Source organism: Schistocerca piceifrons, chromosome 2, assembly GCF_021461385.2.
Source record: "Schistocerca piceifrons isolate TAMUIC-IGC-003096 chromosome 2, iqSchPice1.1, whole genome shotgun sequence".
NCBI classification, from domain to species: domain Eukaryota; kingdom Metazoa; phylum Arthropoda; class Insecta; order Orthoptera; family Acrididae; genus Schistocerca; species Schistocerca piceifrons.
The window spans coordinates 609,135,288-609,272,893 of record NC_060139.1 but is presented as its reverse complement, the minus strand read 5'-3'; the positions used below and the strand labels follow the sequence as shown (position 1 = coordinate 609,272,893).

At 39.3% G+C, this 137,606-nt stretch overlaps 1 protein-coding gene across 1 annotated transcript; it reads right to left on the bottom strand.

Moving 5' to 3' along the window:
* Window positions 1-34,951: 34,951 nt before the first annotated feature.
* LOC124776481 (homogentisate 1,2-dioxygenase) lies at window positions 34,952-132,208 on the bottom strand. The gene is made up of 10 exons (XM_047251495.1): window positions 132,091-132,208; window positions 93,654-93,789; window positions 91,774-91,904; window positions 91,498-91,681; window positions 79,814-79,893; window positions 79,630-79,729; window positions 68,960-69,192; window positions 58,966-59,092; window positions 41,864-42,045; window positions 34,952-35,439 (listed from the first exon to the last, which is right to left on the bottom strand). The coding sequence occupies exons 1-10, from the start codon at window positions 132,109-132,111 to the stop codon at window positions 35,299-35,301; spliced, it is 1,335 nt and encodes a 444-aa protein (XP_047107451.1). The 5' UTR covers window positions 132,112-132,208; the 3' UTR covers window positions 34,952-35,298.
* Between the last annotated feature and the right edge of the window lie 5,398 nt (window positions 132,209-137,606).

The following is a 137,606-nucleotide window of genomic DNA, read 5'->3' as shown; positions in this document are numbered from 1 at the left end:
CTGACAGAAGATGGAGAAGAGGAAGACCCAGGAAAAGGTGGCTGGGCGATATGGAAGAAGATCTAGAGACGGTGGGAATAAGAAATTGGAGAAGGAAGGCAATGGACAGAGAAGAATGGAGGCAGGTGACACAGGAGGCCAAGGTTCTTCAAGGATTGTGGAGCCAACCAAGAAGAAGAAGAAGAAAAACTAGAAGCTGATGGTTTAGATGTGCGGAAATGTCATAGACAATCTTACAATAACGAATCTAATATGGTGGATATATATAAAGGAGTCTAACCCAGAATTATGGAAATGAACGAGCTAGCAGAGTTTGTACTGTGTCTAGCACATTCCCTACATCTTGTTGGCATGCATTCTGCGTCATCAAGCCCAGAAGCAGTTAGTCTATTTGGAGTTGTACAGAAACTTTGTTGCTTTTTTGTTGGATCCACCATGCAGTGGAAAATAATGCAACTCAAAAGCAAGCAGTCAAACAAGATGGTCGGCTAAACATCAAGCTGTTACAACTCAACTAAATAACATATTACTTTATTATTATTACTATATATTACTATATCTTTGTCGTTTACCAGCCATGGCTGGACAGACTGCGTCACAAATACAATGTTTGTCAACTAACATTTATACAACACCATATACAAAATTTATATTACAAATAAAAGAAAATATTTATGCAGTGCACAAAAACACATAGAACACAGAGAAAATGAAATATAACTAAACAGGAAAGTAGAATTTCAGAGCAGCAAATGAAAATACCATAAAGCAAAATGTTTACAAAACCATGTAGATCACACACATAAAGTTTCGTTTTGGCAAAATATGTACAGGGCTATTACAAATGATTGAAGCGATTTCATAAATTCACTGTAGCTCCATTCATTGACATATGGTCACGACATACTACAGATACGTATAAAAACTCATAAAGTTTTGTTCGGCTGAAGCCGCACTTCAGGTTTCTGCCGCCAGAGCGCTCGAGAGCGCAGTGAGACAAAATGGCGACAGGAGCCGAGAAAGCGTATGTCGTGCTTGAAATGCACTCACATCAGTCAGTCATAACAGTGCAACGACACTTCAGGACGAAGTTTAACAAAGATCCACCAACTGCTAACTCCATTCGGCGATGGTATGCGCAGTTTAAAGCTTCTGGATGCGGGCAATGGGTCGGCCTGCAGTGAGCGAAGAAACGGTTGAACATGTGTGGGCAAGTTTCACGCGTAGCCCACGGAAGTCAACGAATAAAGCAAGCAGGGAGCTAAACGTACCACAGCCGACGGTTTGGAAAATCTTACGGAAAAGGCTAAAGCAGAAGCCTTACCGTTTACAATTGCTACAAGCCCTGACACCCGATGACAAAGTCAAACGCTTCGAATTTTCGGCGCGGTTGCAACAGCTCATGGAAGAGGATGCATTCAGTGCGAAACTTGTCTTCAGTGATAAAGCAACATTTTTTTCTTAATGGTGAAGTGAACAGACACAATGTGCGAATCTGGGCGGTAGAGAATCCTCACGGATTCGTGCAGCAAATTCGCAATTCACCAAAAGTTAACGTGTTTTGTGAAATCTCACAGTTTAAAGTTTACGGCCCCTTTTTCTTCTGCGAAAAAAACGTTACAGGACACGTGTATCTGGACATGCTGGAAAATTGGCTCATGCCACAACTGGAGACCGACAGCGCCGACTTCATCTTTCAACAGAATGGTGCTCCACCGCATTTCCATCATGATGTTCGGCGTTTCTTAAATAGGAGATTGGAAAACCGATGGATCAGTCGTGGTGGAGATCATGATCAGCAATTCATGTCATGGCCTCCACGTTCTCCCGACTTAACCCCATGCGATTTATTTCTGCGGGGTTATGTGAAAGATTCAGTGTTTAAACCTCCTCTACCAAGAAACGTGCCAGAACTGTGAGCTCGCATCAACGATGCTTTCGAACTCATTGATGGGGACATGCTGCGCCGAGTGTGGGAGGAACTTGATTTGCCAGAACTGTGAGCTCGCATCAACGATGCTTTCGAACTCATTGATGGGGACATGCTGCGCCGAGTGTGGGAGGAACTTGATTATTGGCTTGATGTCTGCCGAATTACTAAAGGGGTACATATCGAACATTTGTGAATGCCTAAAAAAAACTTTTTGAGTTTTTGTATGTGTGTGCAAAGCATTGTGAAAATATCTCAAATAATAAAGTTATTGTAAAGCTGTAAAATCGCTTCAATCATTTGTAATAACCCTGTACTTTAAGTAAAACACAAAATTAAATGTGCAGTTAACTGAGAACATAAAAAGAATATTAAATTTAGGCAAAATTATATATAAAACATAGCAATATTTATTATTTTGCCCATTCACTAGAATCACTGTTGAAAAACTCTTCCAAGGAATATAGTGGATGTTGTTTCAAGTCCTGAGCAATTTTTTTCCGAAATAATTCAGGTGGCAGGGATTTCACTTCTGGAGGCAGTTGATTGTACATTTTTAGGGCGACTGTTGGAAAGCTGTCTTGTGTGCTTGATAGGCAACACCTTGGCACTTCAATGTTCCTCTTACAGCGAGTGTCATGCTTATGTAGTTCTTGTCTAATGCTAAAATCCCTTTGATTTTCTGCTATGTAAATGAGGCAGAAAAACACATACTGGCTAAAAACAGTCATTATGCCTAGCCTGGTGATAATAGGCTTACAGTGGTCCAGTCTTTTGCGAGAGGATATGATCCTGATGGCTTTTTTTTTGTAATAGGAACACATCTTTGCAGCCTGAGGAGTGTCCCCACAACAACAGTCCATAGCTAATGTGGCTGTGGAAGAGTGCATGGTAGACTATTGTGAGAAACTGGCCAGTTATTACCCTCTTCAGCTTCCTCAGGAGGTATATCACAGGAGAAAGTTTGGTGCATACATATGCAGTGTGATCATTCATGGAGAGTTTGCTGTCAATCTTGAAACCCAGTAGTCTGACAGCCTCCATGTTTTCTTGCTCTTCAATGTTGGTTAGATTGTATATCAGATGTTGGGTTTTTTCTTCATTGATCTTCATTTTATTTATGATGAACCATTATTTTATTTCTTCAGACATCAAATTTGATGCACCAAGAGCTTCTGCGGCTGTATGTCATTTGGCAATAAGGGTAGTGTCATCTGCAGACTGCAACATTTGTCTATTACAGCTCGTATCATTGACATGTATGAGGAATAAGAGATGTCCTAAGACTGATCCTTGGGGCACTCCATGTTCCAGTTTTTGTTCAAGAGAAGTTGCTCCGTGCACTGATACTACCTACTTTCGGTTTTCCAAATAAGATTGGAGTGTTGATAGAACAACACCTCCAACACCATAGCATCTTAACTTGGCTATTAGTGTTGTGAGTGAGATGCAGTCAAAATCTCTCTCTCTTCAAAACTCTGTCAAATCGTTTTGAATAAGTCCAGTGTGGCTGCCACTGTTGGTCTCACTTTGCGGAATCCGTGCTGTGTTTTGGAATAAGTTGTTTTCCTCAAAGTAATTCAGTACCTGGCAGTGCATCGCAGACTCAGTAACTTTGGCTAGTACTGGTGTCGGAAGTTGTCAAAGCTCAACTTAACATTTTGGGCTGGTATTCTTCGAGAGATCAATAGAGAGAACGTCGAAATACAGAAGGAAGACCCCATTTCGCGCTCTGTGGTGCTAACGCAAGGCCTTGTTAATATCTTGCAAGAAATGAGAGAGAAACCAATAGAACAGTGGATTGAAGTCGCTAGATCTGCTTCAGTGGCCTTCCTCACTGGCCTGGAATTTTTAAATATGTCGACTGAGGCTCTACAGAAAAATGGTGCCACTCTAGCACTAAAATATTCGAAAGACTTGAATGCAGATGATTTTTGCAAGGAACTCGCCATATTCAACAAGTTAGTAACCAAAATTAATGAAAAATCAAATGCGTTCGCCCTCCTACAACATCCGTGCAATCATGAACTGCAAGAAGCTTTCCTATTATTAGTACAACTTCAAGGATGTACTGCACATTACTGATGACATCTGCAAGCTATGAGCGAAGTTTCAGCAAACTGAAAATAATAAAAGTTATCTGCATTCAACAATGAGTCAGGAATCTCTTCCCTCTTTGGGTCTGGGGATTAGAATAGGCCCGAGGTATTCCTGCCTGTTGTAAGAGGCGACGAAATGGAGTATCATGTGTTTCGGCCTTTATGTGATGGTCCCCTGTAGGGTTTGTCCGTCAGTTTTCAAAATTTTCCCGAAGAGCAAGCCAACTCGGGAGGGGCGCCTTACATGGTGCATTGTGTCCATCAAATGCTGAGATCTATCGCATCCTGTGCTGACATGGATCTACACTCCTGCTCATTCTCCAACTGTCGGGTGAGCTCACCCTCCTGACTGCGTATTTTTCCACCAACTATGCTTTATCGTTTTCTACACTGACAATGATAATGGATTTCTTCGCTTGGTTGTGCCTGATATCCAGCATGGTAGCCAGTCCATTGTGGTGGGACTGCCATGTACCGTGTTGGTTGTAGCCCCCAGACCACACAGGGATTGCTCTGCTGATGCCTGCGCCATTAACTCCACACGTATCTCGAGGAGTAGATGCTCGTCACCCTGGGGCATCGGGACTCCCGGCAATGGCCATCCTCCAAGGTGGCCTTTGCTGCGGCTGGGTGGCGCCCATGGGGAGGACCCCTGGTCGGAGTGGGTGGCACCATGCCGGATGAAATGCGATGAGGCGTTGTACATCATTTCTTGCTGGTGGTCAAGCAACAGCAGTCTCTAAGCATTCACAGGCTCAATTCAATGTGCAGAAGTACGACCCCACATCATTCCCCTCCCTGGCTACACCATGGGAGGAACTTCAGGCCAAGGATGGCAGTAGCTCTTATTCACTCCAGTACCTTGTATGTTCGAGAGCTGATGGGGAATCTTTCCAGATGATGAAGCCTCAGTTTTTTGTTGGGCATTTAGAGGACATGTTTGAGGAGGTGGAGGGATTGTCCAAAATGATATCTGGGTCAGTCTTGATCAAAAAAGCACCCTCTGCCCAGTCACGGGAATTACTCACTTGTGACAAGCTGGGGGATGTTTCTGTAACCATTATGCCCCATGGTCCAGGGTATCATATTTCACATGGACCTTCTTTTGCAGTCTGACAATGAGCTGCGAGCCAATTTAGAGCAGCGATGTGTGCATTTCGTTTGGTGTGTCCACTCGAGTCCGAGGGATAATCAGGTTGCCACCAGTGCTTCCATCTTGGCCTTCGAAGGTGATACATTACCCAAGAAGGTCAAGGTGATGGTCTACCACTGTGATGTAAAGCCCTATATCCCTCCCCCAATGCGGTGCTTTAATTGCTGCAAGTTCAGCATGAGTCTTCCCGCTGTACTTCCAGTGTCACCTGTCGAGATTGTGGATGCCCATTACATCCCAGTACTCCATGTGCCCCGCCTCACATCTGTGTCAACTGTGGAGATCACCGTTCCCCTTGCTTACCAGACTGCAGGATTCTCCAGAAGGAACGGAAAATCGTGGAATACAAGACCCTGGACCTACTGACCTACACTGAGGCCAAGAGGAAATCTGATCGCCTACATCCTGTACCTCTGACATCTTACGCCACTGCTATAAGAACAGTTCTAGCCCCATCTGTTCCGTCAATTCTAGTCGGCTCTCAGAGCCGTAAAACTACACCTGCCCCATCGATAGTGGGGGGGGGGGGGGGGGCGGTGCTTCTCTCCCTGTTTCTCCTGCACCACCCACCTTGAAAGCACTGGCCCCCAACCATCCGGGACATCAGTCCCTACTTCTCAGCTGGAGAAGCATAAGTCTTCTTCGGCTCCTCTCGCTAGGATAGGGTCTCTTGGGTCCCTCCCTTCCCAGGTTTCTACTAGTGGGTAAGATAACACCCACCAGTGGCTGAAGTGTCCAAAAGCAGCTGGTTGTAGGGCTTCACGATATTCCTCAGTCCCGGAGACCAAATCAAAGAAGCCCTCCCAGCCAGAGAATCCTAAGAGCAGCGAGAGAAATTAAAAAATAAGACCCCCAAGAACAAGGAAATTGCGATGGCAGCCACACGACTGCTACCTACAAGCTCTGCGTCTGAGGATGGGGTGGAGATTCCGGCATCCACTGAGGACTTAGATCTTGCCAGACCCTCAGACATAATGTATATAGACTCTCAGGAACTAAGTCAGTGGCAGTAGGTGACCCTGAGGTAAACTGCCTCATTGAATGTTCCATGCCTTCACAGTCTTACCATGACATCATTCTCCTGTGAAATTGCGGTGGTTTTTTCCACCGCCTGGCTGAACTACGGTAACTGTTAAGCTTTACACCTGCTTTCTGCATTGCCCTCCAGGTAACCTGATTCCCGGCAATGCGGACCCCTGCCCTCTGTGGCTATAAGTGATACTACAGAAATTGTAGTGCCTATAATCGAGTGTCAGGTGGAGTTTGCGTTTATGTTCTAACTTCATTCTGTAGTGAAACTGTGTCCCTTCAAAACCCTCTTGTAAATGTGGCTGTAAGATTAAGCACAATGCAGGAAATAACTGTCTGGAATGTATATCTTCCTCCAGATGGTGCAGTATACCTTAATGTATTAGTTGCACTTATTGATCAACTCCCTAAGCCTTTCCTACTTTTGGGAGATTTTGACACCCATAACCACTTGTGGGGTGGCACCATGCTTACTGGCCGAGGCAGAGATGTCAAAATTTTAACGTCTTAGTTTGACCTCTGCCTCTTAAATACTGGGGCTGCCACACATTTCAGTGTGGCTCATGGTAGTTACATGGCCATTGATTAGTCATTTTGCAGCCCAGGACTTCTCCCATCCATCCACTGGAGAGCACATGATGACCTGTGTGGTAGTGACCTCTTTCCCATCTTCCTGTCAGTGCCCCAGCGTCAGATCCACGGACGCCTGCCCAGATGGCAAGTGGACTGGAAAACTTTCACCTCTGCTGTCATCATTGAATCTCCCCCACATGGTAACATCGATGTGATAGTTGAGCAGTTGACGACAACAATCGTTTCTGCGGCAGAAAACACGATCCCTCGCTCTTTAGGGTACCCCCGGCGAAAGGCAGTCCCTTTGTGATCACCGGGAGTCGCTGAAGCAATTAAGGAGCATCGCCAAGCTCTACAGCGGCATAAGTGGCACCCTTCCCTGGAGCACCCCATAGCCTTTAAACGGCTCCATGCCCTCGTTCGCAAATTTATCAAACGACGGAAGCAGGAGCGTTGGCAGAGATATGTCTCGAACATTGAGTGCCATACATCACCTTCCAAAGTCTGGGCAGGGATCAAACATGTTTTCGGGTACCAGACCCCAACAAATGATCCTGGTGTTAATATAAATGGCGTGTTATCTACCAATGCAAACGCAATTGCTTTGCTGAGCACTATGCTCGAGGCTCTGTGTCGGAGAATTACCTTCCAGCATTCTCAAACAGCGGCTGGAAGGGAAAGTACTTTCATTCACTACACGGCACAGTAAATCGTATAATGCTCCATCTACAGAGTGGGAGCTCCTCAGTGCCCTTGCACATTGCCCCAACACTGCTCCTGGGCCAGATTGGATCCACAGTCAGATGATTAAACATCTCTCATCTGACTACAAGTGACACCTCCTCGTCATCTTCAACAGGATATGGTGCGATGGTGTCTTTCCATTGCAATGGCGGGAGAGCCCTATCATTCCAGTGTGCAAACCCAGTAAAATCCAGCTTAATGTGAATAGCTATCAGTCCATTAGCCTCACCAACGTTCTTTGTAAGCTCCTGGAAGGTATGGTGTGTCAGTGGTTGGGTTGGGTCCTGGAGTCACGTTGCCTACTGGCTACATGTCAGGGCGGCTTCCGCCAAAGTCGCTCTACCACTGATAATCTTGTGTCCCTCCAGTCTGCCATTCGAACAGCCTTTTCCAGACGCCAACGCGTGATTGCCGTCTTTTTTATTTTACGAATAGCGTATAACACGACCTGGCGACATCATATCCTTGCCACATTATATGAGTGGGGCCTCCAAGCAAGGCCCACTCCCCCATTTTTATCCAAAATTTCCTGTCACTTAGTACTTTCCGTGTCCAAGTCGGTGTGTTCCATAGTTCTCCCCATATCCAGGAGAACGGGGTCCCACAGGGCTCTGTATTGAGTGTATCTCTATTTTTAGTGGCCATTAATAGTCTAGCAGCAGCTGTAGGGCCACCTGTCTCACCTTCTCTGTATGCAGACGACTTCTGCATTTCGCACTGCTCTGCCAGTACTGGTGTTGCTGAGCAGCGCCTACAGGGAGCCATCCACAAGGCTCTATCCCACAGTTTCCAGTTTTCGGCCGCAAAGTCGTGTGTTATGCACTTCTGTCAGCATCGTACCATTCATCCGGAACCAGAACTCTATCTTAATGACGATCCACTCATGAAAATGGAGACATATCGATTCTTAGGACTGGTTTTTGATGTCCGATTGACGTGGCTTTCTCACCTTTTTCAGCTTAAGCGGAAGTGCTGGCAGCATCTCAATGCCCTCCGCTGCCTGAGCAACACCAACTGGGGTGCAAATCGCTCTACGCTGCTGCAGCTCTACAGAGCACTTGTTCAATCCTGCCTTGACTATGATAGTCTGGTTTATGGTCCAGCAGCGCCTTAGGTGTTGCGTTTATTCGACCCAGTACACCACTGTGGCATTCACCTAGCAACGGGAGCTTTTAGGACGAGTACAGTGACCAGCGTCCTGGTGGAGGTTGGAGTCCTTCCATTGGAGGTTAGGTATGCACAAATGCTGGCCAGTTACATTTTACACGTCCTGTGCATCCGAATTACCATCTCCTTTTCCCACCCATAGCGGTTCATCTCCTGCATCAGCAGCCCAGGTCAGGGCTTCCACTTGCAGTGTCTGATCCCTTCTCCCCGAACTGGAGTCCTTGCCTTTACCACCTATACTTGAGGTCCATTCACATACACCTCCAGGGTCATAGTGTACACCTAGGCCATGGCTTCGCCTGGACCTTTCAAATGGCCCTAAGGACTCAGTTAACCCTGCGGCTCTCCGCTGCCACTTCCTCTTGATTCTTGACATGTACTGAGGCCATGAAATGATTTACAGCAATGACTCGATGGCTGATGATGACTTCGGCTTCATGTATCTCCATGGATGACATAGTGAACAGCATTCTTTGCCCGATGGCTGCAGTGTTTTCACTGCAGAGCTGGTGGCTATATCTCATGCTCTTGAGCACATCCATTCATGCCCTGGGGAATCGTTTCTTCTGTGTACTGACTCCTTGAGCAGCCTATATGCTATTGAGCAATGCTATCCTTGTCATCCTTCGGTAGCAACCATCCAGGAGTCCACCTATGCCCTGGAAGGGTCTAGTCGTTCAGTGGTGTTTGCCTGGACCACAGGCAATGAACTTGCCGACAGGCTGGCCAAACAGGCTATGCAGAAACCTCTTATGGAGATAGACTTCTCTGCAACTAACCTGTGTTCAGTACCAAGCCACAACGTTTTGCAGCTTTGGGAGACGGAATGACATAGCCACAGTATGCACAACAAACTGCGTGCCACTAAGGAGGCTGAATGTGTGGAAGACCTCCACGCGATCCTCTCGCAGGGACTCTGTGGTTCTCTGTCAGCTCCGCATTGACCATGCTTGGGTGACACACAGCTATCTCCTGTGCCCTGATGACCCACCTCAATGTCGATGTGGTACCCAGCTGACAGTGGCCCATATCTTGGTGAGCTGTCCTTCTTTGCCTGTGATGGACTCTTCAGTTATCGGACTTGTTGCCATTAATTTTAGCTGACAACGCCTTATTGGCTAATTTAGTTTTATGTTTTCTACGTGTTGATGGGTTTTATCATTCCATATAAGTTTTAGCGCATGTCCTTTGTCCCTTTGTGTTCTCCACTCTAATGCTTGTAGGCTGGATGTTTTAATGTGTCACAGAGTGGCTGGCTTTTCCTATTTATTCTTGTGGTCAACCAGCCATGGTCATCTGCTCTCTTGTTTTTATCCCTTCTACCTGTTTCTTGCTTCTCTCTGAGGTTTTCTTTTCCTGTTTTATCCATAGCAGTGTTAGTTGTCCTGTTGTTCTGGTTCTTCCTTTCTCCTGTTATTGTGCTGTACATCTCCTTTCTTCTTTCCTTTGTGTAATTATTTTACCAGGTACAAGGGACCGATGACCTCGCAGTTTGGTCCCTTTTCCCCTTCTTTTAAACCAACCAACCAATCTCAGGGACATCTAATTATCTGGCTCCGCAATCCTAGCCACTGAAAATAAAATTGCCTATGAGACAAACTTCTTTCGCAGAAAAGAAAGCATGCTGTGTAAGGCTGTAGTAAGATTAGAGAGAAAACAATGCTGGAACCTAAGGATTGAAGAAATATGTATGGCTTGCTTGTCTCTTGTCTTTGATGGTTTTATGTTTCCTATATTTAATATTATGTCATGCAGAAGAGAAAGTTATCAGGTAACAGGCAATAAAGAACACAAATTTTCTGAAAGAGTTCTCATCCTCCAGGTCACAAATAATCCCACCCAGTGTTAATTTGTTTTTTTTTTTTTAGAGGTGGGTAGGATATCAAACTGGCTGACTGGGAGCAGGATAGGCACCTCAGGACATTTTTATTTCCACTGTTCTGAATATAGGTTTGGTGGCTTCTGTTACAAAATATACATGTTTGGATTCCACAGAGCGGAATACAGTTATGTGCGATAGAAGAATGCTGTGTAAAGAAGCGTGACACTGCATTTCAGCACACTTAAGACCAAATAATATATCTTACAGTTCCTGGAACATATTATATGTTTTATGTATCAAACTCTTCAAAAAGACGTACGCTACAGAATGAACATATTTTATAAAAATAGATTTTTGTAAAAAAAGTTTGACAACCTGTCTCAAATGCTCGAGGGGAGGGGGGGGGGGGGGTGGCGCCACTATCAAGTTTTTCCCTGGTTCAGCAATATCGTAGATCCAGGACTGGGATATACAAAATTTCATGTCATGATTGCAGGCTCTCTTACATTGCCAAGTGTGATGTAGAATATATATATATATATATATGGGAAAATGAGATATTTTTAATGACAAATGGTACAAGGAATGATGATGAAAAAATTTTTTATTGACAATCAGTAATTAACATCACATGAAAATTTACAGGGAAGTAAAGATGTAATATTGCTGAAGAGGTCAAGGGAACTGTAATGAAAATGAAGTTTCGATCTTCATTTATCTTCTGATAACAAAAGATGTTTACACGTGAAATACCATCACAAACACCAAGAAACGCTACTTCATCACAGCCAAACAACATGAATGAGATGATACAACTTTTTAATATTTACAAATATGTCGAATGTTTTGATCAGAAACTTGATCAAAAAGTTACAAATGTGTTGAACTATTTAAATCAGAAATTTTCCCAGTTACTCGAAGAACAAAAGCAAACTATGAGTAGGTTAGATGAGCTGACCGAAAAGCAAACCAATTTGCAAACTGCACATGAGAAGTTAGCTAAGATGGTACAATGATCACACTTTTTCAGAACTATATGCAATGTTTAGTGAACTCCCTGTCGAGGTGAAAAAACAGTCAGAAGAGATTGGGTTTTTGAAACTGGAACAAAACCATGATGAAACTGACTTAAGAAAGCTGAACAACCGCACAGAGGTGGGGCACTCAACAGTGAGGCCACTCTCGTGAAAAAAAAAAATGTGTTGCAGCACCTAACTTCTGTAGCCGAAGTAGAAAAATTGGAGTCCGAAAAGAAAAACAAAATTGTTACTTAAGTGGATGCGGATGTAAAAACTGCTTTACGAAGAATTCTTTCTGAACTGGTGACTGGCAGAGTTAATTCAAGCTAAATACAACTGTTAACACAGGAAACTAGCCAGAGAACTTAGCAAAAAAAAAGAGAAACTACCTTTTCTCCTCCACAGAGTTCCAATGCCACTGAAAGAGATTTCTTCATGTATAATCAACTGCCAAAGGCAATAACGAATCAAATGAGTTACCCCCACCAATTGCCCTACATGTCAATACCAGAATCATTGGGAACAGGACACTTTATTTCATCAATATTGGTAGATCGCCTGTTTCAGGTGTTTTCTACAAAGTCAAAAAAGGTTCTCCCAGTAATTTTTATAAGAGATTTCTGTAACATAAAGGTGCAGTTTACAAAAAATAACCTATGTATAAGATTCACCCAAGGAGATACATTGCGCCGGACAGCTGATGTGGTAGAACATCGTCAAACATATGATTAGTTCAAACAATCCTTTCTAGATACATTTTGGTCTACTGGTGTTCAGAAAAAATTACATTGAGAAATGTTTGACCTGCAACGGTAAATAAGGGGGCTTTGCGAAGATATTTTAAGCAATATATAAATAAAATGAGATACTGCAGCAAATCTCTGTCTCATATAGATGTGTTCAAAATTTTGAAAGATAGGTTGCCGCTGAACATTGGTGAAAAATTAGTAACAGTAACAGAAACAGATTGTGAATATTTCTTCTCTGTTGGACTCCATAGACCTAATTTATGAAGAAGGACAAGATCAAGAAGGCAACATGGACCACACAATCAGATTTCCAGGGCAATGGGACCATGCAAGCCAGTAATGTCAACAACAACATCCATGGTTGGCACCCTTACACACCACCACAAGGCAATCTAGTAAATTACTATTATCAAAAGAAAAGAGATCTTAGGTACAAACTCAGATACCAGAACCCACCAAATTATGGCAACAGGATAGTTACAACAACTGGGTAGGTGCTCTGTACAATAGGCAAGTAAACGAAGAGACATGTAATGGTTGTAGGACAATGAATGCTGGTCAAATTCAAAACAGAGGTGTCAGAAAAGGGGATCAAGATTTCCACAGTAATCAGGATACTAATTGGTGCAGTAGACAACATGTGGTGCACATAGTTGAAGGGGGGGACAGTAGTGGTGCTACTTTGCCACTGACGGGAAACACTGATGTTCACGCTAAACCTTCCGACAACAACAGATGGGAATAGTGAGGGCAAACAAAGTGAACATGTAGACAATGATAAAACTGTAAAAATGTAAATATTAATTTAAGTTTAGATTTAAGAAAATGAATTGAGAAGAGAAATGCGAACTATTAGGTACAAAAATCTGAACTGCACTATACTGTGAACTAATTAAACCCATACTATTTACAAATATGTATCCTTGTATCTATACAGAGTAATTCCAATAACTCAAAACACTATAGCTAAATGCAAAGATTGATGTGGGGTGGAATCAGTAACAATTTTGAGATATAACTGCACATGTCCTATTATGAAGTACTTACAGTATAATTCAGTGAGCAAAATTCTCGATAGGCAAGTTTTACTGGTGACAAATGCAATGAGTTGTGTAAGCTATCTTAACAACATGAGAGCTAATACTCAGTAGTATGATCTTCATCAGGGTAAGTTTAATTTTAGTACTTGTGATAATTTAAGTACTTGTGGACTGTGTAAGACAGAAGAATAACATTTCACCCAAGTGGGAAATAATGCATTCTAAACTACTCTACAAATATCATGCTTAGGCATGAATGGTACGCTGGCTAACATACAGGTAGTCAAACATTTAATTATTCTGTCTGGTGCTAAATTGCACACTCCAATTAGTAGAGGAGTATATGTATAAAGGGTTGTTGGGTTGTATTTTGGGGGAGGAGACCAGACAGCAAGGTCATTAGTCTCATTGGATTAGGGAAGAACGGGAAAGGAAGTCGGCCATGCCCTTTCAAAGGAACCATCCCGGCATTTGCCTGGAGCGATTTAGGGAAATCACGGAAAACCTAAATCAGGATGGCCGAACGCGGGATTGAACCGTCGTTCTCCTGAATGCTGTATGTATAAAGGTACGTTCAAAGACAGTGTTGGGAACTGTAAGGATCCCTCCAATATGAGGTGTAATTATGTTTGAGTGTGTGTGAAGATGAACATTATGTGGAATAGCAAGGCACGTATCAATACTCATTAATGTAAATGTAAATGTAAAAGCAACTATAATTGTAACATATGAGCTGAAAATGTATGCTGTGTGTTCTGATATGTACCATGTTTCACGACAAAAGAATGTCTGAAGAATCAAGCCTAACAGCCCCTCTCCCCCCACCCCGCCCTCCTCTTGGGTGTAACGGTTTTCATTTTACATGAATTTAATACAGAACCAGCAATAGATGGTAAAATAGTCATATAAAATAATTTTTTTTTGACTATTCATAACACCTATACAAAGTAGAATATTCCATGTTGTCTGTCCATAAAGACAATACATTAATTTCTATATACAAATGTGAAAGACATATAGGTTACTATGACTTGCCACACAGGAGAACCAGATTAATTATGTAAATCTACATGAAGTTTCATATCAGTGCACTCACTGCAGCAGAGTGAAAATCTCATTCTATAAGTTGATCGTTACAAATGTGATTTTACCTTTTTCGTAGTGATTCATGTATGTATCTACCTTTGATCATTTTTCATGAGTAATTTGTATAACCTTCACAGGAGAGCTTCTGTGAGGTTTGAAAGATAGGAGACAAGGTACTGGCAGAATTAAAGCTGTGAGGGCAGGGTAAGAGTCATGCTTGATCTCAGACGGTAATGCGCTTGCCTGCAAAAGGCAAAGGTCTCGTGTTCGAGTCTCAGTCCGGCACACAGTTTTAATCTGCCAGGAAGTTTCAGATCAACTTATATTTGCAGATATATAAAAGGTATTGAATATGGAGAGGTACAAACAGAACCACCAATGTGAGTTTAAAATAATGTTTTGACACAATATAGTTTGGTTACAGTGCCACCTTAAGTCATGTATATGAACATGTACATATTACACGTAGTGAGGAAGTAAATATTAGGTTACACTACACTTCCCATTTCAGTGTCTTTCAATGACACATTTCAATTGTATTTGTGGAATATACATATTATTTTGAGTCTTTTGATTTCTGCAACTGATTGACCACTTCTATGTGATTACAGTAGTAAACTTTTCCTTAGATGCTGTTGCATCTAGTTACGGGTCTGTGAAATATAGATTTTTTGTTAAGATTTTCCAATAGCCGATGTGGAGTTGATAACACACGCTGTATTCTTTTGTCTATAAAATGAGAAACCATGAATTAGCCTACTGTTCTTTGAGAAAATTACTTCATATGAGACACTATGATTTAACAGGTCACATAGAAAGCCCCAAAACACGTCTGTTCAAAAAATTCCAGAACTTTGTCCACAAAATTTTTCTACACTTATCTTTTACTTATTGTGCATGGGCTCCTTTAAAATACTCTCCTACAGATACACTGCTCCCAACACAGTTTCCACTCCCAGAAGCAGTCTTGGTACACCTCTTCCTGGATTGTGCGAAGTGCTGTCTGCGAATTTTCCTTTATCTCCGAATTTTACTTTATCTCACTTGTCGTTGCAAATATTCATCCTTTCAATGGTGTTCCCAACTTTGATAATAAGAAAAAAAGTATGCGGGGGCCAGGTCTGGAGAGTACGGAGGATGAAGCAGGACACTGATTTCATTTTTTGTGCAATACCCACACACCGCCGTGTGGAATGGCCACGTGGGTAGAGCTGCCATGTCATGGATTGTGCGTCCACTCATCCCAGAGGTTCGAATCCTCACTCGGGCATTGGTGTGTGTTTTGTTCTTAGCATAAGTTAGTTTAAGTAGTGTGTAAGTCTCAGGACCGATGACTTCAGCAGTTTGGTCCCTTAGGAATTCACACACATTTGAACATTTTTACTCAAACACCAACAAGGATGAACATGCAGGTGTGTTATTGTACCTCATGAGCCATGAAGTGTCTCACCACATTTTAGGTCATTTAGTTCCCACATTTTCTTGTGGGAGTTGCAACACATCCGTGTAGTACCACAAATGAACAATTTGTCCCTGTGCCATGAATTCATGTGGAACCAATCCTTCAAAGTCAAAGAAAACCATCAGCATGGCTTTCACATTTGACCTGGCCTGACAAGCTGTTTTTGGTCTGGGAGAACCTTTCCCAACCAATTGTAAAGATTGAACCTTGGTCTCAGCATCATAACCGTAGACCCACATCTCATCACCAGTTATGATTCTCTTAAGGAACATTTAATTCCCATTTGCACAAACCAGAGCTCTTCACAAATTGTGAGGCGAAAGTCTTTCTGGTCTTGTCTTATGAGCCGTGAGAAGAACTTGGCAGCAACACAATCCATTCAAACATGCTGCATCAGGATTTCATGAAATGATCCAACTGAAATGTTACATTCTTCTGACTGTCCAGGAGGACAGTCAGTCTTTGATTGGCATGCGCAACTTTGTTGATGTTCCTGACATAAGCATCATTGGTAGAGCCTGAAGGGCATCCTGAATTGGGTCATCTTTAACTTCCATCTGGCCATTTTTAAACCATGTGAACCATTCATAACCATGAGTATGGCTTAGGCACTCATCACCATGGACTTCCTGCATCATTTGGTCTGTCTCTGTAAAGGTTTTCTTTAGTTTCATGTAAAATTTAACGCAGACATGTTGCTGCTCTAACTCTGCCCTCTCAAAATTCTCAAACTGTGTGACACAATATTCTACTCAATACAGCACTGAACAATAACTAACAGACTTACAACAATGAAACTTCTGGCAATGACACAGTTGTGTGCAGGGATGTCAGCTGCATTTCGCTCCAACACACCATTGGTGTGAAATTACGAATGTTCCAGAATTTTTTAAACTGACCTCATAAAAAACAAAAGAGAACTATATGATGTAATTTCTATACAGCAAAATCTTCATTGTAACTCAAATGTAAGAAACTGAACTCTAATGTACCATAATATGTAAAGAGCAGTGTAGAAGTATATATGGGAGGCAAACTTAATGATGACCATTATCACAGTATTTAAGGAGAGAGATAAATGAGACTTACATAAAGTGAAGACTGTAAAAAGGAAAAAGTGGTATAATTATGAATATCTGTAAATTAATTTCAATTAAGGCAATACAGTGATTTGTGCAGTGAAATGCAGGCTTTGAAGCAGAATTTCAAATATGAGTGAAGCTAAGTGTGTGCCGTGCACTGATGGAGCAGCAACTGGCACCAAAAGATGGACTATACCAAAGTAAATTACATTTACATGGCAAACTTACCAGACTGATGCCCTGGCTGTATATACCACATCTTCACACCATCTTTGGTTTCCACCAAGCTACACAAACTGAAGTACTGAGAACACTATGCGTTCTAATGATCAGTCCAAAAGAATGCAACTTGTAGGAGAATGGTATTAGAGACAGTACAGCTGCAGTGCTGAATGTACAATGTTGATTGACATGAATTAATGAAAATTTATGAAGTCGCTCCTTAAGAAATACCAAAAGAGATTTTTAAATAGGAAATTCTCTCCTATGAAGTGTAAAGAAAAAAACATATTAGGATTTTTAACTTCCTATTAGCTAAGGAAAATTGGGACAGTGTTTACATGCAAACAACTGTTGATAATATGTTCTTAAGCTTCCATAACACCTTCCTTTATTACTTTAATACAGCATTTCCTTTTGAAACAAAAACTTCAAGCAATCAAAATAGAAAGTCGTGGGTAACAAAAGGAATCAAAATTTCTAGTGAGAGAAACAGATTTCTCCAATATTGCTCCAAAAAATACATAGTCACTGAAGAATTTTCTGACTATTGTAAAGCCTACAAAAAAACTTATCTTAGAGTGATTAGGCAGGCAAAACTTTTATGGAATGACAATTTCATAAGAAACTCTTCAAACAAAATGAAAGCTATGTGGAAAGTTATTAAAAAAGAAACTTGTAGTTCAACACCTAAAAAGGAAAACATTTCTCTAACACTTAATGACTCTAAGGTCACAGATCCATACACAGTTGTAAACAAGTTCAATGAATATTTCACCTCACTAGCAGAAGATCTCATTCAGGCAAACTGCAAGGTACCGTTCTTCAATTCCACCAATACGTCAAACAGCACTAATGCTACAATGTTTGTTTATGAAACAAACCCTGATGAAATTATGAACATAATAAAATTGTTACACAATAAAATCTCTAGTGGCTATGATGAAGTACCTGACCTCATATTAAAGGTGTGTGCTCCCCATATAGTAAAGCCATTATCAACCATCTACAACCAATCATTAAAAACTGGCATTTTTCCAGATGCTCTCAAAATAGCTAAAGTCTCACCATTACCAAAGAAAGGTTCCCCTGATTTAGTATCCAATTATAGACCATTATCCATATTAAGCATCTTTTCAAAAATCCTGGAAAAACTTTTTTATGACAGGCTTATAAATTTCATAAAAAACCACGCACCAATCAGCATTCAACAACATGGTTTTAGTAAATCTTTATCCACCCAGACAGCAATTTTTGAACTGTTGGACTACATACTGAAATCAATTGACCAACATAATATAGCTGCAGGTATCTTCTTAGATCTCTCTAAAGCCTTTGACGTACTAGATCATAAAATACTGCTTGCTAAATTGGAAAGAAGAGGAGTAAGAGGTGTGGCTCACAATTGGCTATGGTCTTACCTACAAAACCGCAGACAGAAGGTATCACTTCAATACGATATTAATGTACAGAATAAAATAAATAACACAGTTTTGCTCTCGGAGGAAAGAACAATAAGATATGGTGTTCCCCAGGGTTCTGTTCTAGGGCCATTACTTTTCCTCATTTACATAGATGATCTTGTTGAACGTATGAGCCCACAAAAAACTATCCTGTTTGCTGATGATACAAGCATAGTGTTGACTGGATCTAGCCCTGAATCCCTTCAGACAATATCTGATAACTCTATGGAAAAACTTTCTAAGTGGTTTAACAAAAATGCCCTAATTGTTAATAGTGGGAAAACTCTATGTATCAACTTCCATCTAATCCCCACATCCAGTCAAAAAACTATCCAAGTAAAGTTAAATAACGATGAAATTGAAAATGTAAATGCAACAAAATTTTTGGGTCTATGGGTCCAACAAAATTTAAAATGGGACACACATATAAACAACTTATCAAAGAAACTCTCATCATTGTGCTATGGACTAAGAATACTAAAATCTACTACAAGTAAATCCACACTAATTCAAGCATACCATGCGCAGTTCCACTCATTGCTCCGCTATGGAATCATCTTTTGGGGAAATTCAACTCACAGCACAAATATATTTAAACTACAAACAAGAGCACTGAGGATAATCTGTGGCCTCAAAAAGCTGGAATCCTGTAAATGTCAATTTATAAAACTTAATGTTCTAAGCATCCCATCCCTATTCATTCAAGAGACAATTCTATTCACCAGGGAATACCTCTCAAGAACAGACAAATTAATCCGAAACAATGATATACACGCTCATTATACCAGAGGGCAATCTAATATCCATCAAATTTTTTCAAGGACATCATCACACCAAAAATATATAACTCATCTGGGTGTCGTATTACACAATAAAATTCCAGAACAAATAAAAACTGCTCCAGATCCAATATTTAAAAATAAACTAAAGGCATTTCTGACAAAGCACTGTTTCTATTCAGTACAAGAATTCCTGGAAATGAAAAATTATAAAGTTCCTTTGTAAAATACTGTGATTAGAGTAAAACATTCTGTAGGCAAAATAATAACCTAATTTCTACTATACACAACTATGTTTCAGTTTCACTTCCCAAAATTTTTCAACTCGCTTTTGAATGTACAAGTACACATTCTATTAGTATTAAAACTTAATTGTCTGTGAAATCTCAATGTTAATTTCATGTTTAATGTAGTTTTTAAATGACATTGTCCTTCTGTTGTGTCTCCAGTTGACATTTTCACTATTCTGTAATCTCAGTGATTATTTGTGTAAATTTAAAGTAGCACCACATTGCCTACATGTTTCTTAGTTCCCCATGTAAATTGTTTGTATTCTCTGCATGTGAAGTTACTATATTCATCAATGAACAATTTTCTGTACATTTTTTTAAATGGCAGTCCATTGCCTATTTTTTTTCTCCAAACTACATATTTGTTAAGAAAAATGACTTGTCCTATATCATGTGTACTTTGTACAATATGTGATCCACAGGATAAATAAATAAATAAACAATAATCTTTGTGTAGTCTCAAGTATTTGATAACTGTTGTTTGTAAATTTCATGTTTCTGTACAATTTGAGTTTCAGACAAGTGACAATAATAAAGAAAAGGTATGAAGCATTTCCTTTCACCCCCATACCTATCTTTGGTCCAGTAATAAAGCAGTTATATCCCCAGATCATGATCATGATACAGTGGTATTCAAGGACAAAAGAAGGTCAGAATTGTACCTTACAAATGTAAAAACTTAGCTTGAAACCTCTGTCAATGTTTCATGGCTTTGTGATTGTACATGCAAATATTTATAATTTCATGTATTCAATGAGATATTTAACTGCTGTCAGCTGCCGTCAACAAGAACTGAGGTTTTTGCTTCCAGCAGAGAGTGGGAGCATATTCGATGTAACATATGTAGGACTACAGGAAAATTAGATGATAATTTTTAATGACAAATGCATATCTGCTGAATCTCTTGATTGAGGTGGGAGACTCCTGATTTTCCACTCCTTCTCCTGCTTCCTGATTTTTCCATTATGTCTCCTAATTTTTACTAATTATCATGTAACCTAAGATTTTGTTTGAAAATTGACCATTTTAGTCTTTTTTGCCAACCATCGCAATTTGTTTGTTCAATACACAATTTTAATCAATATACATTTCGAAGGTTATAGAAACCAGAAAGTCCCACATGACCTGTATGTCGATAAGTATTTGTTCTCTTTCAGTGTTTCCATTTGTGTTTTTATAGCCATTACATAGCTTTGTAACATCTAAGGGAAAGACTCAAATCAATTGTCTTAGGTTTACACAAAAGTGAGCCACAGATTTTTGATCATTCATATCTCCTGATTTTTAAAACTGAGTCTCTTGAGTTTTGGTTTTTTGAAGGTTGGCAGATATGCAGATGGTACAAACTGATGAAAACAAATTTTCATTCACACTCTGTAATTACACCACATAAAAGCGTGCAGGAAAGTTAAGATATAATATTGCTGAAGAGGTCAAGGGAATCTTAATTAAAATGAACATTTTCGATCATTTATTTTGTTATATCTGATTTATGTTCTCACATAAACTGCATGTTAAGTAGTGTTTGTCTGAATAATTCATGACAAAACTGGTAAATTTTATTGAAATATACATCAAGAAAGTTTTGAAATATTGTATCTCTGAGTTATTTAAAAACCACTATGCAAATATTAATCAGTGATGGAAGAGAAGAAAGCACATATAAAAAGTCTGATTGCCTTCAATTAGAGTTGCACAGTGCAGAAAATTAGAAGAATAACAAAATCTGTTACCCTCAGGAAAAGGAAAAACTTGAAAAAGGTAATCTTTATTGGATGCTAGTTACAATTCCAGCTGCACAATGGGACAAAATACAGAAAGGAGTGTCAAATCTAACTTAAAAGACCATTTTAAAAATAGTTTATTTTATTTTTATATAATATTAATCTTCTCTGTGAGGAAAGCCATTTCTTTCTCTCTGCACATAACAGTATAAATATTTCAACAGACTGGATGAGAGTGGAGGGCCACTTTGGTGAGCATGTGGCCATTGACATGATATGATCCACCTTTGTCGCTCATCTCACTGAGAGTGGACTTCATGTGCCAACCACTGATTCGCACATGAAGTTGCTGCACCATGCTCAGAAGGACAGGGTCTTACTCCTTCTTGAGGAATGAAGATTTTTCTGACGTTCTAAAGAGTCCGGCATTCACCTGCTGAATGAGCACATGTCGGACAGTCATACCCATTTTTGGGAGTTGTTTGAAGTGGATTGTTTGAGGATGGGGATGTGTGTGGCAGTCCATAAGATGTAGATTCTGAATATCATATCCTGTTATTAATGTAATGTAACTGAATAGATAAAAAAAAAAATCTATTCACAAAGTGGTGGCAGGAGAATGCACGTATAAAGATATTGAAATCTACGAGCTTTTGGAGCTAGTGGCTCCTTCTTCTGGCAAAAAGGTTGAATGGGAAGAGAGACGGATAAAGGAGAATAACTGGTGAGGTGTAGGAAAAGTTGCCCAGAACTGCGGATCAGGGGAGACTTAGTGAACAGAATGAGAAGGGAAAACTACTTGTTGGGAATTGCACCAGGTGAGGTAGAGTATTGCATGTGGTATAGGTGGAGGGGGGGGGGGGTAGACATATCAGAAAATGAAAGATATAGAAAAATAAAGGGAGTGAAGAAAGGAATAGTTACTGAGAAATATGGTGAGACCAAAGGAAATAACATAAATTAAGACTAGGCAAGTGGCAAGAACCAAGGACATGTTATAACACCAGTTCCCATCTGCAGAGTCCTGAGAAACTGATGTTTTGAGGAAGAATACAGATGGCATCTCAGAAATCCGCAGGTGGAAACTGCCGTTACAACATGTCCTTGGTTCTCACCTCCCACCTGGCCGTAATTTATGTTAATTTCTTCAGTGTCAGTGTTTCTTCTCAGTAACTACTCCATTCTTCATTCCCTTTTAGTTTTCTATGTCTTTTATTTTCTGACCTGTCTGTTTTTGTCTGCTCACCATGTACCACATACAATGTACTTGACTTACTACTCTTATTACCTTGTGCAAAATGTTTGGACAGTAATCTCTGTCTTGCGCATTATCGTATCCTCCACCTATAAGCTCTCAGATCTTCAAATCATGTCTGGTGCAGTTCCCAATGATCAGTCTTTCCTTCTCATTCCACTTGATAAGTTTCTCCTGACCTAACATTTTGGGCGACTTTTCTGAACTCTTCTGTCTTCAAGCCTCAGTTCTGTCAACCCCCATTCTCCTGAACAGGATGTGACTCTGATGCAGTGACCTATCTTCAGACTTGTCATTTATTTCTATTTCATTTCATTGATGGCTTCACTGAAGCAAGTTTCTGGACTGAGACTATGATACATTCCTTTGGGACTCTGATATAGGCACACAGGGTGCAGGACTTAGTGGTGAACTCTCTGATTTATTGTGACTTTGTCAGCCTTCTGCCACAGTAACTGTACAGTGTTTAGTTTCATGAAGATTTAGTTTGGTTAAGGCCTGGTTACAAACCAACTATCAGAGAATAATGTGTTACGGTAACTTTGAACCAATAAACTGTGCATTCATTGTGTACCTCGGCCTTATTCTTTTGGGTGGCTTTGGCAGTCTCATTAATTGGTGACAAGGTGCCCTCCCTCCTCCCTCCCCACCCCATTCTATGCTGATGGATATTAAGAGGCAGAATCCTTACTGGACATCATGTGCTTGCAAACAGTGCTTTCCCCTCTGCATGGGGTTCGCTGACTGTAATGGTGAACATCAACAATGTCCCCATAAAGTTGCAATTTGGTGTGGGACTTCTATGACCATCATTGATTGGAACTCATACCACTAGATGGGCTGCCCTCCTCTTGAATCTTTTGACACCTAGTTATCCAGCTACAACAATGACATTAAGATTTCTGAGTATTTTTTGGCCCAGGTTCAACATCACTCAACTGCCTTGATGGCCAAGGTCTTGCTTGTAGATGCTCCAGGTGTTATCAACCTCTTATGTATGGACCTCTTCCAGGTACTGGGCCTTGCTGTCCATGAGTCCACCCACACAGTCAACTCATTGGGTGTTAATGCCCACCTGAAATCTCTTTGTTCCAAATTTACTTCTGTCTTCTCCCACCCCACCTCAGGGGTCAACGATTTCATGGCACATGTGGCTCTGATGCCATTCACAATGCTAAAATTCCATAAGGCCTGGAATGTTACTTTTACACTACAAAACAAGCTTCAAATGGAGCTCCAGCTGCTCCAGGATGAGGATGTCCTCTCCCTCACATCCAATAGCTAATGGGTCTCCCCCAGTCATCATTGAGAAACCTGATAGGAAGCTGTGCATTTATGGTGATTTCAAGTCCAGTGTCCAGTCAGTCAGAGATGCCTACACCATTCCCTGGGCAGCAGAAATCCTTGCTACCTCTTTTGTGGCAGGTTGTTTGCTAAGACTCATCTTTGGGATGCTCACCTCCAGCTTCCGGTCAATGAGGAATTGCACTATTGTTTGGTGATGAACACCCCTTTTCATCTTTCTCAATACAACAGGCTATGCTTTGGCATTGCCATTGCTCCGGCAATTCTCCAATGATACCTGGAGCACCTCATCCACCAGGTCCCAGGCATGGATAATTATTTAGATGACATTCTTGTTGCCAGCAAAGGTGCTCAGGACTTGACCAACAATTTACTTAAGCTCTTCATGGCCCTACAACAGTAAAACCTCAAGCATAATAAAATTAAAAGCTGTTTATCGATTTCCAGGTTGAATACTTGGTTTATGTTTTTTGTACTTCTGGCATTATGGGGTCAGTGTAGTTATTTCCCATGTCATTGATGGGACTGAGTGTCTTGTTGCCTTTGTGTCCAAGACCTTGTTGGCAGATTTACACATTTATAGTCAAATTGAAAAGAGGCTCTTACCATCATCTTTGGTACAAAAAAATTCCATGGTTATATCTATGGTCGCCATTTCGCTCTCTTTACTGGTTACAAGCCTTTGCTATCTCTTTTTAAGGAGTTGGCAAACAATCTGACTAGGTGCACAATGTGCAGCAGTGGCCCTCTTTTTGCTTGGCAGTTATGAAATCTATTTGTGTTCTACCTCTCATCAAGTGAATGCAGACCTTCTTTCATGTCTATTCCTCTGAGACAGATCCTGATGTCTTCTTTCTCCTGGACAACACTGCTGAAAAAGCAGTGACCAACCTGCTGCTGAATGACAGATTTGTCACATGACATACTGCTGAAGATCCAGTGCTCAGCAACATTCTCTATCTGGTGCAGTATGGGTTGCTGCATGACCATTGGCATTTACGACACTCATAGGTCCAATTGTACTGGCATTGATGCCATGATCTCCTCCACATTTAATAGGGTATTCTTGATTCAGGGGGAAGACAACTGCACCAGCGTCATCACTCAGCTGATGTACAGCAGCATACCTCATCTGTAGTGCACACTGGACACTGGGTTGTGCGACACACCATACACCTGGGGTGCCTGCATGTATCTTGGAGGGGTGTGGACATAGCAATCACCTGCATGATCAAGGCCTGCTGTAACTGGCAGGGCAAGCAGTTTTTTCCCATGTCTGGATGCTTTGGCCCCTTGGTCTTATCTCTATGTGCACATTCCAGGACCTTTCCTGGGGCACTCGTGGCTCATCCCCATTGGAATTTTTGCCATTGAGGGGCTCCCTGAAACTATTATTACTGGCAATGGCTCCCAATTTTCTTTGGTAGAATTTACCACCTGCTGTGAAACCAGTGGCATCACACCTTGCCTCCAGTGGCTTAGCAGACCATTTTGTTCATATGTTTGAAGCACAGCTCTGCATACTCCACTGGCATTAGCACTTAGACAAAGCTCTTACCCTCTCCCACTATCATAGAGAGTCATCTGTGGTCAAGTCTGGCAGAGAAACTCCATGGCTAACAGCTCTCTATTCTTCACCCTAACAGGGCCCCTGTCCTATGGCCAGTTTGGTCTCTTGTTTCCAAAAAAGGCCAGCAACATTGGCTCCCAGCAGTCATTTCCCAACTTCTGGGGTGAGCCATGGGTGAGGTGAAGCTTTCTGATGGCATACCCTGCTGTAAACACATTAACCAAATGCAGCCTCACTGTGGTCCTCATTCAAAACCATAAATTTACCTCCCTCTTTTGTTTCAGAGGTGGAGGTTGTCAACTCACTCCCTGTCTTGGATGCCACTGGTACTGACTAGTCCCAACTGGCAATAATTTATGCAAAGGGGTCTGCCAAGGAACCACCAGCTCTAACACTGTTGGAGGTGGGCTTCACCTGCCTGGCTGCCCCTGCAGCCAATGAGCACCTGACAGCACCAGAGGGGGTGTCAAGCAAGACCACCATATGTTCTTCCAGGTAGGGGTGGGCAGAGGGGGGAATTTGGTATGCTGTTACGTGGGCCTGCACCTACTCTGCCAACACACATTACAGCCAGGCAACACAGGTGGCTATCTTCCTTACAAGTCACACATATATCACCCACGTCCCTTGTGACCACCAGATAGCAACCCAAGTGCTGTCAAATGTCATTGCCTTCACGGTCCCTTCCCATATGTGAGCCACATGACCGCAAATAGAACCAACTGTATACTAGCACCTGGGTTGTATTTAGGCCAGCACGTGGGCCTTGGAAAGCCAGTTCACTTCAAGTGGGCTCCTGGACCAGGTACAGAACGCATTTGTATTTCACCAATCTCGAGCCCACTGGGGAAACATCATCATGGACATACTTTGAAGAAGATGTAGTTCTGGTGTGGTGACCAATCTTCAGACTTGTAACTCCCTTCTATTTCATTTTGTTGACAGGTTCATTGAACATAGCTTAGAGACCGAGACAGTGATATGCCCCTTCAGGACTCTGATACTGGCACAATGGGTGCCAAGACTCTTAGTAGTGAACTCTTCAGTTTATTGTGACTTTATTTACCTTCTGCCACAACTGTACAGTGTTCATTCTCGATAAGATTTGTTTTGGTTACTGACTGGTCACAAACTGCCCTCAACAGCTCAGTATTTGTTTGCTGGATATGGGTTTGGTGGCCCTGGAGTTTCTGAGCTGAGGACGGGTAAGTACCACCAGTCCTCTGTCGCTGTAAGCTCTGGGCATACTTCAGTGACCACCAAGCGGTGCAGCAGGGGAACATAGTGTGTCACAGGGACCAGGGATCTTAGCTTAACTTCTTGGATCACAAGGATGGTAAAAACCTCTATAAAAAGCCCTCAATCTTAAGGTGTGCTGTTGAGATGCATGGCTGTTGAAGAGGAATGGTCACTAGTGGGCAGCCTGCTGCATCCATGCAACCAGGGCTCTGTCTGGGTGGACTTCCTTCCCTAACTGCATGGGAATTCCATGATGCCTAGATCTAATGTTTCTACTCCAGTGCTTTAGGTGGTTCATTGGGCAGTATTAACACCTAAACTCCTAAGAGACCTCATGTGGCTACTCTACCTGGGTCATCACTGAATATCAGGGACAGCATCAACAGTAACAGACCTCATCCTTTTGTAGATAATGTCTTTGTTGTGATGAAATTTGTAAATGGTTCTTTTGAACAGTTGTTGCCCTTCTATATCCATAAGGCTCTGGAGGGACTTGCAGAGCAATTCAATCCTATCAAGAGGCTGCAAAAAGCTACTCTCCTGCTCGACATCATGAAGGCTCGCAAGTAAACAAGCTGTTGAATGCCAAGCTATCTGGAGAATATCCTGTCAACTGTGAGCAACACACCTGGTTAAATGGTCTTAAAGGAGTGGTAACATGCTGGAAAATTATGGATAAGGCTACAACTGAACTGCAACAGGGATGGGAAAGTGCATAGGCGACTTAAGTCCAGAATGTTGTGAAAGGGGTTGGTGGTCAGCTTCAGAAGTTAGTATCCTTTATTCTGACATCCAGTCTGCCAAAATTGCCTGAGTATATTGCAGCAAGCTTTCTCTGCCTTAGGGTTAGACCTTTTGTCCAAAATCCAGTATGCTGCTTGTCAACATTTTGGTCACACCACTATGGGTTGTAACAGTCAAGATGCATGTGAAGGATGTGGTGCTGCAGCCCACAAATTGGATTTTCAATGTGCTGCCCTACCCATGTGTGTTAACTGTTCCCAGGCTCATCCACTTCGGTGCTGGAACTGTCCTGTCTTCACTGAACAAAAGAAGATTCAGGACATAAAAGTCATCCAACATGTCTCATACTCCGATTCAAAGAAGGAATTTAAGTAGAGCCATTCAGCCACCAGAGTTTTGTGAAGTGTTGGCATTGAAGCATCCCATCCAGGAGATCAGTGTTAGCACTCAGGCTATGATGGTTGGGCAGGAGACATCTACCTGCACCTGTAAATCCAGCTGACTGCCTGCACTGGTCCCGCAGCTCAGCCTTCCTGTCACTGAAACATTAATAGTGTGTGAACATAATGTCAGCCAATATAGCAAACCCTCACAGCAGACATTGGAAGAGATCCAGCAGAATATTTCTATTACATTGACCTTTCCACAGCACCCAAAACCCAAGCTGTGGATGAAGACCTACAAGCCACAGTGATCCACTATGAAGCTACCGGACCATGTGACCCTGGTCCTGTCCAATGGATCTGACAGTGGCCATACCATTGTTGGTATAAACATTGACATTTGCTTGATGGAATCCATGAGCCCTCAAGTGAACCTGCACCCTACCCCTCAGCTGCAGACTCCCCACCATTGTGGAATGGCAGGGGAAAACCTCACCATTTAGGTGGCTTCCATACTTCAGTGGAGATTGCAGGGTTTAGGGTGCATGTGGAGTATGTACATCTGCTGACTCAAGCTCAATCACTATGTAGATGTCTTTAGGGGACTCATTCTGACACCTCTTTGCCATGTGGCTATGTTCTCCACAAAAAGGAAACCTTGGTAGAGAAAGAGTTAAAGAAGGAGTGACTATCTTTGTCAACACCACCTACCACTACTTGCCTCTCTCCCTCACAACCAGTCTACAAGCAGTTGCAGTGTCTGTGCATGTGCTCTACCCGCCTCCACATGATGTTCACAATGACATGGCTCTCCTTGACCTTTACACTTGGTTCCCCCACCCCTTCATCCACTGTGGTGATTTTAATGTTTAAAATATGCTTTGGGGCTGTGCAGCTACCTGCCCCAGAGTAGAGCAGCTGAGAGGATTCTCTTGTCTTCATGTGGATAGCTGCTAAATATGGGGCTGGGCATGCTCTTCCGCATTGCAACAAGGTCATTCTGTGCTATCAATCTTTTGCTCTGCTCTGCAGCCCTTGCCCACACTGCTTGCTGAGAAAAGGTCAATGACTTGGACAGCAGTGATGGCTTCCTGATCTGGATTCACCTACCAGATGAAGTGGTGACCAACAGACAACCATTGGGATGGATACTCAATCAAGCATAGTGGACACTTTACAGCCACCTTGCAGAATTTGAACACCATGACAGCATCCAGGAATGGATGGATCATACTACATAAATGAAACACCTTGATGCTGAAGCATTCATTCTGCAGTTTTCAGGACAACTAAAAAAGCCGCCTGCCCCTTGGTGGAGGTAGGACTATTGTTCTGCAATCAGGAGCAAGTGGGCAGCTCTGCATAGGTTCAAGTGCTGGCCATCTGCTGAGAACCTTGATGCCTTTTAGGTGGCAAGAGCTAAAAGTCACCAGATTATTCAAGAGAGCCAGAAAAAATTGTGTCAACAGTTTCCAAACACAGTTAACCATTCCATGAAGTGTGCCATTGTATGGATTTCTGGGAGAGGGAGGTGTCAAGTGGCTGATGTAAAGGGAATGGCCCCCTCCAAGCCAGCCCTCTAGACATTGCTCACACTACAGTGGCATATTTTTCCACTATTACTGCCACCGCCAGTTAGGCTCCAGCTTTCCAGCATGACAAAATGGCTGCTGAGAGAGGCAGTTGAGATTTCCAGTCCACCACTGATGAAAAGTACAACTGTCCATTTTTGATGTGGAAGCTGGATTCTGTGTTGTCTGTGGCTTGTGTGTGACATGTCCCCTGGTTACAGTATGTTACAGCACATCACAGGGAAAAACAAATAAATGCTCCTCATCCTTTTTAATGTTGTTTGGATGTCAAATCAATTTCCTAACATGTGGCGAGAGGCAATTTTAATTCATATTTTAAAAGCCAGGAAAGATCACACATGCCTGAGTAGTTATCATAGTGTTGCCCTTACAGCTGTGTGGGGAAGACCTTACAGTGGGGAAGACCTTGAAGTGGATGGTCAACTGCTGCCTTGTCTGGACCTTAGAATCTAGACAGCTCCTTAGTTGCTTTCAGTGTGGGTTCAGGAGATATCATTCTGCCTTTGATAGCCTGGCCTTTCTGGAGATGGCTATACAACAAGCTTTACTGCAACAGCATCACCTTCTGACTGTATTTTTTTACACTGAGAAGACCCCCAATACTATCTGAAGGCATCTTGTTCTCGGGCGGCTCCAAGAATGGGGATTTTGTGGATGTCTTCCCATTTCTATTCAGCTCTTCCTCTTGCCACACTATTTTCAGTACTGAATCAGTGATGCTCTCTCTGACTGCTTTGAGCAGGAGAACGATGTTCCTCAGGTAATGTTTTAACCCTTTGTTGCCTGACGGTACTTAAAAGTACCAGTAAGTTTTGACTCTCATTATTTTCTCATGGTGCAGTTTTGTGATCTGAGAGCCTGTCGGTACATAACAGTAACTCTGCTCTACTGTTTCATAGATGTTATTGTGCAATACATAAACCTCTCTGGTGGTCAGAGCTTGAAATTGTTTTTCGCGCGCTGCTGTGAAAACAGAAGATTGTATGTGCTTGTATCCACGGTGTTGCCTGAATTTGTGTGCAGTTTATTGAAACTTCCGTTGAGTTTTCCATTGTACATACCTTCCTTCTTTGTTTTTTTATAATGGTTTGAAGCATTACGTTACAACTGAATGAGATAAAGTGGAAAATATAAGGCGGACTTATTAGTACCGTCAGGTTGTGCGAACACTTTATTGTAGCAACAATGCGTTACCTCTCACTAGTTGTTCTGTCCACTTTTTCTCACACAGAAATCCATAAATACATTTGCCTGTGGAACAACTAGAACAAACAGGAAAGGTTTGTCAGGGAATTTACCTAAAGAAAAATGTCTAAACCGTGGGGAATCAAATCACAGAGAGTCATCTTAAGACCTAACAGTATTTCAGTGGAGGGAAAATAAAGTAGTGTATTTTGTTTCAAACTTCCATGGCACTGAACAGAGCATAGTGACAAGAAAACAGGAAGATGGAACTAGTATGACTATACCATGACCAGTTATTGTATGTGATTACAATAAACACATGGGTAGTGTGGATCATGCAGTCAGATTACATTCAACTTATGGTCTTGACAGGCAATCAAAGAAATGGTGGAACCGTCTCTTCTGGGGAGCAATAGAAATTGCTTTTGTCAATGCTCACATCATTTTCAGTGATCTACATGGGGCACTGCCACTGCTGGAATTCAGGAGTGCTGTGGCACTAGGGCTAATGAATGAACAGCAAGTGCCAAATCTCAAAAAGAGAAACTCTGGTAAAGATGAAATATCTCCCCCAAAGAGAAGGAAGGATAACTTTTCTGTTCCAAAGAATGTACGTCTTGGCAACCGAGAAAACCATTTTGTAGTGTTCAGTTGTAAAAGAGGACGATGCGAAATGTGGGCGAAAAATAAAATTCAGTCGAGACCACATTCACAATGTAGTACATGTAAAGTGTATTTGTGCTACAATGAGAGAAAGAACTGTTTCCTACAATTTCATGAGGTATCACTAACACTAAATATGTGATCTCTATATACTGTCAAAAATGTATAGCTAAGTTACTATGTATTGTGAAGTTTCTCTAGAATAAATGTATGCGAACTTTGAAAGAAAATTCAGAAATATCATATTTCTGTTAATTAATTTTCTGATGTAAAAATATTTAATATTTATATGGAATAAAGTACAAGTTATAAAAATTGGCGCATTTTCCTGTGCATATTGTGATTCTGTCCATGGAGTCTGACAGTACTTCTGAGTACAAGGAAAGAAAAAAGTTGTGAAAAATAAAATAAAATTTTACAAAAAAATCCTACTGTCATTTGAGGCCACAATAGCATAAATTCAGCAAAGAAAATGATAAAAAGTAAATTTTTTCTTATGTCAGGAAACAAAGGGTTTGTGTGACTGTCTTTACCATAGCTATTAATAGTATTATGTCAGTAGTTAAATGTTCTGTCCATGGTTCCTTGTTTGTAGATGACTTCTTTATCTTTTTTTTCTCTTCAGACCTCGCAACAACAACAACAACAAGTCAGGTGCAACAAACTCTTCTGTGTTTGGATGACTGAGTGGAGAAGAGGAAGGGGTTTCAAGTTTTCAACTGATAAGTCTGTGTGCATTATTTTTGACCATTCCCATACTATTTTAAACTTTCCTGAGTTGAGGGTGAGGGACACTGTTCTTAATTTTAAAAAGATAGTAAGGTTTCTAGGTATCTCATTTGACTCCAAACTTACATGGTTGCACACCTTAAGGACCTGAAAAGATGGTTCCTCAAAGCACTGAGTATTTGAAAATGTCTTAGCCACAATCCATGATTCATGGAGAGGGGAGGGGGGGGGGGGGGGGAGACAGACAGGACTTGCTGCTCCACTTTTACACAGCCTTCATGCAATTTCATCTTGATTATGGGTGCACAGTGTATGAGTCTCCAAGATGCTCCCTCTGATTTAAAGATGTTGGTTATGGTGCACCACGAAGGGATTTGTTGGCCACTGAGGCATTCCAAACAAGCAACATACCACACCTCTGTGCTGAGGCACCTGAGCCATCGCTTCGCATCAGATGACTGCTGTTCATGGTGCACCAAGTGAATAAACTGCAACCCATGCCCTACATGCCTGCATACCGTATCATTGCTTGGTCTCCAATGGAAAGGCTTTTTTGTAATTAGCAACTAGTGATAAGGCCTTATGAGATTCGCATGAAGGATTGCCTTTTAGAGATGGATGTAGCTGGTTTTAACGTTTTACGTTGGGGATGGAGCAGATTTCCACCTTGGCTCCTCCAGAGGATGAGACTTCTTTTAGACTTGAGGAATTTTAAGAAAGATTGCACCCCATATCTTACATTTCCGTCTATGTTTTTTTTTACCATTTTTTTACAGTTTTATTGTGGTGTCCACTGATGGCTCCAGACAAGTGGACTTTCTTGGCTGTTCCATGGTGTTCCTCAACCATGTCTTCCCCGTGGCTATACCATTATTTTAGCAGAGCTCCATTGATCTGAAAGGCCTGGAGCAGATGTGGTGTGTTCAGAGCATACAGGTACAGTGTCTCATCTGCTCCAATTCCCTTACTGCACTACAGTTGCTGCAGAGCTTGTACCCAGCTGAGAAGTTAGTGCAGCTGATATATGACCAACTGTACTTCCTCCAACGTTGGGGGAAGCAGGTATCACTCTGCTGGGTGCCAGGGCATGTGGGGATCCAGGAAAATGAACAAGCCAATTGGGCTGCTAAGGAGGCTTTCAGTGGCCATGATGTGACACTTTGCACTATCCCCCTGCAGGCTGTCATTTCTGTGTTACATCAGAGGTCCACACAGTTGTGGAAGGAATGGTTAGCAGTGATGAACAATAAGCTGCAGTTGGTGAAGTCAAGTAGTCACCTGTAGTGTGTCTCCTGCCAGTCACTCTCACTGTGTTGTTTTAACTCCTTTTATCACTCTCTCCTGTTTTAGGCTAAGATTTAATCTTGACATGAGACCTTCTTTTTGTGCTTCAATGTGGGTGTGCATAAGGTTTATTGGAATTTTGTTACTTTTCATTTCCTTTGCAGTTTAGTGTATTTTGCTGCCACTCATCTCTTACTGTTTCTGTCTGGGTGCTCAAGACTTGTTATTATGTGCCCAAAACACCTTATCCATCCATCCATCATCAATTCAAACTAACTACCTAGACTATTGTGTTATTTTGAATCAATAAACTTTAAATTCATTGTGTACCTGGGCCTTATTCTTTTGGCTGCCTTCAGCAGACACATTAAAGACATTCAGAGGACTTAAAAGAAGAAAGTTGGGGGAGGGGGAACTGAAGTTCTGTGTCCATCTGGATGTCAGTTTCCTAAGACACAATTCTCAAAAAAAACTTCATAAAGCAGATTTAAAGATTGGAGCATTTCCAAGCTCTGTAAGTACTAAACAGTTCAACTGGTTAACATAATTGGCAGTAATTGAGTGTGTAGTGTGGAACTTTTGTAACCATAACGTTGCTGGTTGGAATCTCACAAGTAGTCTTACTTTTAATAAAATTCCATTTATATTAATAAATGCAAATGTTAATTAACATATATTGAATTAAAGTTTTTCTTAAAAATACTTCTATTTATTTTTCATTTATTGTTGTATGAAAAAAATTCAAATTCGAGGCAGGCATAAGTATATATAACAAGGAACTGTAAACGAGAAAAAATAAACAGGTCCTTAGAAGAACTGGTCACCAGTAGACTAGTTCCCAAAGATGAACAAGTTTGCCCACCTCTAATGACCATGAACCAACTGTCAACCCAATTGAATGGAGACAACCAAACTGTGGCCAAAAGCAACCTAGTAGTGGAATACACTGCTAGGCTTGATTTAAATGGTTGCTTCAAAACACACACACCATCTGGATCCTTCTCTCCATCACCAGCTTTTCTGAATTATATAGATGAGGATTCTCCTTGCAACACATCCTTAGACCCCACAATCCCTGTGGCCTCAATCTCCGCTAATACCTGCTAAATATCCACCTCTCCCTCTGCCTGCCCCATGACCTTACGTGCACCCCCCCCCCCCCCCCCCCCCCGCCCCCCCAGCACTCTCAGCTTCCTCTCTGCAGTATCTTCTCTTGCTCTGTTCTATCCCTCCCCCCTTCCAATCTGTTTCTTATCATTGCGTGCTGCCTATAAGTGGGGGTAGAATGAGCTTACCACCACCCCATTCCTATAGTGTGTGCCTGGCACCTCTCCCTCTCAGTTGTCAGCAATCTCCCCAACCACTCCCCACTCCTTTTTCCCGTCATTCATGCCCCCTTTCTCCTTCCCTTCTCTCTCTCTCTCTCTCTCTCTCTCTCTGTGTGTGTGTGTGTGTGTGTGTGTGTGTGTGTGTGTGTGTGTGTGTGTGGAAGGGGAAAGGGGGGGGGGGGGGGGTTGACATGCCTGTGCATGCACAGGCGTACACTAAATGTATGGTACAATAAATCTGTAATTTTTATTTACAAACAATAAAATTTATTTTTATTTTTTACTTTGCATATTTCAGAGCTACTTTCTGATACATATAGAATGAAATATGGTGTCAAATTCCATAAGAAATATTAATTCATCATTTGCAGTACATTGGTGCTGTGTGCAGCTGCATTCATGAGTTATGGCAAGCAGATCAATTACACCATAGGTAAGTATATTGTTTGAGTGATTAGTACAATATATTTCATAGTGTAGGTAGAGGCCAGCACCAACAATGAAGGTGACATAATTATAGAAACACAATTTTACAGAAACATTGGTTTACAGCTTCTGCTTATGAATGAATTACCACAGCTGTAAAAACATCTACTGTGGTTCTTTTTCTTTTGGATTAAAGTGTTTTTTAAGTGTCTGCCAGCACTTATAATATGAAGCATCTAATTTTTGACATGTCTCTTCTCCCCATTTTGTTACTGCCAGACTAAGTGAGCTCTCAAACATGAAGGCCTGCAAAAGATTTGAAGAAATATTTATTAATAAGCATAAATGAAAGTTTTGCATGAAAGGACACATAAAACAGGAACAATCCTGGATGAACAAGGCAGTGCTCATTCATTAAAGATAATGTATGATTTCATTCATTTCATTTGTGCACTTTTAAAAATGTTAAGTTATATTAGGACTGACTGCTATAGAAACAGTGGAAGAATCAAATGCAACTGATAGACAAAATATAAAAAATCCAAACAAGCACTTCTTACTGATTATGTGTGGGTTTTAAGTATGTTGTGGAACTGGGAACAGCATAGTGAATTCACCAAATTGTAGCAAACTGTATCAATTAAGGGAATGAAAAGGTTGTATTGTATACTTGAAGATATTGGTCTGTCTTATTTTTGCCACAGATATGATGAAAATGTACACATTTAAATCCTCTGTGTCATTGGTTACCATTACATAAGCCAAGATCTTCATGTAATACACAAGGAAGAGTCAAGTGATAAGAGGTACACCAGTCTTACATGTTGCGATGGTGGTCTGCATCTCATAACAAAATTTGCAACATTTTCTTGACAAACATCATGCACATCAAGCTCCAGATTATTTGGCTTAATGTGGGTCTGATATTGTATGAACAACCAAAAAATATGGATAATCCAATATATGTATGTTTTTACCAGAAACTGCCATTTACAAAACAGGTTACTTGTCAAATTTGAAAGCCCAGTTCCTTATGATTTACTCATTGGAAATAATGGGTTGGAAATAATCAGCCTTTAGCATCTAGGGAGAGGGCTAAACAAACATAAAAACAGGAAATTGGTTGCAGACATATTGCAAGAGTAGAGTCTTTGCATTTACTTGATGAAATGGGTAAAATGAAGAAGTAAAGTCTGTGTATAATCTGAAGCAGTACCATACATCATCAGCTTAATTCTATTCATTCAGCACTGTCTCATGATAGCAGACACTGCAGTCACTGAAGATGAAAACAGCAAAGACTTTATCATGTAACACATGCTGCACTTTTACCAAATGTTTCAGTGGCTGTACAATTGTTTATTATTCTCACCTATCACATGACTATTATAATGAAGGTATTTGTTTTTGCTGAATGCTGTGGATCATATGTGATGATCTGGGTTGATTATAGTTTTTTTGTCTGCATTCTTGTACCATCAGGTGAGCCCCACCCAAAGTGTCCATTCCACGGTTTTGATCATGCCTTACAGATGAGACTTTATTGTCAAGCATAGCAAACTTAAACTGTCTGCATTACATTCTGCTAATGTCTCTTGACTACACTTTGCAAATCTATCATTGGAGGTCACATTCAACTTAATTGGTTAATCATTAAAATTGCTTATTTTACTATGCTTTAATACTATTTCCACTTGGGATATTCTTTGTCTTGTGTAATCAGTCTCTGAGTTAACTGTCTGAGCAAATATTTATCTGAGTAAATTTTGAAAGTCTAGACTTAAAACTTTGATCACTGTTCTAAGAACTTATTCTATTTTAATTTGATGTGAATTATGTTTGCACACTCTCTTCTCAAATAAAGGCACTTTGATTCAGACTATTTTAAAAATCTACTGGATGTACCAAAGAGGTACATTACAAATTGTTTCAGTCAGTGGGTGAGTACCATTTGAGCATATTTTTCTAATAAATGTGTGTTCAAAAATGCTTTGTTTGTGTGCTGGTATCTCCACTTTAATTCACTTACAGGAGATGCTCAAATGACCATCACCATCTCTGGTACTTTTGTGTACTGGCTGGTGAGGTCTTGCTTAATCCTGGAAAAGATTCCCATCATATCACAGATGACCCCAGCTGCTCCCTGTATTTATGCCTCAAGATCTCGTGATGACTCCATGGGTGTCTTGTACACCATGGTTTTCATGTGGCTCCAGAAATGAAAATCCAATGGTTTCAGGTCCAATGAGCAAGGGGCCAAGTATTCAGTACGACATCATAAAGTGAGACACAAAAATGTATCAAAATTAGTGGTGGTCATGTTGAGCACCCTCTGTAAGTGAATTAAACTGGTATTAATTGACAGTAATATACAATTTATCTTTTACTCCTTGCCCAGCTTGTGTGGTCCATACTGCCTACATCCTCCTCCACATTTCAGAGATGCTAGCACACAAACAAAGTATTTTCAAACATCAGTTTACTAGCACAACATGCTCGCATGGTACCTGTCTACCAACAACTGTGTCTTGTAACATAGGGTTTGATCCATCCTGTATAAGTTGTCATTGTGATTGTGTAGATTCACTTTCTCAATAAACAGATTATTTATGTTTTATTTGGACTTAGTCTTTGCATTAACAAAACAATTCTATTTTAAAGCAAGATAATTAATGCACATAAATTTCCCAAAGAAAATTTACAATTTAAGATGTGTTAAAATACATTAAAACATTTTGGAATACTGGAATAGGACATACATAGTATTCAGGAAATAGTCTGGAAGTAGCAATGACTAACCACCAAGATTGAAATTCTAAAATATTACTAATAATGAGCTGTTGATGCATATTAATTAAAGTAGAGCAACTGAACTTCAGCTAAATAACAAAAGACAAATTGAAGTGAAAGATCTACATCTACATATATACTCCACTAGCCACCAAGTGGTGTGTGGCGGAGGGCACTATTTGCGCCTAAGTCATATTATATAAGGGTAAGAAAGAGATTCAGGAACCAGGTTTTAAATTGTAAGACATTTACAGGGGTAGATGTGGATTCTGACCACAATTTATTGGTTGTGAACTCTAAATTAAAACTCAAGAAACTTCAGAAATGTAGGAATTTAAGGAGATGGAACCTGGATAAACTGAAAGAAGCAGAGGTTGCTGGGAGTTTCAGAGAGAACATTAGGGAATGATAGACAAGAAAGGGAAAGAAATACGGTAGAAGAAGAATGGGTAGCTTTGAGAGATGAAATAGTGAAGGCAGCAGAGGATCAAGAGGTAAAAAGATGAGGGCTAGTAGAAATCCTTGGGTAACACAAGAGATATTGAATTTAACTGATGAAAGAAGAAAATATAAACATGCAATAAATGGAGCTGGCAGAAAGGAATACAAATGTCTCAAAAATGAGATTGACAGGAACTGCAAAATAGCTAAGCAGGGATGGCTAAGGATGTATAGGCATATATTGTTAGGGGTAAGATAGATATTGCCTACAGGAAAATTAAAGAGAACTGTCTGTATGAATATCAAGAACTCAGATGGAAAACCAGCCTAAGCAAAGAAGGGAAAGCAGAAAGGTGGAAGGAGTATTTAGAGGGTCTATACAAGGGCCATGTACTTGAGGGCAGTATTATGGTAATGGAAAAGGATGTAGACGAAGATGAAATGGGAGATATGATACTGTGAGAAGAATTTGAGAGCTCTAAAAGGCCTAAGTTGCAAAAAGGCCCTGGGAGTACAGGATATTCCATTAGAACTTGAAATAAAACAACCCCTTGTTTTACATTCCTTTTTTGATACCCTAATGAAATGCTCTCCGAAGAGGCAATTCATTGAAAGTTTTGTTATTCCAATTGTATCTAATAAGTGATTTGTATAATATGTTAAATTTCACAAAATTTATTATTTAATTTGTTTACTTGTAGGTCATGTTTGTCCAATATATGCCAGCATTATTTTTTTCATTCACTAATGAATCCATAATTAAGAAAAATTAGGTTAACATTGTTGTTTTTCACTATCTTTGTATAATGTGATGTTTATCTTATGTAAAAAAAAAATTTATATTGTATATGCCAGTTTGGGCATACAGTACGAATGATTTGCGTATAGTTAATCACAACAACTTTGAACTTTTAATTGTTAATTTTATAGATTTGCACTATAGTTTTGTTAGCTTCATCATTAAGAACATATAAATAGGGGGAGCAGAAGGCTCAGAAAAGCTCAGTTGGAGACAGCGCACAGATGCGACCACTGTGTTGCATGTCAGGGTAATAATCTAATTGTTGTAACACGGTTTCGTGACTATGTAGCCTGTTATGTGGAGTTGGCTTCCACCAAGAAGAAGTTATGCAGCATGCCATTCATAAACCATTATAAAATGACTTGGTACCTGGATTATTTCATGGAATTCATGTAACTAGATCCAGTTTGCAGATGAAATGGACCAGGACAACGACTTCAGCAGCAGCGGCAGAAGCAGATTACTCAGAGTTACACCGAACTAAGACATGCATAAGCAATGAACTAAACTTTAAATATCACTGCAGCATGAATGACTGAAATGTAATATTTGGAACTCCCCCCGCCCCCAAGATCATACTTTCTTGATGTCGTTGGAACACAAGTATAACAATGAACTTTTAAAATGCTAAATGCTCTGTTTTTAATCAAATAATCTTTCAATGATTATTTTGTTAATTCCAGTCTCTCTCCCCCCTCCCCCCCCCAAATAATAATAATAATAATAATAATAAAATTGTTGCAAACTACTGATAGCCTTGGGAGAGCCAGCCCCTCTACCATCTGGTCTGGTGAGCAAGATGTATGAGACAGGTGAAATACCCTCAGACTTCAAGATGAATACAATAATTCCAATCCCAAAGGAAGCAGATACTGACAGGTGTGAAAATTACTGAACTATCAGTTTAATAAGTCACGGTTGCAAAATACTAACATGGGTTCTTTACAGATGAATGGAAAAACTGGTAGAAGCTGACCTTGGGGAAGATTAGTTTGGATTCCATAGAAATGTTGGAACACATGAGGCAATACTGAGTCTATGACTTATCTTAGAAGACAGATTAAGGAAAGGCAAACCTATGTTTCTAGCATTTGTAGACTCAGAGAAAGCTTTGGACAATGTTAACTGAAATACCCTCTTTCAAACTATGAAGGTAGCAGGGGTAAAATACAGGGAGCTAAAGGCTATTTACAATTTGTACAGAAACCAGATGGCAGTTATAAGAGTAGAAGGGTATGAAAGGGAAGCAGTGGTTGAGAAGGGAGTGAGACAAGGTTGTAGCCTATCCGCAATGTTATTTAATCTGTATATTTAGCAAGCAGTAAAGGAAACAAAAGAAAAATCTGGAGTAGGAATTAAAATCCATGAAGGAGATATAAAAACTTGGAGGTTGTAATTCTGCCAGCCATAGCAAAGGACCTGGAAGAGCAATTGAGTGGAATGGACAGTATCTTGAAAGATGAACATCAAAAAAAGCAAAATGAGGACAATGGAATGTAGTCAAATTAAATCAGATGATGCACCAGAGGGAATTAGATTAGGAAATGAGACACTTAATGTAGCAGACAAGTTTTGCTATTTCGGGGGCAAAATAACTCATGATGGTCGAAATAGAGAGGACATAAATGTAGACTGGCTATGGCAAGGAAAGTGTTTCTGAAGAAGAGAAATTCGTTAGCATCAAGTATAGATAACATAAAGTGCATTTGGCATTATTAACAGTGATCCTTCATCAGCTGGGGATATTAAGCTCAGTAGTGCTCATGTGTGAGTGCTGAGTTGTATCTTCTTCTTTCCATTTAGCCATAACAGAACAAATACGACACTATATTGTATAAAGACTCATCCACAAAACACAATTATACACCTGACACTTCATAATAAATCAGAGGAAGACAACGATAAACCATCTCCACGAGGACTGTATCCAAGAAGACAATGTGGGATCCCATCACCTGCCACAATGCTTCACCTGCCACAATGCTTATTTTCTGAGAACAAGACTATCTTTTGACAACACCAGGTGGTGTGCACATGACTGAAGTAAGCTTTATACCACAAATCTGATAAATCACAACACAAAGATGATTAGGATTACAGACCTGTACTTGATCTCTGCCTTTTAAGAATTGAGTATGGTGTGCAGTCTCCAAATTCTGCAATCAGAACCATGTCACAGCATGAAACATTGAAAGAGGTCTGAATATGTTTCGAGGGGTGGGTGGTTCTCCAATACACAGTCTATATGTCAGTAAACAAAGAATCAGCAATGATAATTCAAGGACTTTTGATTAACAAGTTACCACCCAATCATATGCTAGACATGTTTAATGGGTGTTGTGAGAGGCAGATGTATAGGTCAGGGAAGTACACTGTGGATTAAGTTGTGAGGTCTGTTCTAGCTATGCAGACCAAGTTGCTGTCATGCGTTAGTCACACAGATGTGGTCCACCACAAGCTCATGACTTTGTATGACCCCCTTCTGTCTGCAGTTTCCATCCACTCATTTCTGTTGTAGCAACATGCCCTGTATAAGCCTGTTGCCCTGTTATGAGGCATCACACAACATATCAGTGCACACTTATTGTTTGGACACTGTTCTACATATTCCCAAATCTTTGATTCTTTCTAGGTTCTGCAGTTTTCAAAAACATTGGTGTATCATTGCATGAAAGTGATCTATTTAAACAAAAGTACCTGCGTTCCGTCTGCCACTCTACAAGGGACAAGTTTTGCATTTGATGCTGCCTCAAAACACTGTGTATCAGGTCCATGGGGTGTCATCATTGAGTGAAGAGAAGCCCCACCAGGCAGGAAGCCTTCTTCCTTTGCTTCATAGTTGCCCATGACAAGACCCATAAATTCACTCATACAGTTTCCTGTAGGGAGAGAAAGAAACGTATCAATGTATTCATTGGTGTTTGTGGACAATATTAGTGCATAAATTACTTTAAACATGATTTTAACACAGTTAAAAATAGAAACAGAACAAATAAAGTAAGCGGATAATTTGCAACATCAAAGAGGAAATCATAATAAGCGCTGAAATAACTAACATCTTCATTATAACTGGAATGCATCTTTTAATATACTCCTTAAAATTTTTAAAAACATAGGTCAGTAATAAAGAGAAGGAATTATCTCATTTTCTCTTCTGCTTCTTCTTCCTTGTTGGTAAGGCATTAGCTTTTGCTTTGACCTACACTTTTCTTCTGGGTTGAACATCTTTTAACATTGAGCGCAATCCTACCATTCTTCATAAAGTCATCTGGTATTCTGTAAACAGCTCAGGACATTATTACAAATGCACTGTTGTATCTCGCCTCAGGTGTATTTTTGGCTCAACAACCACAGCACACATAATATCAATACGACAAAGCTCTAGAATCAATACTAAATAGGCCTATTGATGTTATTTGTACTTGGATTTCCAGGTTTTAGTTCCTGGACAGTACAAATAGAACAAATGTTTGCAATAGAATAATGGACTTAACAGTCCATAATTGGCAAAAGGATGTTAAAATGATTATCCATAGTTTCTATGTATGGAATAGGATAATAGTGACAGAAACTCCATGCCAATAACAATCTATTCTGTAACAACAAAATTTATATCATCTGATAATGAAACTCAGCTAGATCCAGAAACTTCAAGTATTTTATATTTATTATTTTGCAGTCCCAACTGATGCTGTGATTTTGATCCCATGTCATTAATTCATAGAGGCTTCTAGTGATAATACCAAATGAAGTGAACTTGTAAGTTATTTCAACTTTCTTCTTCTTAAGATAGTTCAATTTCTGCTATTCCAAACCAAACCTCTGGGCCAATCTCACTCTTTGGGTAAATATGGTCAAGTTATTAGTGTGTTCAGACATACAAATATGAAGTGTTCAGTGTCACACAAAAAGCAGGTAATGGGTGGGTTTTACATCTCACATTATCTGAAGGTTATCATTGATTGGATCCACAAAATAAATGAATGAATGGATGAATGTTGGAATAGTTATGGAAATGAGATAATTCAAGTCTGATATATTGGAATAAAATGAGTAAGACAAATTTGGAGGGAGATTAATTGTCAAGACATAGGCACAATGACACAGACCTTATACAAGCACCGCTGCACACAGCTCGTCAAACATCAAATTATTTGCATGCCATATCACTCCTTATGTAGTGTCAATGTACTTCAAGTTTTTATGCACTCATTTTAATACACACACGATGACTTGGTTGTGATCCGACTATTTTGATGGGTTATTAACCACAGCTACTGGTTGTACTGTTTCTTGCATGCCACATGCTGTGCTGAGCATCTGGAAGGTCAGAGGGCAAAGTTTCTGTTGCAATAAAACCCATTCACTTTAACTGTAGTATTGAGTCATGCATGTCAACATCAAACATTTTTTTTATGTTTGCAAATAGACTCACCAACTGCAAATCATAGGAAATGAATGGTCTGCAGGACAGCATTCCTTTTCTGAAACAACCAGTCATAACTGGTAACCTGTGTCCATATGTCCATCAGTGGTGAGGTTTGTAGTGTCAACAAAAAATTTGCTGGATAATCATAGTGCTTGTCCAAACACTACATCAGCAGTTACAGGATTATTATAATTATTGATAGATATTCAAACCAAAACTTGGTAGAACTTGTTTGTGTTTAAAAGATGAGATTAAAACTGCCTATCTTGGTTGTTTCTAATGTGAAATGGTACAGTGATTTGTTCCATCCATCCCTGAAGGAATTTCTTGGCAACAGTGAAAAACTTCTGGCCAGTGAGAAAAGTGGTCAGTTGCAATCGGATTCACTATATGTACCAGGTAATGCTGTAATATGCTCTATGATTTCATTACATTGGGAAATGCTTCATTTGCCAGGCAGACATCTTACAATCCTTGCTGATAACTGGCCAGCCAAATGCTGCCTTTACTGAAAGTATTGTACTCTTCATTCTTGGATGTGAAAGACTGCAGAGTTGGCATCCTTCCAGCAAGTGCAGAAACTTTTTCACTGCAGTATAAGCAGCATATAAGGGGCAGTTAAATGAAAACCAAACATCAACCACTACAAGATCACAGAATGGTTCTGTTCAGAAGTAATCACTGAGATATTTATTCTGTTGGTAGATGAGATGATCAGTTCCTGTTTTGTAGAATGCAGTCAGATGCTGAAGGTTCCACAACCACACCCGCACTTGCACTTCTTCATCTGACTGAACTGACATCCATGCATGTCTTTCTTCAGGTTGCCAAAGATGTGAAAATCATAGGGTTAAAGATCTGGGCTGTATGAAGATTGTTGCAGTGTTTTCCACAAAACTGCTTAAGTGTAGCATAGCCTTTGTCCATGTGGGAGTGTGAGGGTGAGCATTATCATGCAACAGGATGATTTTGTCCACACTGTGATTTTGTTGAACTGCATTCCTGGGCATTTTGACTTTATGGTACATCATAGTTTCTGCAAAGTGTCTTCATAGTTCTGTGAATTGATTGTCATTTCATACTCAAGGAACTTGATGAGCGTGTGCCACTGCAATCAAAGAAGGTCATCCAAGAAACTTGATGAGCAAGTGCCACTGCAGTCAAAGAAGGTCACCATGACCTTACTGGAACTTGTGTGAACAGCTTTGGATTTCTTTACGGGAGAGATGTGGGATGTTTCCGCTATTGATTTTGCTGTTTGTCCTTGGGCTGTCGGAATGCTGTTGGGCGGAATCATGCTGTTGGTTGATAACATCCGCCCCCCCCCCCCCTCCCCTTCCCCACACTGCCTCACTGCCTATTTCACAAAGGCTACATGCTACACATCAGCAAGTTGGTTGGGAAACACTGCAACATCCTCCATACAACCCAGTGCTTTCATCTTGTAATTTTCACATCTTTGATGACCTGAAGAAAGATATGTGTGGATGTGGGTTTCAGTTGGATGAGGAAGTGCAAGAGTAGGTGTGGTGGTGGATCTGACAGTGGCCAACCACATTCTACAAAACAGGAATTGATTTCCCACCTCCCAGTGGGATGAATGTCTTAAAGCATTTGGTGATTACTTTTGAATGGAACCATTGCATGCCATGGTCTTGATGTGGTGGGTATTCAGTTTTCATTTGACTGCCCCTCATACATCTTCTGGGTGTAAGTGGATCATTTAATTTTTCATTGTGACAACACTTGGCTAAAAATACAGAGAGTCGTAGTTACTGTTGCTTCTTTAGTCTGGACTGTTTTAGTAAATTACTTCCATGGTAATGTACTCTTTTAGTAACCATTGAAGAACTCAATTTCTGTTTACTTCTTTAGTTGTAACTGAAGTAGTAGCACCTTTTTACTACAGAAGTAAGCTGCTTCGGCATACTGCTGGCATTTGCATTTCATTTCCTCTCGAAAACTATTGATTGTCAGCAGACATTATTGCATCACCTTTTGACAATAATATCATGTTGGTGTAATTTATGCTAGAAAGAATTATTAAAATTCAAAGAAGCTAAATCCTATTGTATTAATGATGAGATCAGTGTATTATGAAAGAGAAACAGGATATTAATGGATGAATCTATAATTCAGTCCTTAACCCCATCTTCTACAGGTACCAGCATTCGTTATTAATGGATAATGCATTTTAATTTACTTGCCACCATATACATTTCCATATACAATTTTTTTGCAGCTTAAGATTGAGTTAACAGCACTGTGGTGGCAGCCACAGACAATGTAAGTGTTAAATGTTCAAAAAACATACCAGAAAGTGAAAAAGAGTGGTTTGCTGAAATAATGAAAAAGTACATTACTGCTGCTGAATCTAAAATGCACAATGCCAACATGCTAAAGATGAAAACAGATGCTTTGGAAAAAAAATAGGGGAAAGTGGGGCATGTTGAGACACGGGACACCTTGAGACAACATCATTTTGAACAAAATTTAATGTTTTAGGTTGGCTATTCCTACAAAGCTGTATACCTTTGCAATGGAGAATGCAAAAGAACTTCATTTGCTTTGGCACAATTATATAGCATCTGAGAAATACTGGAAGGACTGAATTCTCACTAGTGACGTAAATTTTTCAACACTCGGGTAATTTGATATATTTAATTTGTTATGGAATTAGTTTTTGTGTAATTTACATAAGGTTATTGCATTTGCATTTGTACTTAACTAAAATTGTTCAAATTAGTGAGAAATTGTTTATGGAGTTTAAGACTATGATTTTACTGTGGGAGGTTATGATGGGGCATGTTGAGACAAAGCACAGAGAGGTAGGTTGGGACATCATTTACAGAGTAAATACTCACTTTAAGTGGGAAAGAAATAGATATAGTTATTTAAATAAATGCTTTTTGCTTTCAGATTGTTTGTTGAAGGTTCAAAATGGTACAAGAACGAAAAAAAGCATAAGGTTAAGGGTAGCTTTGATGCAGATACAATGTAGGAAGGTGCTAAACTTGTTCTACAGGCAGATTCTATCAGGAGTGCTGCTAAAAAGATGAATCTTAAGTTTCAGACTCTTGCTAGATACATACAAAAATTAAGAACTAATCCTGGCAATGCTATAGAAATGAAAGCTCGCTGTGATGTTCGCAGTGTTTTGTCAGATGACAACAAGAGGACTTTGTTAAATTTTTAATAGCTAATGCAAAAAGATGTTCTATGGTCTCACAACTTTAGAAACACTTAAGTTAGCATATGAGACAACAAAAATCAATAAAATAGAATGTCCTGAAACATGAAACAAACATTGTATTGCTGGCAAAGACTAGCTCTATGGTTTTCTCAAGCAACATCCTCAACTGTCCCTTCAAACTGGTGAAGGGTGCAGTCTAGCAAGAGCCAGTTCCTTCACTCACTTCAATGTGGATATGTTTTTTAATAATTTAGAGACATTACTTAAGAAAATACAGAACTCTATGACCCATCTTGCATCTAATAAAACCGGAGTGAGACAAAAACCGAAACCACCCAGCAGCCTTCAAAGGTAATGGCACAGAAAGGAATCAAACAAGTGTCCAAAGTTATCAGCGGAGGAAAGGGAACTTTCGTAAAAACACTGCTTGTGATCAATGCTGTGGGCAACACCATGCCACCCGTAATGGTTTTCCCACAAGTTCATTTTGAAGAGTTCATGCTTTATGGTGTACCTACAGGAATGCTTGGACTGGCTCATTCCTCAGGTTGGATGACTTCAGTTAACTTTGTACGCTTCATGCAGCATTTTATTAAATATTCTGGGAGTTCTATGACTCAATAAACACTGCTAATTTATGATAACCACGAAACTCACATGTCCATTGAAGCCATTAATATGGCAAAAGCTAACGGAGTGCACATCTTAACTGTTCCTCCACATTCAACCCATAGAATTCAGCCACTGAATGTTGGAATTATGAAGCCATTTCAGGCTTATTATAATGCTGCTGTAGACATGTGAATGAATGAACATCCAGGCAGTCATTCGTCATCTATAATGTTGCAGCTTTTGTAGGTATAGCCCATGTACGTGCAATGACTCCAGAAAATATAACCAATTCATTCAAGAAAACCGGCATTTTTCCTGTTGACAGGCATGTTTACACAGATGATATGTTTCTGCCAAGTATGGTCACTGACAAACACCATCCCACAGATGAACAGAGAGAAACAAAGCAGGATCCTACAACTGAAGGACAGAACAGTGAACAGACAGCACTTGAATGTGATCTACCACAACAAAGTGGTGATCCTACAAGAAAGGCTGATTTTTCACTACAACCGGAAAATTCACAAAGTTCAAATTACACAGACATCCATTCTCCTCCATTTTCAAGTTACATCAGCCCTGAACAGTTCCGTGGCTATCCAAAAGCTGAAAGAAACAATAGGACTAGGAAACCTAGAGAAAAGGGGAGAAGATATGCCAGAAAAGGTAATTCTGGAAGAAAACCAGAATGTAAAATTCTTGAAGTCCACAAAAGTAGGCCTACTGGTTACAAGTGTAAAGACAAGTCTCTTCAAGAAACAGAAAGCTAGCTCTGAGAATGAAGACAAAATGCACCACATTGATGGAACATTGGATTGGAAGATGATATCGCTCAATTAAGTGAAGGTGAAGTTACAGTTCCACAGAACCATGTCATTGGACACTATGTTCTCGTTAAGTTTATCAGCAAGAAAAGTGTAGTCCGTTACATAGGGAAGGTTTTGAAAAAATGTGATGATGGGGACTTTGAAGTTTGTTTTCTGAGAAAGTTGCATAAGACTGAAAATAATTTCTTCTACCCTGTAGTTGAAGATATTTCTAATGTCCAGATGTGTACTATAGCTATGGTGTTACCTCAACCTCAAGAACATGGAAGAAAAAAAACCCCAGAAATTGCTGCATTCTTTCCCTGTTTTGTTTTTGCAGTATAACATTCATTAAAACAGTTTTTTTTATAGAGGTAGTTCATAACATTTTCTTTCTAATTCTATTACTATTTTATTTCATGTTTTATCTCCAGTAAAAAGTTTCACCATTGCAACTGTTTTCTGCCATTTTCAACCAACAATGTGTTATTTTCTTCAGAGATATTTTATCTTATGACTTAATTTAAAATACTATCCCCAAATAATTAAAAAATAGGAACAAAATCAATGTTTCTAATCTAATTGTAAAGTGTCTTATTCTTTCCCATATTGTCTCAACCTTCCACATACAGTATCTCAATGTACCCCACCAGGCAGGCAGCATGAGACATTGTAAATCTTCCATATTTTGAAAGAATTATAAAAAAACGCAAAATTTACATCTATTTCCATAAATAATTGTATTTACAGTAAATATACTCCAAAAAAATAGTGAAATCGAAACTGTACAGGGGCTACTTACAAATTTATGGCCGTTTTAATTTTTTGTGTCTCAACATGCCCCACTTTCCCCTACATGTTGAATACAATGCAGACTCTCTTACACAAAAATGGCAAGAGCAGCTAAAGTAACATGGAAGGGCATGAAAGTGAAAGCAAAGAAGATGAAAGCTAAATGTAATTGAGAACAATTTTATGGTGGTGATGGAATAGCTGATATGAAGATAGATGATATAAGCTAAATATTTCCTACTACAATCCCACAAGTTTTTGAGGGGCTAACTGGAGTTAATGACAATAATACAATGGAAGATAATGTGGCGCTTTCAGGTAACATCGATGACACTAACTATTTTGAAGACAGCAGTGAAAGTGCTGAAGATGAAACTTCATCCTGCAGTCATTATCCTTGGCTTGCATTGTCTGGTGGGAGCTTATCAGAAGATGTGCCCAAGGAAAAAGGCAGAGAACATGCAATTGTAGTGAAAAATAGGGAGTTGTTTGAAAAATCAGACAAGCTTCATTCATTAAAAATGTGTTTAATACAAGAGGAATATAATGAAAACAACTTTGTTAACTGAAAGACAAAGAGAAATCATGGAAGAAGAGCATAACCTTAAAAAATGGAAGTTAGGAATAAGTTCAAGAATGAAATGAAGCAAACTTCAGGTTTCAGCTTTTCAGGCAATGTGCTCAAGAAATTTAGGTTTTTGTAAATGAATATGAATATGTTTTGTATGCATAAGACATATTTTTGTCTGATATTTGTTTAAATGGTTAACATGTTCTTATTTTTCACATGACATAATATTTCTGTTTGTTATTTTGGCATCAGTACATTTAATTTTTCTATTTACCACATTCTAGTACTTATTTGTATTACCAAAATTATAAGAGAAAGCATATTTTTTTTTTTTAGAAATAATCAAAACATCTTTACTGAAAAAATGTAGATCTTCTAACAGCTTGGCCCACAGCATCAAGGTGAAACAAATCTCCAGCTTCCCTTCTACATCTGTGCAGAACTGCAGCAGCCACAATACCATTCCCACACTTGTTTTGTTTATATCACATTGATTTAGTGAGAATTTGGGAACTTCTTTTCAAAACAGCAATTGTACACCCTACTACACATCTGGTAGCAATATGAGCTCTATTATAGTGTCCTTTGGCTCCTGTGTAGCCTCAAACTAGCAATTATACTGTTGTCCCAAATGTGTGGAACCCTACCAATTGCTTACCACATTCAAAATGTTCATATTGACATTACAGATGATTTGAATATTGATAGAAAAGGAATTCTTACAAATTCTGTTTGTGCTCCAAAAAGGCAAAGTTTGGATACTTGTACACAATCTATGGCCCCCATGACCAGTTCTACAGAATTCCCTTTTGGTCTCAATATCTTTTCTTGGTTGTGTGGCATGAACACTTACAGTTACTTTATGGCAATTAAACTGTGTATCACACTGTTAAGAGCTCTTCCAGCTGTAGTGTGATAGATGTTAATGAGATCCCCTACTACAGTTTGTTAAGTACCAGTGCAAAAGATTCACAGTCCACAAAGAAGTTGGAGTCTAAGTGACAAAGCTTAGATCCCAAAAGTATTATGCTTGTGGCATTAATGGAATAGGGGGTATCACAAAATGTAACTGTGTCATTCAAAATAACATCTCCTTGAACATCGACTGAGCTAGAACTGACCACATTCTATAACTCAGCCTGACAGTACCCCAGTCTGTCTCCCCTAAATTTACCACACCCAGAAATTTTAAGTTAACTGAAACCAGGAATACTGTACTCTACTTTTCTTCAATTTGGTTGAACATTATATTCACACAGGAAAGTAATTACTCAAAACTATAACAACACAAATGATCACCCATTTGTCAAAATCAAACAGATTACTAATGGTAAAATATTCTCCCAAACAAAGCAAATGATGTGCCTCTACCTAAAAATGCAATGGCGGACAACACATAGTGTGCAAAACCTGTTGGCAGAGCACAATAATTTGAATGAAATCAGATGCAGATAAACAGTTACAAAATATATAAACAAAGAAGCATTGGCAATTAAATGAATCTGTTTAACTTCTACCTCTTTGGTACTGACTGCAATTGTTTGCAATAATATGTTGTAAGTCAATGCATTTGCAAATTTTTTATAGTTGTGGAAAAAATAAGTAAATGTATGAAAATAGATTTTAACTATTATTCTGAAGGTTATTATTGGAAAGAAATCCAAACAGCATTGCAATATGACAATTTCCAATTATGTAATATTAATCAACATGAAAAGTTACTCTTGATTATCACTGATTGGAACAATATAATTCATCCTTGAATGTAATCCAATAGTTGGTATTGTCTTGCTAAGCTCCTTGATCGGGAGAGCCTGCTACAGATTTAACAAGAATTTTAGATGTTTGCAGAATTAATTCCAGTTTGCATTTCTGCATGCAACAATGAACATAAGACATGCTTCTTTACATTAACTTGTGACTTAACCTGATGCCATAATGTTTGTTACACACATTAGCCATATTTTTCAGATTTATGGTTACAATCATGGCATGGCACTTTTTACAGTATATCTGTCCACACTATGAAAGTAAATCAAGTCAATTGTACTGTAAATCATTAGTCCATTGTTTAAACAGAACAGTAAGTACCATGCACAATTGTCTATGCAATCACTTCAATTATGTGGCAATCAGCACATAATACATTCTCAGTTAAAAGTTCTTTGTATCAGTACATGACACAAAAATGTGTAACCATATTTTATGTTTCTTTCCATAGTCCATGGTATGCTCTAAACAGTTTTTACTGTCTACAATTAAAAACAGTATTTTTACATCATGGAAATAGCTTAACAGGGATATAGAGGGATGTTTGATATGAGTCATCGGCTTTGAGCAGTGACACAGGAAGCATGCGACAAATGCCATAAAAAATATGGTGACTATAACATGATGTTATTGGCAATTTTTTCAAATAACCACAACCTGTTTTTTTAGTTAACATTGTTTGGCCTTGCCAACTCACAACTAAACTGTCCTGTTTCAACCTAGCCTAGACCTCAGGCAAAGCTACAGATCTGTCTGTCACCATTACCGCTTCCTTTTTTTCCTTTCTTTCACTATCACATTTGTTGGCTTTGCCAGCTCACAACCAAACCGGTATCTTCCAACCTAACCTGTACCTCAGGCTAAGCTATACATCTGTGTGTCAGCACAAATAATTTTATTTTTTTGCTTTCATATTTGATGGCTTCGCCTGTGAATATATGCACCAAATATATGCATCCATTAATATTATATCACTGGCCAAAGCTGACGACTCAAATCAAACATTCCTCTTGACCCACTTAATGGTCTATACATCAAAGTTTTATGTTTAAAGAGTCAAAACACAGTTCAGGCAAATGGGCAACACAACACGTGAAGTCACTAAATCTTTAATTGCGATAGACACCAAAATAATAAAGCACTTTCCAAACACTGACATTTCAGCCACAAACACCATGTGTAGAGCATAGATTATCAACTGTCAAAGCACCTATATAAATGACGAATTCATTATATGAGCGGTTAAAAAAAAAAACACAATTTAGGTGCTGAATAACCATTTTGGTACATTGGATTGCATTCCACCATATTTTGTGCATATATGAATATTTGATGATAAAAATACATCTTCAAAATTTTGTGATTGTACAACAAATATATTAACATACATCTGGCATAACAATGACCTCCACTCTCTCTTTATCACTCCCGACTCTCTGTTGATGCCTTCTCCTTCAACCTAATTGTATAATTCTACATTGCTCATACACCTTGCTTCACATAATGCTTTGAAGATTCTGATTACATTGGTTTACAGTTTTATAGACAATCACAATTTCATGTTACTCTGTCCATAGCAAATGACTTCAAATGTAATTTTAACAAATAAGAAAGTATCCAACATCAGAATAATTTAAAATGGCAATCACATTTGTAACAACTAAGATATGTAAACAGAAAAATTATTATACCAAGAATTAAATTTGCAAAACTCTTTCTAAAATAACCTTTTCAATGCATGATGAAAATAAAGCAGGAAAGTAGTAAAAGAAAATTTAGTGAAAGGGAAAAAAATGTATATCAGCCAGTAGTGTTATGTACATATGCTGCCGTAATGGCTCCAGAATACCAAGCAATGACTCAAGAGATTCTCTACAAAATGTAAACCACTCTTTGAAATCATTGTTGACATGCATCACAAAAGGGTCTTGTCTCTCCATTAAAACCATTATTCTTGGGCTGTCTACCTCTTCTTCCATCCCCATTTGTTCTTTGAACTCCAGGTAATCCATAGAATTCAATACTTAACACACAAAAACCAAAGAACACGCCTCACTCTCTAACTTTACTCTTACCAGTGATCTGGAGTAAATTTTGGCCTTATTTCCTCCTTAAGTTACTAATGTAGCAGTGTACTCCATTGAGCAAATAAATTTGCTTTGGGAGTACATGAAAAATTTACTCCTGTAGTAATTTACTCCTTTAGTTCAGTACTCTCACATGGAAGTTGTCAATTTCCTTCTCTCTCAGTAACTTTCTACTTCAGTTTCACTTACTCTTGGTTGGTGCTCACCACTCTAAGGGTTGTTAGTGCTGACTGAGCCAGTGTTGTAGCATAGCTCCCATGGCGATAGCAGATGTTTCTACCATTAGTTTTATAGGTGCATACAGTAACAGATGTGACAGGGGTACAGTCTCTGTTATGGCTAATTCCACTTAAATAAATACAGTCTTTACCTATTCTTCCTGTTGCAGCTTGTCCTCTGATTGAGTGTGCCTCGAAGAAATGTGAGAAGTGGTGCCACCAAAAGTGCATTAGTGTGGATGAATTGGCGTTAAGAAGTTGTCAGGTTTCAAAATTCATCACAATTTTATGTATCATGTGAGGCTGTGGGAGATGGCTGTGTTATTCTGTGGTGGTCAAATCCCTTTTGGAATGATATCATATTCCAGGAACCTTTCTCCACCACTTCAAAAGGACACTTTGATGGTTTTACAAGCAAACCACACTCTTACAATCTAGTAAATATTTGTTGTAAATGGGAGCAATATTCCACCTGAGTGGTTGCCTTCATGAGAATGTCATCAATGTAGGTGTAGTAGTATTCCAAATCTCACATTATCTTACTGATAAAGCTTTGGAAAGCTTGCACAGCATTCCACAAACCAAAGAAACCACATGGGCTGTATTGCAGTTTTGTGGATGTCTTCCAGTGTGAGTGGAATTAGGTAATAAGTTCCATCTAGTTGAACCTCAGAAAAATGTTTGCCTTGCAGAATCATGGGGAAAACAGTCAATAAGGAATAGACACACTGATACAGACACCACTGCAGACTTGTCAAATGTCAGTTTACTTGCATAATTGATTATCTTAATCTATCAGGCACATAAATTGTCAAAAAATTGGAAACATACAGCAATCCACAAATTTATCCCCGCAGATTCTTCAGTAGCTTTTGTGAAGGTACAAAATTGTATGCCATTTATTATTATGAAAAGTGTAACTTTGAAACAAATCTGTGTAAAGTGAAAACAAATCAAGAAACAGCATGGGAAGATCAAAAGAAAAAAATCAGATTTAATTAAAACATATTTATAAGTATCTATAAATATGTGTAGTTAATTTTTTCCTCTGGATTATGAAATCTTATGTTTCTTTGCCAGTTGCCTCTTGCATGTGACACACTCATGTATGACGAATCATTTGAAAAGAATTGAATAAAAAATCTTAATTAGATATACATAAGATTTTCGTCTTATGTAGGATCTGTCACTTTGTTGCAAATGTACAAAGTGAACTTGTGCATATAAAAATATCTGCTGAAAATACAAATAATATTACTTCTCAGGTTGTGAACATGGAGTGTAAATGAGTGGTCTTATCAAATTTCAAGTTATTTCATGTCAGCTAGAGACAATATTCATTAGGCAGAAAGTGCATTTTTACAGTGGCAGAGACTGGAGCAAAATAAGTCTAATCAACAAAAACATAAAACAATGGAAGATGAGCTGTGTTCTTAATGAATGAGAAGTTTCCCCTGTCTTCAAAAATACAAAAGATGCAAACTAAGTAACAGGTAAGTGTTCAGCAGGGCCATGATACATGAGAAAAAATAATGAGTTGTAATATATTTAATCTACCATACTGTACTGTCTCAATCATCACTTTCTCTTATTTTGAGGCAAAAGACTATTTAGTTACTATGCACACAATGTAACTTGGCCTTTTTGCAAGGGATGCAGGGAACATACGCATGTGGGGAGGGGAGGTACAGTGGAAACAAGCCCCACCTCTTTCTCACAAGACAGGTAGGACACTAGAATCAACATTGCATTCACAGTGCCTGCTACAAAGCTAGTGTATGGTTTATTGTATAATAGCTTATGTTATAATGTTGGAAATGGGTGGAAACTGCATAGCTAAATGACAATAAAATTTATGATATGGTTATAATAAAGGGAAACATTCCACGTAGGAAAAATATATCTAAAAACAAAGATGATGTGACTTACCAAATGAAAGTGCTGGCAGGTCGACAGACACACAAACAAACACAAACATACACACAAAATTCAAGCTTTCGCAACAAACTGTTGCCTCATCAGGAAAGAGGGAAGGAGAGGGAAAGACGAAAGGATGTGGGTTTTAAGGGAGAGGGTAAGGAGTCATTCCAATCCCGGGAGCGGAAAGACTTACCTTAGGGGGGAAAAAAGGACGGGTATACACTCGCACACACACACACACATATCCATCTACACATATAAAGACACAAGCAGACGTATTCATTTCATTCATTCATTCATTCATTCATTCATTCATTCATTCATTCATTCATTTGTTCATACCAGCCCGAAGTCATGCAGGTTCTTCTGATTCCTTTGCTCCCAGGAAAGGGCCAAGTTCTATTGAACACATAGTAACTGCTCTATTGTTTTATCCATCACTGCTACAACTTGAACAACTGAGGAATGTTTTCCCAGTGTGGTATCAACTTGTAAACAAAAGAAAACCGTTGAAAAAAAAGTGTGGGTGTTTTAAAATGTTATCATTGATGACATATGGATGTTTGTGTGTATTACTTCTTGCCTTAACACATAGTATGTGTGGAAGTGCTTCAACACATAGTATGTGTGGAAGTGCTGAGGAGGAAACCAAGTTTGAAATACTCCTTCAAAACATGATAGATTCCCAAAAAATAATGTACAAGCATTAATACAATTGATTAAAGAGTCATTTCAGACACACTTGATGAGCTTACTTCATTTTAAAACTACAATACAATTACAGCATCTAGCCTACAGTAACTTAGCTGTTATTTCCAATAACAACTGTAAGAGTAATTATGTGGTTGTTGGTAAAATGAGCTGCTGTGTACATGAAAGCAGAATATCATTGATACCAAACAGAAGCAGTTATAAGTATATTAATATGAGTACTCTTTCCAGTTGTTGTGCTGATCTCATTGTCACATAAGTATGACAGAAAGTAAATAGGTATTTGAATATTATGGAATTCAGATTTTTGCAGCAGTGGTACAAAGAATAGTTTAATTGAGATAGCAATAATATTCTGAAGCTGATATTGTTTACATTAATATATTTGTTGTACAATCACAAAATTTTGAAGATGTATTTTTATCATCAAATATTCATATATACACAAAATATGGTGGAATGCAATCCAATGTACCAAAATGGTTATTCAGCACCTAAATTGTGTTTTTTTTCAACTGCTCAATTGATTATGGTTGTACTATTTCCTTGTCACCACGTGTGTCAGATACACATTCTTGTACTTTAAGAAATTGATCAAGATGTAAGGTGATTCATGCAACTGCATATAATGAATTCGTCATTTATATAGGTGCTTTGACAGTTGATAATCTATGCCACACCAGGATTAGGACCTGGAGCAGCCTCCTTGTCACAAACAATTGCTTTAATCAACGAAGCCATAAAGTGCAGCTCCATTAGCGACTAAAACTTTCAGTGTAACCTATGTTCCCCTTCTAGTACTTCTAAAATGTACAGTCAAGGGCTCTACCATGAGGTACATGGGATTAGTACTACTAAAGGAACATATTTTGTGCAAAGCAATGCACTCAAAAAACTCAATAAAATCAGTTCAATATAAAATCTTATTTAAGTGTGGGGGGGGGTGGGGGGTGGGGTGGGGGTGGGGGGGGAGAAGCAGATAGAAGAAAGAAGTTTGGTTGAGAAATAGGATGAGAATATGGTCTTCACTCATTCTGTCAACAGCTATTCTTTACAAATAATCATGAGACCCAGTTATCAAGAGCCCACAACTGAAAAATGTGGTTATAACAATTACAGATAATTGCCCACCTTGTAGGAAAAGCACAAAACTAATCAAAATAAACTGAACTGAGTCAATTATTTCACTTTTCTATAAACCAAAACAATATGGAAAGGTATCCATTTATGTGGAGCTGCTTCATTTATGGCACATATTGCTAACTTTTGAGCTACCACAATTTTTGTAGTCTAAGTGAACACTTTCACACACAGAGACACTCACATGCACCCACCAACTGCATAAAGGGAAGTAAATGGCCCTTTGTTAACCCTTCACTCATGAGGTGACTTTTCTGCAAAATATACTATGAGGTGGGATCTCTGAAACCCTTATGTTTAAGGCACAAATCATATAAAATTTACAATTTAATTTATGTAACATTTATTTTCAGAATTAGTTAAGTGTTGTTTAAACACTCCTTGTTTATTTTATTGCAATAAATAAAGCCTGCAATATTTTACTTTTTATCACACAAAATCTCGTATCTTTGAGGACTTTTTAAGCAGTACCAATAAATGAACTGTTATAGAAATGAATTTTAAGTTTGGCAAAATTGTATTATCTCTGTAGCAAGTAAATTTTGACAAAAAACTAAATTCTAAGGTTTAAACTTGCACATAAATGTTGCCCTTTGTAGGTACAGAATTGACAGTCAGTACTAGGACCTATATTTTCATTTAATACAACTTGGAACACATTTGATTTGAACTAACACTTTAAGTATTTCGTTGGAGGAACATGAAGGTCCCCATCACAATTGTCCTGAAGTTCCTTCTCTAAATGATCCTCCACTAGCAGAACTGTGATTACTGGCTACTGTAAAATTTTTCATCATTTCCATCTGTTTCTTGATGTCTATCACTGACATCTTTCTCCAGCCACTGATTAATAATACCATCAAACTTGGGATCATCAAAACTGGCACATTACTGTGAACATATACTGAAGAAAACAAGTATGTAGTTCACAAGGTGTGATATAAGAGATCCCCAACACAACAATAAACCAAGAAGGCGATAATGCAACCAATAACAAAATATGGCAGGGTTTATGATCTAATAAGAAGGATGGGGGATTGAGGGGGCAGGGGGTAGAAAAGCAGCCCACCAGAATTAACTTTGGAGAGCAAGTTCGAAAATTTTCTCATTGTCTGAGAGACCACACATCATTAATTAAGGGTTAAATAATTTAGTGGTATATAGAAGAGTAAAAATTGTGTTAGTGGCCTCTTTGCCACTGGAAGTTAAGACTATAGATGGCTTAAGCTCTATTGTTCAGCAAATGAGTCAATGAGAACAAAATATACAATACATTAACAAACTTAACTACATAATCATGTGGAGCAAATGTAAATAAGTTTTGGCAAACATTCATCCATAAGAAGAGTACTAAAACAATAAAAATTTTTGTCAGAAAGAAGTTTTCTACTCTTGTTATCTTTTATGGAATGCCTACAGTTTGAAGTGGAGGGTCTCATAAATATTATTGAAATAATACATATCTTGTTTTGAATACAGAAAATTAATAATATTATTAATAATTTAAAACAAAATTTATTTAATAATATTTGAATATGGTTCATACATACTGTGATAATAAGGAGGACGAAATGTATGTTCTTGTACCGACCATCTAGGTGGGAATATGACAAAATCAGCAATAGCTGTTCCTGGTTTGTTTGAAGGGCAAGTAAGTACAGTAAAGATTGATGGATCCTGCAATTAGAAGAAACAGTGAAGTTTACTTAACAGAGTGAAATTATATTCATGTGTTTTTGTTGCATATGATGTTTGTTAGATGTTTTAATTTACATGAATGCCTGTAGTCAGAAATAACAGTTTTCTGTTTCAGAAAGAACTCTACTTATAATAAACCTATTTAACAGCACTGTTGAAGACAAGTTAGTTCGTTATTTTATTTCAGCATTAATGCAAATACTAAGAATGTTTTAAGTAATTGTGTTAACCTCATTTCAAACAGTTAATGCACATGATAACAAATACAGACTAGCTTTTAGATACATTTATGTAGAAAACTTTCATGGAGGCTTAATATGAAGATTTTTATAAAGTGTTTATTCAAGACACTAGCATGTCACTGAATTATAGGAATTAAATGGCCTAATACAAATATGTAAGTACATTCTAAAGGCTAAATATTGTATATAATAATTAAACTAACTGAAAAATCAAGTGAAAACCTATTGATCTAACCATTATAAACAGTCTGCAGGTAATGACATACAGAAAGCTGAAAATAACTTTAACAATTAGGAAATATGATCATTTACTCCACAACAAGACTGTATGAAGCAGATTCCTTTTAATTAGTGAACAATTGCTTAACCATATGTAATGTATCATCAATATTATATAGGAGAGAGGGAAGATTCATTCAATAATTTAAAAAATTCAACAGTTAGTTTCAGACGTCTCTGCACAAACCATGGAACATGCTGCAGTGGCTTATGTGGAAGTGAGCAGTATAATAAGAAACTGCACACATTCTGTAAATATGGCTCAGTGTTTTCAGGTGTACATAAATATTTTCTTTACAAAATATCACTGTAATCCAGTAAATATCAGGCTACCAGTGCAGATTACTGCACTGTAGGTGCAACAGCATTGGAGTAGTATCTGCGAAGAGTCCAGACTAATCTACAGTCCCTGCCAACAGCCTATTCAGTAGGTGCAGGGGCAATAGTCAGGATGACTGATTGATCTGGCCTTGAAACATTAGCCACCATGGCCTTCTTGTGTTGGAATGATGAACAACTAAAAGAAAGGGGAAACTACCACTGTTATTATTTACCATGGATGTGTACTTCTTCTGCACAGTTTAGTAATGATAGCATCTGTTTGAAAAAATGGTACAGAGGTAAAGTAGTTCTGTCAGAGGCATTCCCTATCCTACTGAAAGCAGTGCCTCCTGGGAAAGCAGCCACGTGGTCTATGAACCTAACTGCAACCACTGTTTGGCATTCTACATGGGCATGACCACTAACAAACTAACTGTTTGCATGAATGGCCACTGCTAAAATATGTCCAAGAGACAGCTAGAGGAGGACACTCCTTAATTCCTGTAGCCCCCTGGTCTCAACCTTCACTAGTGTTTGTCCTCCACCTCCATTTATCCCCTTCCCTGCTCCTATTCCAGCCTCACACATGCCTTCAGCACAATTGCTTTGTTTAGTATCCTTTGACTGCCATATTTAAGACTCATTACTAAAATGAGTCGTATCTAACAAATATTTGGAAGTAACTTCTAGAAAAGTTTGGAGATGGTACAGAATTCTAGATCTGCTTGAACATATTCATTTTGACTGTGTCAACAGAGAAATTCACATGAAAAACTGTTTAATTACAAATTCCAAAGCTCACATTCCAGTGCTGCTGATAAGCACATCTAAAAGTAGAAAAACATTGATTTTTTTTTGTTTCTTTGTTAAGGAGGAAGGGGGGCATTGATGAGTGATGGTTGGAAAGGAGGGGAAAGTTACTAAGAATAGAGATTCAGAGGATCCCACCTGCTGTGAGGGCAAGGAGAGACAAGAGCAAGGAGGAGCCAGATAGAGTGAGGTCAAACAAAGTACACTGGTAAGTACTGTCACAGATTCAGTCCAGATATGATAGGAGGAAGGAGAAGTACTATGATGTAGAGAGATGAACTGAGTAGTGCAGTAAAAACTATGATGAAGGTGGAAAAGGTGATGGTACAAAACCAAAACCAGCATGACTCTGTCCTCTGCCAATCTCTTCATGGGCCACCAGGAAGATGCATTCCTCAACACCCAGAAACTGAATCCCCTGGCTTCATACAGATTTTACAATGAAGGCTTTCACAACCAGATGTCTGAACTGCTCATAAATCTTCTGGTTTGTATGGTCATTCCTGATGTTTTACACAGAGCTGTGCTGGACTTATTCATAGGTACTCCTGGTTCCATTGAATCTTTCTGTGAGGTGGTAGCAAGAGTTGGAAGCATGTCCCATTGTGCCCACTGGAGAAACCTGGGCCACAGAGCACAGTAATGTCTCCCTCTCATTTTGGAACCTTCAGTCAGAGCAATTGTCCCCTGCCTCTGGCCCTGTTCTCTCCTGTTTCATATTCCTAGGCTGGCAGTCACTCTTTATCTCTGGCCCCAGGATGAGCCCTTTCATTATTCCGTAGTTTTAATAATTTATTGTTTCACTGCCTGCCTTCCAACATTTACCCATCATGCCCTCAATATCCTGTACATCCCTAAAACATAGGCAACTGTGGCAAATGTACCTGCTCCACCACCAAACTCATGAATGTTGACACCAAAAATCTTTCCCAGTCTTTATTCTTCCATAACTACCCCGAATTCTATGCAAAAAAAAATTGTTGGATAGTCTCCGTCTCTCACCCTTTCACTAATACAGCCCCCACTTCCAAAACCTCTTAAGCATCCCCCTTGTCACAAAGCACCACCCAGGCTTTGACTACCTCAATAGATTAGACTGTACCATCTTAAATCAAGCCCTGAAATGAGATATTCACTCCCTGATGTCCTCCACACACCACCTACTGTCACCTTCCCTCACTCTCTTAACCTTCATAACATCCCAGACATACCATATGTCATTCCCAAATCATTATCACCTACTCCAAGATTCCTACCCTGAACCTGTACCCATTCACTAGCAAGTAATTCAGCCCTACCACTGGTAAATCATACAGTATCAAAAGCAGAGCAATTTATGCAACCACATATGCTGTTTATCAACTAAGACAGCACTGCACAGCATTCTACACATGGAAATGAGCATCACAACACTAGCTGAAAGCATATGTGGCGACTATTGACCAACTTGCGTGTAATATCTTTGTTTGGCAAGCTCTTTGCGAGCAGTGCACTGAGAATCAAGAATGTATATAACTGTATATGTGTGCTTCTGAGTAATAAAATAGTGCTTGTTACATGTGTTATAGTATACATAATTGAATCTGGCAATCTTACAACACTAAACCCATACTGGTGACCCCAAATTTTGTTCGCGAGTGCTATGACAAACTCTTGTACCATGAACGGTACACAATGGATTGCTTGCCACCCGCTACACCGCACACATGTCAACTAGGTTTTCCAACAGACACTTTGGCATTGTTTTCCAATCATCCACCTTGTGTTCGCAATAGTTCGATGCAGTTTGTGAACACACCGACTAGCTGTACTCAACAGGACAGTGCTTCTACATTCCCACAGCCATGTGTGCCAGCATCAGATATGAACAATAACTTTTCATTACCATACATGAGTCAGCAGTCGTGTGGCAGTGTTCTGTACCAACAGAATGTTTTTTGCACACAAAACTTTGAATGGGAACATTTTACATTGAATATGAACTTTCCACATGTTCTGAGTGCTCAACGGCTGACACAATGTGCTCAAACCCCATTGACTATGTTTATGGGTTTCCCAACTGCCAGTGTGAACTGTACAACCGAATCAGTGGTGGTACAAATTGAGCTGGATGCTCAAGACAGGAAATTTCATGTATATCCCGGAACTCCGGATTTTGCATCACTGCCACTGCTACTGACCTGTTGGCCTGAGACACACAAGTGTGAGCATTACAGATTTGCCATACTGCATCGGGTGTGGGTCCATCATCCCCATCAGTGTTCGTGATCAACAACGGTACTGTCCATAGAATCAATACCACAGAAGGTCAACTGGTACATGCAAAGGTTAGGCATTTAACCCTGGAAAAACTTAAACATGTCAATGCTATTATTCAGGAACTTTTAGACAGTAAGACTGTTCTCCCTTCCTCCAATAGTTGGTCATCACCCATTCATTTGGTGCCCAAGAAAGATGACACTTTCTGCCTCTGCGGTGACTATCAGGCACTTAACACCAGAACAATTCTAGATAATTATCCCATCCCAAATATTCAAGACTTTGCTGCCCAACTGCATGGGGCACAAATTTTTAGTGTAATCAACTGTCACAAGACACCACCAACTGCCAATGCCGCCGGAGGACGTTGAAAAAATCGCTATCATCACCCCATTTGGGTTGTTTGAATATTTAAAAATGCTGAACAGACGTGGCAACAGTTCATCAAATCATCGGTTGGAAAACTGGACTTTGCATGTGCGTACCTGGATGACTTGTTAATTTTTTTTTCCTCCCTCGAGGAACATGAACTTCATTTAAATACAGTATTACAACTATTACAAGCAAACGGTGTCATAGTGAACAATGATAAGTAACAACTTTGCCGCACTAGTGTCACTTTTCTGAGCCATGGGATTTCTGTTGACAGCATCCACCCCCTACCAGAATGGGTCAAGGCCATTAGTACGGTGCCTTTGCCCAAATATTTTCAGGGTCTCTGCCACTACCTCGGAACGGTAAATTACTACCGCAGACACATCCCCCACGTCACCAACATACAAGCCCCACTGACGGGTGCTCTCACTTCAGGGTCTCAGGTGGTCACATGGACTCCAGATATGTGTCACCCATTTGATAACCTAAAGTTGGCCCTATAGACAGCCATTACGCTCACTCACCCCATTCTTGATGCTCCCATCTCACTTACTACAGACATGAGTGATACAGCAGTGGGGGCGGTACTTCAGCAATCCGTGGGTTCTGTTGTACAGCCGCTCAAATTTTTCTCCCACAAACTGTCTGCTTCCCAACATAAATGGTCGACCTTTGACTGGGAACTATTTGCTATTTACGCCGCTACCATATATTTACAAGATGATACATAAAGTCGCCATCTCGTGGTATTCAATGACCACAAACCACTGGTTATACTTTCTGTAACCCAGGTAAGGACTCATTTCCAAGACATTTTCAGCATATGGACCTCATATGTCAGTTGATGGATGAAATACGTTATGTCAGAGGGGCAGACAATGTCGCTGCTGATTTTCTATCTCATGTGTCAGTTTTATCTTCACAACTGGACCTCAGTGAACTCCATACATTGCAAACAGAGGATACTGAACTTGCCGCATTGCACTCCGATGTTAAAACAGGATTCAAACTAGAGTTGTGGACACTTCATGGGCTTTCGTCACCCATCTGGTGCGACATTTCAACAGGACACATATGTCTGGTGATTCCTGCACCTCTCCAACGGGACATTTTTAATAGTATCCATGACTTGGCACACCCTGGTATAGGCACCACCACACGTCTGGTATCTGAACGTTTCATTTGGCCTGGGGTAGTAAAACAATGTCGCATTTGGGCATGAAGGTATGTGGCTTGTCAGCATGAAAAAGTAGGATGTCATGCACAGCCCCCCCCATGGGTACATTCAATGTGGAAAAAAGAAGATTCCAGCATATACACATCGATACTGTTGGGCCCTTACCCCCTCAGGCCCCTTACATTACATACTGTCTACCATTGACAAGTTTACCTGCTGGGTAGAGGTAATTCCTCTCACTACTATCACAGCTGACTCAGTGGCCAGAGCCCTTTTATTAATGTGGATCTTGCGCTTCGGCTGCACAGTTTCTATCACCACTGACCAGGGCCACCAGTTTGAGTCTGCCCTCTTCCAACAGCTTTGTGAACTGTGTGGTGAAATGATTTAGGACTACAGCATACCATCCCCAGAGCAATGGGCTTGTCGAATGCTGGCACAGAAAACTTAAAGCTTCCCTGATGTGCCATGGAGGTGAGTGGGCCGACGCCTTACCATGGGTAATGTTAGGCATTCGGCCTGCGTACAAAGATGACCTTGGCACGTCCCTGGCAGAAGTACTGTACAGAGAACCCATCACACTCCCAGCAGAGCTGGTCGAACCTTCACTTCCTCCAGATCAAATCTGTGACATTTGTTGGGCATGTTAAGGAGCTAATAACTAACATTCGTGTGCCCCCTCCTCGACCGCACTCACTCCCTCCCATATTTCTGCATAAGGACTTGGCATTGTACACTCACATCATGGTGCGCGGTGACACCGTCCAACTGGCACTAAGAATTCTGTACTCGAGCCCACACAGAGTCATATCGCGGCGTACCAACACATGTGAAGTGCTCATTAATGGGACACCTCAAATGGTAACTGTCTGCCGCCTCAAACTGGTGTGGGCTCTGGGAGAACTGCGTGATACTGCACCCAGTCAGCCCGCACATCCTGCTACACCTGCGTCGCATGAGGCATCTATGGATGGTCTGCGGGTAAGTGATGCCCATTCCTGCACATGTGACGTTACCCACTCCCAGTCATGTGACTGTGCTACAGGTGCTTGTGACATTCCACTAGAGAGTGACGAGTGTGATGACTCCCCCTCCTATAGGCAGCCCCCCACTTCTCCCTTGTTAGGATTTAGTGATGTATCAGGGGCCAGCATCGGAACGTGTGTTGCCACCACCATCAACTCTTGTAGAGATTCTGTCAACCCGTATACGGAAGAGGTAGTGAATGTCAACACAGATTTTCTTTGCAGCTCTAAAGTGTTTTTTGTTATCTTCTACAAATGAGCCAGCATCCCCAATGACAACTTAACCCACATTCATCTTCTCCAATCTGTCCCCTTGCCTGTTGGTATTGACCATCAATGGTAAAAGTCCTACATACTGTAACAGGCATTCAGGTTCACTACCATGGCTCGTCACAACCCAGCATCCCATCCCAGATTCCTCAACTGCTGTACGAGGATTTGCCCGGTCAGGCAGGACCATCCGCCCCCCCTCACTGGCTCAAAGACTTCAGTTACTAATGTTATGTAAGGTATGGTTTCAGTTTAAACACACTCTCCCTTCCCCCTGGGTGTTTCTTTTACACATATGCCCCAATATTTATGTTTCGTGCTCCACACTCTAGGGGATCATTGGATACAGCAATCCTACAACACAAAACCCATACATAAATAGCCTTAAAAGAGCTGCCAGCCATGGGTCGCCCAGTTCTCAGTTCCTGAACAAGTTCTACAGCATGACTCAAAGAATCTGAGTGCCTGCAACACTACATGAGTTATTTAGTTGTTTGGATCCCCTCAGCTAATGCTTTTATTTTTTCATATTTGTTGCCCTCACTTCCTTCTTTCGCTTAGTTATTTATCTCTTAATCATTTTTCCTCCTAGTTCTTAACTGTGCCATTCATTTCTATCCTCTTTTTGTCTTTATCCCTCAATATGTCTTCATCATCTCTAAACTGAAACATTGATTACCAATGTACTATGTTTGACTTCCTACTTTCTATGGCAACTCCTCCATCATGCTTGTCTACCCTTGCCCACACAACAGGTGATGCCCTCTCATCCTGGTGTGAGAGAGACCTGCACTTCCTTTTTAATCTTCCCCATTGTATCTGTCTCTTCTCCCTCAGGAAGGAACTAATTGCTCAGGAAGATACAATGGTGTCATTTACTGTTATATGTGTTTATTGGCAGTAGTTAATATTTTTCTTCCTTCCGATAAGTGTAATGACCAGCAATTCTGTCTCATAATTTTATAGTTTTCATGTATGAATTTTCCTTTTGACAAAAAAACCTCACATTTTATGAGATTTCAAACAAACATCAGCACCAGAAGTAGACATTGATGATCTTACACTAAACGAGACACACTGAGCAAAATCACTGAGATCTAGTTGGATAACAAGTTAAAATAAACTCATCACAAAGATAAACTAATAAAGAAGCTCTGTTCACCACGTTTTAGCATAAGAAGCATTTCTCATTAGGGAGACCTGAGACAAGAGCATTGCCTTATTCAACACATTTTTATTCCCATGTTACTGTACAGAATTGTCTCCCAGGATAGTGACAAAAGAAAAAAAAATTGTTTATTAAGTGGAAGTGAGTAGTATAATAAGAAATTGCACACATTCTGTAAATATGGCTCAGTGTTTTCAGGTGTGCATAAATATTTTCTTTACAAAATATCACTGTAATCCAGTAAATATAAGGCCAACAATGCAGATAAGCAGCAGCTGTTTAGTATAACAGATGAGGCAGGAGCCTTTTTCCAAAGTAGCATAAATTAATTAAATTAAATTTGATATTATTAATTTATTCATTGATTAATTAAATTTGATTAAATTTAGATAGCACAAGTACGGATAGCATTATGGAGTATTGTGATAGACTTTTTTTTAATGCAGTACACGGATTAAGTTTCTATGATTTCCTAATCTTTTGTTAATGCGTGCATTGGCTTGTTCCACATCCCTGAAGGTTCTCCTTTTAGTGGGATTTACAGAACATGATGAATGTATGACTGAATTCTTGCAGTAACATATAATCTTCATTAGTCTGTCTTAGTATACTTTATACAAAAGCTCAGCCAGCACCATTTATTATCTCTGGTCATCTTGACACTGGTTTATTCTGGTTGTTTTCTTGCTTTTCTGGATAAGATACATTTTTCTTATGGTTAGTGTTAGTATTTTCTATTTTGTTTACATACATTTACACAAATAAGAAGTAAGAGCCTCGAAAATGGTACCCAGTTTGTACAGTCTGAAAATCACATCTGTAAGCAATAATTTGGTTGTCAATGTTGGCTGAGGTAATTTCTGCTATATGTCTCCTACTATGGAGATGAGACTGAAACCATTTTTTCACAACTCATTGTACTAGTAGCTCCATTTTAGTGTAGAGTATACACACATTCCACATAGGTTAGTCAAAAATAAAATTACAACTCACTCGAAATACATAGTGCATAATTGCGGTATGTATTTCCAAGATAATCTAAACTCATCATGTAAATGTAAACATCGGCATAAATGTGCACTGTTACTATATATTGCTGATTTTAACAATTGACAAGCACCAAAAGAGTGATACATATGTAGACATGCCAAGCTCCACAAGGTATTTTTACTGGTGACAAACCTGTTTGTAATTTTATTTTTGACAAACCTTTGTGGAGTGTGTAATATACTTTCCACTAAAATGTTAACATGGCATGATTAATGCGCACACAGTGGAACATGACATATAACCGAAAAAGTTTTTGAAGATCTAAAAATGAGTCTTATCTGTAGAAACTGGTCAATGAAAAACAGTTTTGAACACGATCTTGGCTGTAAAATATTTCTTTAAAGTGCATACAGATTGCTCCTTCTCATTTCTCATTATCAGAAACTTCAATCACGTTTACAGTAGTATCTGCCTATGACAGGACACAAACTGCAGTAGCGTCTGATTTCTCATTTAATTGCTGAGTAAAGTAATTACACATAAATATCTATAATATCAAAGTAATTTTTTTTCCATTGATTGATATGTTTACTGTAGTCCTGACAAGAATGCAGAGATAGCAGAATTTCATGCTCTAGTTTACACTTTATGATAGAGAGTTACTTGCACTTATGGTAGTATTCCCTGGTTTCTTCTCCTGTATGTTAGCCTTTGGCCCATGTGATTGTACCAGCTAGTGGGAAGCAACATTAAGTTTCAGGTATATAATTATGGAAGGACAGACCACCACTACCCTTCTGTGGTGTCTTTCTATACTACATTAACTATACTCTCTTTAATGGTGACAGAGGATTATTATTGTGAAATATTTGTGAAGCACTTGTTTTTTACTTTAAAAAAATAAAGAAGTGGAATTAAAAAAATACTTACACAATGATCAAACTGCACTGGATTGATAACCATGAAGAGAGACAAGTCATATTTATATGGCACATAATTCCCATGCCATGCAACGACATCAAAAGGGCTGTGCCCTTGCTGAGCAACAAACAGATGTCCTTGGAATTTACTAATAACTCGGTACTGACTTTCTTCAACTGAACGGTCTTCAAACCACGCAACAGGTGTGAGAAAGTCCCGTGGATTGGCAAGACCGTTTGCACCTAAAAATGAAAATGCTTTTAGTTCATCGATTAAGACATGGGATGAATGCTAATATCACATTACAGTACAACAATAAAACAACTGCCGGCCGGTGTGGCCGAGCGGCTCTAGGCGCTTCAGTCTGGAACCGCGCGACCACTGCGGTCGCAGGTTCGAATCCTACCTCGGGCATGGATGTGTGTGATGTCATTAGGTTAGTTAGGTTTAAGTAGTTCTAAGTTCTAGGGGACTGATGACCTCAGATGTTAAGTCCCATAGTGCTCAGAGCCATTTGAACCATTTGAATAAAACAACTGGCAGATCAGATGTTTAACTAACTGTCCTCCTTACTTAATCTGAGCTCATTTATGACAGTTCACCAATACAAAGTGCAAGCAAATAAAGTGGGCTCTAATAACCCATCATTATTACAAGCAAGTAGGTAAAGTGGACTGTGACAATCCATCATTATTACAAGCAACATGATAGTGGAGTTTTGCATTGTATGACTAAGTTATCTTTACTACAAGCCTTAGCATATATATTTGCTTTGTAATGACCTGCATACTCTTGTTTCATAAGTAAGCCCATAAACTATGAATTGTGGGACAAGAAATAGTCACAACATTATTTAACAATAAAGGAAACTCCTGGATGGAACAGTACATAATATACAGGAAAGGCAACTGCTCACCTATACTGGACTGTAGTGAGGCAAATAACAGAAAACAGTTCACACATTAGCTTTCAAGCTATTGCTCTCTTTCTCCAAATAGTACATGCAGTCATGAACACAACTAAACAGGTGCCCAAAGTCACACTTCCACACTGCGACTGGTTATTGATTATTAAGGGCAGTGGCCTAGGTGGGCGGAGATGAGAAGATGGTAAGGAAGGACATATGAGGCAAGGAGGGGGTAGCAGGATAGTGTGGGGCAGGTCTTTTGACAGATGACTCACTGACTGCACAACTAAAGGATTTCAGAGGGTAGGGTGTATAAGTGATAGAGGATGGAGAGGGTGGGAAAGGGAATGAGAGATAGATGGAAATGAAAGGGAAGACAGGAAGCACAAAGAGAAAAAAAGGGAAATAGGTGGGGAAGTGGGGGGGATGGGAGGGAGGGAGGGAGGGAGAGAGAGAAAGAGAGAGAGAGAGAGAGAGAGAGAGAGAGAGAGAGAGAGAGAGAGGGAGAGGATTTTTTTCACATGAGGGGTGGAGGGGGGGGGGCAAGAAGAGTGGTGGGAGAAGGCAGTACACAATCTGAAGAGGGAAGGAGTGGTGTGGACAGAAGAGAGAAGAGAGAAGGAAAAAAGGTAAGATAGGGCAGTGAATAACAGGTTCGTGGAGGTTTAAGTCAAGATGACTGTGATAATGTAGGATATCCTGGCTAGACAATTGCCACCTGTGTAGTTGAGAGAAACTTGTGGTGAAAGTGTGTATCCCAAAGCCTCGTGAGGTGAAACAGCTGTGGAAGTCATTTGTGTTGTGATGTGCATCATTTTTGGCAACTGGGTGGTCAATTCTGCAGTTTACCATATTTTGTTGGTGGCCATTCACGTGAGTAGACAGTTGGTTACTTGTGATGCCCAATTGTAGTGCTGTACAATAATTGCAGTATAGCTGATGTATAATGAGAACAACATTATGAACAGGATAAAATTGAAGATAGGCATAACAAAAAGACTGTTACACACTGAGCTTTCAGTCAAAGCCTACTAGGTGCTGCCTGGCAGAGCACACAGGGACTAGAAGGCGGCAGGACAAGGCTGCCAGGCACAGCATCAGGTAGCCGTAGGGGAGAGGTTTGGGGGGAGCAGATATAGGGAGTGGAAAAAAGACGTTCAGAGAAGGGGAAAAGACTGAGGTATGTTGGCAGAGTGTGGCACACCTCTACGACACCTTAAACACCCACTTTCTGCATGCTTCCCAAAATCCACAAAACCAATGGTCCTGGACACCCCATTGTAACTTGTTATTGTGCCCCACCAAAGTAATTTTGGCCCTCATTGATCAACACATCCAACCAATTGTCCAAAATCTAGCCTTCCACTTTGAAGATATCAACCAGTTCCTTTGCTGACTTTCCACATACCCACCCCTTTACCTCCTGGATCCCTACTCATCACTGTTGATGCCACTTCCCCAAACATCAGCATCCTTCAGGCCCATGGCCTTGCCACTGTTGAACACTACCTCTCCCAGTGTCCATCAGATTTCAGACCCACTGTCTCATTCCTTATACACTTTACTAACATTATCCTAACACACAACTACTTCTCCTTTGAAGGGAAGGTATACAAACAAAACCACAACACAGCCATGGGCACCCACATTACACCTGCCTATTCCAACCTGTTTATGGACCACTTAGAGAAAACCTTCCTAGCCTCCTAAAACCCCAAACCCCTGATCTGATTCAGATTCTTCTGGATATGTCAGACATATGGTCTGGACTTGGGGCCAAAACATCCTATTTTCATTCCTTCATAATCTCAACACCTTTTCTCCCATCTGTTTCACCTGGCTCTTCTCAACCCAGCGTGCCACTTTCCTGAACATTGACCTCCGCCTCTCAGATGGCTCCACTCATATGCCTTCCCGTCTGTTTCACCTGGCTCTCCTCAATTGAGGGTGAACACATGCCACCCTTCTGGAAATTAACCTCCTCCTCTCAGATGGCTCCACCCATGGCTCTGCTCACTTTAAACATATCAACCATACCTGTGTTTTGACAGCAGCCATCCCTTACACACTAAAAGTCACTCCCATACAACATGGCCACTGGGCGGCATAATTGCAGTAGCAAGAACTCTCTTGCCCATTATGTTGACAGTCTCACAAAAACCTTCAAGACAGACAGTCTACAAACAGGTTTCCTGTGCCATATCCATATACAACCCCAATCCACCAACCACCCCAAGAACTGGTTACAACGGAGTGTCCCCTTCATCACCCAGTACCAACCCAGACTGGAACAACTGAACCACATCCTTTGCACTCTTTTAATTATCTATCATCATGCCCTAAAATGAGGGACATTGTACCCAAGATCCTTCCCAAGCCTCGTAAAGTGGTGTTCTATCACCCACCCAACCTCCACAACATCCTAGTCAATTCACAGGGATCATATTCCTGTGGAAGATCCACGTGCAAGACCTGCCCAATCTACCCACCCGGTACTTCCTATTCCAGTCCCATTACAGGCTTGTCCTATCCCATTAGAAGCCAGACCTCCTGTGAAAGCCACAGTGTCCTACACTAGCTGTGCTGGATCACTGCACAGGTTTTTATATTGGTTTGACTACCAGCCAACTGTCTAGCAGAATGAATGACCACTGCCAGACTGTCACCAAGAGCAAAGTGGACTGCCCCTATGGCACAGCATGCAGCTGAATGTAACATGCTTGATTTTAATAGTTATTTCACTACTCGAGCTATCTCAACTTCACAAATGGGAGTTACCCTTACAACTCATTCTCCACTCCCAAAATTATCCCAGCCTAAACCTATGATAACCTACTGGCCTCACACCCTACACCCAAAAGTTTCTGCCCCCTCCATCCTATCACCTCCTCCAAGATCTTGTCCTCTCACCCTAATTGTGCGCTGGTCTTTGACAGTGCATCCTTTTCTGCTCCTCTCATTTTCCACTCCCCCACAGCCTCATGACACTGCATCTGGCAGTCTTGTCCTGCCACATTCTAGTCCCTGCATGCTCTGCCACACAGTGTTCTTCTCTCTCCCAACCTACTTGTACCCTGCTATTCCCTCCCCCTTCCCTGGCCCACTCTGGAATGCTGCTTGTGTTCCACAGACAACTGCACTCTGTCCAGAGCAGCTGGAATTAGGGGTCAGGCATACATGAGATGTACCTGCTTGTGTGACTGTGTGTGTGCTTTGGGTGCTTTCTTTTCTTTCCTGAAGAAGGCCTTGCCCAATATCTCAGTGTGTAACAGCCTTTTCACTGTGCCTCTCTGCAACTCATTTTTATAGTGAGAAGCAATCTGTTGTTGTTGTGGTGGTCTTCAGTCCAGAGACTGGTTTCATGTAGCTCTCCATGCCATGCTACTCTATCCTGTGCAAGCTTCTTCAAGTAACTACTGCAACCTACATCCTTATGAATCTGCTTAGTGTATTAATCTCTTGGTCTCCCTCCACGATTTTTACCCTCCACGCTGCTCTCCTATACTAAAGTGGTGGTCCCTTGATGCCTCAGGATATATCATATCGGCCGGTCGGTGTGGCCGTGCGGTTCTAGGCGCTTCAGTCTGGTACCGCGTGACCGCTACGGTCGCAGGTTCGAATCCTGCCTCGGGCATGGATGTGTGTGATGCCTTAGGTTAGTTAGGTTTAAGTAGTTCTAAGTTCTAGGGGACTGATGACCACAGATGTTACGTCCCATAGTGCTCAGAGCCATTTGAACCATTTTTATGTCATATCCTACCACCCAATCCCTTCTTCCAGTCAAGTTGTGCCACAAATTTCTCTTCTCCCCAATTCTATTCAGTACCTCCTCATTAGTTATGTGACCTACCCATCTAATTTTCAGCATTCTTCTGTAGCACCACATTTCGAAAGCTTCTCTTCTCTTCTTGTCCAAACTATTTATTGTCCATGTTTCACTTTCATACATGGCTACACTCCATACAAATACTTTCAGAAACGCCTTCCTGACACTTAAATCTAAACTCGATGTTAACAAATTTCTCTTCTTCAGAAACACTTTCCTTGCCACAGCCAGTCTACATTTTATACCCTCTCTACTTCAAACATCATCAGTTATTTTGCTCCCCAAATAACAAAACTCATCTACTACTTTAAGTGTGTCATTTCCTAATGTAATTCCCTCAGCATCACCCGACTTAATTCGACTACATTCCATTATCCTCGTTTTGCTTTTGTTGATGTTCATCTTATATCCTCCTTTCAAGTCACTGTCCATTCTGTTCAACTGCTCTTCCAGGTCCTTTGCTGTCTCTGATAGAATTACAATGTCATCGGTGAACCTCAAAATTTGTATTTCTTCTCCATGGATTTTAATTCCTACTCTGAATTTTTCTTTTGTTTCCTTTACTGGTTGCTCAGTATACAGATTGAATAACATCAGGTATAGGCTACAACCCTGTCTCACTCCCTTCCCAACAACTGCTTCCCTTTCATGCCCTTCCTTTATAACTGCCATCTTGTTTCTGAACAAACTGTAAATAGCCTTTTGCTCCCTGTATTTTACCCCTGCAAAATTCAGAATTTGAAAGAGAGTATTCAAGTCAACATTGTCAAAAGCTTTCTCTAAGTCTACAAATGCTAGAAATGTAGGTTTGCCTTTCCTTAATTCATCTTTTAAGATAAGTCATAGGGTCAGTATTACCTCACGTGTTCCAACATTTCTATGGAATACTAACTGAAGCAATCTACTCTCTTCATAATATTGTTGATATTCCATCCTATACTTTTCATTGTTTGATATATATCACATGGCTGCTTTCATATGTGGCCCTTCCTTTTCATTAGGTATGAAATGCCTGTGACTGGACTGTGGTTGGAGGAGGTGTGTGGGACATGTTTTCCATCTATGCCCACTACAAGGGAATGAACATGGGTGCAGGATTTGGAGCAAGAGTGGAATAGGAATGGAATGGACAAGGACATTCTGTAGTTTGGGTGAGTAGTGGAACATGACTTTGGGTGATGTGGGTAGAATTTTTGGTAGTATATCCCTCATCTCAAGTATGATGAGAGGTGAATAATGTGGCTGATTTTCTCAAGACCATGTATTTGTAGATTTGGGATTTGAAAGTAAAGTAATGAGTGCTCTACTACAACTTGCTGCTCTTGCAGTGACAGCCCTTTTCAAACATATTATTCCAGAGCTGTTTTTAGCATATTTGCCACTGCCAACTTGTGAGGCACAATTTGACTGTTAGCAGATCGCATATGTTTATTTGTAAATACATTGTTTATTTACTGCTGCCCACGTCAATTCCCCTTCCTATCTTCAACCTTTCTTAACAATTATTTTCAGTCATTGCTTTTGTCTTCCACCTGCCCAACTGTGAATCCATGCTCATTCTACCTCTGCCAATTCTGAAAACTCTCTTTTGCCCTAGAGAAACTTGAATCACACGTCCTCTTTCTGAAATTTTCTCTGGCACTTGGTATCTCTCCTAATGGGCTTACCATTAAAACTGGCATCTCAAGATGTCACCTGTCCTACAGTAAGAACCTTCGCCTTTTCCCATTCCATCAATTCTTCACCCTCACCAGACTGGTCCTTCATAATCATACAATCCAAGCTCAAACCACATTTGACAGCCTTTACTCCTTTCACAAAATCCTTTTACTCTATGATAACAGCTTCCTATCACTGCCCATCAAGGAATGGAACAGCTTTCTCAGCAACATCAGAGGAAGCTGTTCCAGCCATTCCTGTCTTACATCCACAGGGATTACCTATAGGCAAGAAAGAGCCTATCACTCCAACCCCTCATGCCCTGCTGACATACTCTGCCTTCAAAACTCCAAAAATTTCCTCTGCCTCCATGAAACACACTGAACATCCATCCTATAGCACTGTCATCAACATTTCACCAAAATTCTGACCCCTGCAAAAGTCTCAATAAAGGGCCTCACCATTAGCCAGAACTCTTAAGTTCAATCATGCTGGACTTGTGAAGGACCTTCTTTCCCTTACTCATTCTCTGCAGTGGAAACAATTTTTTGACATGCACCCCAAAGACAACAGCCAACCAAAACCACACACAGCCTCCAACCTGTGATCCTCCTGTCCTTCCAGCTCGTCATCCCTTGTAATCTTCCAGGAATTCCTCACTTCTAAGCTGACCTCACCTTTCTTTCCTAAATCACTCTCTATTGAGTTGGAAGTCACTCATATAGAACACACAGCTATCCATAACCTGAAAACCAATCCAAACATTGTCATCCTTCCCACAGAAAAAAGCTCCATCACTTTCTGACACCTCTGCATATGAATCTTATGATCATGATCCCATTCCTGAAGTTTAACATGACCTCCAGCACCTCCTCAAGGCCTTAGGTATATCCCAAAACCAGACACCTGAAACCATTGCCCTCCTTCCTCACACAAGCAACCCCCCCCCCTTTTGGATTCTTACCTTTCACCTTTCCCCCAAACCCAACATTACATGTCTCCTTACCTTACCAGTTATCCCACTGCCACTGGTCACAATGCTCCCACAGAAGAAACCTCTGCTTTTGATGACAAATACTTCCAAACTATTGTCTGTAACCTCCTATCCTACATTCAAGACATTGACCACTTCCTTCAACACCTTTCCACAGTTCCTGTACCATAGCTACAAAACTCCTTGTTGGTCACCATGGATGTGATGTGCTCATACACCAACATCCCCTATTCCCATGGCTGCAACACCATGGAGCACAGTCTTTCCAAACACCCTCCCAACACCAATCCTACCACCTCATTCCTAACCCTCCTAGCCAAGAACTTCCTGACCCACCATTATTTCACTTTTGAAGGCCAAATCTATAAACAAATCCATGGTACTGCCTTGAGTACATGCATGGCACCAACCTATGCAAACTTGTTTATGAGCAATCTGGAAGAATCCTTTCTATCCAGTCAACATCTAAAGCCTCTTATCTGGTACAGATTCATTGATGACATTTTCATGCTCTTGACTCATGGCAGGAACAACCTCTGCTTTTTCCTCTGTAACCTCAACACTTATTCCCAAATTCTTTTCACTGGTCCTTCTCAACTCGATATGCCACCTTCCTAGATGTTGGACTCAATGTTCCATGTCAAAAAGTCCCTTCCTTACTCACCTTGCCAGCTCTACAGTGAAAAGCAGCCATTGTCAGTACATACCAATAAGCCTTCCAGAGTGTTTATTGGCATTCAGAATGAACTCAAAAATTGTGATGAGGGACCTTCATCAGCTATAGAATATTTCAGAACAAATGAAAATTTGTGCTGAACTGGGACTCAAACCTAGATTTCCGGTCTGTCGCCTTACCACTTTGACTATCCAAGTATGCTTCCAGGTGTAGCCCAACTCTTCACTTGTCCTGGTATCCAGTTTTCCTCATGCTTGTACTGCATTACTGTGATTCTCATCCAGGGAGAGTAGACACTAGGACAAATGGAGATCTGGGCCACTCCTGGAAGTGTGCTTGGTCAGCTGATGTGGTTAAGGCAACCCTTCACGACATGCAGGAAATTCGAGTTCAAGTCCCAGTCCAGCACAAATTTTCATTCATTCTGAAATATTCTACAGCTGATGCAGAACCATAATTGCAATTTGTGAGTTCATTCTTAATTGAATCTGGTTGTTGAACATCACTGTATTGTCTCAGACTATGCATTGCAACCTTCATTGATGGATGATATCTCATCCATCTCATCCATAAACAGACATCTCATGTCATCTCCTCTTTGGACAAAGTAAACCTGTTAACCAGCCACTGACTAGTACTCCTTTGACCACTCAGTATCTCCATGGGCCTGAAAAGGTCAGCCACATCCTTCACGTCTTGTCACTTCCTGAGATGAGAGATATTCTACTGAAAATACCACCCACATCACCCAAAGTAGTGCTACACTGCCCTTCCACCCTACAGAATATCCTTATCCATCCCTATTCTAATTGTGCACCCAATCTTGCATCCCATGAGTCATTCCCTTGTGGTTGACCCAAGTGCAAGACCTGTCCCCACATGAGCTCCTACCACAGTCCTGTCGCAAGTATTTCCTACCCAATGAAATGCATGACCACATTTGAAAGCAGCCATGTTATATATCACTTATGCTGCAATTACTGTACAGCATGTGTGCATGACAAATAAACAACTGTCTACTCACATGAATGACCACCAACAAAATGTGGCAAACTGGAGACTTCAGTTCAGAGGCATTCAGTTGATGAACATGCTGCATGCCACAACACAAATGACTGCAACAGCTGCTTCACTTCACGGGCCTTTTGGATACCCCCTTCCAGCACAAGTTTCTCTCAACTGCACACAGGTGGAAATTGTCTCTCCAGCATATCCTGCATTCCACTAACATCCTGGCCTAAAACCTCCAATATCATGTTTGCCATTGCCTCACCTTTATCTTATGATGGAAGGAAGAAATTTTATCACTTACTACATTCTTGATTTTCATGGAGTAAAACTGTTGCATCAGGCACATTTATTTAATTTATTAATTCCTTGCAATTAACTCTATTCACAACACATTTTTCAGACGGTATCCACACATACCACTGAACATTCCTGCAAAATTATATAATTTTATGACACACAGTTCAGCACATATGATGTCTTAAACACTGAGATGCATCATAAACTAGTTTTTGTTTATAACAAGGCAAAAACTACCCATATTAATACTCATTCAGGCTTTGATAAGGAGAGCACTTGCTTCCAACAAACCTTAAACATAATTTCAAACCTTTTTTACATTTTTCTCACTTACATGGTTGAAGTCAAATATTTCACACATTAATTCATTTATAAAGTAATCTTAATTACAAGGCTATTTTATAGGTGAGTGTTCAGTTTTTTGAAGAATTAAGGATGTACAAGTACCTAAATAACTGCCACTAGTACAAGAAGGAAATAGTCTTGAAATTCTGGAAAGAGGGGAATGACTAAATGTAGAAATATGAAATAATGCATTCTGTTTGTGAGATGTTGATATGTCTGCAAGGCTGTTAATTAGATTACTTTCTTATGGGCTCCTCCATTCATTCACATATTGTGTTCTGTAAAACCTATTGTGGAGGAGAACATTCAAGGATGTGGATCAAGTTGAGTTATACTTTGACAACTGCTAATTTGCTCATACTGATAACTTTGAAAACTTCTTTTTACATGTTTATGTCTGATAGGTGAAGACAGCTGCTTGGGAAGAGATACTTCTACTGCTCACTTGCTATTTTTATCTAATACCTGAAACAAAGCATTTATGTAACTTTACACAAACAATTATCATCTGTGTATGTATTGATAACGTAAAAGCTGATTAATACAAACATTAGAAATATGTGAAATTTGCATCTCTGAGTCCAAATATGCTGGTAAATTGTAGAAATAGGTAATGAGGTACTCTTATTTTGTTTTTGAGTAGCTTCAGATGTGGCTTATTTTGTATTATATGGTTGCAGTTTGTATATCCTTGAGGTATGATAAAGTCATTGAACTCTCACTGAATCAGTTCAGATTTACAGAATTTGATGAAACATTGAGACAAAGTTTCACTGTAGCATTTTTGTATAGACTGATTTCATCTTAGTGTCAACTGAAGTAAATTAAAGATAACACACAAGATTTTTTTTATTAACTTTCAAACTGTGAGATCCTAAAAGACTTCTATGGCTACTACATAAGACAACTATTTCAGAGATAAGACTGCATCTGAATCTTGACTGAGTAAATCTGTTCCACTTACCAATAGGTCCTAGGTATGGGAGCTGGAAATGATTATCAAAAACTTCCAGTATATAGCCTCGTGATGGTTTGGTAACATGCACATTAAACCTCATACCTTGCTGTAACACAAATAATCAATATACGTAATCAGTTTTCAAATTACTTTAAAATTAATGATGCAGAATTATGAATGGTTTAGTTACCTGGATGACACAGATTTCATTTGGAGAAACAGTCATTTTCCCAAATTCTGTTGTAATATACAGTACACCTTGCTGTGGCACTGAAACAGTTACGGGCAGTCAGCTATTGCTTGTGTTATAAATGTCTTTCCTTTATGTATATAGAAGATTTTATAATTTGTGTTACTGCACAAAAATGAATTTTCTATTGGAAAAACTAATTTTCAGTGAGATCTGTCCAAATTTTGTTTTAACAATATGGCATAATTTGAAAAATGTAGCATACGAGGTGTGACTGGAAAGTTTTAAGAGTGGATCCACTACTGCTTATTGGTTTGGCAGGCAGGTACACGGAGAGTGGGGAGAGTGTCATTGCTTTGTCCTTGAATGCCCTCTGACAGAAAACTGCATTTCCTTTATTCAGTTCATTGTGGGAGCTGGTTGAGTGCAGGTCTGTTAGGGCTTGTTGCCAGATTCTGTCTGTGTGAAAATGGACGTAAAAACAGAGCAACGAATTTGTGTTAAATTTTGTTTTAAAACCAGGAAATCAGCTTCTGAGACTTACAAACTATTAAAAACAGCTTTTGGAGATAATTGTATGAGCCAGTCAAATGTTTCATCTGTTTCAACAGATTTAAAAACAGCCACAAACCATTTGATGATGTGCTGTTCTTCCACCTCAAAAACAAATGAAAATGTTGTGAAAGTTCGCGACTTAGCACACTCTGATCATAGACTTACAATTAGAGAGATTGCTGATGAACTTAATTTAAGTTTCTATGCAGTTCAGTCAGTTTTAACTGAAGATCTGAACATGTGTCGAGTGTCCACAAAATTCATTCCAAAAGTGTTGTCAAGTGACTAGTGACAATACCGACTTGAAGTGTGCCAAGAACTGATTAATTGGACTAAAATGACCCAGATTTGTTAAATATGGTAATTACAGGTGACAAATTGTGGGTATATGGATATGATCCTGAAACCAAATTGCAGTCTGCACAGTGGAAGACTCCAGGTTCACCACGACCTTAAGCATGGCAAAGTCGGTAGAAGGTGAAGACAATGTCGGTGATTTTTTTTCAATTATACCAGTATTGTGCATCATGAATTTACCCCTGGAGGACAGACAATTAACCAGGAATAGTACAAAAGTGTCCTTGAGTGTTTGCACAAAAAGGTGTGGAAGAAAAGGCCTGCATTGTGGAAAGACAGGAGTTGGGTGCTACACAATGACAATGCTCCAGCTCATTGTGCCTTCTCGATTGTTGAATTTTTGACCACATTCAAACTTCCTGTGCATCCACAACTACCATATTCCCCTGATTTGGCCCCTGCAGACTTCTACCTGTTTTCTAAACTGAAATTTTCTCTGAAATGGAAGCGATTGACTCAATTGAAGACATCCAGGCAAATACGGAGAGCATTCTTAACACACTTCAGGAAAAAAATTTCCAGGAATGTTTCTGAAAGTGGAAACACCATTGGAACTGGTGTGTTCAGTCAGAAGGGGACTAGTTTGAAGGAGATGCATCACAGTAGCATGTAAGTACCACCTTTGTACAATTACAAGCCCATTCTTAAAACTATCCAATTACATCTCATATGTGTGGTAATGAGTGCACTGCTGTGGAAAATGTAAAGTTCAGAGATTTCACATATGATATAAACAAATACTTCAAACATGTGAAAAGAAATAAGTGTATTTACAATAAAAACAATTATCCCAAGTGACCAGCTGGACATGAAATGCACGATAATTGAGATAAGACATTGTGGATAATGAAATGAGGGATGTTGTCTTCTATTTAGATAATAACAGAACAGGCTTCAAAACACTATGACATCAGAATGGACTCAAAGCTATGGTTTCATCAAACCAGATGCCTGTATGAAAGAAATTTTAAAAGTCTGTAATTATAGTAATCTGGCATTGCAAAATCTCTGCATAGTATGATTCAGTGGTGCAAATGATGTTTATAAAAATGAGCTTAGTGAAGCTACTTGAACACGGAAGATGATCACAAACAGAATAAAAGATCAAAAAGTTCTTGCAATAGGCTTATGTTACAGGCATGTTCTAATGATATGGTCATATGTAAACAAGGAAATCCAGAAAGCCAACAAGATTTACCAAATAATTTACCAAAAAATTGCAGATCTAAGGATAATGTTTTCTTTCTTGATACAACTGATTTTTAAAGAATGTGCATCATGAAACATGAAAACCACATAAACAAGAAAGGCAAATCCTATTTTATGTTAAAAAAACATGGCAAGATAATGAAAACTATTTACATAAATAATGAAATAAATGATCCAATTCTGTTGGAGACAATGTAACACCCAGACAGAAGAGGCTCCACTCAAAAATGCAACCAGCAACTGGCTACTGAATGTAAGCTTGCCCTCCTACACACAGATTCCACTGAAACAACAGCTGCAAAAGAAGCATATTCTGGAAGACATATGAATGAAAAATTCAACAAATTCATGAATATATTCAAACTAAAATGTGAGGAAGCATTTCCTAAAATAATACATTATGTTGGGGAATCTACTAAAAAGTACTGGGCTGCAAAAGGTATCAGGAAATCCTCTGAAACTCTGAAATATATTATTTCAATCAAACATAATAAGAGTGATCCAGCCTTCTTACAGTCTTTCTCAAATAGAAAAGGATGTACAGAGAACTGTTGCAGGATAAAATGATAAGACCACACAGAACTCAAACAATAAAAGCAAACTCATTTGGAATATAGTAAAACAAGAAACTGGAAATACAAAGCCAAAACAGATGAACATAAAAATTAGAAATAAAGATAGTGTAGCAGATAACACTAAGGACGTGACCAACTTTGTAAACAACTACTTTAGTAATATGGCAACCAAACTGGAAGAACAGATTCAAAAAGTACAATATTCAGCTGCAAATAACTATATACCTTACACAATGCTGCTGCTACACTCAGCTGGGGATGAAATCAGTATGATTGTACATAAATTTAAGAGTAAAATGTCCACAGCTCCAAATGAATTTTCAATGTGTCTACTAAAAGATTGCATTAGCAGCATCTAAGCACCCCTAACAGACATTATAAATGAGTCATTTTCATCAGGTTGCTTCCCTGATCATCTAAAGCATTCAGAATTCTTCCCATAGACAAAAAAGGTGATACAGGAAATATAGAGAATTACAGACCAGTTTCGTTGTTGTCTTCTTTTTCAAAAATAATAAAAGCTATTATCAAAAGCAGACTTATCAATTATGTAAATAAATACCAACTGCTACGCAAAGTGCAGTTTGGTTTCAGGTCTGGAAAAGGAAAAGAAGTTGCTGTAGCAAAATTTACAAAAATAGTTTTAGAAGGCCTAGATAAATGAGGACAAATAACAGACATTTTCCTAGATCTTAGTAAAGCATCTGACACAGTGGATCAGGAAATACTTCTGGGTAAACTTGAAGTGGTAGGAATACGGTGGTGAATAGATGGTTTAGCTCTTACATAGCATACAGAGTGCAGAGGGCAGAGATATCCAAAATTTCAAGTGACTCAAATTATTTGATTAAACATCTTTCAGATGAAGAATACTAAAGATCCTCAAGGGCCTGAGTTTGACTCATTACTGTTTTTCATTTGCATTAATGACTTCCTACTGTGGGTCACACATGGAAAAATGCTGTTATTTGCTGATGACAGCAGTACAGTAATTAAGACAGAACACAAGAGACATAAAAGTAAAGGCTGAACAGGCACCTATGGTGGCCCACTATGGTCAAATAACAGTAAAGTAACTCTTAATGTAAAGGCGACTAATAACATGAATTTCTATATAAATAAAAAACCTTATATGACAAAGCTTAAAGCACATAATGAGTCGGGGGTATCTCCAGAAACTTATTTCGACTGGAATCTCACTGACTGTAGTAGAATTGTCTTCAGTGATGAGTTCTGCTTCGAACTGAGCCCCGATAATCAGCAATGATATGTCTGGAGATGTCCCAGATATTGATGGAATACCAATCTAACTGTCACCCACCATGTGGCTAAACCACCATAAGTGATGGTCTGGGATGCCATTTCATTTTATGGTAGGACCCCTATGGTTGTCATTCCCATCACTCTTAGAGCACACCAGTATATCAATGATATTCTACACCCCATTTTGTTGCCCTTCATAGAGAATCATTGTAATGGGATTCCCTCCTCTAACATTATCTCTATCTGTCTCTCTCTCTCTCTCTCTCTCTCTCTCTCTCTCTCTCTCTCTCTTATTTTTTTTTTTAAATTAGTCAATACCAAGTAACTAGTATTAGGTGAACATTATCTCAGCCATTTCACTAAAAGAATTTTATTTGATTTTGTATATGATGTATTATATTTCAGGCTAAAAAGAATAAAAAGAAATTAACTGTACATACAGTTAAAATTCTTCTTCTTTTAGAAATATTTGAAATTATGAAGTATCTGGCTTATTTAAAATTGCTCTTATTAATTACACAATCTGACAATAATTATAAATTTTATTTCTGGACTCATTTACAAAGTAATGATATATTTTAGTGATAAATCTTCTTTTGTCAAGAAAGTCTGTAAACTCTTTGGAATATTGTGACTACTGCAGAATGTTGGGAGTAGTAGGCATGCCTCTGATGGAAATGCACGTGTTTTTAATTTTGTCTGCAACAATGTAATTAATGGTTTTATGAAAATGGAGATTGTAAAGTCAGTGTGATATACGAGGGTGAGTCAACTGAAAACCTTAAATTTGTAATAACAAATCGAAATATAGTGCCGTTATCCTGTACATTGGTAATCGTGCTGCAAACAGTGTGCAGAATGGCCTGTAGGTGGCAGCATAGTGCAGATGCACAGATACCATAGCAGTATCAGTATAAAGAAAGCCACCCCACTTGCGACTTGCACCAGGGAAGATCAGCATTCTGTTATTCGGTTTTTGCATAGTGAAGGTGTCAAACCTATTGAAATTCATCGACAAATGAAGGTTCAGTATGGTGATGCATGTTTGTCACAGCAGCAAGTCTATGAATGGAGTAGGAAAATTGCAAATGGTGTGACTTCAGTGGAAGATGCTCTTCGTCCAGGTCAGGCACAACGAGTTGTGATTTCACAGAACACTGCAGCAGTTGAAGCCATAGTGAAGGAAAACCACCAAGTGACACTGAATGACATTGCAGCATGTTTACAGATTAGTCATAGGTCAGCACACCATATTGTGCATGATGTGCTCCAGTTTCACAAAGTGTCTGCAAGATGGGTGCCATTGTGCTTCAGTTTCACAAAGTGTCTGCAAGATGGGTGCCACAGCAGCTGACTCCTGAAGTGAGAGAATGACGTGTTGATGCTTGTGAATAACTTCTTCAGCACTTTGAATGAGAAGGTGATGGCTTCCTTGCAAGAATCATTATGGGGGATGAAACCTGGGTTCACTTCCCCCAACTGGAAATGAAGAGAGCAAGCAAGGAATGGCGCCATTCCTCATCACCAAAACCAAAGAAGTTTCGAGCAGAACCATCAGCAGGGAAGGTTATGATGACTCTCTTTTGGGATGAAAAAGGTGTCATTTTTGAGCATTACATGACTAGAGGTACTACTGTCACCAGTGCATCATACACAGATCTCCTAAAAAATAATCTGCGGCCTGCAATCAAATCAAAGCAACACGGATTGCTGTCAGCAGATGTCCTTTTGCAACATGACAATGCAAGGCCCCACACTGCCCATACAACAGTTGCAACAATCACAGACCTGAACTTTGAGTGTCTTCCTCATCCACCATACTCACCAGACCTTGCCCCAAGTGATTTCCATATGTTTGGACAATGTAAAGACACAATGGGAGGAAAGAAGTTCCATTCTGATGAAGAGGTATGCGACATGGTGCATGAGTGGTTGTGCAGACTATGAAAAGAATTTTTTTCTAAAGGAATTTATGCACTTTGTAAATGCTGGAGGACTTGCATTGAGCATGGGGGAGACTATGTTGAAAGGTGATACAGCTTTATACCACTTTTGCACAATAAATAATATTTAAAAAAATTTAAGGTTTTCATTTGACTCACCCCCATAGAAGAGTGGGATGAAATAAAGGAAAATCATAGCAACAGATAGTAAACCATCAATTATTTAGTCTTCTGGAACCCACAATGTTATAAAAAAATTTCAGGCTCAAGACCGTGCCGCAAGACGCAAGAACTGCAGCCAACAAGAAGTCAAAATGAAGATAAGTAAAAAGTTTTTCTTTTGTACGAGGGCTCTCCACAAAGTACATTACATTTTTGTTTGTGTCTGTTAGGAGTGGGGCTAGTGCGGCCATCTTGGTGTCATGGCATTCCGCCGCTCAGTCGGCATCCTGCCGTGCTAGTGAGAGGTTCGTGCTGTACTCCGTTGAGTTACTGTGACAGTTTGAAATGTCAGCGTTAATTGAAAATGCCGTGAAGTGTGAAGTGCGTGCTGTAATAAGGTTTCTGACTACAAAAAACTGTACATCGATAGAAATCTATCAGCAGCTTTGTGAAGTGTATGGGGATAACATAATCACTGAAGGTGGAGTGCGTCAATGGGTCATAAAATTTAAAAATGGCCGAACTAACGTTCACGACAAAGAGCGAAGTGGAAGACCCAACATAGTGACTGCCGAACTTGTCGAAAAAGTCAATGCCGCGGTCCGTGAAAACCGTAATTTCACAATAATGGAACTCTCCATGAGTTTTCCACAAATTTCACGAAGTCAGTTGCACGAAATCATTACCGAAAAGCTTGGTTACCACAAGTTTTGTGCAAGATGGATACCAAAAATCTTGGCAGGGATTTACAAAAATCAGCGAATGGCTGCAGCGTTAACGTTTTTGGACGCTTACGAGAAAGATGGCGACTCATTACTTGATCGCATCATTACGGCACACAAATTCCCCCAAAAACCCAAGAAATGCATGCAGACAATGTCGGCAAGGAAGGTGAAGGCGACTGTCTTTTGGGACAGAAAAGGTGTGATTTTTGTGGATTTCCTGGAAAGAGGCACTACAATAAACTCTCAAAGGTATTGCCAAACTCTGCACAACCTCAGAAGAGCAATACAAAACAAGCGCAGGGGAAAGTTGGGCTCAAAGATCTTGCTGATTCACGACAACGCCCGGGCCCACTCGTGAAGTTCTCGAATCTTTTAAGTGGCACCGAGTGACTTCCACTTATTCCCAGCAATGAAGAAGTGGTTGGCTATGCAGCATTTTGATGATGACGCACAGCTTCAAGAAGAGGTAACCACGTGGTTGAAGGCGCAGGCGGCCGAATTTTATGACGAAGGAATTTCCAAGCTCGTCCCTCGTTACGATAAGTGCCTTAATTTAAATGGCAACTATGTAGAAAAGTAGTATTTAAGTGTGGCTTTCATCTGTATATAATAAAAAAATTTTCCAATACTTTATTTATTTTTAATTCCAAAACGTAATGTACTTTGTGGATAGCCCTCGTATATCTTATGCCTCTCGAAGCTTTCAAAACTTTTAGAGGTGGGATTTTAATGGTAATGTGTGGGAGGGTAAGATTACACCATCCTGGTTTTATATTTCATCATGATGAAGCCCACCTGCACATGACGAGAGTTTCTCTTGCGTGTCTTCATGTTTGCCAAACCCTGCCTTGGCCAGCAGAGTCACCAGGTCTCTCCCCAGATGAGAACGTTTGGAATGTTATTGGCAGGGCCCTCCAACCAGGCCAGGATTTTAGTAATCTAATGTTCCAATTGAACAGAATTTGGCTTGATATACCTCAGGAGAACCTCCAATTACTCTATCAGTCAATGCCTAGCTGAATACTGATTGCATAAAGGCCATAGGTCAACCAATATGTTGCTGACTTGCTCAATTTGTGAAGCTCTTTCTCTTGAATAAATCATCCAGTTTTTCTGAAACTGTAATAATCTGTTTGTCTGTACATGTACATCACATTTACCTGTTTCTGTCCCATTCAGATACGAGGGTAATCCCAAAAGTAAGGTGTCCTATTTTTTATAAGTACATAGACCTGTTTATTTCTCAAATGGTTTACATCAGTTTACAGCTTGAACACTCAGCTATTTTTCGACATAATCACCATTTTTGTTGATGCAATTTTGTAGATGCTGTGGCAGTTTTCGTATGCCCATGTCATACCAGCATGCCGCCATGCTGTTTAGAAAGTTATGAACCTCTTCTTTCACCTTGTCATTGGAGCTGAATAGCTGGGACCACAATTAATGCCGATAGGTACTGTGAGACTCTGAAAAAACTCAAAAGGGCAATTCAGAACTGGAGAAGAGGAATGTTGAGCAAAGGCATACACATTCTCCATGACAACGTTCACCCATACATCGCTCGGCAAACCGTTGCTCTCCTGCAACAGTTTCAGGGGAACATAATCACCCACCCACCCTATAGTCCTGACTTGGCAACCAGTGACTGTCACCTGTTCTCTAGGTTAAAAGAACATTTGGCCGGAAAGTGATTCAGCTCTGACGACGAGGTGAAAGAAGAGGTTCATAAATTTATAAACAGCATGACGCCAAGCTGGTATGACATGGGCATACAAAAACGGCCACAGCATCTACAAAAATGCATCGACAGAAATGGTGATTATGTCAAAATATAGCAAAATGTTTAAGCTGTTTACTGATGTAACCCATTGTAGAAATAAACAGGTCTATGTAATTACAAAGAAACAGGAGACCTTACTTTTAGGATTACCCTCGTAATTCCTTCATGGTGCAACTTTTGTTTGTGTTTGTGTGTGTGTGTGTGTGTGTGATATACTTCTCATGTTTATTCCATTGTCTTACGTACTTCTATTATAAATAACGCATATATGTACGTGTAATGGTGACATCCATACAGGGCAATTTGTCTCTAGATAAATAAATAAAACCAGTAATATAGTGCAGATGATACAGCAGTGGACCACTGGACCGCTATTGGATATTAGCGAGCAATACCAAATAAAGTAGATACAAATGAGAACAGTTATTTTTGTTGTAGCTTTATCATCTTTATGAAATGGAAAACATTTGCCCCTTCCTCCTTTAGCAGTCATAAGTGGCCAATATTTTCAGTATAATGTACAGTAATATTATTTAGTTGTGTTAATCTTTAGTATTATTTTAGCAAAGAAATACAAGGTTAATGTAAGACCTACAATTTATTGCTACATGATATATTTGCCTTAACTTGTATTTACCTCAGAAGATACCATCAAACTGCAATGTACTATTTGTTCCGCTTTTCTTAATTTATTTACTCCCTAGTTCTGAATCAACAGAATTCAGAAGTGTTTTATGTGTAGTCACTGTTATTATTATTCAAATCTGGCCTGGTGAGTGCCATGTGAAACAGCTGATTTATGAGATGTATTTCTTTCAATTTTTTGGCTTCCCAGTACTTCTTCTTTCTCATTCTCTATTATTCTCTTCTTTCTTCTGTCCATTTCCCCACTTCTTCTTTTGTATTTTCTTCTGGAAACCTTTAACTTTTCTATTCTTTCCCTGAGTTCATGCCTGTTTTCTAGGTCTTTTTTATTCCCAATTCATGCAAATCTTTCTTGCTTCTGTAAACAATGAAATTTGGGTTCCTGGATTTTTGTCAAATAAACTGAATATATTTTTTATATCAGGGTCTTGTTATCCATTGATTTTAAGTGGCCATAAAATTTTATCATTGTATCTATTATACTATCATTGTTTTCATGGACCTCCTTGTTGCTTTTGTTTCCAAATCCACTGACTGTATTTTAGACCCAAAATACTACAAATTATTCTTTTTTCTTTCTCTCAGAATTATTTAACTGTTGGCTGTGTTTATGGAGAGGCATTCTAAGGTATAAAGACATCCAGTTTTAATCACCATATTGTAATGCCAAGCTTTTGCATTAATAGACTAGGATTTTAAAAAAAATGTATATGTACTTTGTTGTGTGCAATGCTACTGCAATGTTTCTGGCTGTGCTCACATTAGCTGCTTTGTCCAAAGCATTGATTGGATTATTTTTCCCAAGGAGGCCTAGTTGGATGAACTTTATTTTTCCATATTTTGATTCTATGTATTTAATGTACACTTTTTTTTTCAAACTAAATTTATAATTCAGTTTTTTTCTTCTACCTTGTGGAGAATGTTCACCTGTTTCATAGCATTTTGTAGGTTCACTGCTAAGATTGCTAACTCACTATCAAAAGCTAAGAAACCAATTTCAAGGTTCTCTCTCTTTCTTCCAAGTTTCATTTTATTTATCATCTCTCCTTCTGTTCCTTTTCTCCATTTTTATACTACTTTCTTGTAAATTCAGATGAATAATAATGGACCCCATGCCTATTTTAATTTTGAAAGATTTTCTTGTTTCATCTAAAAATTTAACTTTCGAAACAGTGTTAGTCAAAGTTTGCTAAATGATTACCATTGTTTTTTTAGGACATGGAATAGGATAACACTAATGACAGAGTCATAGGCTTTTTTAAAACCAACAAAGGATTCATAAAGATTTTGTGCACAAAGTTTCTTATATCTGATTAAGAGCTTTGGGTTTAATATGTGTTCAATACATGACATTCCTCTCTTCAAACCTTCCTTGTATTCTCCTAATAGTTGCTCCATTTGATTTTCTAATCTATTGTGCTTACGTTTTGACAGAATTTTGTACTTCACTGGGAGGAGAGCTATGTCTTGATAATTGTTTACATACGTTTTGTTTCCCTTTTTGTGCGATAGATAAACAAGCACTATTTTCCACTCTTTTAGTATTTGTTAAGTGTCCCAAATGTTTTCCATTCTGTTTTGTAGATGTTTACAGTTCCATCACACTTTTCCACATTTCTTCAAGAACATTGTCATCCTCCAACGCTTAGTTGTGTTTTAGTTTAATAATTTGGTCAATTACCTGAAAGTTTGGTGCTCTCTCATTATTAGCAGTCTAATACTATGTAGCACTGCAGTGGCTCTTACACAGTAAATATCACTTTTTATTGTCAGTCTGTTTATTCAGACATTTCAAAATTAATAATGAAGTAATTCCTGGTCCATTGTGGACAACCTAAGACTCACTAGAGCAGAAGGGTTACAAAAGGTAATGCAACATGTGTCAATTTTAGTTTTACTGATGCTTTATATAAAGTGAAAAGTGAAGTTTCCATATTGTATTTGCACATGGTTTGTTGTATATGCAATTGTCATTCTCCTGGGCAGCTGTGTTAATGATGCAATGTCATAAAATGAAATGCAATACAATTGCACTGAAAATAATGTGATGTACTGAATAGCAGATGATGTTGGAATTGCAGCGAATCATTGTTTACTCCAATGAGACAGGTATCAGTCACCTTCAAGTGTGAAGTTGAAAGCAAATGTCAGCATTTCCAGAATGCAGTACCGCACCACAATCATAATTTCTGTATCATAACAAATATTACACCACTAAAATATAGTTTCTATTGATTGAAACCTAATATTTAGGTAACTGATATATTCAATCAAGTAAAGCTAAAATAAAGGATTTGTTCTCATTATTTGTTGTTAGATATCTCTGACTGACAAATCATGAAGAAAAATTGTGGAATGAATATTTAAAATTAATTTTCGTCCATAAAGTCAAGTATAAACATGCAAAAAATCAGTTTTTTTTAAAAATATGAATAAAATAAATTGTGTAATGATAATCAAATGTACCCACCCAGAAGAAAATCTCCATCTGAATTATAAAAGCATTTGTTTCCCATTGATTTGTTACATAGATATACATGTATAGCTATTCCATGTCTTGTTCGAGGATCACCAGCTCCACAGACTGTATGAAGACCTTCAACAAAATCAACTTGTTCATCATCACTTGGCAAATCAAATGGTAGCCATCTCATCTGAAAGTTTTATTTTAAAAGTAAGCAAAATTTTACACTCTCAAAAACCACTGAACATTGATATGTATACAGAATTTTGTTTCATGCCATACCTGGTTTGGGTTTGGTGGATTTTCATTCCAATTATTCCCAAAGTGTTTTTTTGCAAATGGTTGAAAGGGTTCATGTATGACTGATGGCCTGATACGATATAACCAAGATCTCTTGTTTCCTTCTCTTGGAGCTGTTTTAACAATACGATAGTGGGTCAATAATTAGTGGGAAGAGATTACAAGATATCTGAAAACGTAAAATATTTTGAAATTCCTGCTGAGTATAGAGTGAACATAAACACTTTAAAATACTGTTATGAATATAATTGGGAAACATTCCATGCGGGAAAAATATATTTAAAAACAAAGATGATGTGACTTACCATACGAAAGTGCTGGCAGGTCGATAGAAACACAAACAGACACATACATACACACAAAATTCTAGCTTTCGCAACCAATGGTTGCTTCGTCAGGAAAGAGGGAAGGAGAGGGAAAGACGAAAGGATGCGGGTTTTAAGGGAGAGGGTAAGGAGTCATTCCAATCCCGGGAGCGGAAAGACTTACCTTAGGGGGAAAAAAGGACAGGTATACACTCGCACACACACACATATCCATCTGCACATACACAGACACAATGTTAGACTTTTATGGCAATTTTATCTACATAAGATGGTTTTATCACAACTATTATTTATTAGGATTTTATTTTAACTGTTTGGGTGTCAGAATTAAATATCAATAAAAACAAAAAAAGCTACAAACAACACTCTATCTCTCCCGTTCTTGTCAAATTAGATCTGGAAGTATGTAAATGGCTATATATATATGAATTATGTTTTTTGTTCTTAAACTCTAATACCATGACCAGTCCAATATATTTGTAAAAGCGACCCACAAATCAGTAAAACTACTACTACTGCTACTATAAAAGTGATTCACAAATGAAAAAACTGCTACTACTACTATCACCACTTCTACTACTACTACATTTGTATGTTAATTAGAAACTTTAGCCAAGATTATGAAGTTGATGTAAGTCAGTCTATAGGTTAATAATACAAACATAATAATGGCAGTACTTGTAATCTCTCATGTCATATCTGAGCTGTCCACTACTCTCCATCTACGTTTCTTATAAGTTCTCCCCCACAAAATGTTTGCATTCTATTAATATCTTTAGTGATTTTCCAGCTTTGGCATTTAATGTGTAAAGGTAACAACTAATCAAGTAGAAAAAGCACTGAATCTTTAAAAGGTATATAAATAAGACTGAGAACTATGCTAGCTTTCTGATGAATCCTTTTTTATGATAAAGCACACATGTGCACATGCAGTCCCTCCCCTCCCCACCACCCTCATGCACACAGGAGTGGGGAGTGGCACCACAAAATTTGACTGTCCCCATCCAATTTCTCATCATTATTAAAATACCATCTGTACATTTGTAAAACATCTTCTTAATTGTTGCAGGACTGTCACCTCTGGAAGAAAGAATGGTGTTGAAAGTATCACATTTAAGGTCCTCTCGAGCAGAATAAATGCTGATAGTAGCCAACCCAACATATTAAAACAGTGTTTTGGGTTGTCAGGCAAAATGAAGATGTAAGCTGGGCACTGGGATGTACCTTGATGAATTATTAGCAGAATGCAAACTTCAAAAGGCGAAAACCTGGATAGCATAATGGGACATATTTTTAACCCATCCAGTTGTCTAAACTAACAAACAATTAACTATTGAGTAACACTCTCTGACTTGAAATTCTACTCAGTTCAAAATCAAAGTGATTGTTAATTCAATATTTTATGTTTAGAGGGGCAAGAAGCCTGAATCACATGAACAATGATTTCAAAATCCCTACCATGATCAAATTTTTTATAATGTAACTTCATTACTACATAAATCTACTAAATATTTTAAGCAGAAGTGTATGAGATACCTGTAAATGCAGAGCCAGATAACTGTTCTGCATACAGTCCATAAGGACACTTCTGAGGACTGTTTTGCCCATGTGGCAGGGCTCCTGGACACCTTGGATCTTCAGAGGTGAATTCACTGCCAAAGCCAGTTAAGTACTGTAACAGTTGACAGTATTACATTTACAGTGGAAACAATATCGTATGTTTTTGAGACCATAAAGCATACATCATAACATTGCATAAACATTAACACATTGACTGCCATGTCCAAAATAAGTAAACTGCTCCCAGAAGCCATGTCAAGCAGTTCATACAATCTGATTCATCATCTAATTTGTAGTCAGTTTTTTCTTGGTGGGAAAATGGAGCCTGCAAGCTATCTTAAAATTGGTGTACAGTGTAGAAAATGCAGCTAAGACGCCAACAATGAGGGAACTCATCATCAACACTCAGTCAACAGCTTGTGCATTTCAAGCATGTTTGACAGTATGATCTGTGTAAGGACATGCTGCATCATTAGTTGTTCAGTCTTCATTGTGGATGGTTCACTGACATTTATTATTATCTGTGTTCAATTTACCCCATTAAGTAGCTAGTAAGAAGAGGAAACTAAGTGATGCAGAACTTGAACAGCAAGCCGACATGAACGAATCGAATCAGACATGTTTATGGATAAATTCTCTGATGATGGAAGTCTCTACAAACCATCTTCAAGTGAGGATTCAAATGCAGAAAACAGTGAATGCAATGAAAAAGATCAGTAAGTTGTTCCAATAGCAGGCATTATGAATAAAAGTGATGAGTGGAGTGACATATCAGGATCCACAAGTATTTGTGTTAAGTGAGGATGTATGATTGAAATTAGACTCACAAAATTTTGGCATCAATGCACTTTTTCATTTTTAAAATTTTTTTTTCTGAAGAGTTGCTAATGTTATTACATCAGCAAGCAAATCTAAATGTGAGTGAGGAAGCAGTAAAATGTGGGAGGAGATGATTCAGCCAGGCTCCTGAGATGGAGAGGTACAAATGTTGTGTAAATGAAAGTATTTCTGGGAATGTTGTTGCAAGTGGGACCTAGTTGTTTTCCATTGACAGAACATAGGCGGAGTACAAGTCTTTTTTACAGTGTCACATTCTGGATATCTTTTATGAGCAGAAACAGATTCCAGCTGTTATTGAGACATCAATGCTTCTCAGACACCTCATTGCAATCCAATGACTGATTCTACAAAATTAGACCAGAGTTGGACCATTTCAGTAGCATCATGAGCAATAATTATGATCCAGACAAGAATCTCTGCATTGACAGGTCAATGATTTTGTGGCACAGCCATCTGTTTCTCAGGCAGTATATCAAGAACAAGAAACACAAATATGATGTGAAACTTTATCAGTTCTGTGAATCTAATGGTGTGATTGTCAAAATAAAAATCTGCTGTGGCAAGTCACAGGATCGATGATGCATCTGAAGTTGTTTTACACCTGATGGAAGTTTGCTTGAACAAAGGATATGTGTTTCATATGGGCAATTTTTATAATTCTCTGTCACTTACAAAACTGTTGTTCTCTTACAAAAGCTACATGTGTGGAACATTACATAATGATAGAAAGGAAGGCCCAAAATCATTAGTTACCATGAAACAGAAGAAAGGTCAGGTGGTATGGAAGAGAAATGATAAGGCTGTCGTTTGCAAATTGAAGGACAAAAAGGAAGTCCTGACCATTTCTAATAGGCACTGTGCCAAAATGTTGGAAGTTCACAGTTGGAACGGCAAAGTTGCCTTGAAACCAAAGATTACAACAATGGCATGGCAGGTGTTGATCAGTCAGATCAAATGCTGTAGTATTATTCAGTATTGTGAAAAACTACTGGATGGCCAAAATAGCTTCCTCTAAATGTAATGAAAATTTTTCTCCAGAGTGCCCACTGTTTTTATAATCAAACAACTGAATGTTGTATCAAGTCTCTAGCTTTTAGAGAAAAATTTATTTATGCATTGACAGGAGATAAGATGCCAGACATCCGCAAGAAAATCAGGATGGATGACAGCTTGCATTATTTAGTGGAAATACTCACCACTGAGAAAAAAGTATGGCCATCAAAGCCATGCATAGTGTGCAGGCAACAAAAGAAATGCCATGAATCACAGTACTTTTGTCCCAGTTGTTAAGAAAAATTGGTGCTTTGCCTGGAAGAATGGTTCAAGATATATCATAAAAAACTTTATTCTCATTGCCATTAGCAACATAAGGTATTCATTTTGCAGCTACAGCTATTAAATTTTGTATGTGCTTTGCTGTTAGTTTATTCCAAGTGTTATAATAAAAATTTTGTTCCACAGTGCCCTGATGCTTTCCTACAGCTGTCCCTGATGCTGAAGGCCTGTTAGATTGCACATATTTGCTACACATGTTTTTGTATCTGACTTTATTCAGACACTAATTTCCTATGACTTTAATGCATAGGGGATGCCAGTGGCCAGGTTGTCAGGCAAGTGATTACTCATAGTTGGGAGCCAGTATGTTAAACTAATGAAATAATAATGCATGTAGTATACCTTGGACAATTAACTTGTATTTAAAGGAATTATGGTGGCACTTCAAAAAGTTGATTTGTATGCTAACGTCTTTTTAGGTCTCAGATTTGTAGTTTCTTATTTGTTTATTTGTATGGCCAGGCAACTTTAAATCTGTATTTTCCTCCTGCTTCCTTTTTCTTTATTTTGACTGTTCCTTTTTTTATATTTTATAGTTACAGGAGCCAAAGTTACACTTGTACCAAAATGTTTTCGCAAATGCCAGTTTATTCAACAATTTCTGTGGAAACTGCAACATTGAGAACAAACATGTTACTGAAATGAACTTTATACTACAGATTAAGTACAGCACAATACCAGTGTGATCAGGATTTCAGAAGTATACTTTAATTTTAGCCTCAAGTGTTATATATGATATGAAGCTCACACTTTGAAATGATTGCCTTGAAATATTGTCGTGGTTGTAACGGGACATCCTCCTCTAGCATTACCTTTCCACAACAGTAGCTGTTGATACCAGTATTATTTTTTGAATTTTGGACAGGTCAGTATTATCTCAGCTGCTTTCCTGAAACCATTTGTATTATTTTGCACACAGTATGTTATATTTGAAGCTAAAATTTATCGAAAGGAATTACTTTATAAAATATTTTAGTCTTGATGTTATACTTGATAAGTACTAGTACTGAATGTACAGTCTTGAGATTATTTTTTTAGAAACATTTGAAATTACAAATTATTGATACACTTGAGATTTCTGTTCTTAATTACATAATTCTGTGCTGTTTACTATTATTATTATTATTTTTGATTATTCCCATTTAAAGAGAGTGTTTGTACTTGAATTCCTTTATGATGGTTGTTTATGTTTTTTCTTCATTGTACTGTTTACTATATTCATTTACAGATTCATTTATGGAATAATAGTCGAAATTAAAATGTAATGGAAACTAGTTCAAATTCATTTGTTAAGAAAAATTGTAAACCTTTGGCATATTGTTATTTCCACAGAGTATGGAAGTCGTAAGCGTGCCTTTGACATAATCGGACATAGTTCAGTATTTCTGTGTGAACAATGTAATTTCAGCTTTGTTAATGTGAAAAATCAAAATACTGTATGATATACTAAAATTTGAAATAATTAATTTATGTAAAAAAAAATTACTGCAACAACAATCTTCAGATATATTTAGTTCAAACCAACCGTGAGGATGTGATGTGAGATTTTTAGCTTCAAGAATCAGGCCCCTAGACAAGAAGAACTGGAGCCATCTCAACATGAAAAGCTAAGTAAATTTGAAAGTCTATGATAAATTGACTAACAATGAAATTTTGTATGTTGCAGAAATTATTATATTTCTTTGATTTTTGAAATATATGTACGAATAAATTTTCAATCACATGTAACAAAACTGAAGGCTACCCAGCAAAGGATCTTTTTACCAACAGTGATGATGTACTACCAATAATGATAGACCATATTGAATGAAAGTGAAGAGAACCTTACAACTACAACCAGGGGCATCGAAAAGGAAAGATAAGTACAAATTATTTGTGAAGTTGATTCGTTTGTGGACTTGTGTGCTTGTCAACAAAATGAACAGGGACGAAAACAAAAGCGAGGTAGAAATGAAAGCTGCAAGACATGTCTGAGCGAGTAAAATCTTAGTCAGTAAAGAAACAGTAAATACTGATGTTTTGCACTTAATTTTGGCAAAACTAGAGGAAATGAAGATGGATAACAATAACAAATTTAGTGCAGTCAATGATCAGTTAACTCAAATGAGAACAGACAATGATTGTAAATTTACTTCACCACAAAGACAATTAAAAAACATGAAACTGCAAAAAACAGTCAAATGCACAGGGTACGAGATCGGATAGGTCAACATAGTAATCAAATTTCAGAGTTAAAAAATGGGTTGTCAGAGGAGTTAAAAAGTGTGAATGAAGAAATTGATGTTTCAGAAAATAATTTATTGTTTTAGGAAATGAGCTTATAGTTGAGTCAGCAAAACATTCAAAGAATTTTGATGACATCAGAGTTGAACCGAAGGCTGTAGTGCAAAAACTGTGTGAATTGGGAGCTACCACCCAACAAAATGTCACCAATTTAAACCAAAAAATTTGAAATATGTGAACTAATGTGACTGTTTTAGATCAAAAAATTTCAGCAGTTCAGAAAAGTTGTATTAACAAAAATACTCCCATCAAAAGTTTTCCATCAGATAATTTACTTCCAGTGGATTTTCTGCACCACTGTGGAGATTGGTCTGTGTCAGGCATCTAAGACAGTCAAAAAATTAAATTTGTTAAAATATTTCTAGAAGGTGAAGCTCTGTCATTGGTATATTTAATTTTAAGTCAGTGAGAAAAATATCAAAGATTTGAGAAAATTTTTTTAAATAAATTTTGGTTGGAAGCAGAGGGGGGGAGAATCAAAAGTGAGTTTTGAATGGTCCTAATTATAGGAATAGGCTCAACACTTTGAAAGAGTTTTGTGAGAACCAACTTAAAAAATTAGCACATCTTGACAAACCATTTTATGAAATGGCCTTGATTGATGCACTTAAAAGAACATTACCAGAAAGATTGCAGTGGGATTTGATACCCGGACTTGAAGACTGTCTTGAACAATTTTTACTATGTGTTGACAGGCTGGATAGGGCAATAGAAAGAAGTAAGTACCATAATAATGGTAATGATAGGAATCACAATGGGAGTAATCACAGAAACAGAGATAATGGTAACTTCCACCAGGATCAAAGTGTCAATAGAGTGAGAAATTCTGAACAACAGCAGGATAGGAATGATGTGAATAACCAAGAGCTTTTTAATAGAAGAAATAGTTACAGAAATAACTACTCAGGAAACAGCAGTTTGCCTCAATGAAGCTCAACAGTTTTGGGGTGAGGAACATAACAAGCACAGGATCACTATACTTGCAATTGTACAGTGATAACATTGTTAATGATATGGCACAGGTACCCGAAACTGAAGAGAAAGAATATCAGATTTCTCATTTATGATTTGATCAAAAGTTTTGGGATACCATGTTTGATTATGGTGATGTAAGTGCTAATCACAAACCAGAATGTGAGAGTAGTGAGAATGTTGATGTAATATGTACTAATGATTTCTTCTCTTGGGCAGAAAACAGTGTTGTTGATGTATGTAAATCAAGTAATTAATGTATTGGATCTGAACTAGGTGGTACTTTTGCTGTAGATGTGAATGAGAGCTGTGAAGTAACTGAGGTTTGTAAGTCTGAGACTGGTGGCTTATTGGAAATGAGTGTAGGTGAGGTAAGTCACTTTGATGGGGATGAGACCTGTATTGTTCATTGATCTTGTGGATGAAGTAATTTTGGAGGAATTTGCTGATGATGAGTATCAGGTATTTGTGGAGTTTAAGAATAATGAAGTTTCAAAGTTATATGTAAATCATGTTGACAATACAGGTAAGGTAAGTGATGTATGTGATGAAAGTGAGGGTCATGGAATACCAGTCCAGTTAAAACAGTTTTTCATTGAAATCTTGTAGAGCAATGGTCCAAACAATAAAAGTGAGGTATTTGTGAGCCTGGAGAATAATGATGAAAACGTTTTGAACTTTGTTTGGGACCCGATCGATGATAACTTAGATAAAGGTGTATTCTGGAATAAGTTAGTTGTGGTTAGTAGAATTTGCATCCAAATCGTTTGAATGAAGCATAAGAGGATCTAATCAGGAAGTGTAATTTTGACAGTAACATGTTTTGTGAACCTTATGAAACAAGTGATGTTAGTTGTGCCATGGAATCTATTAATTGTGTTCAATCTTTAACTGACAACATGGATAATCAAAGTAATGATATAATAGCTGTAAAGTTCATAAAACCTTGGGAAGACTATGTGGATGGAGCATTTGTTGAAATTTAAAATGACATTTTGCATGAAGTGTCAGACAACAGAGAGAATGATACACATTTTGGATGTTCTTACATTAAAATTAAGACTAGTCAGTGGGATGGGAACTGTTTGATTGGTACAGGTAGCCCAATTTGTGATATATATGAACATTTCAGAGACAAGCTCAAGTGTAATAAGAATTTTGTGGAAAGGCCCACTGTTGATGTAAAAATAAGAGCAGCTACAGGTGAACAAGGCAAATTTGTAAAATCTCAGGTACTTTTAACTTTTAGTATAGGAGACAAGTCCTTTGATCATGGATGCTTAGTGATCCCCAGCCTGGAAGTAAATATAATTCTCAGTATGGATTGGATAGTGACAGTTGGGGCTTTTTTTGGATGGAGTGCTAAAGAATTGTTTAGTTTGGAACCGAAAAGTAATATGTATGTGAAAACTAATTTCTTTATTTTAAACTGTGGGAAAAGTTGTAACTATTTGCAAAACATTGTGAACCAAGGTGAGTTATCAGATGTTGTATGACAATATAAATTTTGATGAGACTGAGGATCAGAATTTTGGAAGTATAGTAGGTTCTAAAATGAGGGAAGCTTAAAACTCTTAATGACCAACAAAAGGAACTACTTAGGAATTTGTTATTGGAATTTAGAAATGTATTCACTGACAGACCAGGGAAAATGAAAGTCTATCAGTGCATGCTTTACCTTAGAGATTGTCAACCTTTTGGAGAAGGAAAGATGTAGAGAAAAAAATTCAGAAAATGGAAATGTGGGGAGTAATTGAGAGAAGTAGGACTGCTATAATAATCCTTTGGTTGTGGTAAGTAAGAGGAATGGTGGAGTGAGAATTGTTTGGGCTCTTGACATCTTAGTAAGTTTCTTATTAGAGGGAATGACCATCCTGAGAAAATGGATGAGCTGTTACACAAATTTGATTACATGAAATTAATGAGTAGTGGACTTGATCTCTGGATTTCACAATTCCACTTGAAATTAATTCTGTAAAGTACTGGTATACAGCATTTTTATATAGAGGAAAGTGTTTTCAATACTGTGTGGTGCCATTTGGGCTAAATGTATCTGTTTTTGAATTTGTAAGAACTCTGGATTCTATCTTGGGAAGTGAAGCGACTTCAAAATATCGTGTATGTTGATGACATTTTGGTCACTGAAAAGATTTTAGAACAACATTAGGATTTGTTAAGAGATTTGTTTTCAAAATTGGATTCAGGAGGTATGACTTTGAAAATAGGTAAGTGTAAATTTGACGTGGAAGAAGTAAAATTTTTAGGACATGTTATATCTGAAAGAGAAATTGCAAATTATAAAGAGAAACTTGATTCTATAAATAATTTTCCTGCCGCTTACAACAAAAAACAGCTTAAATCATTTTTGGGTTAACAGGGTTCTATAGAAAATTTTGTAGTAGCCAAGCTTTGAATGCTTTATGCCTGTGTGAACTTTTGAAGAAGAATTATGTTTGGGATTGGAATTTGGAATGTCAGGATGCTTTCAAGGGGATCATAGGACAGTTGTGTCGAATTCAGATATTGCTCAGACTGGATTTCTCTCTTCCTTTTTGTATTATGACAGACAGTAGTAATGTTGGTTTGGGTGCTCATTTATTTCAGGTGGTTGAAGTTGAAGGTGTCATTGAACATAGATCTCTTGCATTTTCTAGTACAGTATTGCAGAAGCATCAAAAGACATACACTGTAACTGAGCTCTACATTGGGCATTCAATACACATACACTGTAACTGAGCTGTACATTGGGCATTCAATAAGTTTAAAAATTATTTACTAGCTCACAAAGACATCATCTATATTGATCACAAAGCAGTATACGATCTGCGAGAGTAAGCTGTACCATTACAGAATTACTCATTGGTTCTTGTTTTTATAGCAGTTCAGTTGTGAAATCAGATACATTAGGGGCACAGACAATGTTGTTGCTGATGCTTTGTCTATGCTACCTTTAGGGGGTGACTCTTCAAATAACTATGGAGAAAGGAGAAAGAATTTAAAATTATGTACTTGAGAGGCGTAGACTGGCAATGACAAGGAAAGTGTTTCTGAAGAAGAAAAATTTGTTAACATCGAGTATAGATTTAAATGTCAGGAAGTCATTTCTGAAAGTATTTGTATGGAGTGTAGCCATGTATGGAAGTGAAACATGGATAGTAAATAGTTTGGACCAGAAGAGAATAGAAGCTTTTGAAACGTTGTGCTACAGAAAAATGCTGAAGATTAGATGGGTAGATCACATAACTAATGAGGAGGTATTGAATAGAATTGGGGAGAAGAGGAGCTTGTGGCACAACTTGACTAGAAGAAGGGATCAGTTGGTAAGACATGTTCTGAGACATCTGGGGATCACCAATTTAGTATTGGAGGGCAGCGTGGAGGGTAAAAATCGTAGAGGGAGACCAAGAGATGAATACACTAAGCAGATTCAGAAGGATGTAGGCTGCAGTAGGTACTGGGAGATGAAGAAGCTTGCACAGGATAGAGTAGCATGGAGAGCTGCATCAAACCAGTCTCAGGACTGAAGACCACAACGACAACAACAACACTTGAGAGGCATGAAAGAGGAAAAATTTGCAAAGACATCCACAGGTATAAAAATCATGATTGAAATTGGAAATAGGTTAAGAGCATGGTGGGTAAGAAAGGAGGAGAAAAGACTTAACAATACTATAAGGTACATAAGGATATTTTATTCAGGAGATATAAGACTGACTCAGATGACTGGAAACTATATTGGTCGGAGCAATGTATTGATACTTTAATTCCTTATACACATGAGAGTTTTGGTCACTGTTGATCAACTAAATGTATACAAAAGATTCAGGAAAACATCTTTTATAACATAGGAAGGAGAGTCAAGAAGAAGAATGCTGGCTGTGACAGATGTCAAATAGTGAAGGAAAGTAACCAAACAAGCAGAGGTCAAATGCAAAACATATTGCCTAATAGTAACCTAGACCTCATGTCTGTGGATCTCTATGGACTTTTTCCTAAGTCTAAGAATGGATTCTGTTATGTTTTTGTGGTGTTTGATGCTGTTTGATGCTGTTTCCTCTTAAGAAACCTACCAGTAAGCAAATCTTTCTAAGTTTCTAAATACATATTTTCATCTGATGGGTACTCCTAAAACAATTTTATCTGACAATAGTTCTCAGTTTACATCATAAACTTGGAAAGACTTGGCTGAACATGCAAAAGTAAGGCATATTCTAACCTCTATGTACCATCTGTCGAGTAAGCCTGCAGAAAGATATATGAGAGAAATTGGAAGATGGTTGAGAACATCTTTTAATAATAATTATACCAGTTGGATGTATTACGTAACTGATTTTGAGGATATTATGAAGAGCTTACAACATTCTTCAGCAGGTTTTTCATCATTTGAAGTCATGTTTAGCTGCCGACCAGCTAACTGTATTTCTGAGAATGTCACCGCAAGAGAGAGAGAAGAGTGTGTCACGGAGATGATGGAAAAGCAGGGGGATAGGAGAAAGCAGAGACATGACGATGAAGGCAGATTTTCTAAGTTTGATGTAGGAGATCTTGTGCTGGTGAAAGCCACAGAGGAATCTAAAGTGTTGACATCTGAAATAAATAAATTCTTTGATATTTATATAGGACCAGTGGCAGATTTACATATAAGCCCACAAGGCATCGACCTAGGGGTGGCACCTTAAGGGGTGCAGTAGTTTTTGCTCTGTACTCATCTTAACCTTTTACGTTTTAAAATAACTGCACTTACAAATGCCAAAAATTTTTAATATTGTCGCAGAAGAAACTGAGTAGCACAGTCACTGTGGTGTAGTGGTTATGCTACTAGACTGTTGCATGGAGGGTCCTGAGTTCAAAACTCACCTAAACAGTAAAATTTTAATTTCTATATGCAATTCGAGTACATTCTAGAAGTTTCCACAAATGTCAAGAATCATTGTACTGGAATAGTCTGTAACTGTATATATACTGTATGTGTTCTGGCTGGAGGCAGTTCTATCCACACTCTTGTGTGTGCAAGTGCTGAATAAACATTCCTTAAGTGAAGTTAGTGTTTCTCATTCATCTAATTACACATTATTCTGTGGGAGGCCCTGGGTAGTGGGACTTGTGATAGTGGACATCATCGACGACACAGTGGCTTCCATCATGCCATGAGAGAGCCTCCGTTCATGTGATGAGAAACCCAAGTTCGAGCCATATTCAACAGATCGCAATCAATTGGAGACAGAAGAAGAAGAGGACATTACAATGACAACAACTGTGTGCCACCACATGAGGCATCCTTCCGGGTTCTCTGGTGATGATGGCCAAGATCCAAACATGTGGCTGAAGGTATATGAGCTTATAGCCAAATTTAGCAAATGGGATTACACCATGTGTATGGCTAACATATTCTTCTACTTGGAGGGCACTGCCACGCAATGGTATGAGAACAACGAGGAGGAGTTCACAAGCTGGGAAGTATTCCACACAGAACTGTGCAAGTATTTCGGTGACACACAATGACAGAAGTGCAAGGCTGAAGATAAATTAAAGCGCAGGGCACAGTGTCCAGGAGAAACTACAGCATCCTACATTCAAAATGTCTTGGAGCTGCGTAAAATAGTGAATTCTAGAACGAGGGAGGAAGATAAAGTTGCACATCTCATGAAGGGTGTTGCTGAAGACATGTATCAAGCCCTACTCCTGAAGGAGGTTTCGACAGCAGATGACTTCATAAAATGGTGCCAGTATATCGAGACATGCATCAAAAAAGATATACACACACAAGAAATTTGAATGGCTTCCAAACTGCCGTATCAATGTCTGTGATGGAGGAAGAAACTGCTTTCACAAGTGTTCTTCGTCACCTGTGCTGCAGGTGGCTAATGGGAAATGTAAAACCTACAGGAAGATGTGTCATTCGTGTGGGTATAAGTGGCCATATATAGCTCTTAGAATTTATCGTCTTCCAAGAGTGTAGTCTTGATGTCATTCTCGGATGGGACTTTTTGAAAGCTTCTCAGGCAATTATAGATTGTGGTCACTCCAAGATTATGCTAGACAAGATGAGATACTGTGGACAGGAAGATGTGCATGCGAGTGTGTGGGGACTATGTATGCTGGATGAAGTCATCATTCCTGCAGTCAGTGCTAGAAAGGTAACTGTCATGTGTCATGCCATGCATCAACCCATGAATCTTGTAGTGGAATGTAAGAGAAGCATACCACTGGAGAATGACTTGATCATCCCAGCCTCTGTCGTCTCGTTTAAGAATGGATTTGGTGAATTGTGGATAGTTGACTGTCACTGAGAACCACAGATCCTTCCAAGATGCATGTGTGTAGCAAACGCTGAGCCGTTAATTGCAGAACAGCTGAGCGTCATAGAAACCTCCCATGCTGAGTCTGTGGGCAAAATTAGTGCTACCACTACGAGACAAGATCTTCTAGCTCGACTATCACCAGATCTTACTAAGGAACAACAGAAGAAGCTACTTGCCATTCTTCAAGAGTTCTCTGAATGCTTCAATCCAAACTGACGGTGAAGTATCAGATTAGCACTGGAGACCATCAGCCAATAAGCCAGAGAGCATACCATGTGTCAGCAACAGAACGTCGAATAATTCGCGACGACGCAGAGAAAATGATGAAGAATGACATTATTGAGCCTTCGCTGAGTCCATGGTCATCATCAGTGGTTCTTGTCAGGAAAAAGGATGGCAGTTGACGCTTTTGTGTTGATTACAGGAAGTTTCAAAAGATAACTAAAAAGGACATTTACCCTATTCCATGAACTGACAATACATTAGATTGTCTGAAGGGAATTAAGTTTTTCTCAACCTTGGACATGAACTCGGGATACTGGCAAATCAAAGTAGATGAGGCTGATCGTGAGAAAACTGCATTCATAATCCCTGAGGGCCTGTATGAGTTTAAGGTAATGCCATTTGGTTTGTGTAATGTACCAGCAACTTTTGACCGGATGATGGATAATCTTCTAAGTCACCTGAAGTGGACGATGTGTCTTTGTTATTTATATGGCATTATAGTGTTCTCAGAGACATTTGATGAACACATAAAAAGACTGAGGGCCATTCTTAAGTGTCTCCAACAAGGAGGACTGAAACTTAATCCAAGAAAGTGTCTCTTTGGAGCAAAAGGAATCAAAATACTTGGACACCTTGTGTCAAACGAAAGTGTGCGGCCAGACCCATAAAAGGTGAGGTCTATAATGGAATTTCCTATTCCTAAAAGTATTAGAGATGTGAGAAGCTTCCTCGGATTATGTTCTTATTACCGTTGTTTTATCAAAGACTTTGTTTATCAAAGCCAGGCCACTCCAAGAGTTGTTAAAAGCTGATGGTAAATTTATCTGTGCTGGAGCTCAACAAAATTCTTTCGATGTGCTGTGAAAAGCTCTGACGACTGACCCTGTACTTGATCTGTATAATGAGAGAGCATCTACAGAACTACACACAGAGGCCAGTGGGTATGAGATCAGTGCTGTTCCTGGTGCAAATTTCGGATGGGAAAGAGAAGGTTATAGCCTGTGCTTCTAGGACACTTAGAAAAACCGAGAGAAACTACTCAAAACAAAAAGACAATGTCTTGCTGTGATCTGGGCCATGTGCAAATTTTGACGTTATCTCTATGGAAGGCAATTCACAGTTGTTACATACCATCATTCACTTTGTTGTTTGACAGATCATAAGGATCCAACAGGACGACTCGCCAGGTGGGCACTACGTCTTCAAGAGTATGACATTACCATAGTGTACAAAAGTGGAAGAAAACACCAAGATGCCGACTGTCTCTCAAGAAACCCTGTGCAAGACCATCAAGACTTTGATGAATATAGTGACTGTCTCACTGCACTCCAGGATCTCTCTGCTAAGCAGAAGAAGGATGCCAAGATATCTCAAATTATGCTTGCCTTAAATTGGTCAGAGGATGTGAAAGGACAATTTAAGGTAGTTAATGGATTACTTTGCAAGAAAAACTTTGATCCGTTTGGAAAGAGGTGGCTTCCAATGATTCCTAATCACATGCACTTAGATGTTCTACAGAAATTCCATGATACACCTGAGGCCGGACATTTAGGATAGAATCTGTAAGAGAATTTTCTGGCTAGGTTTATTGAGGAGTGTCCATCACTATGTGTGGCACTGCCGAGTGTGCCAGAGGAGATGTTTAGCAAACTCAAATGGCAGACTCTGCAAGAGAGGTGCTCTGCATCGCGGTGTAGCTTGCTCGCCAGGTTTTGAGAGGGTGCGTTTCTGGATGAGTTATCGAATATATTGCTTCCCCCTACTTATCCCTCTCGAGGAAATCACGAATGTAAAATTAGAGAGATTCGAGTGCGCACGGAGGCTTTCAGACAGTCGTTCTTCCCGCGAACCATACGCGACTGGAACAGGAAAGGGAGGTAATGACAGTGGCATGTAAAGTGCCCTCCGCCACACACCGTTGGGTGGCTTGCGGAGTATAAATGTAGATGTAGATGTAGATGCAGTTCCTCAGAAACCACCTGGCTGACTCACACCAATTCCACCAGCCAAAACACCTTTCCAGCGTGTTGGGTTTGATCTCCTCAGATGATTTCCAACGTCTGCTAGTGGCAATAGATGGATTATTGTTTGCACTGATTATCTGATGCGCTATGCCATTACAAAATCTATGAAAACAGCCAAAGCATTCGAGGTAGCGAAATTCATTGTGGAAGACATTGTATTAAAACACAGTGCCCCAAGGTCGTTAATTATGGATTAAGGGAAAGATTTCAATCGAATCTTGTGACAGAGATACACCACTGGTGCAACACTACTCATCACATGACGACAGCCAACCATCTGCAAACTAACGGGTTTACTGAACGCCTTAATAAGACCTTGGCCGACATGCTATCAATGTTCGTCAGTGTTGAGTAGAGCAACTGGGATGAGGTGCTACCTTTCGTAACATTTGCCTACAACACCACCAAACAAGACACCACAGGATTTATGCCATTTCTCCTGGTGCATGGGAGTGAGATGACTACGATGATGGACACTGTTTCTGTTGCATCCTGATGACATGGACGACAGCTACACCGGCCAGGTGTTAACCAGAGCTGAGAAAGCTTGGCAGTTATTAGCTTGACACTGCACGCAACAGGCTCAAGAAAACAATCACTGAAGGTATGACGTGAGCAGACCGCCCTGTTGTCTACCAGCCCAGTCACCTTGTCTGAATCTTCACTCCTGTTCGGAAGGTTGGTGTCTCCGAGAAGCTCCTCAGGCGCTATTTTGGACCTTATAAAGTTGTGAGGAAGTTTTCTGATGTTACTTATGAAATTAAAGATTTTGACCCTGACACAAGACGATAAAAGATCAGAGATATGGTCCATGTCCTTTGAATGAAGCCCTATAAGGATCTTGCAACCCAGGGTAAATTTGCAGCTTCAGCAACAGACAACAAGTGGAAAGGTGATGAAGAGAGTAGCGGTAAAGGAAGTTCTATGAAGATCACCACCAGGGCGAACATCAGTCATCGGGAGTCAGAGTATGCAGGACCGATGACTCGTTCCCAGACTAGGAGGACCTAACACCTAGATACTGTTCTATTAAGGAAACTGCAATGTCACAGAAGAAGTTGAGCAGCACTGTCACCGTGGTGTAGTGGTTATGATACTACACTGTTGCATGGAGAGTTGTGAGTTCAAAACTCACCTGAATTGTAAAATTTTAATTTATATATGCGGTTTGAGTACATTCTGGAAGTATCCACAAATGTCAAGAATCATTGTACTGGAATGTTCTGTAACTGTATGTATACCGTATGTGTTCTGGCTGGAGGGAGTTTCGCTCCGTGGTCTTGTATGTGCAAGTGCTGAATAAACCTTCATTAAGTGAAGTTAGTGTTCGTCATTCATCTAATTACACCTTCTTCTACATGACAATATTGTTAAACAACTTGTTAGTTTAAATAAGCCTTAAAAACAAAATTTGACAATACAAGCTTCAAAATATACATAGCTCACTTGGTGACTGAAAGGAAATTTAACATTGGGTTTCTGTCTGGTATCATCTTCATGATTGTTGAAAATGTTTTGAAGGCAATCTACAATACAGTGTTTGAAACGTTATTATTTGGAGCATATTGTTGGCTTCTACTTAACCCTACCATATTTTCCCCATGAAAACATCGGGACCCCTGAAAAACTGTGATAAACTAACAGCAGTTTCCTAAATGCTGTAACATGTGTGGGCCTCAGTATGTAAAACCCGGCTCTGCTTAAATTTCTTGTAGAAATTACAGGGAAGTATCAAGTCAGTCCTCCATTACTATAATTAATGTGAAAGCTCTGTGGTCTTCAATATCTGAGCTTCGATTTAATTACACCCATTTAGCAGAACATGTTGATTCTGGTAATGTTTTCCATTTTTAAACACATGTTTATATGAAAAGAACATAAGCAGAATATCTAATAATGTGTGATATACACTTCACAACAGTTTGAAAATTTTATTTATTTATTTACTTAGTTACTTTTTTTGGAAAAAAAGAAGAAACCAACTTTCATTTGTCTCAGTTATTGTGCTGTAGCCTGCACAATGTCAAAGTTCCCACTCTTTGGAATTGAATAGTATGTGGCATTGCAAATTTTATATTAAACTTCTTAACTACCATAAGTTGGGGTTACTTTGGCCCTTTGCGGGTAACTTTGGCCCACTTGTCGGAGAAAGTTTAACATTTTTTTCCCACAGAAGTAACATTGCTAACATGGAATTAAGAGGGCTGTATGCTTTCACAATGTGAAACGAACGATACTAAAGGTGTGAGTTTCACGAAGTGAAATTGTGTTGGCACCACTGGAATTTTTATCGACTGTAAAAATTTTAGCGGCTTTTATATGTACAAAACTTCTGCCTGGAGAGAGCATGTCAGTTAAGCTAAATATAAGGTAAGTGCAATTTAGCATTCTGCCTTTATTAGATAATATGGTGAGAAACTGTCATTTGTGTGAAATACAATTTAGATAATGTAATTAAATGTTATGTAAAATGGTGCATGTTTTTGTAGAATTTGGGGTTACTTTGGCCCAGGCCAAAATAACCCAAAAGGATCTTGCATATATCTGTATCTCATAGTTAATAATGTTGTATTTATCTTTTGTTTCAGATCTTATAGTCTGAAAATGCCTAGAGAATATACAAAAGAACTTGGATTACGAATCTATGTGAATTTTTGGAAGAGTGCCTTGAGCAGATAATGTCAGGTAAACTTTCACAATGAAGAGCTGCTGCTGCATTTTCAATTCCTCACAGTACAATAAAAAATAAACCAAAAGGATGCCATTAAAAACACATAGGACATTCTACAGTATTTAATGATGCAGAGGAACAAAGTTTCGTCCATCACCTTATCCAGCTGAGTGAGTGTGCTTACCCAATCACTGAATTTGACTTTCAAATGACAGTGGAGAAGTACCTTTCAAGAAAAGGTGCTACTGTTGAGCAATTTAAAAACAATGTGCGAAGTTATGAAGGGTGTAAATCATTTCTGAAAAGACATAGTGAACGTACTACCAGTTTGAGTAAAAATATTTAAAAAGTTAGAGCCATGTTAAATGAAAATGACCTGATCAAATATTTGACCCACCTAGAAACTACACTGAAAGATATTCCTCCTGGCAACATATGGAACTTTGATGAAACTAATTTGACAGATGACACAGGCGTTATTAAAGTTTTATGTAAAAGGGGCATGAAATATGTTGAAACTGTTTGCAACCACAGTAAATCTATGATCTCTCTAATGTTTTGTGGCAGTGCAGGTGGAAAAATACTCCCTCCATATGTTGTCTACAAAGTTGAACATTTGTGGAGTACCTGGGTGGAGAATGGACCTTGGGGAGCACAGTGTAATTGCACGAAATCTGGATGGTTTGATAGAGTAGTGTTTGAAGACTGGTTTAATTCTCTTGTGTTGGATTGCTTATGTCGTTTACCAGGAACAAAAGTATTAATAGGACACAATGTTTCATCTCATATAAGCCCATCACTTATAAGTTTGTGTCAAGAACATGACATCAAATTTATTTGCCTTTCATCAAATTCCACTCACTTGGTGCAGCCACTTGATGTTGCATTCTTTTCTTCCATGAAACAGGCATGGAGACATATTCTCAGATCGTGGAAAGACTCCTGCGACAGCGATTCCTACTCAGTTCTCCAAAAAGATATTTTTCCTGCTATGCTTTCAAAATTCCTAGGTGCACTTGAGGAAAATCAGGCTGAAAATTTGAAAGCCGGTTTTAAGAAGTGTAGCATTTATCCCACAGATAAATCTCAACTTTTGTGACTACTAGGATTTCATACTGTTGACAGCTCTCTTGTGGGAGACACATTTTTAAAGACATTGCATGACAAACGAAAAAGTGTATTAGGTGGAACATCAATACGAAAACGCAGAAGGAAAATTGATGTTACTGCAGGGGAAAGTATAACACCAGAAGACATTGTACAGTGATGTCATAGCAGAGATATAGCTGATAGCATCAAAAGAATAAGGGGAGGACTGTGCAGTACTCTTTTCGACTCAGATTCTTCAGAAAATGAGGATGCAATTGTGTTAGAATCTGATGCTGATTCTGAAACTTTATCAGATTTGGAAGGTGATGTCCAGCAACAAACAATTTTAAATGGAAAATTATTAGTTGGGGAATATGTTACGGTTTTGCACAATCATGAAGAATATCCGGGAATTGTGTCAGAGGTGAGTGAGGAAGGAGCTAATGTAAATTGCATGGAAAAGACAAAATCATATTACAAGTGGCCAGAACGAAAAGATGAACTATTTTATCCATGGGAGGATTTGGTGAGAGTTATCAATCCACCACAACCAATCAAACGTGGTTACTTTCAGGTGCCAGAGCTTCAGTTATTTATTTAATGAGTCTCAACTGCATACTGTACTGTAGCTTTAACATATGATAATCTCTTTGTAAACACTGGAGATCATTTTATAACCTTGAAAGGGAATGTAAAATGCTAAAATATTGTATGCCGTCATATTTACTGTAAATTTATTGAATTTCATTATGAATAAAGTTCAATATTTCCTGTTTTTTTCTTCAAAATTAAGTGTTTTATTTGACCATCATGCTCCTCTTTGTCTACTCTAGAGATATTTATTAAGGTTACTTTGATCCAATAATGTTTTACCCTTTTTTTTAAAGAAATGATTGAGTGGGTCAAAGTAACCCTGAGCGCGAGTAACATTGGCCCACTTTTTTTTTAAATCGTACCACAGCTATAGATGTGATGCATTTCATTTAATATTTGTATTAAATGATAGCTCAAGTCTTTGACTATGCTAGAAAAAAGTATTTGAAATTTTCTCAACATTACTATCCTATGTTTTCTTGCCACATATGAAAAGGCAAGAAAAAAATGGGCCAAAGTTACCCCAGTTTACAGTAACCTTTTTTCCTTCGAGGAAAGGTTATTTTTATTTTGTGTTGGAACAAAAGGTGCATCTGCATATAGACATAACAGCAATGTTCACACAAATGACAATAAACCACATCAACTGCCAACAATACTACTTAAACTTTGCAGTCTGTCTTCTCTGCCCACAGAAACCACTAAAATGTTATAAGAATAAGTGGGATAAAAGTGATTCCAGCACACCTCACTGCAAGAAATTGTAAAAATTATTTGCGTTTTAATTAACAAAGGCAGTGTCAAGAATATTCAGAACATATTTGCGTCCCAGCTAAAATTCCGGTGGCGTGGGAAACAGAAGCCAATAAAGGGATTGTCCCATTTTCTTTACAAGACGGATTCCAGCTGGCAGGTGTACTTCTACTGTTCACTGACAACAGAGAAACAAGTGACAATGAAATTAAATTATTCTGAATTGTCGTTCTTTCATAGCACAGTTACGTCGAGTAATGCGAGTTGATCAGTTCATCGTTCCGTGTTTTAAGGAAAAATCTTTGTGCTCATGTGCCATTTTTAAAGTAAAAAGCTTTGTGCTCATGTGTGATGTAGTACGACTGGAACTGGATACGGTCTTCCTTTCCTTCCTTTTAGAATTTTTTTTTCTTTTGTTTTGACTGTTGGTTGACAATTTTGTAAGCAGGTTACCATGAACAACAGTGAAGAAAAGCAAAAGTGCAAAAATAAGTGGGGCGGCATTTCGAAAATTATAGAAGGAAAGGCAAGAACGAGACGCCAATGTTCTAAAAACGCTTGGCAGAGTAGATAATTTTTTTCTAAAAAATGTTTCTGGTTTGACGTCGAGTTCAAGTAGTACGGGTGATATTTCTGGCATTGCAACTGTTGTAAAAGAAGTAAATACAGACGAAACAAAAGTTAAAAATGAAGGAAAGCAAATTGTTCCTGATTTCGAGTTTCACGAAAAACTAAGTGTGGAGTCAGGCATACAAAAAGAAATAACCTCGTTAGTTATGATCCTGCAGAATGGTGTGTCAACTAAACAACAATCGACATTCTCTTACAACGTGGTGTAAATCAAAATTATAATGGTGATTTTTCTAATTCAAGAAGATCTATAGGCGATAAAACCTGATGTTTGAACAGAAATGGATTTTACAGTAAACGTTTAAATGGTGAATCAACTTTGCGTGATTTTCTAGTATACTCCTGCATCAATGCTGCTTTTTGTGGACCATGTAAATTGTTCGGAGGTAAGGCCGCGATTGCTGCTAATGATGTTGCAGATTGGAAAAATATTTCTAATATTTTATCTCGTCATGAGAACTCACTTGAACATAAAAATTCTGAGTTATCACTCTTAACAAAAAAAAAAGGTCACTTGGAACAATAGATAACCATTTCAAGTCATATGTTGAGACAGAAAAGATGTACTGGCGCAGGGTGTTGAAAAAGGTGTTCGCAGGAGTGGAGAAACTAACAAGTGGTGGACTTTCCCTAGGTAGACAAGTTGAAAGATTCCATTTATAATGCAATGGTCAATTTATGATGTCTCTTGAACTTATAGCCGAGTTTGATACTTTTCTTGCAGAGCACATTGAACGATATGGAAAGCCAGGGCAGGGACGTACAAGTTATCTTTCTTCAACAATCTGTGATGAAATAATAAAGTTTCTTTGCGAACGAATAAAAAGAATTACCATGAGTGAAATAAAACAGGCCAAATATTTCTCTGTAATAGTAGATTCTCCTGCAGACATTTCACATATTGATCAATTATCTTTCATATTATGGTATGTGAACGAGGATTGTGAACCTGTTGAACGTTTTCTTCTGTTTTTACCAAACCCAGGACACAAGTCCGAAAACTTAGGTGAGGCCGTACTAAAGGTCATGTCTACAAATTCCACTGATATTACTGACTGTAGAGGCCAGTCATATCACAACGAAAGCAGTCATGAACCTACATTGGTTTGCAGGCACGAATTAAGGAACGAAATCCGAAAGCGCATTATGTGCCTCGTGCAGCACATTCTTTGAATTTAGTAGTCACTAGTGCTGCAAGCTGTTGTCGAGAAGCATGTTCATTTTTCCATGTAGCACAAAATCTTTATAATTTTTCCTCTGCTCTTACATAGCGTTGGGATAGACGTCTTTCTTTCATGAAATCAGGAAGTAAAACGTTAAAAAACTTATAAAAAACACGTTGGTCAGGAAGAGAGGAAGCGGGTGTAAGTCTATATGAAAACTGGGAGGGCGTTATTAGTGCCCTCACACATATTGTCAAAAAAATGCTAAAAAACCACTTTTGCGAAATGAGGTTTCAGCTTTATTGAGTCAACTCAGCTGACTAGAAACAGTATTCATGATAAAAGTTTGGAGGACATACTCCAGAGACTTAATAGTGTAAATCTGACATTACAAAGTGAAAATATTAATACTAAAATAGAGCATGAATTATATGAATCACTTGTAAGATTTATTGCATCTGTTCGTGGCATGTTCGATTATTATGAAAATAAATTCATGGAGATAGTGACTGATAAGAGACTATGAGTGGACCTATAAAAGTTAACGAAAACGCAAACTTCGTGACGACGAAGAAGCAGACTCTGAAGAAGTTTTTCTGACGACGGGAAAAATTTAGAGTCGAAACATTTCTCCCAGTACTCGACGACTTGTACGCCGAATTAGTGAGGAGGAAGGAAGCTACAGAACACTGTTGGACTCCTTCACAGTTTTCAGTAACCTTAATAACAATTCACATGACTATATTGCTGAATGTGCAGCAAAACTCCAAGCGTCATATTTTTACTGATTTAGAGCCTTCCTTCCCTTGTGAATGTGTACTTTTGAAATCATCTCAGCGACATACCAGTCGAAATGAGTAAATTTTTACGAAGAGAGAGGTTACAGTTCGTGTTTCCGAATATTGACATTGCACTTAGAATATTTCTATGCATGGCACTTTAGAAATTGTTCAGCAGAACGCTCGTTTTCGGCTCTTAAAAGACTGAAACCGTACCTACGTTCTACGTTGTCTGGGGAGAGATTGAACGCGTTGTCCATTCTTCACATTGAAGCCGACCTCCTAACTGATAACCGTCTGAACTATGAAGATACGAGCAGCGAGTTTTCTGCCATCAAAGCCAGACGCAAACTTTGCCGACTGGTGAGTTTGTTTATTTATTCACATTAGTTATAAAAATTTAAGATTATAATGTGGTTTTTATTATAACTTAGGACACATTCATTGGATTTAAAGGCTACGTATTACCTACAGATGGCAGAACGCGGAACTAAACTTCATTTACGTGTAGACATGACCGAAGGCGCCAGACCATACGAAACAATACCCGTGACCCAGGCCGCTCTGCGCTGAACAGTCAACTTATACTGCAGTATAACTGATGTGTATTCTTGGCGTCTGTTGGAATGTATAGTTACCGCGGAAATATTCGTTATCGAAGAGTAGTAAGCTCAGATGAAAAGGTGTTAATAAATAACGTAATTCAGTTCTGTCGATAAATAAGTAAAAGCTTTGCGAATACCGTTAGAAAGAGCTATGGTGAGAGCAGAAGCTGCAGTACAAAACTGCTCAGCTCTTACATATTGTATTAATGTTATTGTGTACACTTATTATGCAGCATCTAGCTACATGGACCCTAATGCTTTACACATTAACTATTAGATTCTAAAGCAAATTTGGTTTCTCCACTCTAGTCTGTAAAATTATGTAATCGCAAATCCAGTTCTGTATTTGTTTGTATTTAGTTATTAGTTCGTGCACCGAAATCTCTATTTAATTTTCATTTCTTACGGTTTCTTATAGATTCATGTATTAATACCGAACGTGTTTTTTTGTCTGCTACACATTTAAGTTATTAAATCGTTAAATGACAGTTTGATTTTAATTTTGAACGCATCTCTGTAAAAGTACTTTTTTATTTTCATTTTCAACGGTATCACGTAAAAGAACATATTAAAACGGAATGTATAACAAAAATCCGTTGTCTCCTACACGCTCTGCTGAATTTTTAGGCTACAAAAGAAAAGTTATTTTCCTTGTGTTCGTTTATGTTGCCTTTCGACAGAAGTATGTGTTAACACAATACAGTTTTAAGTTTGTTATATCCGCTGCCATACACCACGCACATTTCAGGAACCGTATTACATTTTGATCGAGCGCGACTACACCGCTGACACGTCCATCAGAACAATGAATAGTAGAGTACGGAAACAGCTAACAGATCTCCCACACAAAACGGAAACTGTGAAGTGATCGGGTAATAGTTATTATATTAAAAAAGTTTTTTTTTTGGGGGGGGGGGGGGGGGTTGCATATAATATGGTCTGCCTAGGGGCGCAAAGTTCTTATATCCACCACTGTATAGGACCATTCAAAATTCTTGAAAATCCGCATCCTAATAGAAGTTGTTTGGATTACGCAATATCACTGAACTAAAAGCTTATAGACATGATCCATAAGTATCCATTTTTTTCTCCTTTGTCAAAAATGTAGTACGTAAGATGATGTGATTGCTAAACTTCTGTTTCGTTTATAGACTGAGTTTAAGTCTATGCCATACTATATTTGCAGGTTCATACCACTATATAATTCTGGTATGTAATAGATTTGTGCTCTAGATTTTGATACATATATGCCATATGACTAAATGGGTAGATCTTTTACAATTTTGAAATGTGACAATGCCATTAAATATCTAATGATAATTTCTTATTTTAAAATGCTTTTAGTGTTGAATATTATTATTATTCTTGTGTACTCTGCAGAAAGTGATTTAATTTAATTGTCAGGAACTCTTTTTGGTAAAGTCATGGGTGGTGTGATAAAATTGGGTGAAGACTCATTTTACTCATGTGTACTGTAAATATTATTAATAGTATCTTTAAATTTCATATGTGCAAACCAAACACATGTGTATGTCAACACATAATTCTTATGTCAGCACATGCACTATGGTCCATAACTCATTTTGTAGGCATTTGTTGGATACTTCCTCAGTGCAGTCCAACTTGTCATGCTTGTGCACATAATTTCTTTTCATCTGATTATCTAAGTAAGTGTTACTTTGAGATATATATGTGTATATTACCTTATTAGTTCGTTTTTTCGTTGCATTAAACTCTGTTTATTAATGTTCCATATGTGTGAACACTTTTTAATCCATTCTGACATAAATCTGAATACTTATTTTTTCGATATAGATAGGCAAAACATTTGCCACGTGATTTGAGGGAGATATTGAGCAGCATACTTAGTACATAAAACAATGTTTCAGGATTTGATGTGAAAGCTAGACAGGAAGTTACCTTTTCATTGGAGTATGTGATGAGAAATCTAGGGAGAAAACTGTAAGATGTGGGTGGATCCATTCCCACACCCCTGTATGGCAGCACCTTTTTGGGTTCAGCTGTCTTTCAAGAGATCATAGGTGCTGGGTAATGTACTTAAGCATCTGTCAACTACATCAGTCTTGTGACTGAAATTTGTAAATTGTTAGACAAGAAATTATCCTATAAGCAAAAATTCTTGTATTTATATAAATTTCAAGAAACTATTTGTTTAGAAAAGAGGTCACTGCTATGGGCAGTGTTGTTCCACATAAATGTATGTTTTTTCAAGTAGATGGTTAACATTAGTTGATGTCCCATAACACAAGGTGTTGTAGCTACTTCACCAACTGAAGTAGATTACATTTCCCTGGCAGAGCATACCAAAGAAGTAAAACACATCAAGACCCTGCTACAAGAGCTGTCCAGAAGAGAAGTGAAGACCACTCTTTATGTAGACAATCAAAGTATATTCTAATGATCAAATCAGAAGATTTAGTTCAACAAAGCAAAGATATAGATGCGAAATTCCACTATGGTAGTGAGAAATATGAAGAAGGTTCGTTTGAGATAAAGTACTGTAGTGAAAAAGAAAGATTGGCAGACATACTTACCCATTGTACTAAGTGTTACAATGACGTTTTCGTCATATACTTTCTCCCAGGGTTTCCAGTAACGCAAGGTGAAAGAGGTACAGGCAGAACTGAGGTTCTGAGGTGAGGCATGCTCGATCAAGTTATGTAGGATTGGGAGGGGGGAAAACCTGTGAAGGTAAGTTACCAACATGGTGGGTTTGGAAGCCGCCTTCTTCAAAGAATTTCAAATGGAATGGAGGTCATGTGAAATATCAGACTAATAGATAATTACACAGAAAAGATAACAGTGGTGTATTTATTTGAGCATAACTTTATTCATTTTCGAATTATATGATACCGCCAACTACTTTCACTCCACCTGTAAGAGAGAAACATCGGTCATAACACGAGAGTGATAAAGCTATGCTCAGATGAGAGGCGTCATTATTTTTCTCTGATAATTCTCTATCCAAGATGGCAGATTTCAAAATGGCCAGCATGTTAGATTAGATTTATTTTCATTCCAATTGATCTGTAGTTAGTAAACGAGACCCTCAGGTTTTCCCCCCTGTCCCGTTTCATACTACTTTGCTTTCAATTTCTGTTTGTCCCCCTGTTTATGTTGTAAATGCGTTTTTCAGAGCTCTGGACTATTCTGTATATTTCACTTCTCTTTCTGACATGTCTATTTGACACAACTAGCGGCAGGTGACTCATTAATAATGTACTCTGAGGAGACAAAAGTCAGGGGATACCTTTTAATACAGTATCGGACCTTCTTTTGTCCGGCCTAGTGCAGCAGCTGAACGTGGCTTGGAGTCAACAAGTCGTTGGTAGTCCCCTACAGAAATATTGAACCTTGCTGCCTCTACAGCGGTCCATAATTGCGAAAGTGTTGCCAATGAAGGATGTTGTACAAGAACTGACTTCTCGATCATGTCTAATAAACGTTCAGTGGATTTATGCCAGGCGATCTGGATGGCCAAATCATTTGCTCGAATTGTTCATAATGTTCATCAAACCAGTCGTGAACAATTGTGGCCCAGTGACATGACATCATTGTTTGGGAACATGAAGTCCATGTATGGCTGCAAATGGATTCCAGGTAGTCGAATATAACCATTTCCAGTCAATTCTCGATTCAGTTGGACCAGAGGACCCAGTCCATTCCATATAAACAGTGCCGACACCATCACAGAGCCACCACCAGCTTTCACAGTACTTTGTTGACAACTTGGGTCCATGGCCTCGGGGGATCTACTACACACTCGAACGCTACCATCAATTCTTACCAACTGAGATCAGGACTCGTCTGACGAGACCACGGGTTTCCAGTTGTCTAGGGACAAATCGATATGGTCGTGAACCCAGGAATGGCGCTGTAGGCAATGTCATGCTGTTAGTAAAGGTCAGTCGTCAGCTGCCGTAGACCACCGACGCCAAATTTCGTCACTCTGCTCTAACGGATACGTTCGTCGCACGTCCCACATTCATTTCTGCGGTTATTTCACGCAGTGTTGCCTGTCTGTTAGCACTGACAACACTTTGCAAGCGCCACTGCTCGCGGTCGCTAAGTGATGTCTCAAGGGTCCGAACACGCTTCCCTTGGGCACACCTGAAGGTACTGTTGACTACAGTATTGTCCGTGGTGAGAGGCAATGCCGGGAATTTGTTATTCTTGGCACTCTCTTGACACTATGGATCTCTGGGATATTGGATTCCCTGACAATTTCCGAAATGGAATGTCCCATGCGTGTAGCTCCCATTACAAGTCCCTGTGCAAAGTTTGTTGATTTCCGCTGTGCGGCCACAATCACGTCGGAAACCTTTTCACATGAATCACCTGAGTACAAATGGGAGCTCCGCGAAGGCAGTGTCCCTTTATACCTTGTGTAAGCAATACTACCGCCATCTCTGTATGTGCGTATCGCTAACGGATGACTTTGTCACCTCAGTGTAGTTAAAGCTTACTACAGTGAACTGCACAGCTGTACATTTTCCTGCTCTCACAATCTGATGCTAGACCCTGCTGCATGAGTGGATTTGTTTTAAAAAATATATTGTGTAAAATGATGATGAAGTTGACTATAACTTAAATTATATATGTAGAAAGAAGAGAAGCACCTAGCCTAAATGTAGTTGAGATGAAAAACGTTTTAAAATTCCAGTGTAAATATATGTTAATATCAGACCAGTGTATCAGTCAGCTGTAAAAATTGCTAAATCTTTCGTGAGCACTTGCTGATACGTTGCTTGTTAGCGTTCTTATAGGGATCTTCGGTGGAAGATTCCAGGACGAAAACCAACATGCAATAAGTTTTAAGCAATAGCAGTATAGAAAACAGAAGTCACACCAAAACCGTATTTTTCAATATGTGACAATGAGTTAGTCGTTGGTCCACACATCTTATGATAATAACCGAATATTCCGCTGGAAATAGGAAAGATGTAATAGAATCATTTACAGACAAATATTATTCCAAGATGAATTTTTCATAGTATGATTTTCGTATGACATTCAGAATGTTCCAGGACGAGCGGCTAACATTCAGAGATATAGCAGGGAGCAAAAAGTTTCGTGTAAACTTATGTCCTATTCCGAACAGTTTCTCACATGGAATACGGTTAATATTTGTTGTTATTTATTTTTTTGTATTATTTAATATATTGTCAGGTTTACATATGTGCAATAGTTCGTAAACATTACAACATGTGTTTTACAAACTGTCGATTGAAAAATACTAATTTTTAACAATTTCACCTCTAAGCATTATCGTACGTGTCACATTAAAGCTGATGTACAGTGCTGGCAGTAAGACCACACTGCACCATTTCGACAAGTGTTATTGTTCCTACAGATGCTGTTGAACTACACGCTGAGAAGAAAAATAGGAACTTGGAAGAATACCTGTAAGTTGGGCTAGAATAAAACGTCAAAGAGATTGATTGGGTAAGACATGTACGTGTACGCCACTAGCTCAAAAGCAAATAAATGTACATTAAATGTGTTCTATCTCAGAAATAATTCGGAATAGAATACATGTCCTTACGAAGTTTTGTTTCAAACGAGCAATCCTGTCATATCCATAGATATCGACCATTCCTCCTGGGTCACCCTGTGTGGGAAAAAAGGGATTAGAAACAAGGACTGATGTAGAAGGGTACTATTGTTTTTTTTTAACGCATTTATGAGAGTGTCCGTGCTAAGGTGATAGGCTGAAATTTAAGTATTGTGTTTTGGAAGAGGGGTCCTTCGAAGATGATTCACGCTCTTGCCGTCCTGCAACACTAGTATAGCAAGGAAACGAGGAGGAAAATATGTTATAGGTTATCATGTACAGGTCTGCTTGCAGGGTTAGAGAAGAAGCTAAATTCTGGATGTACTACTGAAAAAACATTTATGTGTAATCATAAAATGCTGGCTCACTACGTTGTTCACAAGACATCTCGCTATATGACTGCTTCTCGTTCTCCAACAAGTAAAAGCACGAAATGAGGGCGTTTGGACATGTGGAAGAGACCTGTGACATTTATACCAAATTAGATTATAAAAGTCAATGTTTTGACCACAGGATTCTTTATTAACTTGATTACCACTTTTGGCTTTCAATGAATCATCAGAATTATTTAACATGCGCCTACACGTCAATGCTGTAAACATTAGATCTGATGGTGGCTGCAAATCATGTATCAGTTTTAATAAAGTAGCCTGTGACCAAGACAGTGACTTTTATAACACATTATGTGGTCAAAAGTAACCAGACACCTGACTGAAAGTGATTTACAAGTTCGTGGCGCTCTCCATCGGTAATGCTGGAATTAAATATGGTGTTGGCCCACCCTTAGCAACTTCCACTCTCTCAGGCATGCGTTCAGTCAGGTACTGCAAGGTTTCTTGGGGAATGGCAGCCCATTCTTCACGGAGTGCTGCACTGAGGAGAGGTATTGAAGTCGGTTGGTGAGGCCTGGCACGAAGTCGGCGTTCCAAAACATCCCAAAGGTGTTCTATGGGATTCAGGTCAGGACTCTGTGCAGGCCAGTCCACTACAGGGATGTTATTGTTGTGTAACCGCTCCGCCACAGACCGTGCATTATAAACAGGTGCTCGATCGTGTTGAAACATGCAATCGCCATCCCCTAATTGCTCTTTAACAGTGGGAAGCAAGAAGGTGTTTAAAACATCAATGTAGGCCTGTGCTGTGATAGTGCCACGCAAAACAACAAGGGGTGCAAGCTCCCTCCATTAAAAGGACGACCACACCAAAACACCACCGCTTCCGAATTTTACTGTTGGTACTACACATGCTGGCAGATGACGTTCACCGGGCATTCGCCATACCCACTCCCTGCCATCGGATCGCCACATTGTGTACGTTGATTCGTCACTCCACACAACGTTTTTCCACTGTTCAATCGTCCAATGTTTACGCCCCTTACACCAAGCGATATGGTGGCGTGATGTGTGGTTTATGAGCAGCTGCTTGACCACGATATCCTGGTTTCCTCACCTCCCGCCTAAACGTTATAGTATTTCCAGTGGATACTGACGCAGTTTGGAATTCCTGTGTGACGGTCTGGATAGATGTATGGCGTCTGCCTATTACACATTACGACCCTCTTCAACTGTCGGCGGTCTCTGTCAGTCAACAGGCAAGGTCGGCCTGTACGCATTTGTGCTGTACGTGTCCCTTCACGTTTCCACTTCAGTATCACATCGGAAGCAGTGGACCTAGGGATGTTTAGGAGTGTGAAAATCTCGCGTACAGACGTATGACACAAGTGACACGCAATTACCTGACCACGTTCGAAGTCCGTGAGTGCCGCGGAGCGCCCCATTCTCCTCTCTGACGATGTCTAGTGACTACTGAGGTCGCTGATATGGAGTATCTGGCAGTAAATGGCAGCACAATACACCTAATCTGAAAAACGTATGTTTTTGGGAGTGTCCAGATACTTTTGACCACATAGTGTATAACAAGTGAAAGTTAACAGAGTAGAATTTTTTGTAGATGAATGGTCTTTTGTATTTTATTTTAGTTTGTTGAATGACGTCACGTGACTATGCTAACACTAGTTGTTGCTGATTGGAAATAATCTGAAAGTTCATAACTGTTAAAGAGGAACCTTTTGGGAAAAGGAGTTCCTAGTGTTTGGTTGTTGAATTAATTAATTACATGGTAATTGAATAAGTAAAAATCTTTCGATATGCCATCGTATTTCATTTGCTCTTCCTTTCACATATAGCGGGGGTTACAAATACTAGAAAAACACTCCTTTACAAATACACTGAGGTGACAACCGTCATGTGATACCGTTTAGTAACGTGTCGGAGATTCTTTTGCCCAGCGTAGTGCAGCAACTCGACCTGGCATGTACTCAACGAGTCGTTGGAAGCCTCTTGCAGAAATATTGAGCCCATGGTGCCTCTACAGGTGTCCATAATTGAGAGAGTGCTGCCAGTGCAGGATTTTGTGCACGAACTGACCTTTCGATTATGTACCATAAATGTCCTATGGGATACATGGCGGGCGATCTGGATTGCAAATCGTTCGTTTCATTTGTCCGTAATGCTCTTCAAACCAATCGCGAACAATTGTGGCTTGGTGATACGGCTCATTGCCGTCCATAAAAATGTCATCATTGTTTGGGAACAGGATGTCCACGAATGGCTGCAAATGGTCTAGAAGTAACCGAATATAACCATTTACAGTCAGTGATCAGTTCAATTGGACCAGAGGAACCAGTCTATTCCATATAAACACAGCCCACATCATCATAGAGCCACCACCAGCTTGCACGGTGTCTTTTTGACAACTTCTGTCCATGACTTCATTGGGTCTACGCCGCACTCGAACCCTACCATGAGCTCTTACCAATTGAAAACAGGACTCATCTGGACAGGCCACGGTTTTCCAGTTGGTCATGAGCCCAGGATAGGCACCACAGGCGATGTTGTGCTGTTAGCAGAGGCACAAGCGTCGGTCGTCTGCTGCGATAGTCCATTAACGCCAAATTTTGCCGCACTGTCCTAACGGATACGTTCGTCGTTCATTGCACATTGATTTCTGCAGTTATTTTAAGCAGGATTGCTTGTCTGTTAGCACTGACAAATTTACGCAAACACCTCTGCTCTCGGTAATTAAGTGAAGTCCGTCGGCCACTGCGTTGTCCGTGGTGAGAGGTAATGCTGGAAATCTGGTATTCTCGGCACACTCTTGACACTGTGGATCTTGAGATATTGAATTCCCTAACGATTTCGGAAACAGAATGTCTCATGAGTCGAGTTCCCACTACCATTCTGCGTTCAAAATCAGTTAAAGCCCGTCGTGCGGTCGTAATCACGTCGGAAACCTTTTCACATGAATCACCTGATAACAAATGACAGCTCCATTAATGCCTTTTTATACCTTGTATAGCGATACCACCACCATCTGTATATGTACATATCGCTACTGCATGACTTTTTGTCACCTTAGAGTATGTATCTGACTGTCTGTCTGTCTCTTTTTCTCCTCGCGCGTGTGTGTGTGTGAGCTCGCGCGCGCGCGCGCAGAGTTGGCAACGTTAAAGCTTTGTGAGTGTTATTTACATGAAGTTTGTCACTGACCTTGGCACGGAGCCTATCACACGGATTCATGAGCGACAAGTGCTTTCCCGACAAGCTGTTGCGAGTCAAAAGAATACGAACACTGTCAAGTACCCTAAGCACACATTATGCAATGGTTTAAGAAAAGTTAGGAAGTCATATACGAGTAACTACTTGCGGTATACTCTGTTTTTCCTAATACAGCAGACGATAAGTAAAAGATCAGGAGACTGCACATGAAATGCACAGGGACGTAACGCTAGTTAGCAGAACTACGCCTTTTTGATACCCATACGAAATGCAGCTAGTGATTACGCAAGAAGGGTCCAGCCATGGAGCCATTCGGTGCAACTCCACCGGAGTTAAATTACACGAGATTGAGGTTATATTTCGCAGAAGCTGCTCTTATAGCGTACGCATAGACCGGTAGATGGCGAAACAAAAGAGTTGAACCAGTCATGTGATTCGCTGAACTGGCTAATCTGCACGTTATTTCTGGGCAGTTTCCTGCATCCTGTCAGGAGAATATAAGGCTGATTCCCTACCTCAGAGACACAGTATAAACAATTAAACGCGACGACACAAGCACGAATATTTACGCAAATCACATAAAAACGGCATGCAAATCACAGAAACACTGAAAAAAACATAAACAAATAAAAAATGAAGCTCGAGCCTCTTGTAGAAGAAACAGACAGAAAAGTAATTGCTACAGTACATACTCAATGGTCGTGAAGAATATGAATAGTTTAAAAGCTACAGCATGCCTTAAACTGTAACAACTATTTATTGTTTCAAATACTCATGCGTTGTATGTTGACCTATTGGCCGATATGGAAGTTGTAATGACATAAAGTGAGTCAGAATCTGTATGCGGCAAACTCTTATCGATGATAGATACAGCAGAGAAGACAGTTTTTTTCTGCCAAAGAATCTTGTCCGCTCCGAAGTGTCCATTGTGCACTTGTGCTCCCGTGCCCATAAAGTATCGAGTAGAACAGCGAAGGTTATATTTCGATTATCACATGAACGGGTTCTGTTATGTTTCTGTGTGCAATATTGAATTAATAATCATATTTTTACCAAAACTCACGTATCACACGATAAGCTATACAAGCACTGAGGAAAAGACGCAAAGATTTGAAATGGATGACGCATTCATTCTTTATGTTAAGCTCGTGATTATTTCACTGACTGCGTTTAAAGTATCTAGCTTGAAACCCGATTACATGTCGTCTACGTCTGCATACATACTCCGCAAACCACCATTCGGTGCTTGGCGGAGGGTGTTCCGTTCTAGCAGTCACTGCCGACCTGTTCTGATCGTTTGAGGTCTGCGTTAGTTTCGTTCAAAAGTTACGAAAATTCATACCATCAGTCCATTTTTGGATCCCGTGAGGTGACATAAGGTTCGCTCTTCACATTTCCTCATAGAAATATATCTGAGACATTAAGGCGGCAGCGCGGGATAGCCGCGCGGTCCGGGCGACTTCTCGCGGTTCGCCGGGTCGCCCCCCCCCTCGGAGGTTTGAGTCCTCCTTCGGGCATGGGTGTTTGTGTTGTCCTTAGCGTAAGTTAGTTTAGGTAGTGTGTAATTCTAAGGACTAATGGCCTTAACAGTTTGGTCCCATAGAACCTTACCACAAATTTCCAAAAAACATTAAGGTGTGCAAAAGCACTTGCAACAAGTCGCACTTTCTCGGCTGTGCTTACACAGGATACTTCAGATCTACCGCACTGGCCCTTTTCCCTGAAAAATCCTGTTTCTGGTAAAATGTGATTTAGGAAAACATACCACACAATTGAATTAAAACGTCATGACCACCTTCTTAATAGTGTGTTGATCCATCTTTGGAATACAATACAGCGGCGGTTCTGCGTGGGATGGGTTCGACAAGTACTTGGTAGGTTTCCGGAAGTGTGTAGCACCATACGTCTATGCACAGGTCACTAAATACGCGTAAATTAAGGGTAGGTTGTTTCTGGGCGCAGAGCAGGCTGCCGAAAGCGTCCCAGATGTGATTCATTGGGTTGAGATCAGATGAATTTAGGGGTCAAGACATCATCGTTAGTCCGCTATCCAGCTTCTCAAACTACGATTCTGGCCTTGAACAGAGACAGTTGTCCTGCTAGAAGACACCGTCGCCATCGGGGAAGACATCAGGCACGAAGGCATGCAGCTGTTCCGCAATAATGTTCACATGTCATGTTGTCATGGTGCTTCGATTACTGTGAACGGTTCAAAGTAAACCCATGTGACTGTCCTCTATAGCATAATATAGCCCAGTCGATCTGCGTCTATGGCGCGGTGAGTGGTTCGAACAGCCGTTTGTCTGGATGACGGCGAACTGAACACGACCAGCGACCTGGTGTAACAAGAAACGTGATTTATTCGACCAGGCGGCACGTTACCATTGATCCATAGCTTATTAATAAACCTTACATTTTGTGGAAGCTGGTCGGAAACGAGGAAAGACAATCTCAACTTTAGAATTTCAAATGGGAGCATGGCACAAAATCAGTACCATTGAATAGAACTGTGACAGCTGCACATTTTTCGTGATTTTATTTTTATTTTGTACCGACTCTATGACGCCACCTAAAAGTTCTCGCCTAGCAGCACACGGCGTCAGCTCAACTGTAGCGAGTGGAACTGTTGACAACAGAGTGCGTAATTTGCGTTTCCTGGTGGCCTTTGTCATTCTTCGTGTGTGCCAAGATGTGATCTGGCACTGCACTGTCAAAATTATCTTTGGTAGTCCTCGCAGTGTTTAGTAATGTCATATTCTAGCACAGAGGCATTTGATACCCTTAGAGCGCTTGGAGAAATTGCCAAAATTATCGCAATATCAAGATTGCAGCATGGTGCAGCATTGTAGAAATTCTCAGGAAAACATGTGTAAAAGCTATAGGGAAAGACTGGTAACATACAATATGTTAAGAACCAAGAAGGAAAAATAACAATGGGAGATCGAGACCGAAGTGCTCAGATCGGAAGTGTATAAGACAGGGGTGTAGTCTTTCTATACATCGAATAAGCACTGTCGGAAATGAAAGAAAGGTTCACGAGTGGGATTAAAATTCAGGGTGAAAGGTTGTCAACGATAAGATTCGCTGATAATGTGCGAGATAAGGTGAGCAAGAATTGAAGGATATGTTGAATGGAATGAACAGTCTAAGGAGTACAGAATATGGGTCGAGAGTAAATCGAAGACAGACAAAAGTAATGAAACGAAGCAGAAACGAGACCTGCAATAAACTTGACGTCAGAATTGGAGAACACAAAGTGAACGAAGCGAATGAATTGTGCTAGCTTGGAAGCAGATTAACATATGCTGGATGAAGCTAGGAGGACCTAAAAAAAAAGCTGACTAGTACTGTATGCTAGTGAAATATGGACTGTGTGAAAACAGAAAAGAAGAGACTCGAAGCATTTGAGGTGAGATGCTATAGAATTATGCTGAAAATTAGATGGACTGGTGAGGTAAGGAATGAGGAAGAATGGGCGAGGAAGAATGGGCAAGGAAAGGAACATATGGAAAACACTGACGAGAAGAAGGGGCAAGGCGATAGGAGATGGGACAATACACCAAGGAATAACTTCCATGGTACTAGAGGGGACCTGTAGAGAGTAAAAACTGTAGGGGATGGCAGAGATTGGAATACATCCAGCAGGTAATTGAGGATGTTTGCTAATGCTACTCTGAAATGGTTAGGTTGGCTCAGGCCTGCCGCATCAAATCAGTCACAGGACTGACTACCAAAAAAGAAGAAGAAGAAGAAAAAAACAAGTTGCTCGCGACATGTTTTTCAGCCATAATGTCCATTTGAAAATGGAACACAATCGCATCAAGCAAGTCAGTAGACGCATTAGAGCCAACTCGTAGATTCTGGGAGCAATAAATCTTGATTGACATCTTCTCGCACAGTCTTCTGGGGTGAACTGTATTACGTTATACAGAATTTCACATCATTGTGTTGTACGTCTTTATTACGTTTATGTTCATCAGTCATTATGCGCATCTGATTTACAGACTGAAATCGTCTGCCGCAACTGTTTACTAAATCAGAATCTGTACTTTCCAAATTGCATAACATGGATTGATGAGGAGACTTCAAATCTGGTGGAGGGAGTGAGACTGCGGACTAGAGCCGACAGCATAAATCTCCGTCCGGGAATCCGTGTTTAGATTTTTCGTGATTTCCCTAGATTGCTTAACGCAAATCACAGGTTGGTTCTTATGAAAAAGAAAGAAAACAACTTCTTTCCTCAAGCTTTCCCAATCCAAGCTCGTGCAATGTCTCCAATATTTCACCTGAGATCGAATAGCGAAGTAACTATCTACAATGTTCACTAAAGGTCAGAAGAAAAAAACCATCAATGGTTACGTCACAAAGAGTCCAGTATGTCTAGATGACAGATGTCTGCTGCGGACTCAGTCTAATCAAATTATCATTTACACAATAGCTGAAAGATGTCCTATTAGCAACATAGTTGTTAATGAGTTACGGCTAGAGTACAGGTGGCACATTATTAAGTGGCTAGGCGTGACTGTTTTGTAAATCGATAGAAAAATGCAAGTGACTTAGCTCCTTCGATTACTTCTTTCGGGACGCTTCAAAGACATTGCCATATAATGAAAAATGAGATGAAAGATTACCGCCAATAGATGGAGAGGTACTTGTGAGTACTTACAGTGCTCAAACGGGCTGTGCTTAGAAGAACGCGGAAAGCATTTCGAGAGTATCGCAAATCAAAACAGGAAAAAAATCCCTATTAATAACTTTTTATAAGTGGGGAAATGGATAATTAAAGCTTGTCCAGAGCAGAAAATCACAGAAAACGTTTTCCTTCGTATTTGAAAGCACATCTCTTGTCCTAACTTTTTTTTAAATTCTTTCTTGAACTCTGCTCGAATCATCAGCTCCAGCAGTTTTTTTCAAGGTATCGAATCAGTGCCACATGAAAAAAAATTATCCAGCCGGAAATGGTCAATTTATAGAGCTCTCTACTCAATGGTACTAAGTTTGTACTATATTGCTATTCCAAATTCTGTAGTTAAGTTGGTGTAAGCAGCTTACAGGTAGCGTAAGGCAAATCGTTAAATTCGCTTCTATCGGTTTGCATAGGCCACATTTCATCCGAAAAAATCGGACATACCATTTTTGAGAAAAACAGCCTTTACAACAAGTCCGAAGCACCCAGTATAAACAGCGCTAAGGAACATGGGTCGTCAGTTTATCCATCATGGAAATCAAGCTGGGTTCGTTTAATTCATTTCGAAACAGCTTACAGGTAACCATTAAATTCGCCCCTATCGGTTTGCCTTAGACGCATTTTACCGGAACCAGATCGGACACACATTTTCGAGAGAAACGGCTTGTACAGCAGGTCTGAACAAGCACTAAGGAAAACGCTCGTCACTTTATCCATCATGAATATCAAAAGAGTCGAGTTGTAATGGTGGTGTTTTCAAACGACTGCAGCCATTCTCTACTCGGTAAGCAACAGACGGGCTTGTAACAAGCAAAAACTAGCCTATTGAGAAGGGAGAGTGACAAAAAGTCACTGCTCTAAACTTGCCCCAGAAGCCTTCACTTTTTCTATACAACACACGCAATGCATGAGAGTGTTATACTAATCCTGTAACACAGTAACTTTCTTACGTCATAAATAAAAGCAAGGCAAGAAATAGTACGAGAAGGCTATATAAATAATAATACTGTGCTCTCTGTTGCTGATATGACATTAAAAAAGCAAAAAAGGCACAAGAAAACTGCTTCGATATGCGCCTACCTCAAGGGATTTTCATGGTGCGGATAACGTGAATGCTAATGGTTCACCTATGGCAAAAATCAGGTGTTTCGTTTAACGAGATATCTGAATGATTATAATCGTTGCATTAGAGTGGAGCTATTACAGTGAACGCGTTTTTCCTGTATGCTTGAACCGAAAGAGCTGATGCCGCTGTCAAGGCGCACCGAGTGGTCTAACGGCACACTGTGAGGTTGCTATCATAAGTCATGCAGCGATGGACTAGGGTGGTATTAGACGGAAAAAAGTAATCGATGACGGAAAGATTAACTCTATCAAAATTCGTTTCTGTTTTTCTTTAATGGAGCCATAATTATAAATCAGTGTGGCTGAGTGGTGTGGCGCAAGTCTTTCGATTGTCCGCCACTTCGGCGATTTCTGTGTCCCTAACCTACCTCAGCAATACTACAGGGGGAAAAGGGACTTAATAGTGTAACGTTGAATGCGAACCACCAGTCGTTTTCGGCGAATGTCCACATCGTTGAAAGGTGACGCTTATGTTAAAGGCGGAGTGAAATTTCTCGTGAGCCGAACGCGATTCGATACCACGACCTTCCAATTTCTAGGCACGCGCTTTGCCACTAGGCCACCAGGCTCAACCAATGAGACCACATACGCAAATGAATGCAACGTTCCTTTCATGATAATATTACGTGTACTTACTTGGGAACAGTTCATTTAAAGACATTCCTTTAGTTATATTTTTTTCTATTTCGAAACAGTTCATCAAGAATTTTGATGTTCCACTAGGCTGCGAGTGATATTTCCTGCCGACGAAAGAACAATGCGGTAGGTACAGACTAGCAGAAACGGAAAAGCAGTCTGTCTTCGTCACAATGCCGTTACACTATCAAAAGAGGAACGCAGTGGCGCAGTCTGTTACAAACAAGCTGCGTGTAGGATTTGCTCTAGCAAATATTAAACGAACATTTTGCTGCTGTCTGTAGCTTTAAAGCAGACTGACATGTACTTAGAACGACAAATGTGGTGTATTCGTAGTTTCCTATTTCCTTATATGTGATAACATGTGAATGCAGGCGTACCGTTAATTGGAGCTCCAGACTGTACGAGAAGATGCAAGCGAATATATGTCATTTAGAGTTGTCAAAACAGATTCAGTCACTAAATGACTCCAGCAACTGGCGAGCAATGCTTTTGTGGACCTAATCAAATAGACAGTTTCATCAGTGTTAGGCGGAGACTGCACATGAGACGAGAGCTGCAGCCCTACCTTGAGGCCCTCGAAGTCCATGGCGCGTTCGTCTGCGGCAGCTGCCGGTTGTCAACAGCGCAGCAACGGAGCGGTTGCCAGGGACCCAAGGCCGGGCGGTGTATCCCCTCGAGTAAACAAGACCAGAACCTGTTCTACTGCTCCGGCGTGCTGTTGCGGCCTTATCATGTAGATTCCTACGCTGTCTTAGTATGAACATTCGAGTGTAATTCTGGTTTACGTAGATGCTTCGGGAACTCAAATGGTAATCTCTGGAGGAAAGGCGACGTTCTTTCCGAAGAACAGTATTGAGAAAAATTACGGAACCGGCATTTGAAGCTGACTGCAGAATTATTCCACTGCCGCCAAGGTACATTTCGCTTAAGGACTGCGAAGATAAGATACGAGAAATTAGGGCTCATACGGAGGCATTTAGGCTCTCATTTTTCCCTCGCTATATCTACAAGTGGAACAGGAAAGGAAGCGACTGGTTATGGTACAGTGTACCCTCCACAACGCACCATGCGGTGGCTTGCGGTGTATGTATGTAGATGTAGACGCAGATGGTTAACACAGCCGGAATCGTCAACACGTTAGTTTTCCGATACTTGTAACCAGCAGTCATCTATTCCAGAATGAGATTTTCACTCTGCAGCGGAGTGTGCGCTGATATGAAACTTCCTGGCAGATTAAAACTGTGTGCCGGGCCGAGGCTCGAACTCGGGACCTTTGCCTTTCGCGGGCAAGTGCTCTACCATATGAGCTACCCAAGCACGACTCACGTCCCGTCCTCACAGCTTTACCTCTGCCAGTACCTCGTCTCCTACTTTCCAAACTTTACAGAAGCTCTCCTGCGAACCTTGCAGAACTAGCACTCCTGAAAGAAAGGATGTAGGAGACGAGCTACTGGCAGAACTAAAGCTGTGAGGACAGGCCGTGAGTCGTGCTTGGGTAGCTCAGTTGGTAGAGCGCTTGCCCGCGAAAGGCAAAGGTCTCGAGTTCGAGTCTCGGTCCAGCACACAATTTTAATCTGCCAGGAAGTTTCATATCAGAGCACACTCCGCTGCAGAGTGAAAATCTCGTTCTGGAAACATCCCCCAGAATGTGGCTAAGCCATGTCTCCGCAATATCCTTTCTTCCATGAATGCTACTTCTGCAAGGTTCGCAGGAGAGCTTCTGCAAAGTTTGGAAAGTAGGAGACGAGGTACTGACAGAAGTAAAGCTGTGAGGACGGGGCGTGAGTCGTGCTAGGTTAGCTCTGTGCCGGCATGGTAACTCAGCGTGTTCGGTCAGAAGGTTAGCTGCCCTCTGTAATTAAAAAAAAAAAAAAAAAAAAAAAAAAAAAAAAAAAAAAAAAAAAAAAAAAAAAAAAAAACTGAGTTAATCGATCAACGACGAACTTAAACGGGCGTCTTACGACGTCCGCCTCGAGAAGATGCAAGGAACTAAACGAACAAAATGAGATTTTTTGCCGGCACGGTAGCTCAGCGTGTTCGGTCAGAGGGTTTAGCTACCCTCGCCGGCCGCTGGTGGCCGAGCGGTTCTGGCGCTTCAGTCTGGAACCGCGCGACCGTTACGGTCGCATGTTCGAATCCTGCCTCGGGCATGGATGTGTGTGATGTCCTTAGGTTAGTTAGGTTTAAGTAGTTCTGAGTTCTAGGGGACTGATGACCTCAGATGTTAAGTCCCATAGTGCTCAGAGCCATTTGAACCATTTTAGCTACCCTCTGTAATAAAAAACTGAGTGAACGGAACAACGAACAACCTGAACGAAAGTCATCAGACGTTTGCAACGAACAATATAGAACAAAACGAGATTTAAAAAAAAAGTTGGTAGAGCACTTGCCCGCAAAAGGCAAAGGTCCCGAGTTGGATTCTCGGTCCGGCACACAGTTTTAATCTGCCAGGAAGTTTCATATCAGCGCACACTCCGCTGCAGAGTGAAAATCTCATTCTGGAAACATCCCCCAGGCCGTAGCTAAGCCATGTCTCCGCAATATCCTTTCTTTCAGGAGTGCTAGTTCTGCAAGGTTCACAGGAGGTGAGCTTCTTATCAACACGGTAATCTACAGAAATCTCGTAGTTATCACTGAAGTTGTCAATCGGAAATTATTCTTGTAAACTGACTGAAACGACACTCTGACACTCTTTGCGGCTGTCTTAGTTGAAGACCAATGAGGCTTTTGAAACAAAATCGATGGAGTTATTTAATTTTACTAATTTTTTATTTGTGCTAGTGGCAATCATAAAGTTTTAATTATTATCTCAAAAAAAAAAATATCAAACTGCGATTATAACTTTTAGTGATGGTGTTAGTTTTTCTCTAGACATTCAACCTTTTTCTCTTCCAACAAAAGATGACATGGCGGAAACGTTGATAGTAGAAATCTACATGTTGGCTGTTCAGGAAACTTTCCACCACCAAAATTACTTCTTCGCCATTCCAGAAGTTCTTGACACATAATGGTTTCTTCAACCGAGGAAAGCAGCAGGGCTGCCAGGTGCCCCGATCTGGACAGGATTGTCCCGAAAACCCGACTCCCGATTAAACCTGGTCAGGAAACATAAAAATCCCGATTACATCGAAACGGATAATATTTCACGTAACCGAACTTACAAGTACGACTCTTGTCCTAAAAGATCCTAAAAGACTTGCATTCAACAGCCGTTCAGAGTTTGAACCGTAAGTTGTGCAATCAGGACCCTAGACCTGAACCGCTGTATGACGATGACCAAATGTCAATTTAGGACCAAAAAAATCCTCTCGACAGTTTTTACTGATCTTCATAGCTGACAGCCGTGCTGCCGAATAATTTTCGACCATGTCCTTCAACGACATGTGAAAAGTCCCTAGGTGCACCGCAAAAAATTCTAAACTGGCGAAAAAAAAGCTAATCACGTATTGGGTAGTAACATTTTCCCTTTCTTAACAGTTTTATACACTGAACAGTCACCTTTTTCACACAAAACATTTACAATGTTTTTTGTAAAGCTTGCTACTGTTAGTGTCTTGATGCAATTTTAGAATCGATGGAAATGTTTTGTATGATCTTGTGAAGAACACTAGTTTCGGTTGCACGAATCTCCCTGGAAATTGCAGTACATTTTTAAAGACCCTGTCTTTCAGATAACCCCATAAGAAATAATCACACTGGTTGAAATCAGGATTATAAGGGGACCACTGTACAATATGTCCAATGAATTCTAAGGTGTCAAGGATAACGATCAGATCTCTGAATGTATCTGAAATAAATCGAAGACAACCGCAGTACGGTGCGGACTTGCTAACCAGCAGTTTCGGAGTATTCGGCCGCGCCGTGCAGTCGGTACAAATTCACATTGCAGTACCTGTCTATGTTTGTCTGCTGTGACAGGTTTCTCAATAAAAATGCCCCCAATATAGCACTGTGCGCTGGTTGCGCACTAAACAGAGACTGTTGACGATTCGGGACAGCAGCTTCAACGCGTGGGGTCTCAGTAACCCAGTGGCACCAATCCTGTTCGTTGACATACTATATCGATGAGTAAGAAACAGCGAGCTGTAATCGAGTTTCGAATTCAAAGAGTTCGTCCACTCAGATGCCAGATGACACACGAGTGCTGCGACGTCTGCAACAGTCCGACGCATTGGGTTCACTGTCATCGGCCGTCCTATATTCAGTCCCGAATTCGCTCCATCCAATTTTCATCTGGTTACAAAATTTAAAGTGCACCTTCGACGACTTGACAATGATAGTGATGAAGCGGTGTAAGTAAAAGTGATATCGCGGCTCTGTCATCAAAGTCAAACAATCGTTGACCAGATGGAATTAAATCTTCTTTGAGACATACGAGTCTCAAATTAAGTTTGATGATGAGAGAAGAAGCTGGAGAAATAAATTAAAATTTGTGCCACAGCGAGGACTTGAACAAGACTCTGCAGCTTCGTAGGCAGATGTGCTAACCATCACAAGACCGCAGCTTTGTAGCTGACGTAGCTACATGCACCACGTAAGCCCAATGCAACCCTAACACAAATTCAGTTCAAGCCTTAAGCTCATTTTCCACTTCCCATATCGTCACCATTGCCGAGATTCATTTACTAGTGCTGTATGGACTATCTTAGTCGAATGCCCTCCCCAACACAAACTTCAGTTCAAACCTTCCACCCATTTTCCCTATTACGTACAAAGCTGTCGGAGAGGCCCAGCAATAGTAACTGTATGAGAAGGGGAAAATGGGCTGAATGATTGAAGTTTGTATTAGGAAGAGTGCTAGACTTATCTTCTCTGTGCAGCTCTGTTAGCACATCTGCCTCGTAAGTAGGGGACTTTGGTTCAAATCCTGATGGTAGCACAAATTTTAATTAATTTCTTCAGCCTCTATCATTATCATGGACAGTGACAGTATAACAAATTAGTCTCTCGTTGGGAGAAATGTGTTCGTCGTCAGGGATACTACATTGGGAAATAAAAATGTAGCATGAAGAATATAGATGTAGAATGTTCTGAACGTCTGTCTTATTTAAAAATATTTATCAGATTTCACATAAAATATTGGTGGCATTACGTTTCAGTACAGACTTGTGTGATCTCCGTCATTTCTGGTTTCCCACTGAAGAATGATATTTTAGTTTTTCTCCTACTTTTGTATTGAGATCCCTCGTTATCATTCTGTAGTGGAGTTTGTTATCATCTGTTGGCTTCTTCAGCTCTTACAAAGGAAGATCACAAACTTGACTTAATATTTTAAAGAGAAAAACGCACACTTGCAAGAGATAAACCCTAGCAATCGATAGTGTGTGAAAATTTTGGCCACAGTTCTGACAGTACCCAGTTATGACCTCCGGAAAGTGCAGCTTTCAACTTCCACACTGTCCGGTTGTTGGTCTCTCTATCCGCCCTTACCATTTCAGCGCGTAATGCCCGAACGAGAAGTACTGTGACAATTATGTTAAACTGTGGTACTGTACAGCAGTGGAGTGACAACCAGAGCCCTCCTATTCCTGGGATGTTGAAGTCGAGGGAAGAGCAAGGGAGGGGGGGGGGGGGGGGTGGAAACAATTGCACAATGTGTTTTGAAATGTTGTACGAAAACACGTGTTATTATGTGCGAAAAATAGTATGTTACGTGAGAACATAATACGTCAATCTAACGCACATATACGTTCAGTATTACTTTAATAATGTTCTCGCCTTTTTTCTGCAATTGTACAAATATCTCAAAATAAAAATGAATAAACCTAATTACTGTTTCCAAATCTAGCTAATGGTTTTCGATTTACATTTTAATCAGTCAGCCACGCTGAAAAACGTAATATTTCCAATGTAGTTCACTTTAACAGTACCAGCTTTAAAATCCAAAGAAAATAACGCACAACAGCTATGCTAATAATAATTAAATAGCGCTGCGTTACTTCTTTAACCCTGGGATGTATGGTATTGAAAACACACATGAATGCATATGTAGTGTCTGTGACACCCTGTCCTTATTTTAAATTATTCTCTTTTTATATACTCATTTTTTTTGGAGTTGAATTTATCTGTTTCAAATTTATT

Coding starts and splice junctions, on each gene's coding strand:
- LOC124776481 (XM_047251495.1), bottom strand. CDS start 132,111: ATGGACTTCGAGGGCCTCAAG. Junction 93,790..132,090: donor TGGACTTCGAGGGCCTCAAG/GTAGGGCTGCAG, acceptor CAACTGTTACAG/TACTTAACTGGCTTTGGCAG. Junction 42,046..58,965: donor TCGTCCTCCTTATTATCACA/GTATGTATGAAC, acceptor CTCTCCCTACAG/GAAACTGTATGAGTGAATTT.